Raw genomic sequence first — 141,824 nt, forward strand, 5'->3', positions numbered from 1 at the left:
TATTGTATTGTATTCACAGAGATTCTATATATGGATATAGGCCGAAGAGTGCCCATTGAAGCACATGGTGTCCAAATCTTATACAAAATAGGGGTTCTATTAACCAGAGGGATAGAGAATGTCTCTTATGAAAGTAACAAGTATGTCCTCAATGAGCCTCCCCCTGGTGGCTCAGATGGTAAAGAATCTGCCTGCAATGCAGGAGACCTGGGTTCAGTCCCTGGGTCAGGAAGATCCTCTGGAGAAGGGAATGGCTACCCACTCCAGTATTCTTACCTGGAGAGTCCTCATGGAAAGAGGAGCCTGGTGGGCTACAGTCCATGGGGTCACAAAGAGTCAGACATGACTAAGTGATTAAGCAAAGCACAGTCCGTATTCTTGGGCTTCCCCGGTAGCTCAAACAGTAATGAATCTGACTGCATTGTGGGAGATCCAGGTTAAATCCCTAGGTCAGGAAGATCCCCTGGAGAAGGGAATCTATCCACTTCAGTATTCTTATCTGGAGAGTTCCATGGACAGTCCATGGGATCACAGAGTCAGAGAAGATTGAACAGCTAATCCTTTCACTTTCATCCTCTATGACTTATAACCTATGCATGTCTAATACCAAATAATTAAAAGTTAGAGCCTCATAACGTGAAAGACATTTAATAAGTACTTTGAAACAAAAAATATAGTCTGTTTTCAAGTAATTGGCAGTCTGACTGCTGAAGCAAAATAACAGATCTTTTGACAAACAGTAACCAGAAGAGAATGTAAGAAAATCTCTGTTTGTCTGCCATCTGAACTTTTATTGCTTCCTGTTAAGGCGCATTTATATGATCTATAACAGCATAGAACAGCTTAAAGGATAGTTTATTGTATTTATTTGCCTACCAACATAGATTTCTAGATCAAAAAAGTCAGCCATTCTTTCCTCAGAAATCAGCTCTAGAGAAACTACGAACAGTGGCAGAAGGCGATTGCAGCCCCATAATAACTTCAATCTGAAAATATTCAGGCTGTCAATATCTAAAGTCTACCTTTTTCTATCAGTTAGGTTAGTGATGTAAATGAGGTAAGCTTGGCATGACTCACTCTTAGTGAATCTCTGCTGCCAGCTTTTTATCATAAGTGCTCACAAAACACCTATTTAATGGACCTTTCTGAAATTGGGCTCACAATCAATATGAAGTTCACTGATGGGGCATTTTTGGAATTCACCACTTGCTTCTTCATTAAACCTGGGATACTTACATATCTTCGGGGTTCTAATAGCCTAAACCCTCTCCTTGAGTCTCTCAAAATCGCCAACACTTTTTCCAGTATGATTCTTAGAAGACTTCTTGATAGTGTATTTATCTTCCATTTGAATTCTTTTATGGTAAGGAAGATAGAACACTATCTTTCCCCAACCTAAACACACAATTACACAGTTTGTATCATCACTGAGGACCTTATCCTTAATACCAGAGATCTTGTCTTAGCTCAGCCGGTAAACAATCTGCTTGCAATGCCTGAAATCCCCGTTCAATCACCTGGAGGAGGGATAGGCTAACCTCTCCTATTCACTCCAGTATTCATGGGCTTCCCTTGTGGCTCAGATTGTAAAGAATCTGCCTGCAGTACGGCAGACCTGGATTTGATCCCTGGGTTGGGAAGATCCCCTGGAAGCGGGCATCGCAACCCACTCCAGTATCCTTGCCTGGAGAATCCCCATGGATGGAGAAGCCAGGTGGGCTACAGTCCATGGGGTCGAAAAGAGTCAGACACAACTGAACGACTAGGTACAGCACTTCTTTTATAAATTTTAGTCTTGAAAATAATTTCTGGCTTCTCTATGAATTTAATCAAAATCCTTTACTTGTATTCTGCTATTATGAGAATTATATAATGTGTTAAAGACTAAAACCTGCCAAATCTTTTAATTAGATTAATTTGAGAATAGGATTTTTTTTTCTTTTCTCATAACTAGGCGAAGATCTTGATTTTTCATGCAAAAATCCAGACATACTCAATCATTCAAGAGCCTAAGAAACTTGCTGCAACAATTTGGCTTTGAGTAATTCTAGTTTCTAAACTATGTGGTTGTGGTTTAGTTGCTAAGTCATGTCCGGCTCTTGTGACCCCATGGACTGCTAGCCCACCAGGCTCCTCTGTTGCATGAAATTTCCCGGGCAAGAATACTGGAACGGGTTGTCATTTCTTTCTCCAGGGGATAGTCCTGAACCAGGAATAGCATTAGGTCTCCTGCATTGTAGGAAGATTCTTTACCAACTGAGCTATGAGGGAAGCTCATTTCTAAATTATAACATGGGTATATAAACATAAAGAGGAAAATCAACTGATTATTTTGTAAACTTCATGATATCCAAGGGAAACTATGTATCCATGTGCTTGGGCTCACAAAGCAAGAGATTTCTTTAGCTAGGATGTCACTAGTGAAGTTTTTTTGTAACTATTCATAGAATTCAAATACATTTAAGCTATCTTGGGCTTCATAGGTGGCTCAAACCTTAAAGAATTTACCTACAATGTGGGAGACCTGGATTCAGTCCTTAGGTTGGGAAGATCCCCTAGAGAAGGGAATGGCTACTCACTCCAGTATCCTTGCCTGGAGATTTCCATGGACAGAGGCTGCAGTTCATGGGGTTGCAAAGAGTTAGATATGACTGAGTAAGAAACACAAGGCATCTTGAAAGTAGGACCCCTGGGGAAAAGAACATATGGAAAGTTAATTGTTCTTTGATTTGGCATTCCTCTGGATTAAATTTAGCACTTTCTTCTAAACTCTCTTCCTTTGCAGGTGATCTGTAATAAATTTTCTACCTGTACAAGCAGAGCTACTTCCATAGGAAGGAATGGAAAGCCCAGCATCCAACAGGGATACTTTGCTTGATACAGCCAAGCTAGAGCAAGCTCTAAAGAAGTGTCCAAACAATGTTCTTTCAGATTCATTTATTCATCCAAGCATACCCTGAAAATCCTGTTTATAAAGCTAAACTAAGAGGTTACAAGTGCAACGTTCACAGACTTCAGAATCTAACAAAAAATAATTCTACGCAGTTCACAGATTTTTTTTCTTGTCTGTTTTATGCTTCGGCACACAGTCCTAATGCTGTTTTGCTAACTGCCCTCTGGGAACAAATTCATGCCAGCCACAAATATAGACCCTAAAAGAGAGATGTTTATTACTCTGCTATGAATTCTATCTCCTATTATGCTTTAAGAATGCTACAAATTGAGCCATTACTATGTAGATGACATTTCTAGCAAGTCCTCAAATAATGTTTTATGAGATTTCAAATGCCATGATTATGAGACATACGTAATACCAGCCATACACAACAGTAATATACTACTGAGAAAACAAAAGATTACCATCTTCCAGTTCCTTCTAAAACCTGTACATGTTATTTCAAGCAATAATTACAATAAAACTATGAGGTATACACTGACTTTATATAGAATACATTGTAATGACATCCAGATAATCAGTGGCATAGTTGAGGCCTGAAGTCATCAACTATTAGAGATTAATTTAGGAGACAAATGCAAATTATGGATAAAAATGTGGGTTCTGGATTCAAATTCTAGACCATCTCCCTTAGTATCTGTGTGATTTGAGGGAAAGTTCCCTTACCTCTCTATGCCTTAGCTTTACATACACATCAGTTTGTGCCTCTCCTGCGAGCTGGTGGGTATTATACTAGCTGATGCTTACGGGACACTCAGAACCATGCCTGGCTCTTGATAAAGATTAGCCATCTTGTACCATTTTCTTTACCTTGAATAGTTTATGGCCTGATAGAAATCAATGTCAATGTGGATAAATGCTTATAAAGGCAACAGGGGGAAATATAAAACCATATAAACAACTACATTTTACTGGAAAGGCTATTGAAAGCTTGTTAAATTGAGAAGGGGAAGGGAAAGCCTCTCAGGATGAGATCACAGTTGGGAATCAGTGACTGGAAACTGACAAGGCTTGTCTGGAATAATCTCTTAGAGACCCTGAGACTTAAAAGTTTTGACAGAGGAAAAAAGATGATTGAAGAGTGTTGGGAAAGGACATTTCTGAAGTCAGCAGATATGACAGTTCAATAACAAGCAAGACAAATGCAGTAAAGGGAAACAAGTAATAACATACTTGAAGTGCTTTCTAAAGGGTAACGTGTGTAAAACCTGTGACATGTAAGTTATTATGATTATAGGATCATTTCCTGGCTGATATGCTATAGCGATGTCACCTAGCCATGTGAGATCAACTGTCTATGCCTCAGAATACCAATAACATCTAAGCAGAGGTATCAGTAATATCTTGTAGGGTTGAGGAGACCCTTACAGCTAAGGTGAAATCGTCTTTAAATGACACTTTTAAGATTTAAAAACCTATTGTCAGTGAGTAAAGTGGGGATTACCACCAACACCTTTACCTTTAGTGGGTTCTCAAGTCACGCGCATGCTAAGTTGCTCCAGTCGTGTCCAACTCTTTGAGACCCTATGAACTGTAGCCTGCCAGGCTTCTTTGCCCATGGAATTCTCCAGGCAAGCATACTAGAGAGGGTTGCCATGCCCTCCTCCAGGGGATCTTTCTGACCCCGGGATGGAACCCACATCTCTTAAGTCTCCTGCATTGGCAGTGGGGTTCTTTACCACTAGCACCACCTGGAAAGACCTCAGATCATATTACAGTGCTTAACAATGTAACTATTTATCTTCTGTCACATTCCAGACATTCTTCCTTCCCGTGCAAAACAGTTTCTGTGAAGATCATGGCATCTCTGCACCTTTTAGGTCTGTCATCCACAGACCATCAGCCTCTTGCTTAGTCTTCTGTTTAATCCTGAATTCTGTTTGTCCTGTATCAGTCCTCTCCGCCAATGCATGTTCTTGACTGTATTTTTAGTGGTGACTGCGGTTACTTGGGTCTGTTTCCCACTCCATTTCCTGAATATGTCTTTAAGTATTTCTCTCTGAACTTTACCTCTAAGCTCCTAGAATTAATTTCTTGCTTTCTGACTATACTTTCTTTCCCAGTGTTCCGCATATCACCTATTACCTCTTCTACTCCTGCTTTTACAAATGAGAAATTTATTGACCCTCTAACTTATCACATTTTTTTATTTGCTCCAAGCCATGTGTCCCTACAATGTGTATATTTCCTCAGGAATTATGGCCCCACAATGTATTTATGACAGTAGACCCTATATTAGGCATTATAAAGTAAGAATAAATCCTAGCCTCTGCCTATAAGCAACTAGTTTCCAGTCTAAAATACTGACAAGAAATGAAAATGTAAAATGGTAAGTCTCCAGAAGCTGATGAGCATGTACGCAATTGAGACTATTAAGGAAAAATTCTCAAAAGTGATGATAATGTGCTGTGACCAGAAGAACAATAAACACAGAAGTAATTGGAAACAGAGGATTATATGGACAGGGGTGTAGGGAAATGATATCCATATAGGCCAAAGGATCTTGGAGATGAGACAGGTGTGAGAGCATATGGGAAAGTTCATTAGCATGATATGGCTGGAGAAAAGTTTGTGTAAGGAAAACCATGAGAGGAGGATATACAGATAATTAAATTTTATGACAACAGTGTTTATATAAAACGCCAAGCTATTTGGACTTCTTTATGGCTGTAAGAAGACCTAGAAGAACTTGATATACAAGAAAGCCAAGCTTAGACGTGTATCTTAGAGCAGTCCCACAGCAGTTTGGAAGATGCTGAGGAAGGAGGAAAATCTTCCAATGATGTGAGAGTCTAAAATCAGGTACCATCAGTGGAGATGGAAGGAAAGGGTCATAGAAGCCAAAGAGTTGAAAGAGATGGGCTGTGGAGGGCAAGTGTGTGTAGAAGTAGAGGAAAAAGTGCTGAGATTGACCCATGACTAGAGGTAGATAACCGAGTGTCTAGTGATAACTTTCACAAAAGATAGAGAGGTAACAGCCAGAGAAGTAAGAAGAAAAGTACTGGAGTGTTATATTGCCTTTTTAGTGGAAACCTAAGTAAAACTTTTTAAGTTTTAAAAAGGTCAAATACTTGATCTTTTAACTGATCTTTGCTTATATACCTCCTGAATTAACATATATTTCAGTCTGAAAAACTTCTCAACACTTTGGCTAGCAAGTTTGCTATTATATCCACATATTTCTGCTAATACCAGCAGATGGATAGGTTTGCCAAGGATGCCTAACTTGTTCTCTGATATAGGCAATATTTTCTCTTGTCATTGTATGTAGAGATGTATTTAAATATTATGAACAGCAATAACATGAGTATAAATTTAGTTGTAAATACTGGAAAGCTTAAATTGATACTTTCTCAATGGCTGTCACACCTTAGACACTGAATTTAGAGTATGTGTTTCTAATAAACAGAATGATTACACAAACTATCTGATTTATGACTGACTATAGGGAAGAGACTTAATATTGCCCTGAAACTTAGGAAACAAAGGACCAGCAAATGAGTAAATGGTGATTCAGAGCCTGTACAACTTTAGCATAAAACACAGTTCACCTGAGTCAAACATTATTGCCTTAGGGAATTACACTCTTTAATTAATGCCCAAAATTTACCATTTCAAAAATTGGATATTGGTCTGGGAAAATTACCATTGTATATATGAAAAGGTGTAGAAATCTTCCTGAACATAGAAATTCTAATTATTTCCTTCATCAGTTGTTTCCAAATTCAAGCCCATGGAAAACATGCATAAAGGTTATTTGGAAAAATGTAAAAAGAATGCATATCCCCAGCTCCCCAACCCAGAAATCTAGAAGAAAGGCTAAAACCCTACCCAATCATAGATAGAGATCTCTATGTTATAGTGCTAGTAAAGGCCTCTAACCATGTCTCTTGGTTACACCAAATTTAACAATTAAAATGATTGAAAGACTCTCACAAATGGTACTTCCTATCCACATCATATATCAAAAGAATACTCCTCAAATTAAGCATTGTCTTTCAAGATAAATAGCCACAAAGTCATGACCCAAGCTTAGTCTATAATGACTGCCAAAACAGTCAAGAGAGATCAATGCCTCCTCTTTTTAGAGATTAAAAAGAAAGTGCACACTCTTAAAATGCACAATTTTATCTTATTTGATAACAGATAATCATTAGGCAGCAATAGAGAATTCTAGAATGCGTGAGATTCCAGTTTCTCAGGAAGCTGACCTTTCAAGAGGAAACCATGAGGGAAGGAAGAAAGTTAACTCTCATTTCAGGTGATCAGAACTTAGCAAGCACCCTTCCTTTATTGAATTTGCAATGGGTACTTCAGTGCTATCATTAATTATTTCATTATAAGATAATGCTATGAGAACTTCATGGGAAATGGCCACTAGAGCTCCATCACGAATAGAAACAAGGTCTTGTTTATGATAAGAATCCCCATAAAAGCACAATTGTAGGATCACATCTCCCGGATAATTCACTTATTACCTCTACTGATAATGAATTGTCTGAACAGCTTTCCTGTATGTTCACTTGTTCACATTTGATTCCATCGTTCTGTGAGTTGTTATAGAAGCTTCTTACATTAATGTCCTAATTACTGATTCATATAATGTCACCATGCCATCTTGAGCAACAAAAAATGGGTCTCACTCACTGATATGATGCAGGCGCTGGCCAGTGAAGTCTTGCTTATATACGACACCATATTCTACCAATGCCAAATGCAGCCATATCTACAACCATCTAGAGAACACTGAAATGGGAGAGTCCATAGATAACCACCTTTATGGCAGAAAGTGAAGAAGAACTAAAGAGCCTCTTGATGAAAGTGAAAGAGGAGAGTGAAAAAGTTGGCTTAAAGCTCAACATTCAGAAAACTAAGATCATGGCATCTGGTCCCATCACTTCATGGCAAATAGAAGGGGAAATAGTGGCTGACTTTATTTTTCTGGGCTCCAAAATCACTGTGGATGGTGACTGCCACCATGAAATTAAAAGATGCTTGCTCCTTGGAAGGAAAGTTATGACCAACCTAGACAGCATATTAAAAAGCAGAGACATTACTTTGCCAACAAAGGTCCGTCTAGTCAAGGCTATGGTTTTTCCAGTGGTCATATATGGATATGAGAGTTGGACTATAAAGAAAGCCGAGTGCTGAAGAATTGATGCTTTTGAACTGTGGTGTTGGAGAAGGCTCTTGAGAGTCCCTTGGACCGCAAGGAGATCCAACCAGTCCATCCTAAAGGAGATCAGTCCTGGGTGTTCATTGGAAGGACTGATGCTGAAGCTGAAACCAATACTTTGGCTACCTGATGCAGAGAGCTGACTCATTTGAAAAGACCCTGATGCTGGGAAAGATTGAGGGCAGGAGGAGAAGGGGATGACAGGATGAGATGGTTGGATGGCATCACCGACACAATAGACATGGGTTTGGGTGGACTGCGGGAGTTGGTGATAGACGGGGAGGCCTGGCTTGCTGTGGATCATGGGGTAGCAAAGAGTCAGACATGACTGAGTGACTGAACTTAACTGAACTGAACTGACTGATAGATAAAAATGCAATAATAAAGGGTTAGTGAAGGAGAAATAGGCTACCTGGCCTCCTACTTAATCCAAAGCTAAACAGATTCAAAGTGCTGTTGTTATTTATGCCTCGTCAATAGTTCCAGATATATCTGGACTACACTTTCCACTGCTAAAGTTACTAAATGTAGAGAAAATACTACTGAATATTCATAACCTCATCCTGTACTTTGACTGCCCTTATCTATAGTTGTGTGTTCCAATTATCTAATTTAGGTTTAAACCCTAAACTTTACTTGTCTTGATAAGGAACAGTTGTTAAGATTCTGCTTATTTCTTGATTCTTGTTAGATCAATACTTGATTTACTGAACTCAACAGTGAGAATAATACATTTATTTTGTAACAAATAAATATGTCCTGGAAGCTGGGCACATCTTAACCAGGCATATTCCTTGCTCTTGCTTTGTACAGAAGTGTGTGGAGATAGATAGCCTGCAATTTGTGTTTGTTGCCTATGAGATTGAAATGCTGGCTTATGGAGGTTTGCTTATGCAAGGCACATTTCCCACAAGTAATTTTGAGAAGTTTTACCCACAGTGCATATATCTTTTGATATGTGAGTTACTTCTAAGGAAGAAAAACTCTGAACACAAGCATCAACTTTACATAGAGCTGGACCCATGCCAAAACTTTTGCATAAATTTGCTTATTAAACAACTGTTGTACATTGGCACATTCACACCATCAGACTTCAAAACAAGAGACCAAAATGTATATTTTGTGTTTTATAAAATTTGGTAAAAATATTTTTAAGCTTTGTTGTTGTTGTTCAGTTGCTAAGTTGTGTTCAACTCTTGAGACCCCGTGGGCTGCAGCAGGCCAGGCTTCCCTGTCCACTGTCTCCTGCAGTTTGCTCAAATGCATTCATTTTTAAGTTTATACTCTTACAAATGCTGTTATTAGATTTTTATGGCATATTAGGATATGCCAATTGGGAGATTACTTTCAAGTTAATTTAACCAGTCCCCTGGAGGTGGGCTAGTTAGTATACATCACAGTTATATTGGCGGCCATGGGTCTCACAAAGAGGTCTCATGAGTGTTGCTCCACCTACAAGGCCATGAATGAATAGACTTCGGAAAACTAATAATTACAAAGGAAGAACTTTTGTAACCTAGCTTTTCACTTGTAAGATCCGATTAAATTTGCCACTTAACATTTTATTCTGGTAGGCATTCCTCTTAAAAACCTGTAAGAATAGTAGAACTTGAAACTTGTTTGAAAATCCAACTATAAGTGTGATATACACTTTGATAGAGGTAGCTGTTTTGAGTTGAGCTTTTGCAAATTAGATATGCCTGGGAAATCTGTTGGGGATATTTTCAGGAGGTCAACACACCACCTGTAAATCAAAGTTACTGATTTCAACATAAATATAACTACTTCATTCACTATCAACCACTTTGAAGAGTACAATAAACAGTGCTTATTGCTTGTTGCACTGGCATGATCTACATAGAAAGATGAGCCATCTTCTGCGGTATATTCAGAAAGTCCTACCTGGTAAAGTCAAGTTTTGAAGTTACCTTTCCTCTGATAATTTTTTATAAGAACATATCCACTTGAAGGCCTATTTCTGTTTCTCCACATTTTCACCTCCCCCCCATCTTTTGCCTCCTGCCTTTACCTCATGATCTGTGCTTTATAGCCTTAAATACTCTGGAAACCCTTCAACATAAATGTGTTAGATACAGGGAAAAAAGCACTTCATTAAACTGTTTTATTCATGGATGTCTTGACATGCTCACCTATAAATAACTATTTATAGATCCCATATGCTATTTATATGCATTTGGGAAGAATTTCCTTTAACATCAAAAGTTTTACAAAATTTAAATTGCCTGCTGTTGTTATTATACAGTGCTTCCACTTGTATTTCAAAGTTTAGAAATTGAAGGAATCAATGTCCAGATGCATAGGATTTATAATATAAGCACAAAGGTTGCTACAGAAAGCTGTCTTCCATATACATGTGCCTAATGACTGTTTGTATAATTTTATATATACCAGTAACTCTGGAGGCCTGGGCTAGTCAATAATTATATTAAACAAAAGAAAGAAACATTGCTCAAATTTCAACAACCAGCTGAATGGAAAAGCTTATCCCTTTGAATAAAAATACTAGACAGCCTTTAAAATTAAATATTTTAACTATTTTAAGAAATTATATAACCATCAGAGGATGAGGGGAAAAAATGAAATAATCTACTTTAACTTTTTAAATTTCTTTAACCAGAGAGTGCTTATACCCTAACTTCATTACTGTCCTTTAGAGTTAAAAAGAAAACTTTTTTTTTTTTTAATTCACAGAAATAAATTAATGTTGGCATTCATTTGAGAACTGTTTAACCTCTCAGACAACATTTTGAGAACTCATTAGCCAAATACCACCATAATGCAAGCGAGTAATACATGGAAATAATGATTTCATTGTAAAGTTTAAATCAATGCTAGCATGATCAGGAAATTTCATTAACCTAGAATGCTTAATTAGCTCTAGAGGTGAAGTGAAAGATAAAAATCACTTCACATATTAGTAAAAAAAAAAAATTAGAACATAACTTTATAAACCACTACTGTTCCTTTGCTATTAGGAATCAATGAAATCTATAATTAGGGACCATTATGAAAAGGTTAAAGATGAGAATACATGCAGTCTATCTACAGGAAATCTAAACTATTTAGGTTAATGAAATGTCTGTGAAAGTCATACTAATTAGCAAGTTCATGGGTACCTAACTTTAATTTTACAAATGTCATGATGGGAAGTATTCCGGCTCCATGCACACCTGTGTCCCAACTAGATTACTGCACAGTGCTACCTCTTTTGAATGTCTCTTCATTTCCCCCTCAGTGATCTGGATGCTAATAAGTATGACACATTTCTGAAAACTCTTCATGATTTAATGATATAAATTTTAAGATGATGAGAAACAGAAACTTTCTATTTTTTAGATAAAAGGATCGTTGAATTCTCAATGTTGCACTAACATAATAAGATGCCATATTTCCTTATTTTATCATTTCTAATATCAACCAAAACCATTTTTTTTTTCATTCAAAAGTGAGAAGTTTGCCCATAAATATCTAGTGTAAACTGGGGAAAAAAAGCTAGAATTGAATCATATGTTAGGGATTGATTATATAATAAATAGCAGGAATACAAAGAAAAAACCAGAATGTTACCAAAATCAATCATTACCACAAAAACAATTTCACTTCTGTACCATGAAGGGCTTCCCTGGTGGCTCAGAGGTTAAAGCGTCTGCCTGCAATTTGGGAGACCTGGGTTCGATCCCTGGGTCAGGAAGATCTCCTGGAGAAGTAAATGGCAATCCACTCCAATATTCTTGCCTGAAGAATCCCATGGATGGAGGAGCCTGGTGGGCTATAGCTCACAGGGGTCGCAAAGAGTCGGACAGGACTGAGCGACTTCACTTTCACTTTCACCATGAAGTTAACCTCTTATCCACAGTCACTGAAGACAGAATTCTTTGGTGAAAGTTGATTACTGTTTTCATTCCGGGTATCAAGTAAAATAATATCTATGAACAATATCTTTTATCACTTTTCTTACTTTCAAATGTATGGGCATATCTGATTAGCTGAGCCCAAGTTTCATATGCACATCTGCCTACAAGAGATGTTAATAATTCAAAACTTGATTTTATTTACAGAAGGATTGACAACTTGGAAACTTTTTTAAATTTTAGAAACTTTTTTCAAAATATGATGTTCAAATGTTTAAATTACAATGATGTGGTAGTAGCTCATATCTGACTAACTCAAATGCAGAGAAAAAATGATAAACTCTGATCAAGCCATTTAAAAAACACATTTGATGTAACAGAATGAAAAAGAAAATAGGTAGAGAACCGTTCAGTTAGTTTAGTTCAGTCACTCAGTCATGTCCGACTCTTTGTGATCCCATGGACTACAACACAACAGGTCTCCCTGTTGATCACCAACTCCTGGAGTTTACTCACACTCATGTCCATTGACTCAGTGATGCCATCCAACCATCTCATCCTCTGTCGTCCCCTTCTCCTCTTGCCTTCAATCTTTCCCAGCATTAATCTTTTCAAATAAGTCAGTTCTTCACACCAGGTGGCCAGAGTATTGGAGTTTCAGCTTCAACATCAGTCTTTCCAATGAATATTCAGGACTGATTTCTTTAGGATGGACTGGTTGAATCTCCTTGCAGTCCAAGGGACTCTCAAGAGTCTTCTCCAACACCACAGCTCAAAAGCATCAATTCTTCAGCACTCGACTTTCTTTATAGTCCAATTCTCACTTCCATACATGACCACTGGAAAAACCATAGCCTTGACTAGACGGACCTTTGTTGGCAAAGTAATGTCTCTGCTTTTTAATATGCTGTCTAGGTTGGTCATGGCTTTTCTTCCAAGGAGTAAGTGTCTTTTAATTTCATGGCTGCAATCACCATCTGCAGTGAATTCTGAGCTCAAAAAAATCAAGTCTGCCACTGTTTCCACTGTTTCCCCATCTATTTGCCATGAAGTGATGGGACTGGATGCCATGATCCCTGTTTTCTGAATGTTGAGCTTTAAGTCAACTTTTGCACTCTCCTCTTTCACTTTCATCAAGAGGCTCTTCAGTTCTTCTTCACTTTCTGCCATAAATGTGGTGTCATCTGTATATCTGAGGTTATTGATATTTCTCCCAGCAATCTTGATTCCAGCTTGTGTTTCATCCAGCCCAGCATTTATCATGATGTACTCTGCATATAAGTTAAATAAGCAGGGTGACAATATGCAGCCTTGAAATACTCCTTTTCCTATTTGGAACCAGTCTGTTGTTCCATGTCCAGGTCTAACTGTTGCTTCCTGACCTGCATTCAGATTTCTCAAGAGTCAGGTCAGGTGGTCAGATATTCCCATCTCTTTCATAATTCTCCAGATTTTATTGTGGCCCATGTAGTCACACAGCTTTGGCATAGTCAATAAAGAGAAATAGATGTTTTTCTGGAACTCTCTTGCTTTTTTGATGATCCAGCAGATGTTGGCAATTTGATCTCTGGTTCCTCTGCCTTTTCTAAATTCAACTTGAACATCTGGAAGTTCACAGTTCACGTATTGTTGAAACCTGGCTTGGAAAATTTTGAGCATTAATTTACTAGTGTGTGAGATGAGTGAAATTGTGTGCTAGTTTGAATATTCTTTGGCATTGCCTTTCTTGGGGCTTGAAACAAAAACTGACATTTTCCAGTCCTGTGGCCAATGTGGAGTTTTCCAAATTTGCTGGCATATTGAGAGCAGCACTTTTACAGTATCATCTTTTAGGATTTGAAACACCTTAACTGGAACTCCATCACCTCCACTAACTTTGTTTGTAGTGATGCTTCCTAAGGTCCACTTGACTTCACATTCTAGGATGTCTGGCTCTAGGTGAGTAATCACACCATCATGATTATCTGGGTCATGAAGATCTCTTTTGTATAGTTCTTCTGTGTATTCTTGCCACCTCTTCTGCTTCTGTTAGGTCCCTACCATTTCTGTCCTTTATTGAGCCCATCTTTGCATGAAATATTCTCTAATTTTCTTGAAGAGATCTCTAGTCTTTCCCATTCTTTTTTTTCCCTATATTTCTTTGCATTGATCACTGAGGAAGGCTTTCTTATTTCTCCTTGCTATTCTTTGAAACTCTGCATTCAAATGGGTATATCTTTCTTTTTCTTCTTTGCTTTTCACTTCTCTTCTTTTCACAGCTATTTGTAAGGCCACCTTAGACAGCCATTTTGCTTTTTTGCATTTCTTTTTCTTGAGGGTGGTCTTGATCCCTGTCTCTTATACAGTGTCACAAAACTCAGTCCACAGTTCATCAGGCACTCTGTCTATTAGATCTAGTCCCTTAAATCTATTTCTCACTTCTGCTGTATAATCGTAAGGGTTTCGATTTAGGTCATACCTGAATGGTCTAGTGGTTTCCCCTATTTTCTTCAATTTAAGTCTGAATCTGGCAATAAAGATTTTATGCTCTGAGCCACAGTCAACTCCCGGTCTTGTTTTTGCTGACTGTATAGAACTTCTCAGAGTACAAAGGGAGGTAACACTGTTGGATAAGTTTGCATTAATTCAGTTTTATATCTAACAACGCTCTACATTCTGTGGAGAACTGAATGACTATACAAAGCAGCAAAAATTTTTCCAGTTTGAGGAATAAGTACATAGCTCCAGATTAAAAGAACAGAAGAGCTGGGAAATTGAATGGGGTGGGAGAGGATATCATGCAAATGAAAGTCACAAAGGAGAATGAAGATTTGAACTATGTATCTAAGCAGCATTCAAATTATGAGTAACTTGTAAATTGCACACCCATAGAGGAAATGCCATTAGACCCCAGCAGAAACCAATAGCTCAGGATTTAGAGCAGAGAATTCAATGCTACCCACTACAAAGGAATGAAATTCTGATGTTTGAGTACAGATGGATGGATAATACTAGACAAGGATCACTCTTCAAGGAAAATAACAGAACCCAGAGTCTCTACAATATATGAGCCACAAAATCTAGTATATTATTTAAAATAACCAAATGTAAAAAGAAATTGGAAAATATGATATTTTAGCAAAAGCAGAGAGTAGAAGGAGACATTGCGATGGTGTACATGTTGGAATTTGAACATAAGAACTTTAAATTAACTATTATAAGTATGCTCAAGATTAAAGGAATGTGTTTTCATACATATATGGGGAATTTCAGGCAAGAAATAAAAACTGTGCAGAAATAAGGAAATAGAAATTCTAAAACTGAGGAATACAATATCTGATATGAAAATTTTACTTGATGGGCTTACCAGGAATGTCAGAAGAAAATATCAATAAACTTGAAGACAGGTCAAGAGGAATTTTGCAATATGAAGAATACAGAGGAAAAATTACTGATTAAATTCTACACTTCCTAAATAATGGAATGTTATTTCTTAAATTGACTGGAATGTTCATTGTCATATCATTTGCAACTCTCTTCACTTAAAATCCAGTGCTTTTCAAACCACAGCAGATTTGCTTGAAAATTTAATATATGTGTAACTCAATTAGTTTCTTTGAGGGTAACACCCAGGCTTCTAAATTTTTGTTGTTGTCAGTTCCCTAGTGATTCCACTATGCAGTCTAGCTCTGCCTTATTCAACCACATGCACCTCATTCATTTTTTCCAAATTCAATTTTCTTTTCTATGTGAAAGCCAGTTTAAACCATAAACTTGACCATTTAGTTACTTTGCAACTATAGTACATCCATTTATTCAACCAATATTGACAACTGACTATATTTTCAGTTATATGCTAGATCCAGAAATGTAGTTGAAACTTATCTAAGTTATTTTGTGTTGGTTTAAAGACAAAAAGGGAAGTATACTCAGTTTATTAAAAAGAAATGTAAAGTTCCAAGAATAGAACTACATTATTTCATGAAATTCCCAACTGTTTTTATGATATGGGCTGAAGTTCTGCTAATACACAAGATTATGACTACACCTTGTCACATAGAAATGGTTTAACTTTTAGGTAAATAATCTTCAAGCATTAAAAACTTACTATCAATGCCTTTTAAAGATATTTTATTTATACATGCTTTTTTTGGAGTTTGCTTGTCTAAAAATCCTTCAATCATAAGTTGATAAATGTTTACCTGATTTCAATTTGTGAAATGCTGATTAATGGGGCACAGGCTTGGATTATAAAACAGAGATTTTTAAAAATTAGCCAAGTTCATAACATATGTGATATATACATATTTAAAATGCTTATCGTTAATAATTCTCTTCTGCTTTAGTCTAATTTGTTCTAGTTTGAGACCAAAGTTGACTATAGTGATTAGATTAAATGCTTTACATATTTCACAGATGTACTATCCAAGATCCCTCGTAAATTATATTTTAAACTTTCACTTTTAGTTCTTCCAGAATTTAATGAGTTTTCCCTCCTGATATAAAATAAGTTTAATGAAGCTCAAAATGCATTGAAATATTTATATTTTTGATTGAAAATTGATGAGTTACCATGATTTTTATCATCAGGAGATGAAATGTAGATTTTTAAATCTTACTAGTTTAAATGAGTTCCACTCTATCTCACGTACGGATTAGCTGTGTAGACGGCATCAATCTTTCGGAGTAAAAACCATCCTGTGCTCTATGCTTACATCTGCCTTGACAAGTATGTAAAGTTCCCATCATTTTTAAATTTATAAAGGTGAGGGTCACATTATGCTCAGAAAGTCACTTTCTCCTGGTGGCAAGGCTGAGAATTGCTGTAAATTGCCCCCAAAGGGTGACAATGGCTGATGCATGTATAGTCGTGTACACAGCCACTGGATAGGAAAATCTGTCAATTCATGTTCTCCTTCACCCTCTCCCCAGTATTGAACATAGATTCCAAGGACCATGGAAGGTTTTTTCCTATACTGTTGAGATTTTACAGTGGGTAGGAAGTAGTACAAAATGTTAACCACTGAGATAGACTTATTCTTACCGGGTTTTCAGTCATTAGTCCATGAGGATCACTGCCGGGTCCACTTTGTTCCAAACACAACCATGAGACCTCTTCAGACCTGCCATGTCAGTGGAACACATACTTCTGAGATCAGGTCCACAGGCTCATGATGAAGCCCCCGACTGAACCAAGTGCACTAATTGGACTGAGATGCCTCACTTTTTCTTGAGAGCAGTGTCCAGAATAAGGGCACAGAGTGTCCTCAGGCCAATCTGATTCCACTACATGGGTGATATGTCTCCTGCATGTCTAAAAGCTGGTACAGGGGAACTGCAGGAACTTATTTTTTAACCACTCTTCTTGAATTCTCCAAATCCATTTCCAACAATCACTCCTGAATACCAGTTTCAATCTGAAGTGAAGAGAGGCTCTCACCATCCATTTCTCAGCTATCTTAGAAACCGCTTGCTATGTGGCTTCTCTTCTGTCTTCTCCCTTCCTTACCCACAACCTAACCCAGGGAATCAAGGGGAAGACATCTTTCACACCAAAATATTTGAGTCCTGACCCAGGTTTTAAAACCCAAGAGCCTGACAAAAACTTGACTGTTTTATTTTTCCTTTTTTTTTTACCCTATGCAGTGTCATCCATATTCAAATTAAATAGCATTTGCCTTCACAGTTATGCCATATCACCAAACAATTGGTGTTTGTAGTGTATTTCTGTCTCCTATTTTGGAAAAAGTTCCTGCCTCTTTCTTATGATATATTTTTAAATACATTGAGTTAGTTGCTCAGTCTTATCTGACTCTTTGTGACCCCATGAACTGTAACCTGCTAGGCTCCTCTGTCCATGGCGTTCTCCAGGAAAGAATATTGGAGTGGGTAGCCATTCCCTTCTCCAGGAGATCTTCCCAACCCAGGGGTCAAACCCTGATCTTCTGCATTGCAGGCAGATTCTTTACCATCTGAGTACAAATGGTGATAAAATTTAGTTTCCTCTCAAGGAATGGATATTTTACCTGAAATCCTAGAGTAATATTCAAATTCTTTCAAACTGGCTTAGTTGGTATCATGGTCATCCACAATTTCCACTTGCAATCCAAAAAGGAACATTAAGAGGAAGAATAGTTCTTCACTAATTAAAGGCAAAAAGAAAAAAGCTTTCAAAACTCACAAGCCTGTGAATACAGTTGAACAATTAAAGATCTATCAGGAAAGAAAAAAATAATTCTTTCCCTCCCCTTTACACTACAATTCCATATGTAAGGCAGGCTTATTTCAGTTTGTATTAACCCCAGGAACTGTGCAGACTCATGAGCATTATCTTGGAATTTTGTGGGGCAGATCTAGTTACTGGGAGACAAGCTAGGTAAGTAGTTTCCCAGACATAAAGTCCGCACAAGGAGTAGGTCACACGCTATTAGATAGACACCGCCCCCAAATCCTCCCCGCCTTCAGAGTTGGATTCCTGGGGTGGGGGGCGGGCAGTGGGGGAACACCTTGTTAAAGAGTCTGTTTGCCAATGCAGGAGATACAAGAGACTTGAGTTTGATCCCTGGGTCAGGAAGATCCCCCTGCAGGAGAAAGTGACAACCCACTCCAGTATTCGTGCCTGCAGAATTCCATGAACAGAGGAGCCTGGTGGGCTACAGTCCATGGGGTTGCAAACAGTCAGACACAATTGAGTGACTTAACTTGTACACTTTCAGGGTTTGGGAAAGAAGGTCTTTGCCACTGGAAAATGATACAGATTAATCAGTCATATCTAAGAAAAGTGGATTACAACAGTGTCTCAGATGAAAAAGTCTATCTCCCATAAAAGGACATTTAAAGTAGTCAATACTTGAAATTCAGAAAGTGTTTAGACCTTTAGGTTGAGTGACACATGCAGGAAAAAAGCAGAGATCCAGTTTTAGAATAAAATTAGGCCCTACGAGGATGTATAATCCAAAAATTTAGAAGCAGCCAAGGCAGAAGGCTTTCTGCTGAGCCTCCAGGCAGTGAGAATGACTGGATTACTAAGTCAATTACCAAAACAGGAGTGCAGGAATATAGATTCTTTGGGGACAGAAACTTACTTGCCAAATTATTCGGATGTTATAAGGTACAGAGTGGTAGAGAGGAAGAGCAGAAGACTGGAAATAAATGGGGTAGGCGAAGAACATCATTGGAAAACTCCATAACTGTCAGAGGTGATGCAGAAATAAAATCCCTGGATTGGTCCTAGAGACAGTGAAAGAGAGAGAATCTACCATCAAGTGTATATTAGCAGCAGAGACCAGGCTATGGATCCATTCAGTTTAGGGTCTCAATCGTGTCTGACTCTCTGTGACCCCATGAACTGCAGTATGCCAGGCTTCCCTGTCTATCATCAACTCCTGGAGCTTGCTCAAACTCATGTCCATCAAGTTGGTGATGCCATCCAACCATCTCATTCTCTGTCGTCCCCTTCTCCTCCTGCCTTCAATCTTTCCCAGCATCAGGGTCTTTTCCAATGAGTCTGTTCTTTGCAACGAGTGGCCAAAATGCTGGAACTTCCACTTCAGCATCAGTCCTTCCAAAGAATATTTAGGACTGATCTCCTTTAGGATGGACTGGTTTGATCTCCTTGCAGTCCAAGGAACTCTCAAGAGTCTTCTCCAACACCACAGTTCAAAAGATTCAATCCTTCGGCAAAGAATTCGCCGTAGGATTGAGGCTAAGGATAGGAGAAAGGTATTAAGGTTAAAAACTCATGCAGTCTTCAAACCCCACGGGGCTATTTGGTCTTTGCTGCTGTCTGCCAGCAGCTACCAGTAGCTCTCAATCAGAGTTACCTGGAGGGCTTGTGAAACCACAGTTGACTGGGAGAATTTCCAGTTCTGTAAGAAGCCCGGATTGGATCAAGTCAGGGCAAGATGGACATTTATAGCACTGTGGGCTACACCTGAGAAGAACACTGACTTGGAGAGAAGTAACTGGTCAACTTTGGACAGGGGCAGACAGACAGCCTGGGAGAGACGTGACACTGCTCATCTGAGGGTGCTCTCTCTGTGTCTTACAGACAAGACCAGCCATCCACCAAGAAAACGTACTCCTGATCAATATGTCCAAATAGCACTGCGTCTTTAGGCAGTTTCTAAGTTAAAAATTAGAAACACACATCCACTGACATTCATTTTCCCATGGGTCACATATCAGTCTGGATCTTTCCAGCTTGCCCTTTCTTGATTAGAATCTTGGGTAGCTCAGAGGAGAATTTCACATTTGATCATGTGAGATTTTGGTGCACTCAACCCAGCCACTGACCATCAGTTGATATTTAAAAGATACAACCTATATAAACCCTTCTTTCTACATGAAACAATTCAGTTCTTATTTTCCTTGTGGGTTTTAAACATTTTTATCGGTAGTAATACAAAAAACATGCACAATGCAAAATATCTGCTTGAATATATTGTTTGTTTTATCATTAGTTAGTTACATGGATTAAAGTAACTGTCTTAAATTGTCAAGCAATGGCTGCAGATTGAGGAACAATCCATGTTAAAAGGCTGCCCTCTTGTGACGATGTGTTGTAGGTTTTATTGATAAAACTTGACCTTATACCCTTTAGAAATCAACTCATAATAGTATTAAAGAGAAATAAAACTTGATTGTATTTTGGGGTATTTTTAAAACATTTGTTTATATGGAAATTTTGGATGATGGATAGTTCCTATTACATAGATGTTCCAGGGAACTAAAGGTTTAAACTTCTCTCATTATTTAACTTACCTAATGGATATATTTCTAACATTGGTACACCACTTTTCTGTTTAAAAATAAATAAATAAATTTCACTCTAGATCGTGTATCAGTGGCACACATCATATAACTTAATAACTTATCATCTATTTTACTGTAACTGTAAATGTCACCTCCAGATTAAAGAATCAGTTAAAATCTGTAAACCTCACTAATGGAATGGTGAATGGTACCTATCTCCTGGCTTAGATCTTCTTCCCCAGTTCTAGGAGCAAAACTATTTTGGGCTCACTGATTTAGACAAATAGCAAAGAAGGAAGAATTTCGTGGAAAGAAATAAAAGCCTGCAACTCTTTCTGTCTTGTGACATCTTGAAGCCTAAGCCTTAGGGAGAATTTAGAAGCATCAGGAAACTGGTGGAGATAAGTATTTTGCTGAGTGAGAAAGACTTTGTATAAATGTGGAAGGAGAAAGATTGTCCCCAGATTGGGGAAAAAAAATTCAGTTTCCACGTCTCTACATTCTCTCCCCGTAGTTCAGATGAGCGAAAACAGAGGGGCCTCTTGATGGCCCATAGAGATCTAAGAATAGCTCTCTAGAAACATCCTAGGATATGTAAAGGTCCCAGAAAAAGAAAAAAAAAAATGACAGCAACAAGGTAGAAGGGGTAGGTAGAAGGGGCCATGTGGTGACTGATGGAGGATTTTTGCCCTCCAAGTATGATAAATTGAGCTGGTTGTCCTAAATGTCTTATGCAGGAATGGACGAAAAAGGGCCGGCAGACTGTGTGGACAGATGGCCAAGCTCTAAATGCCTACCCACCACCCCTCCCCCATGCTCTGTTCCCCAAGGCTATGCTCTGCCACCTCATGCCATCTTCAGGACTAGGCCACCATTCTTCTGGCTCCTGGGAGTGTTGACAGCTGACTCCTTGCAATAATGCCCCCAGATAAATAAAATGATCTCATCTAAGATCACAGCCCCTTCCCATGGACAGCCCATAGCCAAGGACTGGTCATGTGGGCCTAAAAGATATGACTTCTTTACTCTGATTTGGAAGAAATTTTTGGCCCCCTCAGAGTCAAAAGAGGAGTAAATTAATTTCACCAAACACTTGATAATTAATCCTAATAGTGTAAATCAAAATTGCAGTTTAACATGGCACTTCATGATTATTGAAATGATTAGTTTTAACTCCAGATACAAGATAGCTGGATATATAAGAAACTGGTAATTGTTTCATCTCTGGAGCAAGGAATTCTAAATATATGCCCTTCTGGTGCACTTTTATTCTTCATCATATTGAGAGAGAAACACTTAAATGAGCAATGGGAAATTCCCTATAACATTACATAAAGGTTCCAAAAGTTCTGCAGCTCAGACAACTTAGATAAGACAGAAAAATGATGGCCTAGAAAACCCTGTTAGGTAACTTTAAAGAGGAACTAATTGATTTAAAAGATATGTTTATATAAAAATGCATGCGAAGAGCTTGGGTAAATTGTTCATAAAATGTAAGAATTTCTAAATCAGCATGTCATCCTACATAATATATATAATTCATAAATCTTAGATATTTAACTTTTCTGTACAGTGTAACTTCTATATTCAATTTACATATTCAATATTGTTCACATGAAAAACAAGATCTTCTCAGTGGGAAACTTTGGGAGATCTCTAATGCCTCTAATACCCTCCCTTTCCCCACACAGGGACATCAGTGTGTGTGTGTGTGTGTGTGTGTGTGTGTGTGTGTGTGATTTTTTTAATAGGAAGAAAGAGAAAAAAAAAATAACACTTAAAACTCTTATCAGGATTTCTTTAAAAAACTGAGCAAAGGAAAGTTACCCTGTTCTGGAGAAGGAATTGCAGAGATATGATGCAATTTTGACCTAGAGAGTACAGATCTAACTCCTTTGGGATCTCTACGTTGGGCAGGCATGGCTTTTCAAACCACCACTATTAGTAGCTCTTCAAATAGCAGATCCCTTCCAGACTTTATTATGTAAGTCAACTCAATCTGCCACGTTCCTCAAGTCCCTGCTATTGTTAGGAAAAAAAAAAAAAAGGCTATGTGCTCTTTCAGATTAAAACCCATACAATTTTTAAGTGGATGGCATATAGCAATCCTTAATCATTTCTCTTGTTTTCACTCATTACATTTGAGGACATTTAATACAACTCCTACTAGGTTTTCCCTTTGGAGCTCAAAAGGGGGTCTCAACGTGTTTTAGAGAAGGGATGAAGAAAATCATGTCACATGAAAGGGCCACGTCTACACAACATATGAACGTTTCCTTCATTTTTGCCAGACTGTTGTGGCAAAACTCCAGTGCATCTCTCTGCTGAGTCTCTCCATTACATCCCACTTGTTTACCCATGTCTCCTTTTATTATCCTGCCTTGGTCAGAACACCAGCAGAGGGGTTGATAACATCCTCTCCAGTTAGGCATTTGAGAGATATCTCTTTTAAAAACACAAGTATGGTCATGCCCTGTTTTCACTTGGTAATCTTAAATAGCTCCTGACTAGAATAACTCCTTTCCATGACATACACAACTTCATATAATTGGCCTACATGTATCACATCTGTTCTTCCTTCTTCCTCATACTCTATGTCTATAAAAAGCTACATTCTCCTCTCTAGCTCCCTCTTTACATGAGCTAGTCCCTAAACATCCATCCAATATCATCTTTGTCCAGTCCAACCTTCACACACCTCCACTGCAGCTGATATTCAGACTCTGTTCCACACCAGCCCCTGGAATCATCATTATTTCTGCAATAATCAAAGGGTATGACAACATGGGTTCAACCAGGTAGCTTTCCTAATAGAATATAACTTCGTTGAGTCTAAGGATTCAAATTATTCTCTTTTCTATGTTCCAAATACATGTCATACTTGAGCAAGGTTCATTGTCAAATACACATTAATCTCATCCCTCTTGGACAGGTACATGATGAACACATGAGTGTTTACAAATATTTTAAAGCTGAAAAAATAAGTCTTCAGAGGTATACTCTCTCAAACCTGTTTCAAGGAATAGCTAGCACAATACTGAAGGAAATGGACGGAATTGGAGGACTGACTGCTGTCCTGTAAGACTTACTATGAAAGTGTAAAGTGAAAGTGAAAGTCACTTAGTTGTGTCTGACTCTTTGCGGCCCGTGGACTATACAGTCCATGGAGTTCTCCAGGCCAGAATACTGGAGTGGGTAGCCTTTCCCTTCTCCAGGGAATCTTCCGAGGTTGAACCCAGGTCCCCCGCATTGCAGGCAGATTCTTTACCAGCTGAGCCACAAGGGGAGCAAAGACTTACTATAAATCTACAGTAATCAAGATGGTGCAGTGAAAGGATGGACAACTAGATTGATGGAACAGGACAGGCATCCCAGAAACAGACCCACTTAAATATAGTCTACAGATCTTTGTCAGAGGAGCAAAGGCAATACAATGAGCAAAGGTCAGTTTTTTCAACAACAGTGCTGGGACATTTGGACTTCAACATACAAAAGAATTAATTTAGACAACGACCTTACCCTTCACAAAAATTAACTCAAATGGATCACAGATCTAGATGTAAAATACAAAGCTATTAAACTCCTCCAAGATACAAAGAAGAAAACCTAGATGACCTTTTTCATGTTCATTACTCCAAAGGTATGATCCATGAAAGAAGTCATTGATAAGCTGAACTTCATTAAAATTAAAAACTCTGCTCTTCAAAAGACAATGCCAAGAGAATGAGAAAATAAACCACAGACTGGGAGAAAATATTTACAAAAAACACATCTGATAAAAGACTTCTCTAAAATATACAGAGAACTCTTAAAACTCAACAATAACAAAACATGGGAAAAAGACTTTGACACCTCATCATAAAAGATACAAGGGTGACAAATGAGGGTACTGAAAATGCTCAACATCATACGTCATCAGAAAAATTTAAGTTGAAGCATTGAGATTTTACTACACATCTATAAGAATGGCCCAAGTCCAGAACACTGACAACGCCAAATGCTGGTAAGATGTGTAGCAACAGGAAGTCTCATTCATTACCGGTAGCAATGCAAATTGGTACAGCCACTTCAGAAGGCAGTTTTATGGTTTTCTTACAAAACTAAACACACTCTTACCATATGATCCGGCAATCGTGCTCCTTGGTATTTACTCAAAAGAACAGAAAACTTATGTCTACACAAAAACCTACACGTGGATGTTTATAACAGTTTTATTCATAGTTGCCAAAACTTGGAAGCAACCAAGATGTCCCTCAGTAGGTGAATGGATAAATAAACTGTGATATATTCAGACAATGGAATAATTTTGGGGGACTAAAAGGAAATGAGTTACCAAGCTATGAAAACACATAGAGGAAACATAAATGCATATAACTGAGGGAAAAAGCCAATCCAAAAAGGCTACATACTGTATGATTCCAACTATATAGCATTCTGGAAAAAGTACAGCTATGGAATTTTCCCAAACATAGAATGTACAATGCTAAGATTGAACCACGATGTAAGCTACAGGCTTTTGATGTCTATGAGGTGTCAATGTGGATTCATCAACTGTAGCAAATGTTCCACTCTGGTGGGGCATGTTGATAATGCCATTGGCTCTGTAAGTACATGAGCAGGGAGCATGTGGAAAATCTCTGTACCTTCCTCTCAATTTTACTGTGAAGCTTGAACTGCTTTTAAAATGTTGAGTCTTAATAAAATTTTCAGGCAATATTCAAATTGAGACCACCTCGCTTATGATGAGGCCAAAGGACCAGCTTTTAGTGATGTCTGAACAGAATCTTACCCTGACATATATTGACCGCTACTCCATAGCTCCTGCAGTAGCTGACACCAATGACCACGGTCCTGCTTCTGATCTCCACTGTGCATACAGGCTATAGTTGTAATAATTACAATATCTCTGTGAATTCTGTCATTGTGTTCTAGACATTTTGCTTATTTAATTCTCACACCAACCCTGTGAAGAAAGTATAATTAATACCACCACTTCTCATTTAAGGAAACTGGGACACAGGGCACTTAAGTATTCAGTTGAAAAGCACCCAGATGGCAAATGGTAGGTCCAAGAATTGGACTCAGGAAGACAGTTGCCCAGGCTTGTATTTGAAACCACTCTTGAGCACCACATCCCTGTGGCAGGAGCCATCTTCCAACAAAGTCAGAACCCCAGATACTCTGGTTCTTCGAAATGCATTCAGAATTGCTCAAGACATGAAGGCCCTGAAGGATGACCAATGTCGTTCTGTAGTTTATTTTGTAAAATGAGATTTCAGGGGAAAAAACGGTGACAGCGAGAGAAGCACTGTATTGTTTTCTCCCATACATTTGTTCATCACAAGGAGAGAAAACACATATTTGCATGTTCATTCCATAGACATTTTCCTAATTAAACATCTCTCCTACCCAGTGTTAAAGAGAAACATAACATTAAATATTAAAGAGTAAAAAAATGCTCTGGAAACTGATGACAAGTTCCACTGACAAAGCTTCAATGATTTCAGAATCTATGCCTGCAATAGACTTCATTGTTTTAAATCTTCAAATTGTTTTATTTTCCCAGAGAACAATTAAGGAAAAACCTGAAATTTATAATTCATCTGTGTTTAGAATGTTAACATTTTAACACTTTAACAATATATGTAAAAGAAGTTTCAAATTTAATTATAAATGCAAATTATTCTTCAGTACTATATCTGTCTTGACTAAAATTATCTTATCTTAAAATCATATCTGGTTTTACTACATTCTTAAAAATAATGTAAGACAAAGAAAATCTTAAATCTGCTGTACTGTGAGAGCTCTCTGATCTCAAACCAGAACCACTTGAAACATTCTGTTCTTCTAAATAGCCAGCAGACACTGGTATCTGCCCACTCTTCCCCAGCTAAGCCAAAAAAGAGGCTCTTAATTTTTAAAATTTTGCATTTATCATTCAACAAATGTTTTTGGAGCCCCTGGAATAGTCCAGGCATTTATCTGGACCCTGAAAATACAAAAATATGTATGTAACACAGAATTTCTTACTCTCAAGGAGATTATGTTTTAGTGGTGGACACAAACAAGTAAGCAAAGCCTTAATAGAGACATGAAATATCACCTTTAAGAAGCAGAGGAGGAAGAAAAGCAAAGTGAGGAATGAGTTTGGGAGAGATCAGTTAACAACGGAGAAGGACAAGAAAGGGCCAAAGTGGAAGGAAGTTGTGAGGGTAAACCTGAGTTAAGAACTGCAAGGTGCTGACAGGGATCAATAGGAAATCTGGAAGAATATTCAGTAGGGTCCTGGTGAATCTGGGTGAGTGATCTATTGCTTTAAATCTTCAAACACTTCCTATAATGTTATGTTCCACTGAAAGCACTTTAATCACGACTGCTAGTCTACATACAAACACATTCTTCCATGTCCCTGTGAGATATATAATCCTACCCCTAGCCAAGAGACCCACATTCCAGAAACTTAAGTCATGGTACAGAGATCCAAATTCAACTCATCAACACCATCTGCATAACCAGCTGTTCACCTCCCGAATTTCCTTCTTTTTACATGTAACGCATGCTCATAGGGAAAAAAGAAATCATGAATGAAAATGTTATCTGTGCTTCGAAGTCCTACATTGCATAATGCCAACGTCATCCCCAAATGTTCTCTGACAATGTTGCTTATGCCACTTACGTGGGTCTGTTTCTGAGATGCCTGTCCTGTTCCATCAATCTAGTTGTCCATCCTTTCACTGCACCATCTTGATTACTGTAGATTTATAGTAAGTCTTTGCTCCCCTTGTGGCTCAGCTGGTAAAGAATCTGCCTGAAGAGGCAGGTTATATTATCTTGGGGAAGAATTCAGGTATTTGATAACTGTTCGCAGTGTCTTCATCCTAAGATCTTGACAGCACAGAATGGAAAACCAGCACATGTGTCTGAGGACTTGCCAGGATGTTTCCAGGCTACTGCTCCATGGCTGTTGGCAGGTACTCACTAACCACATTACAGTTTCTCAGGGCCAGAGGCTGCCTTTTGTCCTGTGTTTTTATCCAGAGGAATTGACTTTCTGTTCACCCATCCATCCCTTGATTCATTCACAAGCATTTACAGAATGCCTAATATACACCCAATAGATAACTATCGAAACACAACAAACATACCTTTCAGGTATTGAAAGAAACAGTCTAATAGATTTTCTTCTCCACTTCTCCCCTCTGTCACAGAAGGTGAAAAAGCTACATACCTGATGAGGCATTTGTAAGGACTAAATGAAATATTGAAAATCAAAGATTTAAAACACAGATTGGCACATCGTAATTACTCGTTATGTATTTGTTGTTACTGTTATCATTACTATGTGAAAAAGCAGGATTGATGCATAGATGTTATGACCCACAGCAACACTTACATGATTATAGCTGATTATAAGCATTACTACATAATTGTGCTTCTCTGCAGTTTTCTGTATCTGACCCAGACAGAGTTCCTTCAAAGTAGCCTGGTGTAACCCATTTTGTGCAGAATGGCTATCTGTTCCTTCTGTTGTCGTACATGATTGCTATAAAATATCTGTGCTTCATCAGTCCTCCAAAAAGTGCACTTTTCCATCTCACTACTATTTTTGATCTATGACTTCTACAAATTTGGAAAAATGTGATTAAAAATATTGTTTGAAGAATATAAACTTGTGGGTCAGAGGAGGTTACTTCCTCTCATCCTCAAGACAAGTTACAAAGTTTTCCTTTCATTGTTCATCACGAAAAAAAAAGCAAAAAAAAAAAAAAAAAAAACAAAGTAGAGGGAATTAGGACACTGGAGAAGATATTGCAGCATTGTTGTTGTTGTTCAGTTGCTAAGCCGTGTCTGACTCTTTCCGACTCCATAACTGCAGCACGCCAGGCTTCTCTATCCTTCACTATCTCCTGTTTGCTCAAACTTATATTCATTGAGTCAATGATGCCATCCAACCATCTCATCCTCTGCTGTCTCACTCTCCTTTTGCCGTCAGTTTTACCAATGAGTCAGCTCTTCCCATCAGGTGGCCAAAGTATTGGAGCCTCAGCTTCAGCATCAGTCCTCCTAATGAATATTCAGGACTGACTTCCTTTAGGATTGACTGATTTGATCCTTGCAGTCCAAGGGACTCTTAAGAGTCTTCTCCAGCATCACAGTTCAAAAGCATCAGTTCTTCAGTGCTCAGCCTTCTTTGTGGCCCAACCCTCACATCCGTAATGACTGTGGGAAAACCACAGCTTTAACTATATGGACCTTTGTTGGCAAAATGATATCTTTGCTTTTTAAAAACACTGTCCTAGGTTTGACATAGCTTTTCTTCCAAGCAGTGTATTTTAATTTCATGACTGCAGTCACCATCCACATTGATTTTGGAGCTAAAGAAAATGAAATCTGACACTGTTCCCACATTTCCCCCCTCTGTTTGCCTTGAAGTGATAGGACCGGTTGCTGTGATCTTAGTTTTTTGAATGTTGAGTTTTAAGCCAGCTTTTTCACTCCCCTCTTTCATCTTCATCAAGAGGCTCATTAATTCCTCTTAACTTTCTGCCATTAAAGTGGTATCATCTGTATATCTGAGGCTGTTAATATTTTTCCCAGATGTCACAGTATGGAAACCTATAAACATTTCATAAGTTTATATCCTCAAGTTATCCTTGAAGGATTCCATCACCTATGACAAGGAAATTTTGTTATGAGAGTTACAGGGTCCTTTAAAAAGCTAGGTACTGTTATCCAAAGTTCCTAAGCAGTCTCAAATACTGGAATAGGAATTCTCCCCCTAGGAAGATATCTCTAATGCAGTTTATTTAATTTTAAATATCATTAATATCACAAACTAAGATTCAGAATTTCCAGGGATATCTGGAAAACTAATTGAGGGGTGTTGGAAAAGTGAAATTACAAAAGGGTTTCTGGTTTTGCTTTAGAATATGAGAAGTTCGTGATGAAATGGCTAAATGACAGACAGGAGATAGGATGTGTTTCTATCAATTGGAGTCAGAGGCCCATGGACCGAACGGCTGAGGCAGACACTGAGGAAGGAATATCTGAAAGTAGAGATGCAGGGAGCACTGCTAAAATCCCTAAGCAAAATGTGGAAACCCTTCTACAAGTTTCTGCCTGGAACACATATCTAATACATCGAGTCTTCACATATCAGTGTTTTCCAGGTAGGCATCAATAATGGTCCTGATTCACCTTCAAATACCACATGAGGCAAAGATTATCATTCTGGTCTTCATACAGTTCATGAGGTTCTCATGACAAGTACACTGGGGTGGTTTGCCATTTCCTCCTCCAGTGTATCGTATTTTGTCAGAACTCTCCGTTATGACCTGTCCATCTTGGGTGGCCCTGCATGGCATGGCTCTTAGTTTCATTGAGTTATGCAAGCCCCTTCGCCATGGACAAGGCAGTGATCCATGAAGAGGATAAATGCTGAAGAGATCAAGAAGAGATAGAAAGAATACATGGAAGGTGAAGGTGAAGTCACTCGGTCATGTCCAACTCTTTGCGACCCCATGGACTGTAGCCCACCAGGCTCCTCCATCCATGGAATTTTCCAGGCAAGAGTACTGGAGTTGCTTGCCATTTCCTTCTCCAAGAATACATGAAATAACTGTATAAAAAAGATCTTAATGAGCCAGACTACTACGATGGTGTGGTTAGTCACCCAGAGCCAGACATTCTGGAGTATGAAGTCAAGTGGGCCTTAAGAAGCACAGCAGTTAATAAAGCTAATGGATGTGAAGAAATTCCAGCAGAACTATTCAAATCCCTAAAGGAGGATGCCATCAAGGTTTTGCATTCATTATGTCAACAAATCTGGAAGACCCAGCAGTGGCCACAGGACTGGAAAAGGCCAATTCTAATCCCAATTCCCAAAAAGGACAGTACTAAAGAATGTGCTACATCAGACAATTGCATTCATCTCCCATGCTAGTAAGGTTATGCTTAAAATAATGCAAGCTAGGCTTCAGCATTTTGCAAAACAGGAACTTCCATTATGTCCAAGCTGGGTTTAGAAAAGGAAGAAGAACTAGCGATGAAATTTTCAACGTTCACTGGATTATAGAGAAAGCAAGGAAATGTCAGAAAAACATCTATCTCAGTTTCATCGACTAGGCTAACACTTTTGTGGATCATGAAAAACTGTGGAAAACTCAGAGAGATGGGAATGCCAGACCATCTTACCTGTCTCCTGAGAAACCTGTATGCAGGTCAAGAAGCAACAGTTAGAACCCTGTATGGAACAACTGATTGGTTCAAAATCGAGAAAAAAGTACAACAAAGCTGTCTGCTGTCACCCTGTTTGTTTAACCTATACCCTGAACACATCATGAGGAATGCCAGGCTGGATAAGTTACAAGCCAGAATCAAGATAGGTGGGAGAAACATCAACAACCTCAGATATGCAGATGGTACTACTGTAATAGCAGAAAGTGAAGAGGAACTCAACATCCTCTTGATTATGGTGAAGGAGAGTGAGAGAGCCAGTTTAAGACTAAATATTAAAAAACTAAGATCACGGCATTCGGCCCCATTACTTCATGGGAAATAGAAGGGGAAAAGGTGGAAGTAGTGACATATTTCTTTCTCTTGCACTCCAAAATCACTGCATATGTGACTGCAGCCATGAAATCAGAAGATGATTGCTTCTTGGCAGGAAAGCAATGACAAACCTAGACAGCATGTTGAAAAGCAAAGACATTACTCAGCCAACAAAGGTCCATATAATCAAGGCTATGGTCTTCCCAGTGGTGATGTACGGTTGTGAGAGCTGGACCGTAAAGAGGGCAGAATGCCAAAAAATTGATGCCTTTGAACTGTGGTGCTGGAAAAGACTCCTGAAACTCCCTTGGACAGCAAGGAGATCAAACCAGTCAATCTTAAGGGAGATCAATCTGACTATTCACCGGAAGGACTGATGCTGAAGCCGAAGCTCCAGTATTTTGGTCATCTGATGCTCACAGATGATTCATTGGAAAAGTGCCTGAAGCTGGGAAAGAGCAAGGACAGAAGGAGAAGAGGGCATCAGATGATGAGATGGCTGGACGGCATCACCGATGCAATGAACATGAACTAGGGCAAACTCCTCCAGGAGATGGTGAGGGACAGGGAGGGCCGGCCATGCTGCAGTCTGTGGGGTCACAAACAGTTGGACACAGCTGGGCAACTGAACAACAGCAACAATCGCTGTGGTGCTAATGAGTGATGGATGGTGTTATGAGATGAATTCCCAGTACCTCAGAATGTGGCTTTATCTAGAGACAGGGTCTTTAAAGAGGTGATTAGATTAAAACAAGCCCATTCCATATGCTGTAATCTCTGAAGTCGCTCAGTCGTGTCTGGCTCTTTGCGACCCCATAAACTGTAGCATATCAGGCTCCTCCATCCACGGGGTTTTCCAGGCAAGGGTACTGGAGGGGGTTGCCATTGCCTTCTGCACATAAGGACACCAGCCAATTCTAATTTTGTATGAAATCCTGGGTAAGTTAAGTCAACATTTCTATGGCCTCCATTTCTGTACCAGTGGAGATTGAAAAGGCCAGTCTCATAGGATTTTGGTAGGGGGTTAAAATAATTGATATATGATAATTGATATATACATATATATATACACATCTATATATTTATATGTATATATACATATAAAGTATTAAACTGTAGCAAGAATACAGTGTTATATGTAAGTGATATTATTAGTCCTTATAAGAAGAGGAAATCAAGACAGAGAAAAGTGACACCCAGCACAGAGGAAAGACATGTGAGGGCACAGCCAGGAAGTGGCCATCTGCAACTAGAGAGACGGGTCTCAAGGAAACCAGACCTGCCAACACCTTGACCTTGGACTTCTAGCCTCCAGAACTGTAAGAAAATAAATTATGTTGTTTAAGCCATCCGATCAGTGATTTTTTTTAATGAAAGTTCCAGCAAACTAATATAGCAGGAAAGCAAAAGCATAGAGACTCTGACTGTAGTTGACAGATGAGTTTAGAAACACACATTAAACAAATCTTGGGAGCTTCCAGACACAAGTGAGGGGGAGCTGAGGAATAGGAATTCCTGGACTGAATGGGTAAATGGGGGAATGCCAAGGACATTTAGATTATTCCCAGTGACTCTTGAGCAACATAGGTTTGAACTGCATGGGTTCCACTTACAGAGGGTTTTTTTTCCCCAAAAATATACTATAGCACTATGTAATCTGTGCCTGGTTAAACCCATGCAGGTGGAACCACAGATAATGACAACCAACTATGGGATGTGAGCATCAGTGGATTTTGGTATTTGTGGTGGGTCCTGGAAGCAATCCCCCAAGGATAACTAGGGATGATTGTATTTCAAAAGTGATCATTTATAAATATCACAATTATCATGTATTGAACTTTGGAGAAACATGTGAAGTGAAAGTTACTCAGTCATGTCTGACTCTTCGTGACCCAATGGACTATAGCCCACCAGGCTCTGTCCTTGGGGATTCTCTAGGCAATAATACTGGAGTAGGTTGCCATGCCCTCCTCCAGGGGATCTTCCCAACCCAGGGATAGAATCCAGGTCTCCCGCATTGCAGGCAGATTCTTTACCAACTGATCCACCAGGGAAGCCTGGAGAAACAGGAATAGGGGTTAAAAACCACAGACTCAAGAGACTTAGGTTTCAATTTTGATTTTGTACACAATCCTGGGTAAGTTAGTTAACATTTCTATGTCTCAGTTTATTCATCAGTGAAGATAACAAGGCCAATCTCAGAAGGTTTCTGTAGGGATTAAATTTATGTGTGTATATATATATATATATATATATATATATAGTATTAAACTGGACCAAGAATACAGTGATGCATGTGTTAGCTGTTATTTTTTATTATCATTATAGGCAGACACTAGTCAAAGTGTTGAATCAATATTCACAGAAATTTTTAGGTGCCTGAAATATGGTAAGGTAAATTTTGTTACTCATGATCACACCATTAGTAAGCGAATAAGTGGTAGACCCCGGATCTGACATTAACGATTATGGGCCTATAAATTATTGTGCTCCATGAAACAAAGCCTTTATTTACAATGCATTATAAAATGCCAAATGGATCACTAAATAGGGATATTTCTGTTTACAGGATTTACATGAATCCAAGGAACTTCTGAAAATTTACACATTTTTTAAAAGTTCATTTATTTCATTACTGCATTCTGAGTGGAGAATGATACTGTTTAGACGGTGTGTTGAAGCAATAAACTTCTTTTTTTTCTAAAGACATTTTATCTGTTAATAATAAGTAAAAAAGGGAAACATTCAAAGAGAAACATTTGATTAAGGTAAACAGAAATAAACAGCTTTAAAATATATTCAGAATGCTTTACTATATGCATCTTAAAGTATTCTATATTTTTGATTCTTAAAAACTTGTACATGAAAAAGAAATATACAAATTTCAGATTGAACAATGCAGTCTAAAAGAAATACTAATTGCACTGTTTCCATTTACAAGTTTTTCAATTCACAAACAAGCTGTTACATTTGATGGATGAAGGCATTTTATATTTCATGTGGTTTGCATGTGCTTGGAGTGAGAAATAGTTCCTTGCTTTCTTTAAGTACAAAATTATAGATGCACAGTGGTGGTCTGTGAAAGAGAAAAAAAGAGAGAAAAAATAACTGTTAGTAATAACAGCAAAGGTTACTTTCTTCTCATAAATATAAAAATATCCTATGCCTATAACTGGCTCAGACAGTAAAGAATCTGCCTGCAATGCGTGATGGATCCCTGGGTTCGATCCCTGGGTTGGGAAGATCCCCTGGAGGAGGGCAGGGCAACCCACTCCAGTATTCTTGCCTAGAGAATCCCCATGGACAGAGGAGCCTGGCAGGCTACAGTCCATGGGGTCACAAAGAGTAGGAGATGGACTAAGCATAACACATGCCTATAACTAACAAGTTCTCTAAAAGCAGGGAGTGGAAAAATACCTACAGGATCCTTTCTGCTCCATCTCATTTGTCTATGTAGAGATGAATAGACATAATATTTGTGAGAAAGAAAAAATTCTCTGTAGTCCAACACCCTCTCTCCTTGTTGCTTCACTGGAATACTTACACTGAATAGGAAATATTTTGGGATACTGAAACAGCTGAAAACTGAACTCAACTCTTAGTGGCTAGGCCAGTTCTTCTATCATGATAGCCACCACGGAAGAGTTGGACTGAATTCACAGACAATTTTGCCAAAATATTTAATCAATCCTCTGCCACCTGCTAAAGTGGAAATAATAACATTTAAATCATTCTCTATCTTGGAGAAATTGTGTATTCAGTATTTCAAGATTTCTGAGAATTCAAATCACTGTGGTGAATTATGTCCAGTAATTTATCTTCTTGTTAATATCTTGAAACCCTCAAAAAAGTAATCAACTGAAATAAACATAGATTGGTCAAAGTTGAGGAAAGGAGCTAAAGAAAAAAAGTGGTAGAAATAAATGGAAATTTCTAGTACCAGCCATACTAATTTAATCAAGGAAAGGGGGACAATTCAACTGCACAGGCGCTGGTAGCTCACACTTATTTGACACATGCACTGCTCTAGATCAAGAGATACATTTCTCCCCATCATCTTCTAACTTGGGACATGACTAAACACATTTTAAAATATTCAACAATAGTGTTAGGTTAAATTCTTCCATTTTACATCAACTTCCTATATCTGATAATATTTGAAAATTAATAAAATATGGACACATTTATCTTTAATTATAAAAGCTGATATAGGATATTACAGTATTTTTCCACTTAAAGTAATAAATACATTTGAAAATTTAATAGTATAGAAGTGTGAAATATCAGTACTTCAATCTTAAAAGATTCTTAGATGTTAGCAAAAGTAGCTTTGTGGTAAATTGTCAGAGACCAGAATGTAATTGAAAAATCAGACATAATCCTTTCTCCATTATTAAGGGGAAGAATGACTTTAACACTTCCCCTAACAAATGCATATATTCTTATGTCAATTTTTAATTTAGCCTGCTAAATTAAAGACTTTCTTCACTGAGTGAGCCTTCAATGGTCTGGATGTCCCTGATTCACTTCAGTTTTAAGTTGTCATAGTCAGACAAGGGTGTCAGATTTATTATCAGGTTGGTGAAAATGTAACTGCAGATTCAGACTGTGAATTTTAAATCACTGTAACTAGGCTCAAACACATCTTTATTAAACAAAATAGGAGCCATTAAAATCAACACGCTTTTGCCAATGAGAAATAAGTTTGTTTATTCCTGTAGCATAAAAACCCATGCTTCAGTATTTGATGAACTCTTGGAAAGCATTTTCTGCCTCCTGCTGGTTGTGGAAGTGTCTTCCCTGCAAAAAGTTGTTGAGACACTTGAAGAAGTGGCAGTCGGTTGGCGAGAGGTCAGGTGCATATAATGGGTGAGGCGAAACTTCTGTAACCCAATTCCTTCAGCTTTTGAAGCATTTGTTTTGTGATGTGGGGTCAGGCGTTGTCACGGAGAAGAACCGGGCCCTTTCAGTTGACCAACGCTGGCTGCAGCCATTGCAGTTGTCAGTACATCTCATCCATTTGCTGAGCATACTTCTCACATGTGATGGTTTCGCTGGGATTCAGAAATCTTTAGTGGATCAGACGGGCAGCAGACCACCAAACAGACCATTTTTTGGTGATAATTTGGCTTTGGGAAGTGCTTTGGAGCTTCTTCTTAGTCTAAACACTGAGCTGATAGTCACTGGTTGTTATATAAAATCCACTTTTCATTGCACATCAAAATCTGACTGAGAAATGGTTCATTATTGCATAGAGTAAAAGAAGACAACACTTCAAAGGATGATTTTTTTGATCTTCAGTCAGCTCAAGAGGTACCCACTTATTGAGCTTTTTCACCATTCTAATTTGCTTCAAAAGCCAAACGACCATAGAATGGTCAACGTTGAGTTCTTCAGCAACTTCTTGTGAGTTGTAAGTGGATCAGCTTTGATGATGGCTCTCAATTTGCTGTTGCCAACTTCCTATGGCCGGCCACCACGCTCCTCACGTTAAGGCTCTCATCTCCTTCGCAGAGCTCCATGAACCATCACTGCCCTGAATGCTCCTTAGCAGTTCATGGGCCAAACGTGTTGTTGATGGTGCTGCTTTCTGACCCATTTTGAACTCAAATCTCTCGAATTGCTTTCTGTCTAACATAATTTCCCTAGTCTAAAATAAATATAAAATAAACAAGAAGTGTTAAGTCATTAGCAAAAATATAAATAAATACAGTGAGAAATGTGCATTAAAATGATGACTAACATGATTACATTTATTTAAGAATGTATTCCAATATCAAATGGCAAAGTTCAACAACGCAAAACTGCAATTACTTTTGCACCAACCTAATAATAAATTGTATCTGTCATCAAGTAATTGTCCTACTAACATAGTTTAATACAATCTTAAAGCAAGTGTGTTTCCGTTTATTTTCTACAATAAAATGAAAGCTCACTATCCTATTACGATTGACATATGTTCAATATAGTAAATGCATATATTTTATTAAATATTCCACATTTTACAAAGCTCTCACAAGCATTATAAAACAATTTGGTCAGGTTCATTACAGCTTCCAGAGTTAAATTTTACCAAAATATATGAGGAAAATTAATTTTCCTGTTTTTACATTGTGAAAGCCTATATAGTTCTATTGCCAGGAGACTCTAATATTGAGATCATTTATTCTGTTATTATTAGTTCCTTATCCCCAGGATAAAAAAAAAATTTAAACTGTATAATTAGAAAAAAAAAATGTGATATATGTTGAAATATTATAGGAATAAGAATATTTAGTTTTTTTTTAAACAAAAAAAGCATTGGATGTTACACTTCTAAAGCTTTGTTTACCTCAAATTAGCAGAAATGAGCACAGTACATTGATAAAGCATAAACTTCAGTGAAAATACAGAAGAAATCCAAGAATTAAAAAAATCTCTAAAATTCAAATATAATTAGTTTTTCATTTTTAATCCATATATATTTTACAAAATACAATAAGTATACATGCTTCTTTATTTCTAAAATATCTCCCCTAAGGCTTTTGTACAACATATCACATTTATGCATCTAGTGTTCTTTTAAAAAGCTACTTAGGATAAGGTTCCTAGCACTAACAAAGGTATCTGTTCCTACCTGCAGGTAACTGAGTAAAGAGAATAGAATGATCTTGCTTTAGTAGTGGGGATTATTACCCATAAAGTTAGCATGGTTCTGGTCCTACCTAAAAAACTTTGAAAGCAGAACCTGAAAGAACCAATCTTCCTAAAAGTAACTAAATAGTATCTTGAGAATAAAAGAAGAATTATAAGAATACAAAAATATGGAGCACCTAACATGATAAAATACACAGTGTCTGGCATCTAATCAAGAAACACCAAGCATGCAAAAAAGCAGGAAAACTGACCCATATGAAGGCAACCAATTGAAATCAACCAAGAATTAGCACAGATGTGAGAAGCAGCAAAGACATTGTTGGTGGTGGTGGTGGATTTCAGTTGCTAAATTGTGTCCAACTCTTTGCGACCCCATGGATTGCAGCACACCAGGCTTCCCTGTCTTGCATTATCTCCTGGAGCTTGCTTAAACTTATGTCCACTGAAAAAGTGATGCCATCCAACCATCTCGTCCTCTGTTATCCCTTTCTCCTCCTGCCTTCAGTCTTTCCCAGCATCAGGCTCTTTTCCAGTGAGTCAGCTCTTCCCTTCAGGTGGCCAAAGTACTAGAGCTTCAGCTTCAGCATCAGTCCTTCCAATGAATATTCAGAGTTGATTTCCATTAGGGTTGACTGGTTGGATCTCCTTGCAGTCCAAGGGACTCTCAAAGGTCTTCTCCAACACCACAGTTCAAAAGCATTAATTCTTCATTGCTCAGCTTTCTTTATGGTCCAACTCTCACATCCATACATGACTACTGCAAAAACCATAGTTTTGATTATATGAACCTTGGTCGATGAAGTAATGTCTCTGTTTTTTAACATGCTGTCTAGGTTTGTCATAGTTTTTCTTTCAAGATGCAAGTGTCTTTTGATTTCATGGCTGCAGTCACCATCTGCAGTGATTTTGGAGCCCAAGAAAATAAAGTCTGTCACTGTTTCTTTTGTTTCCCCATCTATTTGCCATGAAGTGATAGGACCTGAAGTCATGATCTTAAATTTTGGATGCTGAATTTTAAGCCAACTTTTTCAGTCTCTTTTTTCACTTTCATCAAGAGGCTCCTTAGTTCCTCTTTGCTTTCTGCCATAAGGGTGGCATCATCTGCATACCTAAGGTTATCGATATTTCCCCCAGCAATCTTAATTCCAGGTGGTACTACATCCAGCCTGGCATTTTGCATGATCTATTCTGCATATAAGTTAAACAAGCAGAGTGACAATATACAGCCTTGATATCAGTTCAGTACAGTTCAGTTCAGTCACTCAGTTGTGTCCAACTCTTTGCAACCCAAAGGACTGCAGCACGACAGACTTCCCTGTCCATCACCAACTCCCAGAGTTTACTCAAACTCATGTTCATTGAGTCGGTGATGCCATCCAACCATCTAATCCTCTGTCATCCCCTTCTCTTCCTGCCTTAAGTGATTACCAGCATCAGGGTCTTTCCAGTGATTCAGTTCTTCGCAGCAGGTGGCCAAAGTACTGAAGTTTCAGCTTCAACATCAGTCCTTCTGATGAACATTCAGGACTGATTTCCTTTAGGATGGACTGGTTGTATCTCCTTGCAGTCCAAGGGACTCTCAAAAGTCTTCTCCAACACCACAGTTCAAAAGGATCACTTCTTCAATGCTCAGCTTTCTTTATAGTCCAACTCTCACATCCATACATGACTACTGGAAAAACCATAGCCTTGATTAGACCTTTGTTGGCAAAGTAATGTCTCTGCTTTTTAATACGCTGTCTAGTTTGGTCATAACTTTTCTTCCAAGGAGTAAGCGTTTTCTTTATTTCATGGCTGCAGTCACCATCTGAAGTGATTTTGGAGTCCAAGAAAATAAAGTCTGCCACTACGTCCACTGTTTCCCCATCTATTTGCCCTGAAGTGATGGGACTGGATGCTATGATCTTAGTTTTCTGAATGCTGAGCTTTAAGTCAACTTTTTCACTCTCCTCTTTCACTTTCATCAAGAGGCTCTTCAGTTCTTCTTCACTTTCTGCCATAAGGGTGATGTCATCTGCATACCTGAAGTTACTGATATTTCTCCCAGCAATCTTGATTCCAGCTGGTGCTTCATCCAGCCCAGCGTTTCTCATGATGTACTTTGCATAGAAGTTAAATAAGCAGGGTGACCATATACAGCCTTAATGTATTCTTTTCCCTATTTGGAACTAGTCTGTTGTTCCATGTCCAGTTCTAACCCCATTGCTTCCTGACCTGCATACAGATTTCTCAAGAGGCAGATCAGTTGGTCTGGTATTCCCATCTCTTTCAGAATTTTCCACAGTTTATTGTGATCCACACAAAGGCTTTGGCATAGTCAATAAAGCAGGAATAGATGTTTTTCTGAAACTCTCTTGCTTTTTTGATGATCCAGCAGATATTGGCAATTTGATCTCTCGTTCTTCTGCCTTTTCTAAAACCAGCTTGAACATCTGGAAGTTCTCGGTTCATGTATTATTGAAGCCTGTCTTGGAGAATTTTGAGCATTACTTTACTAGCATGTGAGATACGTTTAATTGTGTGGTAGTTTGAGCATTCTTTGGCATTGCCTTTCTTAGGGCTTGGAAAGAAAACTGACCTTTTCCAATCTTGTGGCCTCTGCTGAGTTTTCCAAATTTGCTGACATATTGAGTGCAACACTTTCACAGCATCATCTTTTAAGATTTGAAATAGCTCGACTGGAGTTCTATAACCTCCACTAGCTTTGTTTGTAGTGATGCTTCCTAAGGCTCTCTTGACTTCACATTCCAGGATGACTGGCTCTAAGTGAATGATCACACCATTGTGATTATCTGGGTCATGAAGATATTTTTTGTAGAGCTCTTCTGTGTATTCTTGCCACCTCTTCTTAATATCCTCTGCTTCTGTTAGATCCATAACATGTCTGTCCTTATAGAGCCCATCTTTGCATGAAATGTTCCCTTGGTATCTCTAATTTTCTTGAAGAGATCTCTAGTCTTTCCCATTCTATTGGTTTCCTCTATTTCTTCGCACTGATCACTGAGGAACTTTCTTATCTCTCTTTGTTATTCTTTGGAACTCTGCATTCAAATGGGTATATCTTTCCTTTTCTCCTTTGCTTTTCATGTCTCTTCTTTTCACAGCTATTTGTAAGGCCTCCCAGACAGCCATTTTGCTTTTTTGCACTTCTTTTTCTTGGGTCAGATCTGATCACATGGACCACAGCTTTGTCTAACTCAATGAAACTATGAGCCACGCCATGTGGGGCCACCCAAGATGGATGGGTCATGGTAGGGAGTTCTGACAGAATGTGGTCCACTGGAGAAGGGAATGGCAAACGACTTCAGTATTCCTGCCTTGAGAGCCCCATGAAGAGTATGGAAAAGCAAGAAGATAGGACACTGAAAGACGAACTCTCTAGGTCAGTATGTGCCCAATATGCTACTGGAGATCAGAGGAGAAATCACTCCAGAAAGAATGAAGGGATGGAGCCAAAGCAAAAACAACACGCAATTGTGGATGTGACTGGTGATGGAAGCAAGGTCCAATGCTGTAAAGAGCAATATTGCATAGGAACCTGGAATGTTAGTTCCATGAATCAATGCAAATTGGAAGTGATCAAACAGGAGATGGCAAGAGTGAACGTTGACATATTAGGAATCAACAAACTAAAATGGACTGGAATGGGTAAATTTAATTCAGATGACCATTATATCTACTATTGTGGGCAAGAATCCCTTAGAAGAAATGGAGTAGCCATCATAGTCAACAGAAATGCAGTACTTGGATGCAGTCTCAAAAATGAAAGAATGATCTCTGTTCGTTTCCACGGCAAACCATTCAATATCACGGTAATCCAAGTCTATGCCCCAACCAGTAATGCTGAAGGAGCTGAAGTTGAACGGTTCTGTGAAGACCTACAAGATCTTCTAGAACTAATACCCAAAAAAGATGTCCTTTTCATTATAGGGGACTGGAATGCAAAAGTAGGAAGTCAAGAAACACCTGGAGTAACAGGCAAATTTGGCTTTGGAGTACAGAATGAAGCAGGGCAAAGGTTAATGGAGTTATTCCAAGAGAATGCACTGGTCATAGCAAACACCCTCTTCCAACAACACAAAAGAAGACTCTACACATGGACATCACCTTATGGTCAACAGCAAAATCTGATTATATTCTTTGCAGCCTTGACATACTCCTTTACCAGTTTGGAAGCTGTCTGTTGTTCCAAAGCCAGTTCAAACTCTTGCTTCTTGATTTGCATACAGGTTTCACAGGAGGGTAATGTGGCCTGGTATTCCCATCTCTTTAAGAATTTTCCACAGTTTGTTGTGATCCACACAGTCAAAGGCTTTAGCATAGTCAATGAAACAGAAGTACACATTTTTCTAGAATTCTCTTGCTTTTTCTATGATCCAACAGATGGCAATTCCCTGGTGGCTCTGATGGTAAAGGTATTGAAAGAGTTACTATAATTGTATTTCATGTGTTCAAATAAGTAAGTAGAGACATGAAACATATTCAAAGATTAAATGAAATATCCATAGATAAGAAGTACAATATCTGAGATGAAAAATGCCCTATAATAGTTAAATAGCAGCTTAGACGTTGCAGAAGAAAAGAATAATGAACTTGAAGACACAGCAAGAGAAACATTCAAAATGAAATGCAGGGAGAAAATTAAATTTAAAATTCAGAGCATCAGTGAACAGTGGGACACCTTCAAATAACCTAATAAATTTGAAATTAGAGTCCCCAAAGAGATACTAGAGAATAGGGACACAGCAAGAGATATTTCAAAATAAGTGAAAAGTTTAGATAAAATCTGATGAAATCTATAAACCCGTGGATCCAATAAAGGTCAACAAACACTAATCACAAGAGGTATGGAAAAAATTTTTAAAAGTCACATTGAATTAAACTGCTTAAAATCTGTGATAAGGAGAAACTCTTAAAACCAGCCACAGAAGAGTTTTATTTTGTTCATAGCAACAAAGGAAGGATAGTAATAATAAATTTCTCGTTAAACTCAGTGCATGGTTTAAGACAGCACAGTAACATCCCTAAAGTACTGAAAGTAAAAGTACAACTGTCAAACTAGAATTCCACACCCAGAGAAATCATCTTTAAAAATAAAGACATCATAAAAACACACAAAAGTTGAAAACATTCCCAACTATCAGATCTCACAAAAAAATCTTAAAGGAGCCCCTTTTGTCATAAGGTAAATTCCAGCAGATGAAAATATACATCTAATACAGGTTAGAAGTACACCAGAAGTGGTAAATGTATGGAAAAAATACGTAAGACTTTCTAATTATTCATGTATTTTAATAGAATGTCTCTTTAAAGGAAAGTGATACACTTTATAGAGATTTTAGCATATGTATAATTAAAATATATGCCAAGAACAGCACAAGAGAGAAATGGAAGTATTCTACTGAAAGGTCCTCATGTTACATGTGAAGTGGTAAAATTCACTTGGTAGACTGTGATAAAATGAAGATTATAATATAACTCCATGGGAACCACTAACTAATCAACTTCTTCCATTGACAAAGAAGATTAAATGGAATCATAAGCATGCATGTTAAGTTGCTTCTGTCATGTCCAACTCTGAGTAACCCTGTGGACTAGAGCCTGCCAGGCTCCTCTGTCCTTTGGATTTTCCAGGCAAGAATACTGCAGTGGGTTACCATGTCCTCCTCTAGATGGAATCATAGACTCCTCAGTTTATCCAAAAGGCAGAAAATGAGAAAATGGGAACAAAGAAAAGATGGGACAAACAGAAAACAAAACAGCAAGATGGCAGATTTAAACCCAACTGTACCTGCAATTACATTAAAGATGCAGATACCCTCAATTAAATGGCAGAGGTCATCAACATCATTTGTCATTAGAGAAATACAAGTTAAAAACATAGTGAACAGAAGTGTTTTTGTTTTCTACACACGTGTTAGAAAACCAAAGACAACAAAAAACTGGCGAAGGTGCAGTTTGGGTATAAGACAGCAATGGAACTCTGGGAAGTGCCAGTGGGGATGCAAAATGTACGTCATTTTGGAAACCAGTCTGGCAGTTGCTTACAAGGTTAAACATACACTCACAATGAAAGTGAAAAGTGAGCATGTTAGTCGCTCCGTCATGTCTGACTCTTTGCTACCCCTTGGACTGTAGCCCACCTCTGTCCCTGGAATTCTGCAGGCAAGAATACGGGAGTGGGTAGCCATTCCCTTCTCCAGTGGATCTTCCCAACCCAGGGATCAAACCTGGGTCTCCTGCATTGCTGGCAGATTCTTACGATCTGAGCCACCAGGGAAGCCCCGTCACTCACAATATGACCTTACAATCTCTAGGTATTTAAGATAAATGAAAACTTAGGTTCACATAAAAAGCTGCAGGTAAATATTTATTTTGGCTTTATTCTGGACAGATAGAAAAAATTATGAACAAATTATATTTTTCCTCTAACTAAGATAAAGGAACTGTGGTATATACATACAATGAAATACTATGTATCAATAACATTCCATTGGTATAAGCAACAACATGAGTGAGTTTTAAATGTCTAAAGCTAAATGAAAGAAGCAATATTTAAAAAGGCAACATATCATATGACTCCATTTATATAAAGTTCTGGAAAAGGCCAACAATCTAGGTGCATAGGTTGCCAGAGAGGTCCCCAGGTGTGGGGAGTTGGCAATAAAGGGACAGCATAAGCAGTTTTTGTGATTGATGAAAATGTTCTGTATGTTAATTGTGGTGGTGGATACATGACTCTGTGCTTACTAAAACTCATAGAACTATATGCCAAAAAGAGTACAATTTACTTATTAAGCAAAAAATTTTAAAGTTGATTTAATTCAACTTTTCTCAGGTGCCTACACTACAAACATTTCCTCTCAATCCCTAAGTCTGGAAGGCCAGTCTACTGGAAATGCTCAGAAGAACTGTATTGTTTGTGTCGTCTCCATCACTGTCTGTTACAGACAGCTAATTATTGACTGAGTTAGACACACAGTTTATTCTGGACCATAAGGCATCACATTTTTATCACTCACACTCCCAATAGTTTGGCAGTGCTAATTCTCATTAATTTCACATTATCTGTATGGACAGATCTAAACCGGAAAAGCAACTAAATGGTTACTGCAATTATCTAGGTAATTAAACTTAAAGCACGCATTTCATTCAAGCATCTGTTAGCATCCACAGCCAACAGGGAATGTTAAGAGTTCTGTTAACCACCCACATAATGTATTTTAGTTTTTTCCCTGAGTACAAGTAACTGCATCTAAATTTTATAAATTTAGCAAATTTTAATCGTCTATCTATTTAGATAGATTTTACATAAAAAATTCTGCTTAGATTTTACCTAAAAATTAAAATGACACACATGCTTATTTTTTCCTCTGTGGCATATCCTAATGACTTTCTGTTTAGAATTTACATAAAACTTAAAATGACACTATTTAGACTGTAGATTTTAGATTATACATAAAAATTAAATTTTTATGTAAAAAAATAGATTAGACTTTTACATAAAAATTAAAATGACACACATGCTTATTTTTTCCTCTGTGGCATATCCTAATGACTTTACCCTGTTTCTACTTAACGAGTGATGGAGTTGTATGTAACACTTGTCTATGTAAAACACGATTAAGAAGACAGTGAATCAAATAATTAAATTCATGATTCAACTGTAGCATGTGTGATTATAAGTAAACATGACAAAATATTAACGGTGTTATCTCTTAGTTATAGGACTACATGTGAATTAAATTTTCCAAATGTCCCACAATTGGAATAACTGACTATATTAATTAGTGAAAAACTTAATTCCTATAAAAATAGCAGCAGCTAAAAATGAAGGAAACAACAAATGAAAAAAAAAAGTTTGGCTTCCTGTCACGACAAAGGCAATTCTCAGCTAAGAGACCTTAGACATGTTATTTTAAACCTCTAAGATTCTGTTCCTTTACTAACAAAACAAAGAAAATACTTAACTCATAGAGTTGTTGCAAAGATTGTAAAAAATAGCATTTGAGATGTAGTAGATGCTAAATAAATTTAAAGAAGACTTAACGCTGAAGAATAAATGGTTTTGAACTGTGGTGTTGGAGAAGACTCTTGAGAGTCCCGTGGATTGCAAGGAGATCCAACCAATCTATCCTAAAGGAAATCAACTGAATATTAATTAGGAGGACTAATGCTGAAGCTGAAGCTCCAATTCTTTGGCCACCTGAAGGGAAGAGCTAACTCACTGGAAAAGAGCCTGATGCTGGGAAAGACTGAAGGCAGGAGGAGAAGGGGACAACAGAGGCAAGATGGTTGGATGGCATCACTGACTCAATGGACATGAGTTTAAGCAAGCACTGGGAGATGATGAAAGACAGGGAAATCTGGCATTCTGCAGTCCATGGGGTCACAAGGACTGAGTGACTGAACAATAACCAAAAATAAATTTAACTACTATTATTCATCTTATAAGAAGCTCACTAATAGTAAAACAAACCAAACATCTCTGGGATTCCCTTTAATGCCTAAATCTTCAATTAAGTCATTAATCCTTTACATATAATAATTTTTCCTTAAATCATGTACATCATCCAAAAAATACACCTTGGGAAAAAAATTAAAAATCTTTCTTATATCAGTTCAGTTCAGTTGCTCAGTCATGTCCGACTCTTTGCGACCCCATGGACTGCAGCATGCCAGGCATCCCTGTCCATCACCAACTCCCGGAGCTTGCTCAAAGTCATGTCCATCAAGTTGGTGATGCCATACAACCATCTCATCCTCTCTTGTGTCCTTCTGCCCTGCCTTCAGTATTTCCCAGCATCAGGGTCTTTTCCAAGAAGTCAGGTTTTCATATCAGGTGGCCAAAGTATTGGAGTTTCAGCTTCAGCATCAGTACTTCCAATGAATATTCAGGACTAATTTCCTTTAGGATTGACTGATTTGATCTCCTTGAAGTCCAAGGGACTCTCAAGTGTCTTCTCCAACACTTTTTAAAATATTTGTTCCCTAAAGGAGAAGTTTTAATTGAATTTAGGGTAAATAACTCACAAGATAAATTCCATTTTATCAGATAAATTTGCAATCAATGCAGATTTCTTTTTCTGAAGTTTTTAACTCTGCTTAAAGTCTTCCTATATCCCCAACAACTCTGATGGATGAGGATTATTCTGATCACTAAATTATAAGAGTGAGAAGTGTGGTAGAAGTGAATATAGTGTTTGGATAAGAAGTTTACAAATTAGCAATGAATGAACTTTTACAAAAAGGTAGAGGTGTTTATGAGGTTGCAGAATGAGACATAGCTTCATAGAATTTTGGGGAACAAAGCATTTTATTGATGAATTATTTCAGCAAAACAGACCAATATCTTTCATATAGTTATTGACTTGTCCAGTCTGTTGCTTGAAAAATATGTGTATAGACAAAATGAGTATAAGAAAAGTTAAATTGGGGACCAACAAGAGAAGGGAATGAAAATGAAAAGAAAGGACTGCTATAAATTGAGCATCTGTGCATGAGTGATAAGTCACTTCAGTCGTGTCCAACTCTCTGTGACCCTATGGATGTAGCCCATCAAGCTCCTCTGTCCACGGGATTCTCCAGGCAAGAATACTGGAGTGGACTGCCATGCCTTCCTACAGGGGTTCTTCCCAACCCAGGGACTGAACCTGCATCTCTCCTGCATTGCCAGCTGGGTTCTTTACCACTAGCACCACCTGGGAAGCCCCTAGTTGAGCATCTGCTAGGAGACAAATATATATTTTACAAATGACACTGAAAACCTATGGAACATATTACAAGGCAAAAACATAAAGAACAGCAACTATTTTACGAATGAGGATTGACTGTAAAATACATTTATATTTAGTTACTACTTTATTTATATATTTATTTATATAATGTATTTTTAATCAAATTGTGTTAAGATGTGTATTGATTACTTGGTATTTACATAAGTATAATTACATCTTACAGCATTGCAAGCTTATTTGCTCAGTTGTGTCTGACTCCTTGCTACATTTTAGATTATAGCCCACTAGGCTCCTCTGTCCATGGGATTTTTCAGGCAAGAATACTGCAGTGGGTTGCCATTTCCTCCTCCAGGGGATCTTCCTGACCCAGGGACTGAACCTGTGTCACCCAGGTTTCCTATATTGCAAGTGGATTCTTTACCTACTGAGCCACTGGGTAAGCATAGTTATTGAAAATACATGTGCTGCAGTTTTTAGGATTTTAACCTGAAACTTCCTGCTTACACTGTCCAATTATACAATTATCAGGTAAAATTACGTCATAATTTTAGACAACTTAAAAAGATAATCACTTATCCTAATTATTAAACATTTTAAAAAATCATATACAACTTCAACAAAACTTTAAAAACAATTTTAGAAGTAGAAAATAATATCTTGTCCCTTAATATGGCAATTAAAATACTGGATTTCTAAAAACATTTAGGTATAATAACCTTCATGTTCAATACTCTAATGGTATGTAAAAAAGCTCATATCCAGTCATCCTAAAACCACATAATTCTTCATATATGAGGCATAGCTTACATTGCATACATCAAAAGAAACACACAGTGGCTGTTCACACTGTTGACACTGTTTAGAGTCCTTAATCTGTATCACCTCTCAACATTACACTGACCTAGAACATCATTTGAGGATCCAGAAGAAAATGGAGTGTGGATAGTGAAGATGGTGGACAAGTCTCAGAATGAATGAACAAACTTTGTCAAAAATGTAAAATAGTTTTGTCAAAATTGCTTCCTTTAAACACCCTTCAGAATTCTAGAGTTTCAATTCCCACATTCTCCCAAGGTACCTTGGACTTTTAATTGGGAAGTTTAAAAGACAAAATGACGTGTGAATGACTTCAGCATAAATAGCATAACTGAACTGGTTTTCTGAGGTTACTCTCTAAAGATAGTTTTTGGCTCTTCTTAGCCAAATACTTAACCTCATTAAATCTAAGCTTCATTTATAATGTTTTCAATATAAAATTCAATATTTTTATATTTTTCAAAAGAACCTTGAAAATATTTAATGAAGCCAATACTGAATTAACAAGAGAAGTTATCCTAAAGTAAGTAAAACATAGAGGCCAAAGCTACAAAATTAGAGATTTAAATGTTTAATTAATTTGAAAAAAGAAAAATGTCTAAATTTGTACATAAACCCTCTATGACACTGAATTAAATTATTTGAGGAGTTACTTCAATGCTTATTCTCACCTGTCTTATCAAGTCAAAATATTAAATTATAGCCTTGCATAAACATAAACATATCTATTTAAGAAACCTAACCCCCAACTGCTTGAAGTACCCAGATCTTAAATGATCTTAATTTGCATTCTCTAGCATAACTATTCATTTATTGCTTTCATTCACAAGTTAACTGTGCCAGCCAGTCAAAATTACGGTTTTTAGTAAAATCAATATTTAACTTTAGTAGGATATATTGGGCTTCCCTGGTGGCTCAGATGATAAAGAACCTGCCTGCAATACAGGAGACCTTAGTTTGATCCCTGGGTTGGGAAGATCCTCTGGAGAAGGGAATGGCAACCCACTACAGTATTCTTGCCTGGAAAATCCCATGGACAGAGGAGTCCGGTGGGCTGTAGTCCATGAGATTGCAAAGAGTCAGACACGGCTAAGTGACTAACACACACACAGGTTATACTCCAAGGAGGACAATCTATGTTTAATTAATGTTTTGCCTGATATCAAAATATTTTCAGTCTCTCTGTAGTGGCCTGTAATTTTTGTCACCAACCATCTATCCCGTTCATGTAATAATACCCTCATCTTCCTTTACTCTATCCTCAGTCTATAAACTTTGGATAAATTTGATCCCATCTTGTCTCAAAGTTAAGCATAAACCAATGAAGGAACTTATTTCCCTGGACAATCAGAAGAATCTAATTCCCTGAACACATTGTGAGGTTCAGAGATATCACTTTGCCTAACGCAAATCAGTGAGATGCAGTGGGATCTTAAAACTTTATTTCTTTTCCTGTGGTATTTGAACTTGGAATCAAGTAGGTATGGGCAGCTGACTTGATACCATGAAGACTGAGAATGAAGCAATGTTAATGCCTGAGCCAAGAGATGCCAAGCAAACAATTCTTCATCCTTGGAATGTGAAGCCAGAAGCCAATCTTCTATGGGGTTTTCAATTACAACTGGCTACATAGCCCCTTGGGCTTCCCACGTGGCCCTAGTGATAAAGAACTCACCTGCCAATGCAGCAGACAAAAGAGATGCAGGCTTCATCCGTGGGTCAGGAAGATCCCCTGGAGAAGAAAACGGCAACCCACTCCAGTGTTCTTGCCTAGAGAATCCCATGAACAGAGGAGCCTGGCAGGCTACAGTCCATTGGGTCACAGAGTCAGACATGACTGAAGCAACTTAGCATGCACATTATCCCCTTTACCTTTAGGAATTTGTGGTTGGATTTTCCGTCTTTAGTAAGTTTTTTTTTTTTTTTTGAACCTTCACCCCCTTCAGTGGAAGTGCAGAGTTTTTTAAAAAAATCGTATTTACTAATGCCTGTGCTGCGTCTTTGTTGCTGCACACGCTTTTCTCTAGTTGCGGCGAACGAGAGCTACTCTCTAGCTGCCCTGTGCAGGCTTTTCATTGCAGTGGCTTCTCTTGCTGCAGAGCATGGATTCTAGGGCTTCGGGCTTCAGTAGTTGCATGGGCTCAGTAGCTGTGGCTCCTAGGCTCTAGGGCACAGGCTTAGTACAGACTTAGTTGCTCCGGGCAGTGGAATCCCATGGGATCAGGGATTGAACCCGCGCCTCCTGCATTGGTAAGCAAATTCTTTACTACTGAGCTACCAGGAAAGCCCTGTAAGAGGTTCCTGTTTGCTTGTTTTTGCCTGCTGTAAACCTCGTGCCTATTACAAATACTGTATTATGCATTAAAACTTTGCCAAGAAAGTAGATCTCACTTTAAGTTTTCTTACCACGATGACAATGAATAAGTTAGTGAGACAAAGTGGGCAGAAGGAGGGAGCTGGCCTCTTGCTTTACCTTTGAAGAGTGGGAGGAGATTTTTAAAGAGCAAGTCATCTGGTGAATTCTGTACAGTGGGGGTGTATTGATACCATTTAAGTGCCAGAAACAGAGGATGTAAAACTACAACAACTACACTTCTTTATATTTACCATCCTGAGGCTCAGAGAGGTATTAATGGAGGAGACCAGGGGAATATGATGGTACAGTAAACTTGACCTCTCTAAAATCTATTTTTTGAGCACTACAAATATAGTTTCTACTCTTTATTTAGTATAGACTTTACAAAGTTAAAATAATAGATATAAAGATCAGTTGAAGATTAAAAATCTTGCAGCTCTAGTCCTTTATATATGACTGCCTTCCCCACCACCAAAGTTTCTATCTGTCTCTGATATACTTGTCAGGGAACGGTGTTGCTAATATTCCTAACTGAAGATGCCCACATACTTGATATTTTTGTAAGTATTTCAGTCAATGGCAAAAGTAAAATTACTCTTTGATTTTTTTCCATTACAATACACTCATTAACTTTTGAATGACTAAATATTCTCATGCCAAAAGCTTACAAAATAATTTATAAATTATTTCAAAGAATTTTCCAGCCCTCCCCTCTGTGAATTTAGACCTCATCTAAATGAATATTCTTACCACGTACCACTTTAATCATTTTTATTCTCCAAAAATTCTTATTTACTATGTCAACATTCACAAAAAGGTAATTGGGAAATCAAGTATATAAATATAGAAACATAAAGAGAAAGTGTTGCAGTCAACAAAGGCAGAGACATTTTTTAGCAATCCAGAACCCTAATGAAATAACTGTTAAAATTCGAAGGCAGACTTTTGTCTAACTTTTTTTCATGTTTACTGTATCTCGTGAAGTAATTATATATCTTTTTTCTCTGCTTGGGTAATGTGATTCCAAAATAAATCTCATTTAAGCCAAACAATTTTATATACCTTTTAGATTGTCTACTGTTTTTATAAATATAATCTAAAATATACAATAAACATTCGAGCACATGAATTTTTAAAGCACTCCTTAGCCAAGGAATATTTTCACGTTTAAAGGATAACACTGGAATCAGATTTTAGTTTTCTTACCTTTCTGGGTATGTAAGTGATTTTAGCTTGAGAAGCCGAATAGTGTACTTGCACGTGGAACATTGCTGATTTGAGCTTTGAAAATATGCCAAACCAATGCTTGAAATATTTGCAACATCATTTAAAAATTGACCAAGAACCTTGAATTCTTGAAGTTTGTAAAATATTTTGTGCCTCCTAAACATAAAATTTGATATCTCACCATATTAGTAATTTGAAATGTAAGACAACTTTAAAATCAATATAACCTTATCAATGTTAGTTAGAAATACAAATCTTACAGGGAAAAGGCCAAACAATAAAATATGTGACATTTATTAAAATACTCTAAACTAATTAAAAGCAAGATAAAGTAAAAAGATACATAACTCCCACATGCAAGTATTTTGGGAAAATATTTTGGAGGAAAATTGGGACAACATGTCTTTCCACCTCGGTATCTAGATTCTACACTTGTCTAAGATTAGAGAATCCATATTTTGCTACTTTTTATAAGCCCCTGAACAGTTATCACCATTCTTTGAATAGACTGGACCTACAAATAATAATCCTTTCCTGTTCTGTGCCACTTTATCATATCATGGGTCTGCCAGCCTCTAAAGGAAAGAACAAAGGAGAAGGAGGAAAAATAAGAAAGAAGAGGAGGAGGAAAGAAAGAGAAGGAGGATGGGTGGGAGACACGAAGGAAAGAAGGAAGGAGAGAAGAGAGGGAAAAGGTGGGGGAGGGAAGGGATAGGAAAAGTAGAGGACAGGAAATTTTTTAAAAATCTGTTAAATAATTTCTTTGAGGCAACTGTCACACACAGAATGGCTGAAAAGCAACCGGTGGCACACCCAGCACTTATGCCATCTTATATTTGGCCTATTTAAGCATCTAGACCCCAAAAAGGTTGTTATCACTCCCCTCAAAACCCATCCCTGTCAGAGTGACTACCTCCTCTTTCACAGAACATAATGTCATTGGTCACATCTCTAACTTCTGTCCAAGAGCTTATCTAGATTTCTCAGAGATACTTCAAAGTCAGTGTATCCAAATGGAAACGTGTTGTCTTCCCCACAAAACTCATATCTATCCCATTCATTCCAAATACCAACTGTCTGCTCCTGATCACCATGTCTCTGCCTCCAATTGAGCCCTGTCTAATGAGACCCAGACAACTGTTATTCATCATGTCTACTTGGATATCTCAAGAATGCCTAAAGCTCAGTAAGTTCAAATTTAATGACATCTTCCCCAACACTCACCTCTCACCAAAAACCCTAAAACTTAGAAATTTCCTTATAATTTTACATGGCACCACAATGCACTGTCCATACCAGACAACTAGAGTTCAGGCTTCAGATCATCCTCTCTTTCAACTCCTACATCTAATCTATCCTATGTGCCTACACTCTATGGAATATCTTGAATCTTCTTTGCATCCATCCTCATCCTCATTTTTCCATTTCCACTGAGAACACTTTATCTCAGGGCACCATTGTTCTGTGCCTTTATTCTTGTAACAGCATCCTGTCTTTTCACTCTCCAATCCACTCTGGTCAAACTGTTTTTCCAAAACAAAACCCCAGTCCTGGCTCTATCCAGACTGCCCCAAAGCAAATACTTTATTGGTTTTCACTTACTCAGTGACTAAAATAAAAACCCTTGAACACGCCCTACAAATTCTAATTCCTACAAAATCTAGGTGCTTTCTACCTGTCTCATCATCCTCTTCCTTCCCCTGTCTCTGTCCTCAGACATATTAAAGTTCCTTCAGCTCCTGAAATGGACTACACTTCCTCCTGCCTCAGGAGTTTTGCCTTTGTTGGCACCTCTGCCTGGAATCAGCAGAGCAGATTAACTTCTGCTCCTCAGTTTTGTCTCAACAAATATAAAAAGTCCTTAGAAAAAGCTTTAGTGACTCCACTATTTTATGTTCCCATACGTTCTATGGTTTGCCTTTAGACATTTTTCACAGACAGATCTTATTTACATAACTTCATCACTACTTGTTTATTTTATATCCTTTATTAGACTATAAATTTAATGAGGGTAGTATCATGTTTTTCTCATCCTAGTATATTCAGCTGGAGAAGGCAATGGCACCCCACTCCAGTACTCTTGCCTGGAAAATCCCATGGACGGAGGAGCCTGGTAGGCTGCAGTCCATGGGATTGCGAAGAGTCGGACACGACTGAGCAACTTCACTTTCACTTTTACTTTCATGCATTGGAGAAGGAAACGGCAACCCACTCCAGTGTTCTTGCCTGGAGAATTCCAGGGCCAGCAGAGCCTGGTCTATGGGGTCGCACAGAGTCAGACACCACTGACGCGACTTAGCAGCCACAGCAGCAGCAGTATATTCAGCTCCTAGTACAGTGTCTAGCTCAATATGGTGATGGTGGTTTAGCTGCTAGTTCAGTTCAGTTCAGTCACTCAGTCGTGTCCGACTCTTGGCGACCCCATGAACCGCAGCACGCCAGGCCTCCCTGTCCATTACCAGCTCCCGGAGTTTAATCAAACTCATGTTCATCAAGTCAGTGATGCCATCCAGCCATCTCATCCTCTGTCGTCCCCTTCTCCTCCTGCCCCCAATCCCTCCCAGCATCAGGGTCTTTTCCAATGAGTCAACTCTTCGCATGAGCTGGCCAAAGTATTGGAGTTTCAGCTTCAGCATCAGTCCTTCCAATGAACACAAGTCATGTCTAATTATTGTGACCCCATGGATTGTAGCCACCAGGCTCCTCCATCCATGGGATTCTCCAGGGAAGAATACTGGTGTGGGTTGCCATTTCCTTCTTCAGAGCTCAATATAGATATTAAAAGTTGTTTGGAAATGGAAATGGTGAATATCATTATTTTATTTGCATTATGTACAGCAAGTTCCCCACATACGAATCTTCAAGTTGTCAAGTTTCAAAGATGTGGACATGTGTTCTCACGTCCAATCACAAGTTAGTTCATGTGTCTGGTGCACACTGTCACATGCATTAATCTGCTACAAGTAGCTGTGCACAATTAGGTACACAAATGCACTTTATGGAGTCCAGTCGTCCAGCATCGCTATTTCAAGCAGGAAGCCCGAGAGCAAGTGTAAAAGCAGCAGTGATGTAGCTGGTACTACTGTACTTTTCAAAGTACTGTACTGTAAGATTAAAAACGTCTTCTTTATTTTTGTGTCTGTGTTTCATGTATTATTTGTTTGAAAACTATTATAAACCTTACGGCACAGTACTAGGTAGCCGATGGTGTTAGTTGGGTACCTAGGCTAACTTTGTTGAACTTCTGAACAAATAGGCTTCATGAACACACTCTTGGAATGGAACTCATCCATACGTAGGGAACTTACTGTGTTTATAAACTCTATCTTCTCACTAGTCTGAAAGTATGATGGAACAGAAATCTAATTTTCCCTAAATTTGTCCTTAATTTCTAGTACACTTCAAGAAATGTTATTGAATGGTTAAATTGGTTCCTCTCCTTGTATCTCCTAGCTCAATGAATGACACCATAATTCAAATAGGCACCAAATTTAAACCTCAAAGTGACTCCTAATCACTTTTCCCTTCACTTTCACGTTTAATTAAACACAAAAACAAATCTATTCTAAATCTTAAAATCCTACTTCCACTGACTTGATCCAAGCCTCCATTATCCTTCATATAAATTATTATGATAGCCACCACTCTGCGCCTGTTTCACACTAATCTCCCCATTACTCATCATGTGAGGAGTCATTCTAACCTGAATACACAATATTGACAGTTGGTTTAAAATCCTATATTGGCATATCAATATATTTGCCATCATATTACAATGTGTAAGTGATTTTTAGTGACATAGTAAAAAAAAAAAAAAAAACGCTATAGCATCCAGCGTAAAAATCAGAAAGCAGAACACATTTGCAAAAATATCCTAATTTTGCTAAGTGAAAAATAATGTATGCATGCACAGGGGCATATATAAGAGGAAGAAAGAGGAGGAAAAGGAAGACGTGGGGGTGGAAGGGAAGGAGAAGTAGGAGGAGGAGAAAAAGGAATGGTTATAAACTAACTGGTAAATGGGAATATCCCTGCATGATGTAATTATAGATTATTCTCACTTTCTACTGTATAGCACGTTTTCTCCAGCAAGAAAATACTCCTATTTTAATTTTGAAAAGGGAAATAAAAGATCATTTAAAAGTATCTCACTTTAATGGCATCTAAAACAGTTAATATCCCAAAGCATGACTAACTTCATTAGCAAACAATTATTGATAGAAAAACATGAAGGCCATTGGCCAGGCTTAGATGGACAGATTTACCTTGTGTATGGTTTTCATACTTTTACATGAAAAATGTACTCATCAGGTATTTGAATAAAATGCATCATATTTAAAACAGTGTTCTGCATAGAACATGATTCTTTGAAATCAAGAATCATAATTTGTTTGCCTTCTGAACAAGTTTGAAACAATTGCTCTAGGACTGCAGTCTGTGCTATTACTGAACTCAGCTACTGTCTATCTCCATGCCTTTGAAAGCACTCTCATCCATTCCCTGACGGTAATACCATCCTTTTGAACATTTCCTTGCTTCTCTCTCTGGACTCCCATAGCTCATGAATGTTCTGTTACTCCAAGACTTATTACTCAAAGCTGTAACTATGCATTAGTTTCCTCCAGTATTCTGTGACCTCCTCGAGAATGGTAACATTGCTATTTCAGTTTGGATCCCCATTATTTAGGGAAGCACCTGAATACATTTGGTTGGTGCTAAATAACACTTGTTGAATAAGTAAATTTAAAAGTTAACAAAGCATGTGTCTGATAAGAATAAGTAATGAATCACATATATGTGTGCATGGGTATATATGTTTATACACAATTTAAAGCAATTTAAAGTAATAAACTATTGGGTTGGTCAAAAAAATTCATTTGGGTTTTTCCACAAGATGTTACAGAAAAATGTGGAAGAACTTTTTGGCCAACCCAATATTATGGAATAATATCAATAGTTATTATAACACATCCTGGCAGTGCTCAAAATTAGGTGGAAAGTTTTTTTCTTTTAACTCTTGCAGTAGCTAGATGTGTAACATGAACAAATTATTTAGTTTCTTCCATATTTTGCATCTCCATTCATAGAATGAGTGAATTAGAATATGACAACCAGAGATCCATTTAATAGTTAACAATTTAAGACTCACTGCATAGAAAACTTATACTGTTTGGACTATCTTGCACAGTGGATGCTTGAGAAAATATATTTTATAAAAGAAAGAGACACTAAATTATACTTACTCATAAAGCCTTGGCTCTTCAACAATTCCAAGTTGGTTTAATAATTTAAATGTAACATAGCCATCCTTCATATTTTCATCCAGAACAATTATACTGAGAACAAAATAATAGGCTACAAAACAAAAATGTGGAATGCAATTCATGTTATTTTTAAACTTTATTTTGGTTCAGATATGCATGTAAATATATATTTATGTAATCTTGACACATATTATATCTGCAAATAATATTGAGAGGCATTCATTTGGTACACAGGTAATATATTTTCCCTCTTGTTAAATTTTAACTAGTCTTGAAAAAATGAGGAATGAAAGCTTACCAGTCAGTCATAAGTATGGTGAAAAGTTGGTCAAATAATTAGTAAATACTAACTGGTCTCAAAACCAAAAAATATCAGAATTTAAGTCAATGAATCTTTCTTTATCAGTCCATCTAAGGTAAACATTATAAGCTTCCTTAATTATATGATTAATAGTCCTACCTAAATTTGCCTGACAAATATAATTCCCAATTTCACTGGCTGTTTAGGAATGACATTAAAATTGTTATTTAGTCACTAAGTCATGTCCAATTCTTTTGGACTCCATGGACCATGGCCTGCCAGACTCCTCTGTCCATGGGATTTTCCAAGCAAGAAGACTGGGGTGGGTTGCCATTTCATTCTCCAGGGGACCTTCCCAAGCCAGGGATGGAACCCTCATCTCCTGCACTGGCAGGTGGGTTCTTTACCACTGAGCCACCAGGGAAGCCAGACAGTAGAGTCAGACAATCCTATACAGAGTGAGATCATAGTATCTCTTCCTCAAAATGTCATTACAAAAGCTGATATATCTTTCAGAGGAAAAGAAGCTGAACTCATCCCCTTACCCATTATTGTCTGGGCTACACAGAAATTTCCTACTCTCTGTGAATGTTCCCAAGTGTTGTGCAAAAGTCTTAGCAGACAATGTATAGAAACAGAATGTGGAATAGATGAACCTTTCTTTTGAGACACACATGTACAAAAATTGTGCATGTTAGCTGTTAAATGTTTCTATTAAACAGCTAAGAGTACTTAGATCCTTAGTACACCTCAAAGTAATTGGCCCTTATCAATTGATAGCACAAAAGAAATAAAGGAACACTTCTTACTTTGTAGTAATTGCCCAGCATTAGATAAAACATCTTGGTCCCCTCACTCAAAAAAGTGGGTGCTCATATTGCTCAGTTAATTCCTGGAAGTATGATATATTGAGATGTTACATAATCACCCTGACTCCTGGTATAATTACATAGAAACTCTGGGTTAAAATTCATAACCTAGGTATATAACCAAGCACAGATGAAGAAAGACAAAATACTAGGAGGCAGCAATGAAGAGAAATTAAAGGCAAGTCTTAAGAATTGAAGCCCTGGGTCTCTAAAGGACTTGAGAACTGGTTGTAGCACAGTGATAGAGACTGAAGTGTCAACCTCCACGCAACACGAAGTGATGGAGCTGAAATGAAAAACCCTGCACAGAGTTGGGGACCTTAACTCTCTGCCTTGTCATTGAAAGAGAAACTTGGAAACTTCTTTTCCTACCGGTTGTGTATTAGTCTTAAGTGGAAAAAAAAAAAAAATTCCCTGAGACTAAAATACACTCCAGGTAACATAGAATTTAAATTTATAAGTCCCTATTGGTTAAGGACCTCCATAAATTTACATGAAAAATCCTCCAGGGTTATGGTACAGAAATTCTGGAAAAAACAAAGTCCACCTTGTTCTGAAGGGAGAATTTCGAAGAGCAGATTGATGAGAGTTTTCTATGATAAAATGTGGCATGAATATTTATTTTGAAATAACACAAACATTTTTCATTTAATTTTAATAGAGACTTGGATTGACCATTGACTAGAAAATAACAAGAAATCATGACTAAATTATTAGATGAATAAATATATATATACATACATAAGTTTAACCAGAAGAAAACAATAGATTATTTAAATTTATGGACTAATAAATAAATGCATATATACATATATAAGTTTAACAAGAAGAAAACTATAGATTACCTGCATTACATAAATTTATATTAAAACAAGAGAATTAATATCTTTAAAGTACTCAACGAAAATAATTCTCAATGTAGAATTCTATTCTAGATTAAAATTACACTCCAGAGTAAGAAAACGATAAGAACATTTTCAGGAAAACAAACTGAGAGACATTACTCAGTGAAAAATTATTAAGGATCTATTTTAGCAAGATAAAGATTAAGTCCAAAAGGAAGAAGATGAGAAGCGAACAAAGGACAAGTTAAAATGTAGAAAATAAAGTGGTAAATATAAGTGAGCATTTGATTAATGATAATATTCATAATAATTATTCATTGTTAAATAAGCAAAATAAAATACTACAGAATATAATATTGAAGATAGAAAAAAAGGCACAAGATTTAAAGGCTCTATGAAACAAATTGTTGTTATATCAGAATCCGATAAACGTCTGTGAGGCAAAAAATAATGTATTCCTAATTATGAAGCAAAAAAAAGCAAGTCAGCGGGAAAATATGAAAATCCTGAAACTATACAGCTAAAACTCACAGCTTCAGAATACATAAAGCTAAAACCTAAACAATGTAACTCCTGCTAAAATAAAAGATTTAAACAGCATTTGAATTGTCACATAGAGAAAATGTCTAAGATGTGACTGAAAATTATCTGTTATACCAAGAACAAAGAAAATCACAACTCTGGTAAGAAAAGACAATCAACTAATGCCAGCATTGAGATGAATTAGATGCTGCGAAAATCTGACAAGGATTTTAAAGGAACCATCATAAAAATGCTTCAGAGTCAGAGGCTGTTGAAAGAAAAATGAAGGAATAGAAAAATCTCAACCAAGAAATAAACACTATAAAAGAAAATAAAGTAGACATTACATAAATGACAACTACCATAATGGACACAGAACTTATGGGAGAGTCTCAATAGTAGAGTGCAAATAATAGAGGACAGAAGTCAGTGAACTGGATGACAGATCAATCTGCCATTCAATCTGAAAACAGAGAGAAAAACATACTGAGAAAAAAAAGGACAGAGCCCCAGGGACCTGTCAGACTATAGCAAAAAAAATTATAATCAAGCTTCAGAACGCTAAAAGAAAAAAGAAAAATATCCTGAAAGCAGCCAAAGAGAAATGATGTGTTATCTACAGGAGAACAACCAATTGAGTTACAATGAATCTGAAACCACAGAGGCCAAAAGGAAGTGATAACAACACTTATCAAGTGCTAAAAGAAGGAACTCAACTCTAATACTTATACACAGAAAAACTATACTTTGAGAGGACGAATAGAGACATTTTCAAAGAAAACAAACAATTTCTCTTTAGCAGACCCATTCTTATATATTGTAAGAAGGAACACAGAGGAATTGATGAAGTAAATAATTCTGGAGTATCAGAAACAAAAAGGGGAAAATGAGAAAAGAAAAAATATGGGTACACACAATAAAGTGGACTTCTCTGGTGGCTCAGACAGTAAAGAATGTGCGTGCAACGAGGGAGGCCTGGGTTCGATCCCTGGATTGGGAAGATCCCCTGGAGAAGGGAATGGCAGCCCACTTCACCATTCTTGCCTGGAGAATTCCATGGACAGAGGTACCTGGCGGGCTATAGACCATGGGATCGCAGAGGACTGAGTGACTAACACTTTCACAATAGATTACCCTTACCCTTGTGAATTTATAAATCATATTTATCAATTATCAATTTATAATTTGAACAGTTTATAATTGATAATTGATAATAAATTTATCAATTATCAATTTATAAAAATTATCACATGATCTGATACTCGAGACAATAATATTAAAAAGTGGAGAACGTAAAAAAACCTAAATGGAAGTGAAGTTCTCACATTTCACTTGAAGTGGTAAATATTGATACCAGTAGACTGTGAAAACTCACATATGAATATTTAACTGCAGTAGGCCTCCCCAAATATGTCCATGTCCTAATCTCTGGAACCTGTGAATATGTTACCTGAAATGGCCAAGAATAATTAAGAATTCAAATGGAATTAAGGTTGCTAATAAGCTGCCCTTAGAAGACAGAGGTTATCTTGAATTACCCAAGTGGGAGCCATACAGATTGTAATCACAAAGCCTTTAAAGGTGGAAGCGGAGGACAAAAGAAGAGAATCAGAAAAAGAGCTGCAATGCAGAAGGAAGGTCAAAGTGATTGTTTCTTCTTTATTCTTCTTTGTAATAATTATTCTAGATATCTAAGATATGTGCTTTTCAATATAAATTTAAAACAAGACTGTCTATGTTTACAGGAACATATATAATTATAAAACTGTTGGAAAAAAATTTGAGTGAAAATCTTCAGGACGGAGGGCTCATCAAAGAGTTCTTAAATATCAAAAGAATGTTCCTTGAAAAGAAAAAGTGATAAATTAGACTTCATCAAAAGTAAACCCTTGTGCCCTTGTGAAAGCCCTTGTAAGGAAGAAGAAAAGCCACTCAAGTTTCAACTAGGAAAAAATATTTGCAGACCAAATCCTCAACAAGGAAAGAAGGACTACCAAAAAAATATATGAAGAACCCTCAAAAGTCAATAGTTTAAAAAACCCAATTGGAAAATGAGCAAAAGACACAAACACACATTTCACCATACAGAGAAGATATGCAAACTCATAAGCCATTAGGATGACAAAAATTAAAACCTTAACAAGATATCACTATATACTATCAGGAAGGATAATTTTTTTAAAAAAATAATGAAAACACCAAATGCTAGTAAGAAATCATTCATTGGATCACTCATTCTTTGCTGCGGGAAATATAAGATGGTCAGCCACACTAAAAAATTCTCAGTTTCTTATAAGGCTAAATGTGCAATTAACATCTGATGCTGTATTTCTATTCCTGAGACTTTATACCAGAGAAATGATAAATTCACATGAAAACTTATATACAAATATCCAAAGCAGCTTTAATCATAATAGCCCAGTCTAAACACATCCCTCATGTTCTACAACATATGAACCATTAAGCAAAGTTTAGTGCATACATACCATAGAATACCATTCAGCAATAAAAAGGAATGAATTATTGATACACGGCACAACACAAATGAACCTCCAGAAATGATGCTGAGTTTAAAAAGTCCAGTTAAAAGGTAACATAGTGAATAATTCCCTTTATAAAATATTTTTCAAAATGACAAATTTTTAGGAATATATTAATGGATGTCAAGGATTAGAAACAGCAGGATATGAAAGTGGTATTAATATATATGGCTATAAAAGTGCCACCCAAGAGGTCTGATAGTGATGGAACAGCTAAATATCTTCACTGGGGTGATAAGACACAGAGCTCTATATATGATGATTAAGTTATAGAGAACTAGACACACACACACACCCGGTGAGGAAATGTAAATAAGATGGATGAATTGTAGCAATATCATGTCATAGTGATATTATATTTATTCTATAGTGTTACAAAATTTTACCACTGAATAAAGTGCACACTGGATCCCTCTGCATTGGTTCTTACATCTGCATATGAATCTAAATTTAATTCAATAAAAATCTTAATGAAAAAAAATGGATGAGCCCAATTCTGAATTCTGAAAGAGCCTCTTAATGAGGGCAGAAAAGGAAAGTGAAAAAGCTGACTTAAATTTCAACATTCAAAAAAACTAAGATCATGGCATTTGGTCCCATCACTTTATGGCATATAAATGGGGGAAAGGTGGAAATACTGGCAGATTTTATATTCTTGGGCTCCAAAATCACTGTTGACAGTGACTGCAGCTACAAAATTAAAGGACCCTTGCTCTTTGAAAGAAAAGCTATGACAAACCTGGACAATGTTATCAAAAAGCAAAGACCACTTTGATGACAAAGTGCCATAGAGTCAACGCTATGGTTTTTCCAGTAGTCATGTCTGGACGAGAGATCTGCACCATAAAGAAGGCTGATCGCTGATGAACTGACACTTTTCAACTCTAGTGTTGGAGGAGACTCTTGAGAGGCCCTTGGACAGTAAGGATATCAAACCAGTCAATCCTAACGAAGAGCAACCCTGAATATTCATAGAAGGACTGATGATGAAGATGAAGCTTCTGTACTTTGGCCACCTGATGGGAAGAGCCAACTCATCGGAAAAGATCCTGATGCTGGGAAAGATCGAGGGTAGGAGGAGAAGGGTGCAACAAAGGCTGAGATGGTTGGAAGGCATCACTGACTCAATGGCCATGAGTTTCAGCAAACTCCAGGATATAGTGAAAGACAGGGAAGCCTGGCATGCTGCAGCCCATGGGTTGCAGAGTCGGACACGACTTAGCAACTGAACAATTCTGAATGACGGGACACATCACAAACGTTTAAAGAATATCTTAAAAATTGATAAAAACTTTGACTGCAAAATATCTACAATAACTGACCAAAAATATCTTATTGGGTCTATTTCAAATATTCATTCCTCAGGAACCAGAATCAGTGGCAAATTTATGGAAACGTATTTCATAATATTTTCATATAATAGGATGTGCTTTATTTAAACCACTTTAAGCTCCCGATTGCTAAACAGAATAATTTTACTTTTTTAATATTTCCTCATAAATCTAATTAGTTAACAAGTTTCTGAGATTTTCTCCTGTTCTTCAAATTTTCTCTTCTTATTTAACTCTAAATAAATTGGGAAGATTATTATTTACTTGTGCATTTTGTATTTATATAATTTAGTTTCAGTTTCCAAAGTAGCACTAACAGTGTAGATAGATGTCTTAAACTTTGTGAGTTGTTATATGCTGACATAATACTAAACATGGGAGAATAATCATGGAAATTGAGGGGGAAAACAAAAGACATTAATTGTTTTTTGGAAGAATACTACTCAAAGCATATGCTCATTTTATTTAAAAATTAAGTTTTATTTGAATTTGTACAACTGACCCTCTAGCAAATTTTAAAGTTCCTTGAAAGCACATTATGAAATTTGAATTTTAGATAAAAATTGAAATTAGTACATAAAACTAATAATTAGTTCATTTGTTAAAAAATATTAACTTACTACAGAATGGATTTGTTCCAACAGTATCCAAAAATACAGTTGTCCTGAGAGTTGTGTTTTCTATCCTTTCTTTTAAAATATCTTTCCATAGCTCAGTTTGATAACCTGAGATTTGAGAAATAGAATATTAGTCATTGAACTTTCATCAAATAGCATACAAAAATATCAAATTACTGAAAAGAACTAAAGGATCAATGTATTATAATAAAAATTACAATTTATGGATTTTTATAACTTAAAAATCACTTTTCAAATAATTTCACATCCTATTTATTTCAACTATAACAACTTTTACATTGAAGATTCACAAATAAATCTATTCCCTGGAAATCATATCAGATCTTTGCATACTCCATATGCTTAAAGTCCATTTGTCAAAGTTTTTGTTTATAAATTGGTAATTTTACTTGAAACTCCTTTTAGTGAATTCAGCAGAATAAACTGATTAGATAAAACTTGAACATAAAATTTAACTCCATGAGCACAGCCTCCAATTCTCTTATATACATATTCATGCTGATACAGCATGTATATATACACATTATACATACAAGGTATATAGTATAGATATCATCTCTATTATATATAAAATATATATATCATCTCTGCTATATATATATATATATATATATACACACAATACTATTATTGTATGTATAATATATATTTCAGATATAAACCTTATTTGTACATATAGAATATGTAATATATACACACATATCTAAGATGCTTTCTACTTCATGTATGTGTCTATTTCTACATTGCTACCTCCAAATTTGAAATCTGAATGCAGTAGACTGAATATTGAATTGAAAATTCAGAGATTTAACTCTAGTTTTCACTTGTGCCCTTAAGCAATCCACATGTTCAGACTGGGTCACAATTTACTTTAGAAACGCAATAGAACCAGGAAAGCAATCCCCAACATGAGGCCTGAAGAAAACCAATCCCACTAAGATATATTATATAAACTAAAATATATTCTAGACAGAGGGATCTATGAGGAAATAAGTCTAGGAAAGCCTGCAGATTGCTTGCCTCTTCTAGTGATTCTCTATGTATATTAGTATAAACCTCCTATGATAGAAGATCACAGCAGGCTGTTTAATTCAGACTTGGTCACTGCTACCCATTTAATTGAAGCTACTTGGCTTTGGAAACATTCCTGGTAGACCTGTTGTGATACGATTAGATGTCTACATGCTCATGACATACTTAGGGTCTGTTATTATCTTTGGCAAACACTGAACAAACAGCCTCTGAGATTCATTTCCAGCTTTAAAATTCTGGTTTTATGTGGATTCTTTTTTCTCTTTAATTTCCCACCATCAGAGTTCAGTTAATCAAAAGTTGCCACACTTAACTGTTCTTACCAAGTTTATTGATTTAGAAAGTATAAACCATGTGTAATTCATGTCTACTTACTAATAACAAATGCAAAGCTAACCATGGCTCGTATCTCTTAACTTCTTAAGACTTCCCTTAAAAATACAAACTAACAGCAAACAAAACCCTCAGTATCACTAAAAATGAGTAAGTTTCTCTCTTTAGTGGAAATATAGATGGATGATAGATCCTTCTGTGTATTAAGAACAAGGATCATCAAGAGGCCACCACATGCATACACTACATGCAGCACAGAAAAGAGGCTGACCAATTTCCTCTCACTAAGAATCTTAAAACCATTTATTAGGAAATGAATTATTTTCTCTGTCCCACAGAAGACTTTTCCAAAAAATGTTAGTATGCTAACAAGTAAACATGAAAGCCGCCAGCAGAAAATAATAACACAATTATGTTGCTCACTTTCCACAAAGGATTAGAGTAATTATAACAGTCTCTCTTACCTAGTTTAGGACATGATTTTTCCTTAAAGTCAGCACAATCCGCACATAAACCAGTCTTATAATCTTTGTATGAACGACAAGAAAATGAAATAAAATTGCAGCTCGTTTCCAAAGCTGCCATGAATAAGTAAACTGCTCTCTGGTGGTCGCATTTAATAAATTCAAGTCCTTAAATGTTAAAAATCAAGCAGTTAAAATGTATTAAGCCAAGTTCAAGTAAATTAGAAAAAAAATTTAAAGATTAAATTCTAGCTAATGCTCTGTACTTTATGAATATCACAGTGCTGACTACAATGCAGTTTTATCTCAGGCAACTTAATAAACGGTACCACTGAAAGCTTAAATATAGTATGCCTTTTACATGAGATGTATAAGAATTTTTTCTAAAGTAATAATTAAAATATCAAAAATGTTTAATTTCAGTACTTTAACAAATTACACACACAGTGCTACCATATTTAATGATTAGTGTACACATAACTCCCTTCTAAACTCTCATCCCTAACATTCCTACTCAATGTCAAAGATACCTGTGAAAACAGGTGACATTAAAGATTGATCATGTCCCTTTCTTTCCTAACTTCTCACATTCCTGTCCCTTTGATTAAACTACTCTAGTTTTTGTGGCCTTTAAAGATGTGGTTCTTGACAGTTCCCACTGTAGATCTCAGGACATTTCTCACCGTGGCTCTAAAGTTAGCCAAACTCCACACAGAGAGCAGTTGTTCAGCTCTTTATGTACAGAATGACGAAGTGCAAGAGTTGATCATCTGTGAGTAACACACAATAATATGGTAATGGTTGGAGAAGAAAATGGCAACCCACTCCAGTATTCTTGCCTGGGAAACGCCATGGACAGAGGAGCCTGGTGGGCTATAGTCTATGGGGTCACAAAACAGTCACAACTTAGCAACTGAACAACAACAATGGTAAAAATTAAATCCTGAAACCATTGTGTTATATAATACTTTGGCTACACATGCTTCTTCACTGACATAACTTCTAATAAAAGTTAATCAGATAGTTTAAACTGATAAACTAACTTAGTTTAAACTGATAAACTAAAAATGTTGAGACTATAAGATAATAGGTTTCCTCCATAATCAAATGAGATGTCTACTGGTAACATTTATGAACTCAGAAAGATCAAATTACACCATTGCAACCAATAACTCCTGAATGATGAGCAGTGGTGAAAAAACTGTTGCCCACAGATTAAGAAGGAAAAAAAAAAACTGTTTTTCTTTCATTCTTTTGAAGCATGCACAATTTATTCTAAAATATTTTTTGTGTACCTGAAAAGATTGATTTAGGACAGCCAGGTTGCTTTTTCCCTCCATTTGGATAAAAATCTATATGTCCCAAGGGTTGTTTAATGCCTAAACCTGAGAAGAAAAGACCCAAGAATCACAAAGTATATATAATCAGTTCAGCAACACACATAAAACAAAGTTTCCTATAAAATTCATTGACAGTAACTCAAAATGTGAATTGAAAATAAAATTCTCTTTTTCAAAAGATGACTTTTTTTGGTATTATTTCCTCAATTTAACTTCTCATGAAAATTGCATTTCATTAATTTAATACATTTACATGTGATCCGTGTATTATGGGCCCATAACAGTTCTTTGTGCTATGAATATATCAGTACAATTGAAAAAGGAAAATAGAGCAAAAAATTCTCATTGTAGTGGCAATTACATCCTAGCGGAAGAGAGACATCATAAACAAGTAAAAATGCAGTATGTCAGATAATAATAAGTGCTGCAGAGAAAAATTAAGCAGAATAAGGGACAGTGAATGAGGTAGCTTGGACTTTTAAATAGTTTGGGAAATTTCTTACTGAAGAGATGAGAAGTGAACAAAGATGTGAAGTGTGAAGGATATGAGTGAGGCTATCCGTGTGCATACGGGCTATTTAAAGAATCCAGTTTAGCAGGTATAACATGTGAGAAAAAACACTGGAGGAAATGAAGCTAAGTCATTTAGGACTTTTTAGGTGTGATCATTCACTCTCATTCTGGATAATAATGCATAGCATTTGATGCTAGACACACTAACTGGAAAAATCAAAAGATGCTACTTCAACTGGAACAAGTTGGGCCAGAGTGACATGAAACATGTAGCTATGATTTAAGAACTTCTGTATACACTCATCCATTGGCATCCATGGGGTATTGGTTCCAGGAACTCCCCTCCATCTCCCACTCTCCCACAGAGACACGAAAATTTGAGGATGCTCAAGTCTGTTACATAAAATGGTACAGCACAGTCATCCCCCCTTGCCCACAAGTTCCACATTCACGGATATGGACAGCCAACTGTATCTGTAGAGCCTTGGGACATTAGAGGAGGTGCAATTTCTAGGTACATTAACCAATATGGGGTCTGTAAGCTAGGGGAGCCATAGGAATTTTTTAAAAAAGTAGCAAGTTCAGAATATTTGGGACTGTGATCTCTCTACCAAGTAAGATAACAATGCTTTGGCTTGAGTTTCAAGAAATTTCCTACAACATAATGAATTCTTGAGCAAGATCAGCAAATAGATTGAGCACAGCAAAGATAAATACTTGGGTCTGACAGTAAGGATCAAGATGCAGCTACTTGATTTAGCTCTAGTTTGTATCGGAACAAGATAACCGCAGGAGAGGCATTACCAGGGCCTGAGGACGCTGGGCAGGAGCATTATAGGGAAGGGGATACAGGGTATAAGGAGAGATAAAAGGCAACTTGGGTGACTTCCTCAGAATCCCCTGGAATCCAGGGAAGCGCATGCAGGATCTGATTGTGACAGTGGTGAGGATAAACTAACCAACTCCTCCTTCCATTCCGTCACCCACTTAGCTTGTGGAATTTTAGCAAGGAAGAACAGTCTTCGAAATATAAGCCCCATGAAGTCTAACAATTTTAGAGATCTTTAAAAACTCCTCATATTTGAACTCATCGTAAGAGTTCTAAAACGAGGGGGGTTTCAGGTTTAGAGCCATCATTTTCTCCAATTTGCATCTGAAGTAGAGTCAAAACTAAGAAGACTGCTCAGGAATCAGGAAGAAGCAAAAAATATTTATTATTAACTTACAAGTAGCCCTTGATTCAGGCATGTCATTTCCCTTTTATCAGACAGAAGGGGCAGGGCAGTTGAGTCTGCTTGGGTCATTCATTCTCTTGGTTTCAAGAAGTGTGGGAAGAGCAGGTATGTTTTTTTAATTTTCTTTTTATTGTAAAATATAACATATACATGCAGAAAAGAACATAAGACATAAAACTAAAGATTAATTAATGAATATAAAGCAAACAGCCACTTAGCTACCAAACCAATGTCAGGAAATAACCCAATAGCCAGCACCTTACTTTTCTATAAAAATAAAAAGCAAGTTTTCTTTTCATACTTTTTCCTACTTCTATTCTTTACCTTATAAGGATGCTTCCAAAACAATATATCTTATATTAGCTCATTCTGGAAATATATATAAATTGACTCATATTTCCAGCATCTTTTTGTGTCTGGCTTCTTTCAGTTATCAGTATATTTGTGATATTAGACTACATTGTCAGGTATAAACATAGTAACTCATATGTGTTAATACTATGAGCATCCTTGAACACACACATTAATGCATATTTGAAAGCATATGTGTTGGTCACATACCCAGGAATAGAATTGCTGTGTTATAAAACATAAGTATATTCAATTTTAATAAATGATCCTAAATACATTGCCAAAGAGGTTGTACCAATTTATACCACTACCAACAACATAAAAGTATCTCTGCTCTTTTACATACCCTCCAATAGACGGTCTTGTCAGGCTTTTTAATTTTAGTCATTCTGGTAGGCATGTGGTATTACATGAGGTTTTAATTTACATGTTTCTGCTTACTGAAGATTTTAAGAACTTTCCATTGCCTAGTTGGAATTTCCCTTTTGTAAAACGTCTGATCAAGTCTTGATTTAATTAAGTTGCATTTTTCTTTATTACTGATGCATAGGGCTTACTTATGTTTTCCTGTTTTGGCTTGCTGTTAGCTTTCATGAAGCGTTCTTTAATGAGTTTTTAATTTTAATACAATCAAACATCTTAATGTTTCAATTTAGGTTATGAATTTTCATGCACACTTTAGAAAAATGTTATATTATGAATATTTTTTAAATAACAGTTCATAATATGTTTATTGCTTTTCCTTTCACCATAGGAAAAGAATTTTCCTATATATTTCCTATATTTCCCTATTTTGTGTTTTACAGGCATTAGAGACATTTTAGTTCATTTTGAGTTTTCAATTGATTGACACAGAACCACTTACCAAAAAGTCTATAAATAACAAATGTTGGAGATAATGTCAAGAAAAGGGAACCCTCATACACTATTGATGGGCATGTAAATTGGTGCAGCCACTATGGAAAACAGTATGGAAGTCCTTTAAAAAACTAAAAACAGAACTGCCATTGATCCAGCAGTTCCACTCCTGGGTATATATCTGGAGTAAATGAAAACACTAATTTAAAAACATACATGCTCCCCAGTGTTCACAGTAGTAGTAGGTACAAGAGCCATGACAGGAAGCAACCCAAATGCCCATCAACAGATTACTGGATTAAGAAGTAAATGGAATATTATACAGCCATAAGGTGAAACACTGCCATTTGCAGCAACATGGATAGACCTAGAGAATACGCAGAGTGAAATAAGTCAAAGAAAAACAAATACTATAAGATATCACTTATATGTGCAATCTAAAATATAATACAAATAAAAGTATATTAAAAAAACAGAAACAGAGTCATAAACATAGAAAACAAAACTACCAAAGGGGCTACCAAAGGGGAGAAAATAGGGGGAGGGACAAACTAGGAGCATGGGATTAATACATTAAACAGATAAGCAACAAGGCTTTACTGCATAGCATGGGGAATGACACCCAATATCTTGTAAGAGCCTATAGTGGAATATAATCTGTAAAACAAACAAACAAACAGAAACACTATGGTGTATATCTGAAATTTACACAATATTGTAAATCAACTATTCTTCAATTTAAAAAATGAAACCCAGAAAAAATGAGGATCATTTTCACACTGTCCAGCAGTATCAAAATTATAATAAATCTAATAAGTTCCTTAACTCTGTATTTTGTTTTACTGACTTTTTTGTCTACCCTTACACTAATATGACACTGTCTTCAATACTACTGTAAGATTTGATAACTGGAAGAACATGTCTTTGTGCTTTTTTCTTCTGCAAGAAGTACTTCAACGGTACTTGACCCTTTGCATTCCACATTAATCCTATAATTAGCTTGTGAGGTTACTTTTTTTAATGATTGACCTTTAATAAAGATTGCACTAGGGCTGCAAGTTAGCTTGCAAAAAACTGACATGTATATAATATTCACGTTTGTATATGTGGTTTACTTTCTTTTGATCAGTACTTTGGTCTGCAATGTTTAGTGGTTTTCCGCATAATGTGCTTGTGCAATTTTATTGAGTTATTACCAGGTATGCTGTATCTTATTACAATGGCATAATTCTAGAATTTTATTTGCTAAGTCCTATTGCTGGTTTCTAGAAAGAATTGAATTTTGTATATATAACTTATATTCAACAACCTTGCTAATTTTTCCTGTGAATTCTAATTAATTATCTGGAGATTCTTTGGGGTTATCTATTTATGCAAGCATATCATCTGAAAATGATTTTATACTTAAATTTTTAATACATTTCTCCCCTTACTGCACTGAAGACATACAGTTAAATATTGCTGCAGAATGACAATGATAGGTATACTTGTCCAGTTCCCAGTCTCAAAAAGAAAGTCTTCCGTATTCCATCGGCAGTGTGACACTTTCTATTGATTTTTGGACAGATATGTTTTACCAGATTAGGGACTTTTACTTTTGTTTCCAATTTGCCAGTTTTTGCCATACATAAATGCTCCCTAGAGCTTTTTCTGCATTTACATGAGATCACTAAATGAATTTTCTCTCGTTTTGATGAGATGAATTAAGAAGTTGATTTTTGAAAGGTAAACTAAATTTGCTTGTTAATAATAAATCCAAATTGGATGTGATTCAATACCAACTTTATATGTTGCTGGTTTACTAGTGTGATTCTTGATACAGAATTTTTGCATCTTTGTTTTTAACAGAGAATGTCCAGCAAACTATCTTTTCTGCAATGTCTTTCTTTTGACATTAAGCTTGTGATGGCCTTCTCAAACGTTTACAAACCATTTCCTATTTACTTTTTATTACCTGAAAGTGTGTGTAAAAGTGGTCTTATTTATCACTTAATTGTTTAGTAGAGAACAAAAATTTGCCTGAGTATTTAGTTGGAAGGCTTTAAATTGCAGTGTCTATTTCGTCAATAATTATAAAACCTTTCAAATTTTCCCTTTTCATTTGTCAGAAAATGTTTTTGCTTTTTCATAAGAATTTTTCTACTTTACATATCATAGCAGATGGTCATATATTTTCATATTTATCTGTAAATGTTGCTCATTATATTGTATTGCGATGATTTTAATACCTATGGCATCTGTAACACTATTTCCTTTACTAGTATTGATACTGTGTTTTCTCTCCTTGTCCTTTCTATTTTTTCTCTACAAAGACTACTTAATCTGGAAGTAAAGTGCAAATTTTTGGCTTTTTAAATCACTTCTAACTGACTTTTTATTCCATTTTTATGTTTTTATTAGTTTCTTTCTCCATATGTATAGGTGTGCTTTTTGATTAATTCTTAATTTATGAAGATAGATGCTTTTTGTTGTTCAGTCTTTAAGTCATGACCAAGTCTGCAAGCCCATGGACTGCAGCATGCCAGGCTTCCCTGTCCTTCACTCTCTCCCAGAGTTGTTCAGATTCATGTCCACTGAGTCAGTGATGCTATCTAAACATCTTCTGTTGTCCCCTTCTCCTTTTGCCTTTAACCTTTCTCAGCATCAGGGTCTTTTTCAGTGAGTCAGCTCTTCCCATCAGGTGGCCAAAGTATTGACACTCCAGCTTCAGGATCAGTCCTTCCAGTTAATATTAAGGATTGATTTCGTTTAGGATCCATTAGTCTGATCTCCTTGCTGTTCAAAGGACTCTTAAGAGTCTTCTCCAGCACCACTGTTGGAAAGCATCAATTCTTGGGCACTCAGCCTTCTTTATGGTCCAACTCTCACATCCATATACAACTACTAGACAAACCATAGCTTTGGCCTTTGTCACCAAAGTGATGTCTCTGCTTTTTAACACACGGTCTAGGTTTGATAGAAGCTTAGATTATTGATTTTTTAGTCTTTTAAAATATCTGTATTAAAAGCTGGACATTTACTTCTAGTCAAGATTCCAAAAAATTTTAATATGTAGTAACTTTAATACTATTGAATTAAAATATTTTATATTTCCATTATTATTTATTCTTCCCTCATTAGTTACCTAAAACTATGTTTGTTCTATGAATATATGGATTTTCAAGTTATATTTTTCTTATCTATTTATAGTTTAATTTCTTTGATTACAGAGAAGAACTTTGATCAAAATTTCTTTGATTATAGAGAACATTACTCTTTATGCTTCCACCTCTATGAAATATTTACATTTAATGGTGTAGCTCGGTTTAATTTTCTGATTATTTACTTCTATTTACTTGCCTGTGCTATGTGATTCTTTCTCTCCTTGCCTTCTTTTAAACTTAAACACAACTATTCCATCTTTGTCCTCCATTAGCATGGAAGTCAGGTATTCTTATAGACTATTTTATCTTTTTAAATACCTAAAGATTTAACAGAAAGCCTTGATTTATGAACACCAAATGTTGACAACTACTTTTAAACTTTCTTACATATAATTATGGAACAAAGAATGCTTTAACTTCATTTAACAGCCCTAACAATATACTATTTTTGTAACATATTTTAATTCTCCATATATTCCAAATTCTATAAAACAATGACAATGTTCTTTGCCATCAATATACATTTAAACTGAAGTATGTTTTACCATTTTCAGTGCTCTTCCTTTGTGAATAGCCATAAAAGGATAATTTTCCTTCTTTTGATGGTAATTTATCTCAGTGTATACTTGTCTGAAACTGCATAGTTTCATTTTCTTCCTGAAACACACTGCAATACTAGGAAGCTATTTTCTTTCAACATATTGAAAATATAACTCTATTCTTCCTTAACTTCCATTGTTTCTCTTGAGGAATTAGTTGTAATTTAGATCATTTTTATCATTTAATTTTATGTTATATGCTTTGATGCGGTCTTTTCTGTAAATTTATCATCATACATCTCAATGAGTTTGTCTATTTATTCACATTGGAATTAACTGGGCATTTCAATTTTTTGACTGATTATAACTCCTGAGTTTTTAGAAATTCTGAGACATTATCCTTAAATATCACTTCTGTTCTCTTTTTCTCTCTTTTTATTTGGAATCTGAATGAAATATGACTGACCTTCTTGCTATTTATCCTATGAACCTCTTACCTCTCTGTATTATCTATTTTATTTGCTTTTTGCTCTGTATTGGATCTTTTTCCTTCATTTTAGAAATAGACTTATCACCATTTTCCAAATCACATGCTTTCTCTTTGTACCTGATTCAAATTTTTTGTTAAACCCACTCAGTAACTGTCAATTAACTTACTTCTTAGGTTAACAACTATTACTATTTTTATCAAATAGAATTTATACTTAAATATCATTCTCTGCTGATATTTCCAATCTTACTTATCTCTTTGAAAATAATAAGCACATTTTAGCCGATGTACAATAATTCCAATAGTCAGAGACCTATGGGGCTCTTTCTATTGACTATTGTTTCTTGGTTCTCATATGTGTTTCTAGCTTCAAGTGTACCTGACTATCTCCAATGGATGCTGGACATTTTAAAATATATTTATAAAAATAATTTGAGACCACAGATGACATGACCCTTGTACATAAAGGACTATCATTTGCTTCTATCAGATACCTAGAAGGTCTGATAATGTAGGAACTCCTTAAACAAAACTTAATATGTGAGATTTTCTGGACAACATCGAATTACTAAAAGCTTGCTAAAGACTACAAAAAGTCTGGTTTCTTTCAAGCTTACTGTACTTCTATAGTGCTACCCTTTGGGGTCTAAAAAAATAGATGTTTTCTTATGAGGGTTTCAAAAACACTTTTCATATTCTCTGCATCAGAAAATCATCCCTGAGACAAGTGACTCCAAATTACCAGTTCACCTCCTTGGAGCTTTTTGTGCTTTTTTTTTTAATGTTCTGGATATTGAACTGATACTTTTTTCCTGATATCCCAGAAAGAATATTTATTCAGATTATCCAATAAACAATGATGAAAGGCAACAAAGCTTCTTTAACATAAACAACTGAAAAAGGACAAGAATTACTGGCAAGTAGAAAATGCACTCATGGGTTAGTATTTCAGGAAAGAGGAATCTGTCAGGTTATGTGCTGATATCAAGTGTCTTATTCAGGGATTCCTTGAAACCAATGAATATGCAGTATCAAAAATCTGTGTTCCTCACTGGTGATAGTCATAAAAAGGTCAATTAAAGGTGCCAATTTATGGCACCTAGTGGCAAGTCTTATTAGATAAACTGAGTCATCAAAAGATATTAAGAATATAAGACAATCCAAAAATTTTATTAAGAAAACTAAAAGCAATAAAATGTATGAAACATTAATTCAAAAGGCCGTAAGCAGAACTGAAGCTGGAATTTCAAAAGAACTGCAGAGTACCTGAGTACTAGGTGTGCTGTCGTGTGTGATAATAAAGGGCTCGCGATTAGGAAGACATAAAAGGTTGGGGGTATCATATTAGAGTTATGAAACTTTAGTCAATGACTGTGTATGATGTAGGTGAAGTTACATTCCAAATAAATAGCATAATTGTTCTGATTACAGGCTTAGCACACTGGCATGTAGACATAGAAGTTGAAAACTTGTCACCTATTGCATTAACGGCATTTCTATCTCACAAATTCATTGATATCGATTCTCACAGAGTAAACTCAGGATAATATAGGAGCAAATTAATTACCTGGGTCAAAGAGAAAATAGACCTGAAGAAACAGGGAATTGGGAACCATCTTTGGGTCACTTTCTCCTGTCTGTATCATGGCACTGTATCTTTCCCATGCCACCAACCATAACACATGGAAATTACCAGTTAATCTGAGCAACATACTGGTGAAGTGAAGACATCAGAATCAAAAGATACTATTTTAAATTGTGACACTGCCTCTTACTGACCTTGTCACTTTGACCCGAGCCTCTCCGTCAGCAAAAAGGGGATGAAAATGTTTACTTATTTCACGGGGACTTAGGAGCATTCCAAAATTAATCCACATAAATAATTTAAAGTGATTATTGTATAGGAAGTACTCAGTATCAGTTTCAATACAGGAAGGAGATCAGGGCCATCTAAAATATTTCTGGAAAGTGTTTGTCCAAGGTACTCTGGCCAAAACTATCAGTAGCCAGTTAGGAAAATAATTTAAAATCTTTAGGGAAAAGTATTCTTTCTCTGTGCTTCAATATATATGCTTAGTTTGAGTTGATATACAACAAAGTAATAAAATGAGAAGAGAGAAGAGTAACCTAAATATATCAGGAATATTGAGCATGGGGGAAATTGTGATCAAATCAATAAAATTGTTAATAGAATGAAAGGATGAAGTATAATTTTTATCAAATTTCAGTTTTTTAGGATGACCTAACAGTTTCTGAAAACTAAGGGCAGAGTGTCATTTTACACCACAGAATAAACTAACTCCAAGAAAATGTTGCTTGTGGGAAATATAATAATCATATAATTTCAGACTTAACACTTCATCCACTACTGTTTCCTTTTTCCTCTTCCCCAGTGTCCACATCACTTTCTGCATTTTCAAATAAGTAAGAAATAAATCCTGCATTGTTACCATTGGTATCAGTATGGATGACATCCACAAAATTTGCATCAGTGTAATCTAATCTGCCATTTGCTGGTTTTCCAGAGAATTGTGGCCCAGCAGGATCAAGACCTGAAATTCAGGAAGGAAATTATTAATACATCAATCAAGTTATATTACAGAGTTCATATCACATGGTTGCATTATTATTAATTATAAACATAACAAGTTTAAATCTGTCCAAAAACAAATCTAAAGATAAGTGAAATTAGATGAGTAGCAAGTATCTGTTTTATTTGAATAACATTATTCCCAATCTTGAGTTTATCAAGATTTATGTGTATGTGTCAAGCCACACTACACATACCTTGACAAAACATTGTGGCATTCTTTAGGACTTTATTTAACAAGCAATTAAGAATATGCTGGTAGTAAAATTCTATCTAATAGAAAGTAACCACTACTCCTCCTGAGGGAGGAAAAATAACAAATATTACCCTGGTCCTATCTTAAACCTCATTCCATACCAGCTCATCCTGGGTCTATTGAAAGGACTAAAATGATTTTAAGTGCAATTTGAGCTGTGGGATAAAACATATTTATTATTAGCTTATCATTCACTTCTCACAAAAGTTTACCGCACACAAAAAAGAAAAAATATATTAAAAGTGTTATAAAAGATAGTAATAGTTCTAGTGTATTCAGAATTCTACAAAATTCTAAGCTCATGATCTACTGCAGAGTATCAAAAAATGCTGAGGAAGAGATGAAATGAAATGCCTTGAGAATATCCATTCAATAGGGCAATAATTATCTTAAAAGATATTTAAAAAATAAAATATAATGTTGCTTATCTCAATCTTCTATTAACCTTAGTTTATTTGGCTCACATGATTGAGTAGTGGTTGTTGCTCAGTCACTCAGTCATGTCCAATTCTGTGACAAAATGGATTGCAGAACAGTAGGCATCCCTGTCCTTCACCATCTCTGGGAGTTTGCTCAAACTCATGTTCATCAAGTAGGTGCTGCAATCCAACTGTATGGTCCTCTGTCATCCCCCTTCTCCTCCTGCCTTCAATCCTTCCCAGCATCAGGGTCTTTTCTAATGAGTCAGCTCTTCACATCATGTGGCCAAAGTATTGGAGCTTCAGCTTCAGCATCAGTCCTTCCAATGAATATTGAGGGTTGATTTCCTTTAGGATTGACTGGTTGGATCTCCTTGCAGTCCAAGGGATTCTCAAGAATCTTCTCCAACACCACAGTTCAAAAGCATCAATTCTTCAGCATTCATGTGAGAGTTGGACTATAAAGAAAGCTGAGTGTCGAAGAATTGATGCTTTTGAAATGTAATGTTGGAGAAGACTCTTGAGAGCCCCTTGGACTGCAAGGAGAGTCAACCAGTCAATCCTAAAGGAAATCAACCCTCAATATTCATTGGAAGGACTGATGCTGAAGCTGAAACTCCAGTACTTTGGCCACCTGATGTGAAGAACTGACTCACTGGAAAAAAACCTGATGCTGGGAAAGATTGAAGGCAGGAGGAGAAGGGGATGACAGAGGATGAGATGGTTGGATGGCATCACCGACTTGATGGGCATGAGTTTGAGCAAACTCCAGAAGTTGGTGATGAACATGGAGGCCTGGCGTGTTGCAGTCCATGGGGTCGCAAAGAGTCAGACACAACTGAGCGACTGAACTGAACTGAACTGATGGGACCGATGCCATAATCTTAGTTTTTTGAATGTTGAGTTTTAAGCCAACTTTTTCACTCTCCTCTTTCACCTTTATCAAGTAGCTCTTTAGTTCCTCTTTGCTTTCTGTCATAAGGGTGGTGTCATCTGCATATCTGAGGTTGTTGATATTTCTCATGGAAATCTTGATTCCAGATTGTGATTCATCCAGCCTGGCATTTCACATGATATACTCTACATATAAATTAAATAAGCAGGGTAACCATATACAGCCTTGACGTACTCATTTCCCAATTTTGAACCAGTCTGTTGTTCCATGTCTGGTTCTAACTGCTGCTTCTTGACTTGCATACAGGTTTCACAAGAGGCAGGTAAGGTGGTCTAGTATTCCCATCTCTTTAAGTATTTTCCAGTTTGTTGTGATTCACCCATACAAAGGCTTTTGCATATTCAGGGAAGCAGAAGTAGATGTTTTTCTGGAATTCTCTTGCTTTTTCTATGATCCAATGGTTGTTAGATCCAACATGACTGAATGAAGCAGAAATTTCTCTCTTCCTGTAAATTGCCCTGATGTAGATCCAACACATTTGCTGGCTTTTAAACCCTGAGGATTGCTTGGCATGTGGAGTCATTCTAACTAGTCTAATATGTGAATAAACACATCTTAAAATAAAGTATGTTGAGCAACAGTTCAAACTGAGCTAGTATGGTGGTTGAAAGAGAATAGGTTTTGGATGCCAGAGATCTTTGTATAAATCCTGGCTTAGATGTTAAATTCTTGACCCTCCTGAATTTATTCAGTCAACATCAATTTTCACATCCTTTATAAGGAAGATAAAATTAAGACTAATAAAAGCAAGTAAGGTATACTTAAAGTCTTCAAAGACTCTAAATATCTATAAATAATGTATTCACTTCTCCCTTCCCCCTTTGCTTAAGACTCTAGTATTAATATTTGAAATTATTATAATTCTATGGAATAGATCTCAATAATTCTAGAAAGCTAAATTAACTGGGGAAGGATACGATCCTTCTAGTTTTAAAATCACTGCCATTCCTAAAGGGAGGCCTGAAAATCCATGTCAGTATTATTTGGTCACTAAGCTTTGTGAATGCAGTAACTTTGTTAAGGAAATACAATGAGAACTGGGGTCCAGAATCTCCCAGGTATAAATACCAACTCATGATTCTCTCTTCAGGTGTTCAATTAAAAATTTCAAAAGAATTAAATTATGTCAAAGTTTCTAAAAATTAAATACATGATAACAGGTTATATTATTGGTTATTATATGAAAAAAGTTTTGCATGTGTAGAAGTTTTAATGGGTAAAACTTTCCTCAGGATTGTTACAATAAGGTCACCTTAAAATTCACATGCACAATTAATTCACATGCAAAAATAAATCATTTTCCTTCCATTTCTATATGGGTAACTTAAGTTTGGTTAAGAAATAAGTAAGACTTAAGAGTCTAACTAAAACAAAGACCAGTTTTTGAATGTAATATAGAAAAATGATGAACATTTGTGCATCATTTCCATTGCTTAAATATTGCCCTGTTAAATAAAGTAACAATTTCTGAAACTTAAAAGTATAATAAAACATTAATTTTATCAGAAATATTTAAAATAAATAAATATAATTTTAAAAATATTTTACCTGTTATTCTTCCAACTCGACCGTGAAATATCTTTCCAACAAATCCACTAATATGAGCCCCTAGGCTCACACCTATGAAATGAAAATTATCAAGAGATGCTCCATGCTTCTGCAATTCAAAATGCAATGTTACAGTTTTCATTTCAGAAATCACAAATTATGCCTCATTGCATCAGTGTTCTAAAAATCATTATTTTTTCTGATTTAGTCCACTTTTGGGAGACAGAGAATGCAATTTTATCATTTCAAACAACTATATCTTTGTTCAACTTTTTTCATAAAATATCTGATTTTTATTTACATATTAATACCATTAAATTTTTATCTAGAAAAGCATATGTAAAATAATATATTTAATTAAGTATTTTGTAGTAATAAAAATAAAACATATTTGGATACTTTGTGCTAGTGACCTTGATAAGTGCTTTATAAATCTCATATTTAATATTCACAAAGTCCTATGAGCTATTTATTTTTATCCATTGCCTACAACTTTCCCTGGTACATGGTTTTATAGTGAGTTGCCCAAAGTCATATATACTTATTACTATAAGGGAAAAAGATAGACTTCAAGTCCAGGTCTGCTTAACTTCAAAATATAAACTAACCTGCCTCCTTGTTTTATCAGTAAATTGTATCAAAAACTTGAGGAAGACTGAACAATGTGAATATCCACCCTTACTTTAGAGATGATAAAATGAGACGCAGGGATTTTAAGTGACTTTCCCTGATTACAAGCTGGAGAGAAATGGAGTCTGATTTTTCAAGCCCAAGTTTTGATCGCCTCCTAGACTCTCAGCCCAGGAGAAGGGTATGGAGACATTGGGAGCTTAAACAAGGGAGAATTTCTCTTGTTACATTCTCTTACACTCTCAGGAAGCAGGTCATGGTCCAGTCTACACAGTCACACATCTGATGGCTAATAGAAAGATGTGGAACATTTATTCTAATGAGAAACTAGATTCTGGTTTCCCAGGCACAGGGTGATAATTTTCTTCAAAATTTCTCAGACTAGTACCTGCAACCTCCAGGGAGTATCCCTCTCAACTTTAGTGCTACTGAATTTTCCATCCTTCCTTATTAACATGGAGCCATTGCAAGCAAAAGCACTGTTAGAAATTTATCTAACATTAGACTTTTCCTAAACTTCTGTATTTAATATTCACAAGTTCCACACTTTGACGTACATATGTAATAAGTATAGAAAAGACCACTGCAAAAAAGAAAAATTAATTATGGAATTTTTAGGCTACCAGTAAGAACAAGTGAATCAATAGCCTTCTGTGTCTCCAGAGGGATGGTTTAGTTTTGTCCAAATTTGTGGATGTAAAAATAATAATGATAGCTAATTTCATTCAATAGTTATTACATAACAAGCACTGGTTAAGAATTAATTTCCCATAACACTCAAATAAAATATTGTTATAAAGTTTTGTTATCCCCAATGAATAGACAAGGAAATGAGGCAGAATGGTTGAGCTATTCCTCAGACTCACACTGATGGTGTGAATTTGGTAATCTTTGAATCCCTCTAATCTGACTTCTAACAACTGCGTACAACTGCTTCTTGGATCTATGATGCTTGCTGAATTTCAGGAGAGGCTTGGAAGTTCAGCATAACACAACTCGAAGGTGGATTTCAAGCTCAAGAATGACCCCAAGTCATATAACACCTTTCTTTCTCTCGAGCAGTATTAATACAGCCTCTCTCCGGAACAGACATAGATCTCTAGATTTCCATGTGCATTGACTTAAAGATCATTTGAAACACAGATGAACCTAGAACTGGCCTGAATTTATTTAAATGAACTTCATTTAAACTGGATAAGCCTAAAAGGAACTGAGACCTGCCTCCAAAGTATGCTACTTTTCAAGTTGTTTTTCACTTTGACCAATGTACACTTTATCATTTTAGACATATCTTAGAAAATATATCTAAAAAGCCTAATGATCAAATAGTTTATTTCCTCTGTCCACATAAAATCACTAACTAATCCTGAAGTCAGCATAGGCAGAGTTAAAAAATAAAAATCTTAAAATATTTTAAGATAAAATACAATAATTGAGTCTTTAAGAGAACTTTAGGAAACAAGATAGGTCATGTCTAGGTATAGAATTATCCATTAACACAAAAGAAAAGTGACTGCATATGTGAAACACATCAACACAGTAATTCTTCACACTTGTGCAGTAATTCTTGATTAACAAATTATTAATAAATAGTATTTATCATCATTTTGTAGTATTATAAAGCCACCACTTATTGTATAACAGATATAACCCATAAAATTCCAGACTTACCAAAAGATTCTGAATGTACCTACTCAAACTCACAGCAACTTTCCTGGTATTTTTAACTGCCCTAATGTAAAGAAAAGTTGTAGCTCCTCGGTTCCAGTCTACTACAATTATATTCATATCATCTTGGTTCAACAAAATCCTCACAAAGTTCTGAAGCCACGAAGGAGTGGAGCCCAGTGGTCGGTATCCATGAATCAGCCAGACTGCTTTCTTGCTTGTGTTGAAATTAACATTAAGCGAGTCATTCTTCTCAAACAGTGATTCCGCACAAGTCGGGTTGTTCCTTGTATACAACATCAAAGATATCTCCATTTTGGGATTAAACAGATCTCTGAAGGAATCCTTTAAACTTAGCTGAGAAAATTCAAGGCATGGTCCCTTATTCTCTGAAATAAAAAAAAAAAGTCAGTTAAGCTGAGTATTGGGATAGTATTTATTTGATTCTATTCTTGTCACTACTGCAAAGAAAATAATTGAACTTGGAGAGTGTGGAGGATTTCATTTTATTAGCAGTTTAACATAATATACTGAGCAACTGCAATGTTGAAAGTAATTCATTGATTACTTAAGTAGAATTTTGAACTAGATATATTCAAAATTTACAATGAAATATAGAAATGAATGTGGCTGGCTAAAAATGTGGCTAAGAATTAGTTTTATCAGTACAAAATAGCAATGATGTGATTGAAATAATTAATATTGTTAATAAGGACAGTGTTATACAAAGTCTACAAGTTGATTATGAATTTTAAGAGTTTTGCAGAAGAATATCAAGATATAGATAATAAGCATTAGGAAAAAAGTATTTTACCTGACTAGTGATCAAATAAAAACAAAAATATATCAATTTCTTCCTATCAAATTAAATACAATGAAAAAAATCCTTTCAATATGTAATACTTATAAGGGCAAATGTAACAAAGATTCATATATATGGATGCTGAGAGCAAAAGTTGATACATCATTTTGAAATTGTATATGTGTGTATGTGTATACCACACATACAAAATATTAAAATATTTACTCTTCCTGATTTTCTTTCTAGAGTCACACTAATGAAATGAGCACTGTGTTAAATATAAAGATATTAATTATAGGGTTATGCATAATCACACAAAAATTTAAAACACCTTAGTTATCATCATATGTAATTTCATCAATGTGTGCATCCTATCTATGTATCATCTATATACCTACATATCTATCTATGCAGCCATCCATCCTAGATGGAAGCAGAGCAGAAAATGAAATATCTAAGCCAAACCAAAGCAATCATTATTACTAGGCAGTGAAACATGTCTGTTTTGTCTTTTCATAATTTTTAAGAATTGTAATTTTTTAAAAATGAGGATACAATCTCAAAATATTTTTTAACGAGAGCATATGCTTGTACTACTTCTGGAAATTTAACTTGGTAAGAAGAGTTGGGAAAAAATTTGTCAATACATAGAAAAAATTCACAAAAGTGTTGGTAAACTTTCTGCCAGTAATTACACTTCTAAGAATTTATACCAAGAAAATAGTCTGAAAACACATTAAAAAATGAATATACATTATTTGAATATTGGAGAAATAGAGGTGATTTAAATGCACAGAAATAAATGTGGTCAAGTCACTACATATATTTATATGTATTTGATAAATTTAAGTATCTATTTTAACATATAAAAATACACATTTAAAACTATACATCTATTTATACACAAATATATTTGGAAAATACATAATAATATGCACTAGTTGCAATCATTCTAGTTGGGAAATTATATATGTGATATTATCATAATTATTCAGAAGAAGACAAAGAAGGAAGGAAGTGAAATTGAATTCCCAGATTAACAGCTGAGAGACACTAAGACAAGTGAAAAACTTTGAAACTTCATTTGTTCTAATACAAAGAATGAGGAAGTGGAGAGGAGGAATAAATTAAACCTCAAGGCAATATCAATGCTTAACAGAGTACAAATAGGGTAGAAAATTGTGCTTATCCACCTTCCCACCAGCTGGAACTCTGAGAAGTCCAAATGCAACTGATACATCCAAACTGCTGGTCCACTAAAAGCCAAGCTAGATTTTACCTGGCCCTGGAATGAGTAATGAATAAACAAAATCCCCGTGATGAACTAAGGGAAAGAAATCACCTAAAACAAGCAACAGAAAAGTCCACTGTCTATTACCAGATGCAGAAGTAATTGCAGGAAACTCTTTAAAACTCTCATTAGAATGCAAGGAAAAAACACATCTCAAAAACAGGAGGGTATTAAGAGAAAATGAACTGAGGCAAAAACAATAGGTTAAGTTTAAAATGGAATAAAAATATATTCCAATTCACAAAAAGGAAAAGTGCAATTGCAGAATAAAAATTCATTTCACAGATGCTAAAACATGAAAATCTCACCTTATATATAGTAAGAAATGAAGGAGAAAAGATATTTAAATTATGAAGGTAAATATAGACATGGGATAGAAAATAAAGATCAAATTAAAATCATCATTCCCTTGGCAGGTAGAGAGGAAATGGGGAGAGAGAGGGTAGCAGTTAAAACAATTAAGGAAATAACTGCATACCAGGGTATGCAAACTGAAAAAGGTTCACCAGTATCTGGAGAAATTCAGTTCATCAGACTTACTAAGAGACCTCCTAGAACAGTTTTGGTTTCAATGAAAAAGAAAAATATCCTAAACATATTAAAGCAGAAAATCCAGGTTGCAGATAGAAGAATGAATTTATGATGACTTCAGATTTGTCTTCCAAAATAATACATCAGACATATAAAAGTGTAATAAATGAAGACTGTAAGTGCAAAAGTTTGTGGCCCAATAATTTTCTATTCTTCCTAAAGTACACCACCCAAAGTTGAGTAAGTAAAGTTCCTGACATCATCACCATTAAATACATGAGAGATTTATTGAAGACAAAATCCATAGAAACTCACAGTAAAAAAGAAAGTGAGCATAAAAACAAGTTAGATACCAATGTTTAAGTGTAAACAGGATAAAACTGAGTAAAACATAAATGCAATATCAGAAATTATTCTTATTCAAATGTTTAATAAGAATGCTTAGTATAAGTCAATATATACTAATAAGATGGTTCCTCTCTCAATGGAATTCTGTATGGCAAGAAAACTGGAGTAGGAAGCTTTCTCTTCAGGGGATCTTCTTGACCCAGGGATTGAATGTGGGTCTCCTGCAATGCAGGAAAATTCTTTACTGTGTGAGCCCCAGGGAAGCCTCAACATATACTAATATAAGATGGGAATTTAGGTTAAAAGGGGTATAGATAAAGTGGTATGAAAATTCCTTAACTAGGGGATTCAGAATATTTCAGTTTAAAAAATGTTAATAAATAGATACGTATGGGTTTTAAAAAATATCAATAACCTTAACAATTAACCATTATACTATGTAAAACAATAGACATGACTTTCTATACACTAAAATATATGAAAGCATAGCAAACGTGTATATATACAAAAGATACAAAGAAAATGAAAAATATAGAAAGTAGAAAGCACAAAACAAAATGATAAACTTACACAAAAGATAAAGTTGCGTAACTGTAATAAAGTCTTCCTATTAAAAAAAAATCAGCTTCATAAAAAGGAAATTTAGCTGTAAAATAAAGAAGTGCACAGGAAATTTTAAATAAATGGATAGGTAGGTATATTCTACACAAATAAAATAAAGACAAACTAGGTTGATATACTAGATGCAATCATGGCTCCAACACATCACTGTTTCCTGAATCTATGTCATTTGGCTTGTAACTCTGAGGTATTCTCCCATCATAAGCGGGATGACTTGCCCCAGTTTTTGACATGGGTACAAGTATTACACCTTGTAATATTGGAAAATAGGACCTTGGTGATGTAATGCAAACAGATGCTGAACTGGGCTTGCGCGTTAGAGCTGGGCATCCCACACGTCTGCCATCACAGTGAGAATACACCAGGTCTGGCCTGCTAGAAAAGCAGAGACAGGTGTAACAGAGCTAAGTTGTGTTAGTCTCCCTAGTTGACTGACACCCAATTAAAAGTCAAACATGCCAGCAAACCCAACAAAGAAGAGCAGGGCCTAGACAATTCCCACCTGAATCCATAAATGTAGCAGCTACGTCACATTAAACATCCCGGAGTGTCTGTGTTTTTCGTTTTGTTTTGTTTAGTTTTTCTTTGTGACATTGTATAGTCGATTTTGGACTTCCCAGGTGGCGCTAGTGGTAAAGAACCTCCTTGCCAATGCAGGAGACATAAGACAGGCTGGTTCGATCCCTGGGTTGGTAAGATCCCCTGGAGGAGGGCATGGCAACCCACTCCAGTATTCTTGCCTGGAGAATCCCAGGGACAGAGGAGCCTGGCGGGCTACTGTCCATAAGGTTGTAAAGAGCCAAACACAACTGAAGTAACTCAGCATGTACGCACACATAGTCAATTTCATTAATAATATTAATATCAGGTAAAGAAAAACAAAATTTTCAAATGATACAGAAAAAGTCAAACTAGTGTACTGTAAAGCTCTTAAAGAATATCAAACTGACTCAACTCTGGTAGATTATAGGAAAAGAAAAAAAAAATAAAGTTCTAGAAGTCAAATACTTAACAGTTCAGTTCAGTTGCTCAGTCGTATCCGATTCTTTATGGTCCAACTCTCACACCCATACACGACTACTGGAAAAACCACAGCTTTGACTAGACAGACCTTTGTAGGTAAAGTAATACTTATAGGGATTCTCAATAAAATTATCAATGGATTTCTCAGCAGAAACTTTGTAAACCAGAAGGCAGTAAGATAATATATGTAGAGTGGTTAAAGAGGAAAACTTTCAACCTAGAATTCTATATCAGGCAAAACTGTTCTTCAAAAATGAGAGAGAAATTAAGACATCCCCAGACTTGCGTCCCTGGTGGCTCAGACGTTAAAGTATCTGCCAGCAATGCAGAAGACCTGGGGGTTTGACCCCTGGATTGGGAAGATCCCCTGGAGAAGGCAATGGCTACCACTTCAATATTTTTGCCTGCAGAATTCCATGGACAGAGGAGCCTGGTGGGGTTGCAAAGAGTCAGACACGACTGAGCTACTAACACATTTTTTGTGTGAATGAGACAAACAAGAGCTGAGGGAATTCATTGACACTATAACTGCTCTATATGAAGTACAAATGGGAGCCCTTCAAGTTGAAATGAAAGAGTGTTATACAATAACTTGAAATCATATAAAATGTAAAATTTTCTGGTAAAGGCAAATTATGAACAAATATAAAAAATACTATTGAAATTTTGAGTTGTAACTCCACTTTTTATTTTCCATAGGATTTAAAAGACAAATGTATAGAAATAATTACAAATCTACATCAATGGATATGCAATATATAAAGATATAACTGTGTCATCAATAACATAAAGTGAGTGAAGCAGAGCTTAAAGGAGTATTTTAAGTGAAAGTTTTTACTGAAGTCTTTATTGCCATTATTGGAGCTAAAGTAGTATCAGTTTAAGATAGATTGTCATAACTTCAGATGGTATACATAATCCCTGTGATTATTTATCACAGAATATACAGCAAAAAAGATAAAGAGATCAAAATGTGTCAGCACAAAACAATCAATTTAAAAAAAGGAAGAAATGACATTTCAAAGCCATCTGGATGGCTACTATTGGGGAAAAAAAAAAGAAAAACAGGAAATAATTGTTGACAAGAATGTAGAGAAATTGGAACTTGCATGCACTGCTGAAAGGTACAGCTGCTGTGTTCATTGCAGCATTATTCACAATAGCCAAAAGATGTAAGCAACCCGAGTATCCAGTAAAGGTGAATGCAAAAACAAAAGCTGGTGTATATATCCAGTGGAATATTATGCAGCCTTTAAAAGGAAGGAAAATCTTACACATGAAACAACATGGAAGAACTTTAAATATGTTATATTACATGAAATAAGACAGTCACAAAATATTAATATAAATGCTATATGATTCATTAAAATGAGGTACCTAAGGAGTCAAATTTATCAGGGCATAAAGTATAACAATGGTTGCCAAGGGCTGGGAAAAAAGTGGTAAATGTGGAGTTCATGGGGTGCAGATTTTCAGTTTTGGAGGATGAAAATGTTCTAGAGATGGGTGATGGCACAACAGTGTGAATGCACTTAATAACACTGAACTATACACTTAAAATGGTAACTTTTAATATATGTCTTACCAAAATAAAAAAGGCTTCCCTGTTATCTCAGATAGTAAAGAATCTGTCTCCAATGCAGGAGACCTGGGTTTGATTCCTAGCTTGGGAAGATTCCCTGGAGAAGGAAATGGCAACCCATTCCAGTATTCTTGCCTGGACAGAAGAGCCTGGAGGGCTACATTGGGGTCAACGAAGCCCAACAGGGTCACAATGAGTGACCTACCATGGGGTCACAATGAGTCGGACATGTCTATGTGACCACACACACACACACAACAATAAAACAAAAACAAAAATCTTATGGAATCCAATTCCCACCCTTATATTATGGATACCTGATTCCACACTTACTTTACCTCTGTAAACAACTAGAACACTTGACAAAATATATGAAAAAAAAGTTTACACACTGGACAACAAAAAGCACACAGCTATGGTATCTTTAAAAAGGTAAACAAATTATTTGAACCCTATATCTAATACCTTTCTACCTGGAGGCAGTTTCCAGACTTCAGGGCAGGAGGGTTGAACCCAACAAAACACGGCGGTTTTGCCAAGCTGGGGACAAAGACTGGAGTTTGAAGAAGTTGAATCTACCAGAATTTGTATTACAATGTACCACAAAGGAGGGGGCTATGCAGAGGCAGAGCTCCAAACTCTGAGAGGAGTCCCTTCAAATCCATTGCTGAAGATAAACTTATGCCTGCATAGGGGGAAACTCCACAAAGAGCTGTGAGCTCAACAACTTCAAAGGCCACAGCCTGCTAGGAGGCACTGCAGTTCTGACCAGCCAGAGTGGAGAAAACTTAATGAGCATCACAGACATTCAGTGGAGACTCTAGAAGGGTCAGACTTTACTGTAATGAAGCTAAACTAGCTCTAGAGCAAAAAAGAACCAAGGCCCATCCTTTCTCCTCCTTCTCTCAGCTCTGCTTGCTTTGATTTGGCTTCATTCTCTGGCAGACAACATGCTACGTGTGTGAAATATTGAGAGACCATATTAACAATCTTGAGGTAAGCAAAGACTTTTCAGATATGATACAGTAAGCATGAAACATAAAGATAATAAATTGAAACTGTCATAGTGAAGAATATCTGCTCCTAAAAAGAACTGATAAGAATGTGAATGTTCAGGTTTGCAAAATGTACCTATGAAAAAGTACCTATATCCCAAATATATATATGTGTGTGTGTATATATATATAATATATATATTATGTGTGTATGTTTTATGTGTGTGTATATACACATGTGCTGTGTTATGCTCACTCAGTCATATTGGACTTTGTGCAACCCCATGATCTGTAGCTTGCCAGGCTCCTCTGTCCATGGAATTTTCCAGGCAGGAAACCTGAAGTGGGTTGCCATTTTCTGTTCCAGGGGATCTTCCTACCGAAGGATCGAAACTGCATCTCTTGTGTCTCCTGCACCGGCAGGCAGATTCTTTACCACTGCACCGCCTAGGAAGCCCTGTATACACGTATACAGTCATGTCCGACTCTTTGCGACCCCATGGACTGTAGCCCACCAGGCCCCTCCATCCATGGGATTTTCCAGGCAAGAATACTGGAGTGGGTGGCCATTTCCTTCTCCAGTACACATATACATATATGTAAAATTAAAAAGTTACTTTTGAAAAAATGACAAAAGGAATTGAAGGCACTTCACAAGAGAGTGGTCTAATGGCCACGAGGCTCAAAACTGATGTTCAACATCATTTGCAGTCAAAGGGAATGGATTTTTAAATATAATAACTACTACGATAATTATTTGATTTGAGTTATATAAAAACATAAAATTATGTGAACTAGAAGAAGAATACAATTTACATATATATATATAATCTCAGATTGAGGAAAGACATTTTAGCATTAAAAGAAGGAAGAAACCATAAAGTATCAGACCAACAGATTTCACAGCAGGTGAATTTAAAACTTCTGCACATAAACACTATGGGTTTACCTGGTGGTTCAGGGGTAAAGAATCCACCTGCCAATGTAGGAGATGCAGGCTTGATCCCTGGGTCAGGAAGATCCCCTGGAGAAGAAAATGGCAAGCCACTGCAGTACTCTTGCCTGGAAAACCCCATGGAGAGAGAAGCCTCGCAGGCTATAGTTTGTGGGGTCACAAAAGAGCTGGACATGACTTAGCAACTAAACAACAACAACAACAACATAAAAATGATAAGCTAGCCAAATGACAAAAAAAAATTAGGACAATATTTTCAATGCAAAGTAGAAGAGGAATTAATATACATAAAGAACTATTAATGAAGAAAAAGAATGCCCCAAGTGAACACCAAGTGAAGAATATAAATGCATTTTACAAAATTGAACATTCAAACATAAATGTATCAAAATATGCTCAATCTTCTTAAAGATTAGCAAAGATTAATTAAAATAACATCACTGTATCATTTTTACCATTATACCATGACCATTAACACCGATATATATCACATCATTTTTAAAGTGGTTATTTAGGAATCAACTAAATACATGGCAGAGTCTGTAAATTATGATGTATCCATAGTAATGTAGCAAGTAAGAAATCTATATAGTCTATAAATATACACATATAGTCCGAATTTTATCTATAATACATAGTATACGTGCAGTAAACTCCAACTCGCATTTGTGCACATACACACATATTTATTGTGTTAGAACTGGTAGGAAATAAACCACTATGATAATTGTAGTTTGTGGTGATGATAATATTAGATTTTTTGTCTATCTTTTTGTATTTTCTCTGTTTCTCCCTCCTGAATTTTAATATTTCTCAATGTTCTAAATCTAACTAACATACTAATTTGTGAGTGTTATAAAGAGAAGAAATGGTTTAAATAGACTTGAGTTGATAAAAAAAATGATAACAAATAATGTTATTGACTGAAAGATAAAGATATTTAGAACAGAAAAATAAGTATTGATGTTGTTTGAAAATTTAACAAATTGAGGTTCTGGGGACTAGTCTAAATTACTCTGATTAGAAATTCAATAGCAAGGGCACAATACTGGGTTTCATTATCAAATATGCAGAAAGATAATGACTCTAGCAATAATCTCAACAGAGCAGTGCATGAGAAAGAATTCTGAAAATCTTCCTAGGTTTCAAATTATAGAAGCAGTACATTTTTTAAAAATATCAAAGACATATGACATAGGAATAATGATTCTAGGCTGTTTAGCTCTAACTCTGAAGTATATTTCCATTATAGTTGCAATGGTTGTGAAGAAGAGAACAAGGAGATCCAAACCGACAGAGTTCAGAGGTGTGAACAGCACCCTGGACATGGACCACTGAGACCCAAATGCCTCCAGTTTCTTTCAGACTTCTCTTGTGAATTTGAGCAAATGCTTTTCTGCTCTCATTTCTAAGCCTTGGTTTCTTTAAATGGAAGAAGTTGAAATAAATGGTCCCCTGTGACTTCTATTATTCTAATGTTCTTTGATTTCAAACCCACTTGCACACAAATTAGTCTGTCTTGCTACTTTAAGCACTGACGAAATGAATAACAGAGAGTCCTCAAAACCCAGTCATAAAAAATTACCAATCCTAACACACTCTGTACAGGTTTACTTTCTTCCTCTGATAATTCTCTGAAACCCACAATCATCCCCAAAAGCCTGCATGAAAACCTCCTTCCTTCCCTTTCTTCATTTCAAAAAGCAAAATATACTTCCTCCTCTTTCTTCATTTCTAAAAGCAAAAATGTACTTGTTAACAGCAATAACATCAATGATATTAATGATGATTTATGGTTATATTAAGCAATCACTCCATATCAGGCACTGTACTGTTTTATATTTGCTATCTTTTTCCTCAAGAAAGTGAAATTTTAAAAGATTAAATAACTTGTGGAAGGTTATATACAAATATAAATTTGTATATATATATACAAATATACAGAAGCAACACAACATTTGTGGGACAGATCTGAAAAGCGTGAGCTTATTTATTGTGTAAGTTATTATGTAAACTGTTGAGCAACATAAATAAAACTCTACCAGGAGTCCACTAGCTTGATTATTTATTCATGTGTGATAAAAATGAAGACTTTCAGGGGCCAGAAGAATTCCAGGTACAAATGACTGACCACTAACTTGATACTATGAGCCAATTGACCAAACTGAAGACAGAGGTTTGCATGGCTGTAGAGCCAGTTGAGGCACAAAACTTTAAGCAGAACTTTAAAATCCCTGAAGGCTTCAAGGAGAGAGTGACATAGTATGCTTAATTTCATGATTCTGGAGCAAACAAAGCACATATAGAAGATACATTTATTTAACATGTAATAAGAAATCAAGATATTCAATCAGTAACTTTTCAACTATGCAAATATTTGAAAAACTGTTGAAAATACACTAACAGTTGCCCAAACAAGCAAAATACAGTAGGTGACTGATAAATATTTTGATCAGGAATTCTTAAGCATGAGTTTAAAAATGGGTATAAAAAATGACAAGAAGAGTTTATTCAAACGTGGTTTCTTGGGCCATGCCCAGAGATTCTAATTTGGAAGGTACATCTACATTTTTAAAGGCACAACTCAGGGAATTCTGATATACATAGTACATACAAGTCTACCATAACTGTACATGGGTAGATACTGCATGAAGCCCTACAGCTAGAAATCAATCTTAGAGAATTAAAGAGAAAATGCATCTGGAAGAAAACAGTGGATTATTCTAACCTAATTTATATTGCTTTATAATTGACCAAATCACTCATTTATGTTATCTACTTTGAGCCTGAAAATGCACTGAATGGTATTATAAATTTTACTTCCACTTAAAAATGAAGAAACTGATGCTCAGGGAGGTTAAATGATTTGGCCTGGGAGAACAGCCACCAGACTTGAATCTGAGTCTTTTAACTGTAAATCCCAGCTTGTTTCATAACACTCTTATTTTAAAGAAACTTTGGTACAATAAATTACAAAGTTGTTTGTGGACATTTGATGTTAGTAAATCAATAGAAATAAATTACTAATCACATCAGAAAGATTTTTATAAAGTTTAGAGAAAAATAATGATGACTTTGTTGAGTCAGTGGGCTCAGAATTCCATGGCTTTTAGAATGACTATAGCCCTACAGACAGTTCACTTAGTAAGGTTCTACAAATATACTCTTACTACTAAAGGTGTGGTCTGCATACACATGGGCATCAACTGGGAGTGAATTAAAATTGCAGAATCTTGGGCTTCACCCTCCATCCTGTGAAGAAGAATCTGCATTTTAAACACAATGCCCATCGTAACAAAATGACTCCATCTTTCTGAATCTCATTTTCCTCACCTGTGAAATGAGAAAGATGAACTAGTCTAGCTTTAACATCTCTTCTATTAGTTACTTACTGGAGCATAGGAGTTGACAAACTATGGCCTGTGGGCTAAATCTGACCAGCAAGCTAAGAATGATTTTACAATTAAAAAAAAAAATTAAAAAAGAATATTTTGTGACATGTGAAATTTTGGTAATTCAACTTTTAGTGTCCATTGTGCATACGTGCTGAGTCACTTCAGTCGTGTCCAACTCTTTGTGACCCTAAGGATTGTAGCCCGCCAGACTCCTCTGTCCATGGGATTCTCCAGGCAAGAATACGGGAGTGTGTTGCCAAGCCCTCCTCCAGGGTATCTTCCCAACCCAGGGATCAAAACTCTGTCTTCTGCATCTGCTGCATTGCAGGAAAATTCTTTACCCACTGAGCCACCTGGGAAGCCCTTAGTGTCCATTAATAAATTTTAATTAGAACACAGCCAGACTCATTGGCTTACAAACTGTCTATGGCTAGTATCACGCCATGATAGCAGAGTTGAAAGGATGTAATCAAGACAGTAGGGCCCTCAAAGCCTAAAGCATTCACTATCCGGCCCTTTACAGAAATATTTGCTGACACTTGCTATAGTAATAATGGTAACAGCCACAACCACCATTTCAGCAGCTATTAGGACTCAAAAGTGTACTAAGAACACATGTGCATATAATTTAAATATATATGCATATACATATATTTGTATATACAGTAGTTTGTTCAGCTACTTCTCTACTTCTATTTGATTTTATTTAAGTTTTGAAATGATCTGACTAATTCCAGTTTTCCAGGATGTTTTTCCATTTCTGAAGGCAGATGTAATTGTAATGACTCTCACGTTGAGTGTAAGAAATGCTCTCTGAAAAATATATTTCAGAACCTCTAGTGAAGAAGGGAAAAGCATGTATAATTTGAATAAAAACACATTTATCTGAAATAAATTACTGAAATTTCAACAAAATATCCTATGTAGGTAGGAATTTATGTAAAATGAGAGAACACTTGCATGGGTTAAGGATGATTCTAAGACTCAGCAAATCTTTTAATTTTTCTTACTTTTTAATTTATTGTTATTAATATCTAAAAGGTCTGATATTTTATTTCTGTCAACGGAGCCAGAAACACACTTTATAATCATATCTGTAACAATTTACTATCTACTAATCAAAGCAACAATTTGAGAAAGTCTACCATGATATTGATGTAGAATGATGTCAACTATGATATGACACAAAGGAGAGGGGTCTTTACTTTAGAATTCTATCAAATTAAGATACCACTACTGCACACTGTGGCTCAGCTGGCTCTCCTGTAATTCAGCAGACCAGGGTTCGACCCTGGGTAGGGAAGATCCCCTGAAGAAGGGAAAGATTACCCACTCCAGTATTCTAACCTAGAGAATTCCATGGACTATATATATAGCCCATGGGGTCACAAAGACTTGGACATGAGTGACTTTCACATTTACTGTACATTACAAAAACATAAAATACCTATCAAAAGAATTCCAAGTAAGTAAAATATAAATAATGAACTGTATATTATTACCATTCAAAGTCTGTATTTGAATATAAAACAAACATTTCCAGAATTTATTTTTAAGCTCATATATACAAATGAAAAGAAACAAGAAATAATTTGAATTTTTAGTTGATATTTTAAGGTTATTCAAGTATGCATTCAAAATTTTTTTTTAAAGAATTTTAAAACAAAGGAAATGGCCTTCTTTTGCAAAATCTCTACAGAAAACCATTGTGGTTGTAAAACTGCTAATTATCATAAAGGAGAACAAGTAGTTCTACTGAACTATTTATTATCATAAAGTAGTAAATGATATTACTAAAATTAGTAAATTTTATTACCGTAAGCCAGTAAACCAGGACAATCAAGTTCTACATTATTATCATAAACTTGTTCTGGTTTTTGTTTTGCTGTAACGTGATAGGACAAAACAAAACATTGTAGAATATGCTTCTATTGTTTCTTTTGCAACTGACAATTTACCTATGAAAAAATTGTCCTCAAAATTAGGGTTATTTAAATAAATGAAAAAAAACAAGATGTTTATTAAGCCATGATTTCCAATACTGAAGAAAATTCTCCAGTACTAAATTATTCTAAATTTCTCTTGAATATTTGTATTTGTTCTATTTATATCTCCTTGAAAAAGCTTCCTAGTAAGTAAAATAAAATACAGAGCACACAATGTACCAAACACACACAAACATTCTTCATAATAATCTGTTTGTATATGAATACCCATAATTACAGTATATTTTTACACCATAATGTCATATCATTCTTTGTCCAAGAATTCAAACCATACTGAATATTTAATAGATATTTTAATATAAATCATAGTGTCTGTTCTTACCAGATCTTGCCCAGCACATCAAACAGAGAAAAATGTATACTCTCATTTGGAATCTGATAAAAGTAAAAGCAGCACTCAGATTCACCAAAAAAGAAATTCTAAAATTCATTAAGGTTTCTCTTTGGTAGGACTGTCACAGTCTGATAGGTTTTAATGTAAAATATCCTTGGCTTTTGCTCCTCCCTGTTTGTTGAAAAGGTGAGGCAGTTCATTTTCTCCCATTTAGCTTGTACTTGTGAGAAGGTTTTATAAGTTAAACACTGTAATAAGTCACAAACATTCAACTACAGGAGGTGAATTTAAGGGAAAGAAAAAGATAATTATATCTTTCTTTATTCCTCTTAACCTCAGGATTTCAGAAGTGGTTGTGAAGAAGATATTTGTTGAAATCTTAAAGCAAATGTGATGTTAGGAAATGCTAGAAATAAAAAGAGTCAGAAAAAGTTGTGGTTTATGTTCATTCTGATTACAAACTAAGTTGTCTTTATAACCATAAAATCAATAATAAAATCCATCTCCACCAAGCATCCAAGTATAAAATATGGTCTTTTTATATATATATCATTTTGCAACCCAAACTCAGTGGCTATTTTAAAATTGAAAATGCTAGCCTGTCTCTTGAGATCTACTATTTGAAGATTTTAAAAATATTTTTGTTTTTAACATAGGAAACATTTAAAAATTATTACAAGATTTCTTTTCAACTATTTACTTCATTTTTCCCTTAGTTTCCTTCTAACCATAGATGTTGGTAGGCAAGGAAAAGAGAGAATCACTATTCTCTATGTACGTGCATTGTAAGTTCAAAAATTAAATGTTTGGAAATTCAAGTCTCTGTAAATTTCAAAAGATACTTTAAGAACAGGCCTGTTTAATTCACATCAATCAGTATAAACTATGCTGAGGTCTGGGGAGATGTTTCAGAGGAGCCACAAACAAAAAGAGGTATTCATTTAAAAATCATGAAAAATGTAACTGCTGCTGAGATGTCGTCATTATTTTGACCTATTCAGTCTGGGAATTTTATGTGAGACTTCAGTTTTAAAAGGGTGCCAACATGATAATTTGACTGGTGACCAACAAATAATCATTTAGCTGTAACAAGTGTACTTTTCTAACAAAGATATAAGTAAACTACATATTTTCAGAATGTGGGAAGAAAGATAAATGTCACACATTTTAAGAGAAACTCTAAACAAGTTTATAGTCAAATTAACAGATAAGTCTTTCTTCACATATCGTTTTCTTTTTGCTCTGTGCTTTTGATGTCACACTTTAATATGAATCCTGCACATTATTTTCATCTTAACCATCCTAAAGAGCTCATATTGAAAATATCAAGTTGGCATTTAGGACAAAACAATTCATGGCCAAATTTCAAAACATAAAATTATGCTTTACTTCATACATTTCACTTACTCTAAATTGTGAGAAAGTTGAGGCCATTAATGTACACTGCATTAAATAGCAAAACTAGAGGGAAGACGAAATATTATATAAAAGGAGTATAGTTCACTAAGACTGTATATATGTACTAATTGGTCTCCTTGTATTTTAAAAGAATGATTTTAAGACCTTCCAGACATGTATACAGTATAAATCATACTATAAGAGTGAAAATGAGGAAGATGATAATGAAGATATAAAATTGATGAAGCCCTTTATACCAAGTAACTTTCTAGGTATGTTATAGTTAGTTATAGTAGGTAGTTGAGTAGACTTATTGAGATGAAGGAGTCATTTCTTGTCAGAATATAGTTTGGGACAAAAAGTTGCATAATTTAGCAATATGTGTCAAAATGCTTAATGTTCTCACCCTTTGGTTCTATAATTAAATATCCTAGATACTTTGCCAAAGAAGTACAATCACACCCATGCACAAAGATATATGCGCCAGGAAGTTCATCTCAGCACATTTATAATAGCCAAAAAAAGTGAAAACAACATAAATGCTGAACAGTGGGGGATTCATGTAATTATATACATTGTTTTGCTGTTTAATTGCTAAATTGTGTTAACTCATAAACTGTAACCCACAAGGATCTTCTGCCCATGGGATTTCCCAGGCAAGAATACTGAAGTGAGTTGTCATTTCCTTCCCCAGAGTATTTTCCCAACCCAGGGAGAGAACCTACGTCTCCTGCATTGGTAGGTAGGTTATCACTGAGCCACTAGCGAATTATATGTTAATACACACTGTGAATTAAAATTAGTGATGCAGAGAAATCAATATTTATTGGTGGAGAAAGCCTTCATTACATGGTTTTGGGGTGATAAGTTCAGTTCAGTCGCTCAGTCATGTCCAACTCTTTGCAACCCCATAGAATGCAGCACACCAGGCCTCCCTGTCCATCCCCAACACTTGGAGCTTGCTCAAACTCATGTCCGTTGAGTCAGTGATGCCATCCAACCATCTCATCCTCTGTCATCCCTTTCACCTCCTGCCTTCAATCTTTCCTAGCATCAAGGTCTTTTCCAGAGAGTCAGTTCTTCACATCAGAGGGTCAAAGTATGGAGCTTCAGCTTCAGCATCAGTCCTTCCAATGAATATTAAGGAGTGATTTTCTTTAGAATTGACTGGTTTGATCTCCTTGCAGTCCAAGGGACTCTCAAGAGTCTTCTTCAACACCACAGTTCAAAAGCATCAGTTCTTCAGTGCTCAGCTTTCTTTATGGCTAAACACTTCCCTCAGATCAGCTGGTAAACAATCTGCCTGCAATGCAGGAGATCCCGATTCAATTCCTGGGTTGGGAAGATCTGCTGGAGAAGTGATAGGCTACCCACTCCAGTACTTTTGGGCTTCCCTTGTAGCTCAGCTGGTAAAGAATCCACCTGCAATGTGGAAGACCTGGGTTCGATCCCTGGGTTGGGAAGATCCCCTAGAGAAGGGAAAGGCTACCCACTCCAGTATTCTGGCCTGGAGAATTCCATGGACTATAGTCCATGGGGTCACAAAGAGTTGGATACAACTGAGTGACTTTCACTTTCACTCACATCTATACATGACTATTGCAAAAACCATAGCCTTGACTATATGGACCTCTGTCGGCAAAGTAATGTCTTTGCTTTTAAACATGCTGTCTAGGCTTGTCATAGCTTTTCTTCCAAGGAGCAACTGTCTTTTAATTTCATGGCTGCAGTCACCATCTGCAGTGATTTTGGAGCCCAAGAAAATAGTCTGCCACTGTTTCCATTGTTTCCCCGTCTATTTGCCATGAAGTGATAGGATTGCATGCCATGATCTTAGTTTCTTGAATGCTGAGTTTAAAGTCAGTTTTTTCCCTCTCCTCTTTTACTTTCATCAAGAGGCTCTTTAGTTCCTCTTTACTTTCTGCCTTAAGGGTAGTGTCATCTGCATATATGAGGTCATTGATATTTCTCCCGCCAATCTTGATTACAGCTTTTGCTTCAACAAGCATGGCAATTCACATGATGTACTCTGCATATAAGTTAAATAAGCATGGTGACAATATAGACTTGACATACTCCTTTCCCAATTTGGAACCAATCCACTGTTCCATGTCTGGTTCTAACTGTTGCTTCTTGACCTGCATACAGATTTCTGTAAGGAAGCAGGTAAGGTAGTCTCGTACTCCCATGTCTTTAAGAATTTTCCACAGTTTGTTGTGATCCATACAGTCAAAGGCTTTAGCATAGTCAATGAAGCAGAAATAGACGTTTTTCTGGAATTCTCTTGCTTTTTCTATGATCCAACAGATGTTGGCATTTTGATAAAAGGCAAGCTAAAGATAAAATGGATAGTAACGTACATAGTAAGATACACATGTATTTTCCTAAAATATGTTTTATGTTATGTATATGCTAAGTCACTTCAGTAGTGTCCAACTCTTTTTGACCCTATGGACTATAACTTACCAAGGTCCTCTGTCCACGGGATTCTCCAGGCAAAAATACTGGAGTGGGTTGCCATTTCCTCCTCCAGGGGATCTTCCCAACCCAAGGATCAAACATGCGTCTCTTATATCTCCTGCATTGGCAGATGGGCTCTTTACCACTAGCGTCCTGGGAAACTCTCTGAAATCACAGAGCTATCTACAAAAGCAGGCTCCTTCTCAGGACACTCTAGGCTGCAGAAGCAGACACACACCCAGGCATGACAGCTCTGCACACTGCTCCAACACCACACATGTGTGGGTGCTCAACCCCTGCTCCAAGGGGGACCAGCCTGACCAGCTCTCATGGGCAGACCTGGTGAACATTGCAGGAGTTGGGTCTCCTGGGGAAAGGACATGCATCCTGACTTGTATATATGTATGTTAGGAAGGTTTTCCTCCAGAATATTTATATCTGCATGGTAGACTCCTTGATGAATTCACTGTCTTAGTTATCTCTTTAATACTACAAACATTTCTTTATAATAAACATCTAATGCAAGTAAAACAACAAGTTATATTTACTTGAGACAAATATGATTAAGGAAATCAAAACAAAGACAAAATGAGAGTAAGAAAAATAAAGAAGACAGGAGAGGTTAATTTTTCAAAAATATCCACTGCACACCCTTAACATTAATTTCCCAAGTTTCTCCATTCATTTATTCATGTGTTCATTCATTTATGCAACTTTTATTAAGCATCTACTGACTCCCAGGTTTAACTTGGTTGCTGAACATAAAAAGTAGAGACACTCATTTAGTCAAACTGTATTATTTCAACAACTATTTATGATATATCTACAGAGGTATCAGGGATTGTTCTAGATACTGAAACATATTACCTTATAGTATTTCACAGAGAGGAGGGATTGGAAAAGGTACATCAAGAAAACTATGGAACCAGACAGGTGGAGCAATCAGTGCTGAATCTACAGTGCTGAATGGCAAGCCTTGCAAGAAATGCTATTTGGGCTGAACTACAAAAGAGAATAACTCATCTGGACAAAGAAGGGGAGAAAGGAGCTCTGGAGCTCTAGATATATATACATAAACATACATATATGGGCTTCCCTGGTGGCTCAGCAGGAAGGAATCTGCCTGTCAATGAGGAGACATGGGTTTGAGCCTTAGGTTAGTAAGATCTCCTGGGAAAGGAAATGACAACCCACTCCAGTATTCTTGCCTGGGAAATCCCACGGACAGAGGAGCCTGTCGGGCTACAGTCCATAGGGTCTCAAGAGTTGGACACAACTTAGCCGCTAAACCACCATCACCATATACATGTGAGCATGTGTGCATGCTTAGTCGCTTCATCATGTCAGACTCTGTGTGACCCTATGGACTGTAGCCCATCAGGCTCCTCAGTCCATGGGCTTCTCCAGGCAAGAATACTGGGGTGGGTCACCCATACCCTCCTCCAGGTGATCTTCCCGACCCAGGGGTCAAACCCGCATCTCCTTCATTGCAGGCAGATTCTTTACTGCTGGGCCATTAGGGAAGTGTGTGCATGCACGCGTGCACACACACACAATTTTTGATGTCTTCATGCAGTTAGGGGTATAAGGCATCCTGATATGAGTGAAAAAAGACTATTTATCTATGCATCTAACCCATTAGACCTTCTATGTGATTATATGTGACTGATGGTACAAGAAATGCTGAGAATAAAGTGGATTCTTTTTAAGCTACCACTAGGTTTATCACCATTCATTTACTCAGTATCAATTAGGAAATACAAAGAGAGGCCAAATTCTGAGCAAACAGCTAACTGCACTGAGTTGACTTTCAGACCTTAAAACATTAAATAATTACTCTCAAGGTACACATGCCATAAACATGTACTTCCAAAATAAAAGATGTGATAAGAACACCAAAATTATACATGATGACTTATATGCCCTGCATATTTTACAGTCAAACCTGAAATTACAGCTTCCAGATAAGCAACGTCTGAGGGGGAGTTAAAGAGAAAATATCTTGGTTTGGATACAAATTTGGAGGTAAATGAATTTAAAAATCAATAGATCTACTCATAATAGAGACCTGCAAGTATACACTTATTTGATCAACATATATTTGCTATCTGCTTGCAATGTCCAGGATTTCCATCATGACTCAGACAGTAAAAAATTTGCCTGCAATGTGAGAGACCTGGGTTCAATCCCTGGGTTGGAAAGATCCCCTGGAGGAGAGAATGGCAACCCACTTCGGTATTCTTGTTGAGAGAATTCCCAGGGACAGAGGAGCCTTGTGGGCTACAGTTCATGGGGTCACAGGGTCGGACATGACTGAGCAACTGAACACACACACACACACACATACAATGTGCATGTTTTCACAACCCCCTCCTACTATACTACAATACTGATGAAAGAAGAAAGAAAGAAGTGGAGACAGGACTTAAAGACTTATGATATATCAACTGAAGGTAACTACTGAAGTCATTGACACATAATTTTCTATTTATATGGTCAAGAAATCTGCTTGTCCCATTATGCTCTAAGGTGATAGAAGGGCATATCTTTATAGGCACCTTTGTTTTCCAAGCATTAAAAATAGTGCCTGGCACATAGTGAGCACTCAGAAAATAGCTATTAAATGAGGTAATTTTATTAGTCCAACCAAATCCTTAAGAAATAGATCGTGAATTCTACAAAGTGAAATGACTTGAAGTTATAAAATTAAGTAATGTCAGAATTCAGTTAGAAATCTGGATTCCAAAGATGTGTCCCTTTCCATCAAAACAGATGATTTCTTTGGTCCAGTAACCATGTAAAAGAATACTTTTCTTTGGTCCATGTAAAAGAATACTTTTTCAATTCAAAATGAACTATCACCATATTTCTTTGTAGAGATACGGTATCAGAAATGAAGCCAAATTAACAGTTGACAATATTTTGATTAATTTATCAAAACATTGAGATTCTGAGTAAGTTTTCTTCCTCCTTTCAACTATCTTTATTGTTTTCAGGAATTTTTTTTCCCAACCCTCAAGTAAGAATTAATTCTTCCCCTCGGTCCACAGTTTACAAAGTACAGCCCTGATATAAAATGCAAACATTAGATCCTACTAGTCACCCAGCATGCGTGCATGCACGGTCATTTCAGTCCTATCTGAGTCTCTGCGACACTATGGACTGTAGCCCACCAGTCTCCTCTATTCATGGGATTCTCCAAGCAAGAAGACTCCAGTGGATTGCCACGCCCTCCTCCAAGGGATCTTCCCAAACCAGGGACCCAACTCCTGTCTCCTGTGTCTCCTGCACTGCAGGCAGATACTTTACCCACTGAGCCGGGTGGGAAGCCCACAGTCATTCAACAGCCATCCTCAAAAATTCTGGCTTCAGTAACAAAACTTGCTATAATCTTTCCAGTATTCCTTGGTTTAGTCTATTTTCTCAAGTTCAAATGCCTTCTACAGTCCACCTAAATCCTGTGTCCATTTTCAAAGACTTCCCTAGGGAACACTTCCTGGCTAAATTAATTCTAGTACTCTATCCACATCCACGCACATATGCGCTCATTCTTTCAAAACGAGTTTTATGAAAAACACCAATTTTAAACCCCAATGACTTACTCGTTTACTCTTTGGAAACAAAGAAATTAGTCTTCCCCCATTAGCCTGTGAGCTTCGGTAATGAAGTTAGTATGTCTTAAATCATCTCTAAAGTCATTTTATTTAAAATGTTTGTTGAACAAACCCCAAATCAATTAATAATGTCGTGCCCTGAAGAAACGAACGGATCTCCACAAGCAAAATGTCAAGGCCCCTTGCAGACTAATCCTAGTCTCACTCACTCTCCCATGGTCCTGGTCGGATACGGGACTCCGCGAAGGTGCGGTGGGCGGTTACCACGGGGTGCTGGGGGCGTGGCCCCGCAGCCTCGCCCCGCCCCTGGCGCTCTTACTCTCCTCGTCGGCTCCGCCAGCAAAGAGAGAGGGCGTGGCCTCGGAGCCTCCTCCATCCTGGGGTCGAGCCGGAGGGATGTTGCCTACTCAGGAGGAAGCCGACAGGACGGTGTTTGTGGGAAATTTAGAGGCTCGAGTGCGGGAAGAGATTCTTTACGAGCTGTTCCTTCAGGTACAGTCGGCAGGGATAGGGGTATTGGAGGGGCGGAGCGCGTCGAGCCGGAAGCGCAGCAGGAGGGGCGGGGCGCACCTGAACCACCCGGAGTCCGGCTCCCTTTCCCTCCGCATCCCTTGCTCTGCTTTTAATTTAGTTCCGCTTTGGCTCAGCTGTCTCCAGGTTAGCAAGTGGGTAGTGAAGTGACAAAAAGTGCGCCTCATTCCCAACCCTTCCCCTCCCCATCCCCATTGCAGAGGCTTGGGGTGTGCAGTGACTGGGATACCCCCAACCCCCAGCCCTGAGTCAGGGCTTTGCAGAGGCTGCTGGCCTTGGTATGCTCAGACACAACAGAAAACAGCTCTGTCACTGTCTTCCTTCAGTTAATCAGCTGACGCCTTACATCCCGCGAAATGAGAGGAAGATATTTTAAGATGCTTTCATTTACGTTACTTACTCTCCCAAGCCCTTCTATACAGGAGATGATTTTACTCCAGAATGATAAATGAGATTTCTGCATAATTTGGGCAGCCAAATGATGACTGAGACCGATTGATACCAGAATGATAAATGAGATTTCTGCATAATTTGGGCAGCCAAATCATGACTGAGACCGATAGATATCGTGACTACTTCCCTTTATTTCATACCAAGAGGATCTTACGAAAACTTTTTCAGACCTGATAACTTATGTCTCCTGTATACACCTACTGTATACACATACATCTTACTTGTTAAAGAGATATCCTCATTCGGCCGTTCATTTAACCGTTCAGTGATCTATAATTACAATGACAGTAAGTAAGGTGCTAGACATACACATTTGAGACAGTCCTTGGTCTTTCTAAAAGGAGAAATTTTAAATTAATCATGATGTTTTAAAATAATGTGCAAAAAGAGGGACATTTAGTACGGCAAAGTTATTTCAAGTGTGAATTCTGATATCTGCAATGTAATTTTGGCCAAGTACACAAATAGCTCAGCACCACAGTTTCCTCAAATGCCAATGGGAGTCATCGTATCTACAGTGTGATGTGGTGTGAAGAGTGAATAAACGCATCCAGATCAGACAGAACTGAACCTGGTACTTCCTAAGTGCTTGCTGCTGCTGCTACTGCTAAATAGTACTACTATTACTATTCATAATAGTACTACTATTACTATTCATAATAGTACTGATGCTTATCTCAAGAGAAATCAGAAGTGACTTTCCTCTATCAGAATAAGAGCAAGTTCCAAGGGAGACAATAGCAAAACTAAATACGCAAGGCTAAGCATGAGTACCAGAGGTGAAAGGGGTTCTTTATGTAGTTTCTGAAAGGCTCTACATTTGTGTCTGAACTAAAGTGCCCCTCTGTTAATTATGAAGTGAAAGTGGAAGTGTTAGTCGCTCAGTCCTGTCTGACTCTTTGCAACCCCATAGATGGTAGCCTGCCAGGCTCCTCTGTCCATAGGATTCTCCAGGCAAGAAAACTGGAGTGGGTTGACATTTCCTTCTCCAGGGGATCATGCCAACCCAGGGATCAAACCTGGGTCTCCTGCATTGCAGGCAGACTCTTTACCATCTGAGCCACCAACAGATGCACACAATTTGATAGAATTTTCTCCAGGAACACAGTTTCCTTTCCTGGACATAAAACATTACTTGAAAAATGTTGCTGATTTTTAAGGCTTTAATGCTTATTTTTCTAACTTGACATCCTTTTAAGCCTGCCGTTTTTAATCTACTCTAATACTTATCTTTTCCTGCAGTTATTTTTCATCCTACTATTATTTGGAATTTATCATTCTAACTTTAAAAAAAAATGAAGGAAAGAAGAAGAGGAGGGATAGAGGGAGGTAGAAAGAAAATTTATATTTCATTTTCTCCAGAAAGCTTCTCTCATGTTGAGCCAACAAAAAGAGGGGTTTGGGAATGATGAGGTCAGTGGGATAGATAGACCTGAATGCCCCCATGTGCATATATTATTTCTAGTCAATAGGAACTGGATCTGTATCAGTTGTATGTGAAACTACAAGATACATTAGATAGATTGATAATCTCATTTTTTTATAATTTCTATCTAAATGTTCATCTCTCTTAATAGATCAGGCAGCAAAACATTTGTTTTTATTTTTGCCTATGCTCTTCTGTATTCTGGGAGGATTTACTAAAGTGAAGTGTCTTTTAGAAAGGCTTCAACCCAGCAAAACTTCACAAACCTTGACAACTGGCAGCACGATTGATGTGTTTGACTCTGGTTTAAAAATACTAAAAAACTTATGATGTGATTTTTACTACCATCAAGTCTTCTTGTTGAATTTCATCTTTTAAAAATGCATGGGTATATTTTTGAATTTGTAAAGTTCAAAGCATGTAAGCATATTCTGTCCATTTGTAATTTCATATATTTAACACCACTTGTGGAAAAACACTGATTAAAATTGATTTGTTTTATTACTATATGGCTCTCCTTTTTACTAGTTTCTTTCAAATTTCTGGTTATCCTTGGAAGAGTGAAAATCGGGTTTAATATCTTTGTACTTTTAACCAAGAAGTCTGGGCCAGGCAGATCCCCTGGAGAAGGAAATAGCAACCCACTCCAGTATTCTTGCCTGGAAAATCCCATGGACAGAGGAGCCTGGCGGGCTACAGTCCAAAGGATCACAACTGAGAGACTGCACACAGCACAGTGCAGAGATTTCAAGGGAAAGATAATGAATTTAGTTTCAAATGTGTTGTTTGAAGTATAATCACATGGAGCTCTCTAGGAGACTGTCTCCATGAATGAGACATGAGTGGGAAAAACATAGGTTCGTTGATAAGGTGGTTCTTGAAACCAGAAGGGAGGATGAGCCTTTCCCTGGGAAAGTAGAGAATAAAGAAAGAAAGATTGAATCTTAAAATACAGTATCATTTTAAAGATGATAATTAACATTTTTCATTAGATTAAAAATAATTCCTTAATATACATAACCAATTCAACAGAGAAAAGCAATCAATCATTAAAGTGCAATGAAAAAGTAGGAACCATCTACCTTTAAATCTATGTGAGGCTTGGTAAGTACTTCATCTAATCATTGTCATGATGGGAATGTGACATTTGAGGATGTAATTAGCACTCGTCTACAATATTTGACTCTGCTTTTGTACTCTGTATTGCTAATTATAGGTTTTAATCACAATAAGATCTGAATATTTTCAATTTTATTTTATCCTATTTTAATAATATACCATGGAATAATATTCCCCAGTTGTTAGACTTAGACCCTTACTAATTTTTCATTCTTACAAATAGTGCACCTACTTAAAAGTTTTAAACATATTAAAGCACTTTTCCCTTTGAGAATATTTACCAAAGGAGCTTACCATATTAAAATACAACTTCTATATAGATCAGAAATTTAATTTCTCTTGTGAAAATGTTTGAATCTTGTCAGAAAACAAAGTAGGTTTTGATGTGATGTTACCAGTTTCTTTATGGGAACATAAACCCAACATCTCAAGGAATGCTGGGTTTACCTTTTCAATTATTTTTGAGTTAAACATGGTTTATATGTGTGGAGGCAAAGTCGTATTTTAATCTTAGATCTAAATGCACTCTAAATTGTTTTGTTAGGCCTGTCTTTCCTTTTAAGATTTGGAACTATTACCTAAAATTTCCTGACCTTAACAACAGAAGTGTTTTTTGATGAGCCAGAAAATACCAAGAAAGTGTGATGAAGTATGATATTTATTGTTAGGAAAATACATGATCAAAAGAACTATATAAAAAGCTGTTATTGCTAACAGATTTGGAATTTTAGCCTAAATTGAATTTAGTTGATTTTCTGAGTGTAAAAAAAAAATCTTTAGATTTATGACAAAATAATTTTTAAGTTTTTTGCAGGCTGGGCCATTAACCAAAGTGACTATATGCAAAGACAGAGAAGGAAAGCCGAAGTCTTTTGGATTTGTCTGCTTTAAACACCCAGAATCAGTGTCTTATGCCATAGCTCTGCTGAATGGAATTCGTTTATATGGAAGGCCAATTAATGTGCAGTATCGATTTGGTAGGTTCTCTCACTGATGAAATCTTCCAAGTGTGTTTTGTTGGTGGTGTTGTACCCAAAGGTGTAAACTCCCCCCCGCCATGTTTTTTATGTTATAGCCTAGGACCACAAAAGTGCTCCTGTAGCCTCTTAAAATTTCTCAGAACACTTTCATAATATTATGTGATTAGTTAATACTACCAATGACATTGCCAAATCCATAGTATCTTTTCTATATTAAAATTTAAAGTGGTCTCTTTTAATGTCAGTCAGCAAATAGCCATGATGGTTGTTATTGGCTGTTAAAAATTAAATCTAAGTGAACTGGGGATACGCAACTCTAGCTTTTATGCAGCAAGGCTATTTGCTGATCTTCTTGTCAATGGTATCAAATATCTACCATTTGGAAGATAGGGTGGGTGCCTTAGTTTTTGTCCTGGGTTTACCATGTTATACATATAACCCTGGATCTGAGCCCTGTAAAAGCAGCTGGCCAAAGTCTGACCCATCATAGCCACAGAGAAAAGCTTCCTGACATGAATGGCCTCAAACACCTTCTCCTGCCACACATCAACACTGTTCATCATTGATTAGATGCCCAGAGGACACGGCACTATTACTCTAGCCCTTTCATAGTTTGAGGGACTCAGAGAGGCAGTGCTTATACTTATGTTGCAGTGCTTATGGTACTTATGTTCCTTCCTTCCTCAATGATTCAGGTTTACGGATGTACCCCTTGTTTGGTTTTTATTCTTCTTGCTGTACTAAAAAAACCATAAGAACAAGAAAACAATGCTGTCTTGTTGCAAAGGAAAAGGGCCACTTCACATTTCATTTTGTCTTAACAAAGATAATTAATTGGCTGCATCATGCTCTCAAGTACCACCAATCAACTCATACCGACAGTAAAACAGGTCGGGCCGTATCCTGTTCTGACACATCCCCAGCCAGCTGCGCAGCAGCCTCTTCAGGTTACATTCACATTAGTCAGTGCAGTTTAGAGAACTCATGCCTTCTACACAGAAGGCAAATAACACTGATTACTTGCCATCTTTAGTTTACAGGTATGTATCAGCAAGCAGCATTATATACTTTGTATGGCCCCATGTCAGCCTAATTCTTTTCTACAGTCATTGCTTTGGACAAAGCTTGGTATAATTCAGGCTCTTATAGTGATATAAGCAACCTTGTAAATAGTACTTGGGAGGTCAGAGTTATCTTGTGTATTTTATATGGAGTTTTTGAAAATGGCTTAATGTGAGAACTCCAAAAAGATGTACCACGAAGTAATCTGTTATTCTTTTTCTTTTGAAGGGAGCTCTCGCTCTTATGAACCTGCTAACCAAAGTTTTGAAAGCTGTGTTAAGATAAATTCACACAGCTACAGGTAATTAAAAATATTTTTTTCATAAAGGTAAGGCAAATAAATATGGTCCTAATACCAGGAAGTGTTTTCATATATTCTATAAAACCTTTCTATTTAGACATAGGTTAATATTAAAGAATTCATGCTTCCTGAAGCCATGAAAAGTGACAGAAAGTATTTTCATTTAAAATTCGGTCAATATTTTCTGTAGTAGGTGGGAGAGATTTATATTTGTAGCATTGTTTATAGATTACCATGTACTTTTCATTACTGTGAAATCACTGAAGTGTGCAAAGCCTCACTGCGATGGATCATAGAAATACTATTATCCATATTTTATACTTGAATATAGAGATGCAAAAGTCAACTAACTGCCAAGGGCGCAAAGATGAAAAGGTGATAGTTTCTAGACTTGAAATTAAGCCTTTGAACATTAAGTCACTCTGCTATTTATTTTACTACTTTTTAGAATGTCTCTATGGTAATTTTCAAAATATCCTCATTTGATGTAGACTTATTTCTTGATGCAACCATAGCCTGCAGGGACACTCTCAGTTTAGCTATACCAAAGGTCATGGAACAGAAAGTCTCCCAAACCAGATTAAGATGCTCAAATCACAGCATTTATTAAATCAGTTTAAAAGATACAGTGAAAAGCAAAAGAAAAGCTTTGGGTATTGGATAATTTAACATTTGGAGGATAGGATACAAGTAGGCAGAGGACCCTACTAGCCGAGTTCTGGTTACACTGATATTCATACAACCTGTTTCTCTCCATTGCATCAGCCTTCCCCACTGATTGTGTGATTATTAGCCCTAGAGTGGGCTTCCCAGGTGGCTCTAGGGGTAAAGAACCATCTCCCAGTGCAGGAGACTTAAGAGATGCAAGTTCCATCCCTAGGTCAGGAAGATCCCCTGGAGAAGGCATGGCAACCTTCACTCCAGTGTTCTTGCCTGGAGAATCTCTGGACAGGCTACAAGCCCGGCAGGTTGCAGTCCATAGGGTCACACAGAATCAGACACACCTGAAACAACTTAGCAAGCACGCACTCTTGAACCCTAGAGTTGAGGTTAGAGTAAGAGATTCCGTTCAGATAGAAAGTTCCTAGAGCTAATCTCGCTTGCTTGCTTTCTCAAAGAGACAGAGGGGCAAATATACCTGGCCACAGAAGGAGCTACATACCCACAAGGTCTGCCTGAGTTTCTTAGGCAGAGCAGACACAAGAACAGCAAAACTTAGCCCAGAGGCGCCATGATGATGACTTGGTCTTTCCTTCCCTTTCCACCTGTGACTAACAGTCTTATATGTTCCATCGTATTTTCCACTGAATCTATCCGTGGCATCTCTTAATACATACTAAATTATTTTGAATATTTAATGTATGTTATGAATTCTGCCTGTCTTCCAAGTCACTTGCTTGTTCTAATTACACTATCATCATTATCTCATAAATCTGTATTAGCTGAGTTCTAGCTACACTAATGTTCATAGCCCCTGTTTCTCTCTGCTGCTGCATCAGATCCATCAGTGTATCTTTCGTAAAGGCTTCCATATGCGTTTCTTCTGAGTTTTATCCACCCTGGTGGTTTTCTTGTTTTCTGTAGCAGAACTGAATGTTCTCAAGTAAACTAACAACATTTGAACCTCCCATGCCTGCTAATTATATCTACCCTCCTAATCATAAAAGAGTGACCTCTTAGGACTGGCAGTTACCCAGACTCATCTTTTGCAGAAGTACTGCACCCCACGCATAACACAGTGCGCTCCATGTCCCCATTGTCCCCCACATTTCTAAATCCATGAAATCGGGACAAAGTAGGTGCTGAATTCAGACTATCTGAATTTGAATCCTGCCTCTGTCAACTTTATTAACAGTATAACCCTGGACAAATGATCACACTGTACCTCATATCTACAGTGAGGATAATTATTGTCAGAATCAAAATTCATAGTTTCAAGGTATTTAAAATAGTGGGCATATAGCAAGTATCCAGTGAGTACTTTCAGCAAATGTTGGCGGGAGGCGGTGGTGATTCACTCGTTTGGCATGAAAGGAACTGTGGACTCCTGAACTGAGCCATTTAGGTTACATAAAAACGTCCCTTCTTCTTCTAGGGGCACAAGATACCTCTTTTTCCTTATGAGTTTGGAAAAAAACAAGGTATTGCTAGGTGTGGGTCAGAAGAAGAAAGACTAGATAAAAAACTTAGAAGACAGCAGTAACTCTTACATGTTCTACTTCCGTTTGATATACTTTTAATTATCACAAATTCTAGGGTAAAAGATCAGAGATAGGTATATATTCCATAATACTCCCCTTCGCTGGTAATACCTTATTCTTCTAGTATGTGCTGCATTATAAAGGAAGAATGAGAAAAGGCCAGAGTGTCCTAGAAGTGTTGTGCAGAGAATGCTGCTCTTGTCATACCCTGGTCTTTCACTCGTCTTGCTTGGAAATGTGTTTCTGTGCTTGTTCCTACCTCTTATACCTTCTGCTTTTAGTAAATAGTTACTGCATTAGTGTGCCTGTGTTAGTCACCCAGTCGTGTTGGACTCTTTGACCTCATGGGCTATAGCCTGCCAGGCTTCTCTGTCCATGGGATTCTTCAGGAGAAAATACTGGAATGTGTTGCTATTCCCTTCTCCAGGGGATCTTTCCAACCCAAGGATCAAAACCCGGTCTCAGGCATGGCAAGCAGATTTTTTACCGTCACAGCCACCAGTGCTAGTTCAGTTCAATACAGTTCAGTCACTCAGTCATGTCTGACCCTTTGCGACCCCATGGACTGCAGCATACCAGGCTTCCCTGTCTATCATCAACTCCAGGAGCTTGCTCAAACTCAAGTCCATCGAGTCAGTAGTGCCTTCCAACCATCTCATCCTCTGTCATCCCCTTCTCCTGCCTTCAATCTTTCCCAGCATCAGGGTCTTTTCCAATGAGTCACTTCTTCACATCAGGTGGCCAAAGTTTCAACTTCAGCATCAGTACTTCCAATCCATATTCAGGACTGATTTCCTTTAGGATGGACTAGTTTGATCTCCTTGCAGTCCAAGGGACTCTCAAGAGTCTTCTCCAACACCACAGTTCAAAAACATCAGTTCTTTGGCGCTCAGGTTTCTTTATAGTCCAACTCTCACATCCATACTTGACTACTGGAAAAACCATAGCTTTGACTATATGGACCTTTGTTGGCAAAGTAATGTCTCTGCTTTTTAGTATGCTTTCTAGATTGGTCATAGCTTTTCTTCCAAGGAGCAAGCGTCTTATAATTTCATGGCTGCAGTCACCATCTGCAGTGATTTTGGAGCCCCAGAAAATAAAGTCAGTCACTGTTTCCATTGTTTCCCCATCTATTTGCCATGAAGTGATGGGACCAGAAGCCATGATCTTAGATTTCTGAATGTTGAGTTTTAAACCAACTTTCTCTCTCTCCTCTTTCACTTTCATCCAGAGGCTCTTTAGTTCTTCTTCACTTTCTGCCATAAGAGTGGTGTCATCTGCATATCTGAAGTTATTGATATTTCTCCTGGCAATTTGATTACAGCTTGTGCTTCATCCAGCACAGTGTTTCTCATGATGTACTCTGCATATAAGTTAAATAAGCAGAGTGACAATATACAGCCTTGACATATACCTTTCCTGATTAGGAGCCAGCCTGTTGTTCCATGTACAGTTCTACTGTTGCTTCCTGACCTATATACAGATTTCTCAAGAGGCAAGTCATCAGGTGGTCTGGTATTCCCATCTCTTTCAGAATTTTCCACAGTTTGTTGTGATCCACACAGTCGAAGGCTTTGGCATAGTCGATAAAGCAGAAGTAGATGTTTTTCTAGAACTCTGTTGCTTTTTTGATGATCCAACAGATGTTGGCAGTTTGATCTCTGGTTTCTCTGCCTCTTCTAAAACCAGCTTGAACATCTGGAAGTTCACGATTCTTATACTGTTGAATCCTGGCTTGGAGAATTCTGAGCATTATTTTGCTAGCATGTGAGATGAGTGCAATTGTTTTGTAGTTTGAGCATTCTTTGTCATTGCCTTGCTTTGGGATTGGAATAAAAACTGACCTTTTCCAGTCCTGTGGCCACTGCTGAGTTTTCCAAATTTGCTGGCATATTGAGTGCAGCACTTTCACAGCATCATCTTTTAGGATTTGAAATATCTCAACTGGAATTCCATCACCTCCACTAGTTTTTTCCATAGTGATGCTTCCTAAGGCCCACTTGACTTCACATTCCAGGATGTCTAGCTGTAGGTGAGTGATCACACCATCATAGTTATCTGGGTCATGCCGATCTTTTTTGTATGGTTCTTCTATGTATTCTTGCCACCTCTTAATATCTTCTGCTTCTGCTAGGTCCATACAACTTCTGCCCTTTATTGTGCCCATCTTTGCATGAAATGTTCCCTTGGTATCTCTAATTTCCTTGAAGAGATCTCTAGTCTTTCTCATTCAATATTCTCCTCTATTTCTTTGCACTGATCAATGAGGAAGGCTTTCTCATCTCCCCTTGCTATTCTTTGGAACTCTGCATTCAAATGGGAATATCTTTCCTTTTCTCCTTTGTGTTTAGCTTCTCAGTGCCAAGGCCACCATAAAAAGAATCAGAAATGAAGTTAAACACAGATATGTGTTGTCTCACAGCTCAAAGTCCAAAATACGGTGTCTGCTAGAGCCCCTTCTGAGGGCGATGAGAAAGAATCTGTCCTGTGCCTCTGTTATGTATGCCGTTCTGTGCTTAGTCGCCTGGTCATGTTCGACTCTGCAACCCCAGAGAGTAGCCCGCCAGGCTCCTCTGTCCATGGGATTCTCCAGGCAAGGATACTAGAGTGGGCTGCCATGTCCTCCTCCAGGGGATCTTCCCGACCCAGGGACTGAACCCAGGTCTCCCCATTGCAGGTGGATTCCTTACCATTTGAACCACCAGGGAAGCCAGTGCCTCTCTCATAGCTTCCCTTGATTTTTGACAATCATTGATATTCCTTGACATGTACAAGCATCACCCAGCTCTCTGCCTTCATCTCCATATGATGTTCTCCCTGTGTGCATCTGTCTCTACAAGTTTCCCCTTTTGACTATAATAAGGAAGGATACCTGTTTAGCACACCCTACTCCAGTATGACCTCCTCTTAGCTAATTACATCTGCAGCAACCCTATCTCCAAATAAGGTCACAGTTCAGCTCAATCGTGTCCAACTCTTTGTGACCCCATGGACTGCAGCACGCCAAGCTTCCCTGTCCATCACCAGCTCCCAGAGTTTGCTCAAACTCATGTCCATTGAATCAATGATGCCATCCAACCATCTCATCATCTGTCGTCCTCTTCTCCTCCTGCCTTCTGTCTTTCCCAGCATCAGGGTTTTTCTGATGAGTCACTTCTTCACATCAGGTGGCCAAAGTATTGGAGTTTCAGCTTCAACATCAATCCTTCCAATGTATATTCAGGACCGATTTCCATTAGGATGGACTGGTTGAATCTCCTTGCAGTCCACAGGACTCTTAAGAGTCCTCTCCAACACCGCAGTTTAAAAGCATCAATTCTTTGGTGCTCAGCTTTCTTTATAGTTTAACTCTCACATAAAAGGTCACATTCTGAACTATTTGGGGTTAGGACTACAACATATAAATTTTGAGTTGACACAGTTCAACATGTGACTTCCCAATTTACCTGTGACTCCTCTATGGAGAAACATATGCATGCCCTAAGATTCCCATGGGAAAGATTGTGGTTTTAAAAATTTTGCATCTATTTTCATAATGGTGCTAATCTCACCACCTCTGCTACTGGGTCACATCTTCCCCAGTCTATAACCTCATTGTTCTTTTTATCTTGTTTATTTACCATCACTCACTGCAAACACATGTTCATGTCTCCTTGAACTTTGTCTCCAAATCAGTCTGTTATCTTTTCCCCTTCTTCTCACTGAAAAATTATCCTTCACATCTTTACTTCCTATTCACTTCTTAACCCCACTGTTATTTGGAAGCTATTCTTTTAACAGTTTGTTGTCAGGAATCTTCTGATCAGTGATAGAGTAGCTCTGATGCTTATCCAGTTTACTCTAAAAACCAACACTGTCTAAGTATTTCCTCACTGAAACCCACTTTTCCACTGGCTTCTGTGATCCTGCTCTCACCATGAACCAGTGCCTGTCAGTCTGACAGCTTCTTCTTGTTCTCCCGCCATTGTCTTTGCCTCCATCTGCCTGTTTTAATTCACCCTTCCCACAGTAAACTTCCTGTCCTAAGATTAGCAGTATTAGCATTAAAATTATGGCATACTGTGGAGCAAGTAGAATGAAGACTAGCTATAACGAGGACTAGCTGAGAATCCAGCCAGTACATGTAACATTGGAATTTATTAGAGATCTCCATAGATGCAAACATTACATATATAAATGAAGTTTTTGGACACTTCTGATGTTAATCAGGGATTGGGCATGTGTGCAAAATCACTTCAGTCGTGTCTGTCTCTTTGCACCCCTATGAACTGTAACCCTCCAGGCTCCTCTGTCCATGGACTTCTCCAGGCAAGAATACTGAAGTGGGTTGCCATACCCTCCTCCAGGAGATCTTCCCAACCCAGGAATGGAACCCGAGTCTCTCACATCTTCTGCATTGGCAGGCGGGTTCTTTACCACTATCACTGTGTGGGAGAAATCAGCAAATATGTGTTCATGCTAATATCAGCAGCCCGTTTAACAAAGAGCATAATTTTTTTAGTTAAACAGTGGTAGTACCTTCAAAAATAAATTGAAAAAATTCCTCTTTTTTTTAACCTTTTTTTATTTGTAGAAGATTGAGTGTATGCTTGGTAATTATTATTGACTTACTTTGCTTTCTTCATATCTGAGTGTTCTATGCCTTTATACAACTATAACATGGTTTAACATTTTCCTATCAGAAAGCCAAATATGACTCTAAATATTGAGATTTCAGTATGTAATAATTAATAAGACTTGAGTTACTGCTATGTCACTACATTATCAGTGTAATAATTGATTGTATGTTTAAAGTTAATTTATCTTAATTGAGGTTTTAGAGAAGCTCTTTAATTATGAAGCTGTCTCTCTCTTTTTTTTTTTTTTTTTAAGACTAGAGTACCTAGGAATAGGAACCCAGTCCATAGGAATTTTAACTTCATATTACTTCTTCTTTTACCTCCCTAAAGAAATGAAGAAGCCATGGGCAGATCTCCCTTTTCCATGCAGTTCTCTCCAATTAATAATGCAACTTTATCTCAAGAATATTTTCTCTTTCAGAAGATGGTAAGTTTGATATGCCTTTGGTTGAAAATGTAACTTGATAATACAAACTACAAAGGATATGAAAGCTGCTTGGAACTTAAGCTCAACTCAGCCTAGAGTGAAGGCAGAAGATGCCTTGAGCACTGTGCCCCGGGGACGATCTGCTGTTTTATCTGAAATCGATCCTCTGAAATCCCACACATGTTATCTCCACAAAAAGCCAGTGTATCATTGAAAAATGACAGATGCAAGTGATAATGCACTGTGGTAAAGTAAAATTTGAATCACTTAAATGACTATATTTTTAAAATTTAAAAGGTATGTTTCTAGAATTGAATACTATTTAATGAAGCATTTTGATAGAATGTAGTCATCAATCACAATATACTGCTTTTGTACATATATTTTTATTTTAACTAAAGGCAAAGTTTCTCAATTGGTAGATTAAACTACCTTATTTCCAAAGACTCTCAAAAATGTGGTTCTGGCCTAGAAATCACAGTGGTGAACTATATTGTTAAAAGGAAACTAAGAAATATTTTCTTCTAACTTCTCATTTTAGACATAATAAAATTGAGGTTCAGAGATTAATCAGCAAGCCCAAGATTATATAACTTGTTAATGACAGCTGTGGGACAGGTATTCTGTCCCACAGAATACACTGGTATTCTGATTCACACGTGATTTCTTGCAAACATCTAACATACATATGAGCTTCAGATTTTTCAATTAGCCATTTTCACTTTGTAAACATAATGAAAGTTGATAATATCATTTTTGGAAAATATTTTTCTTGGTTATACAGTCTGTGCTTAATTGGGTCTGACTCGTTTATGACCCTATGGACTGTAGCCCACCAGGCTTCTCTGTCTGTGGGATTTCCCAGGTAAGAATACTGGAGTAGGTAGCTATTTCCTTCTCCAGGGCATCTTCCCAACCCAGGGATCAAATACAAGTCTCCTGCATTACAGGCAGAATCTTTACCCACTGAGCCGTCAGGAAAGCCCTTTTCTTGTTTATGGTGAGATGTTAATAAACAGCCAATTCTCATCTAAAACCATCAATATCTTCTTTGTGGCATTATTTTTATCTTTGATGAGATGAGAAATACATTCATACACATATGCACACAAGAGCACTTGTTTTCCCTATTAATCTTTTTTAATGGAAGTAAATAACTTTATGATCACATTGTCCACAGTCTATTTATACTTTCATTTAAAAATATTAGTAAGAACTAATGTTGCCCCATTCAGTATTACTGGTTACTAATTTTACTTTTTATTTTTAATTGGAGGAAAATTGCTTAGCAGTGTCGTGTTGGTTTCTGCTGTACACCATGAATCAGCCCTAAGTATGCATATATGCCCCCCTCTTGAGCGTCCCTCCTTCCCGCTAAACCCAAGCTCCCTAGGTCATCGCAGAGCACTGAGGTGAGCTCAGCTCCCTGTGTTTTATAGCGGCTCCCCTCTAGCTGTCTGTTTTACCCATGGTGATGTATTTTTTTCAGTGCTACTCTCTCAATTTGCCCCACCCTCTCCTTCCTCTGCCTTGTCCACAAGTCTGCTCTCTGCGCCTGTGTCTCTATTCCTGCACTGCAAATAGGTCCTTAATCCACTTTGAATAGCTGGAAAATTGAGTTAATCTATCCTAAGAATTGACTGCTGTGCTGTATAATATGGTGACTATCAGCCCTCCATAAGGAGTGATTTTTTTTCATTTTACTTAATTTTTTTTCCACTCCAAAAATTTTTATTTTTATTTTTTCATTTATTTTTATTAGTTGGAGGCTAATTACTATATAGAACAGACTTTTGGACTCTATGGGAGAAGGCGAGGGTGGGATGATCTGAGAGAACAGCATTGAAACATATATATTATCAAGTGTGAAACAGATCACCATTCCAGGTTGGATGTATGAGACCAGTCCTCAGGGCTGGTACATTTTACTCAATTTTAATTAAAACTTAAGTTTAGAAAGAGAATCTTGATGCAGTTATTGCAAAACTTTGAAGTTTGTTTGAAAAAAACTTGGGTATGTATATCTACTATTTCAACTAAATTTTTATATAATCTAAATTCTGATTATTTTCAATGAAAATTTAGTATCCAAATTGAATATGCTTTTGAATATAAGTATAAGTACATAAATATATAGGGTTTCTCTGGTAGCTCCGTTGGAGAAGGAAATGGCAACCCACTCCAGTATTCTTGCCTGGAAAACCCCATGGGTGGAGGAGCCTAGTAGGCTACAGTCCATGGGGCCGCAAAGAATCGGACACAACTGAGCGACATCACTTTCTTTCTTTCTTTCCCTGGTAGCTCAGTCAGTAAAGAATCTACCTGTTGTGCAGGAGACCCGGGTTCAACCCCTGGGTCGGGAAGATCCCCTGGAAAAGGAAATGGCAGCCCACTCCAGTATTCTTGCCTGGGGAATCCTATGGACAGAGGAGCCTGGTGGGCTACCGTCCATGGGGTCACAAGAGTCGGACACAACTTAGCTCCTAAACCACATCCATAAGTATAAAAGGCACACCAGATTTTAAAGACTTAGTATAAAAAAGTAAAATATCTCATGAATAATTTTTATACTGGTTACATGTTGAAATGACAATATTTTGGACATCTGGGGATAAATAAAATATATCAGGGCTTCCCAAGTGACTCAGTGATAAATAATCCACCTGCCAGTGCAGGAGACACAGATGTGGGTTCAATCCCTGGGTCAGAAAGATCCCTTGGAGTAGGAAGTGGCAGCTCACTCCAGTATTCCTGCCTTGGAAGTTCCATGGACAGAGAAGCCTGGCGGACTATAGTCCATGGGATGGCAAAGAATCAGAACTGAGCAAACGAGCACACACACAAGATACATTATTTAAATTGCACCCGTTTCATTGTTATTTTCATCCTGTGACTATTAGAAGATTTAAAACTACCTATGTGGCTTGCATTGCATTTCTGTAGGACCGCACGAATCTGTACTGGAGTACCCCATACACCAGCTGGAATCTCTGTTAATCGCTTAAGGAAACTCCCGCAGCCCTGTGCTTGCTATACTGACACGTGGTTCGGTTTGCTCGTAGCTGTTTGTATCATAAGTGTATACTCTAACTTTTTCTTTCTTTTCCTTCGTGGGCCTGTTCCGGTAGGTGAGTATGTGCGGGTCTTTCCCACAGCAGTGGCCTGCATATAGCCCGGCGCTGCAGCCTCCTTACTATGAGATGACAGCTCCACTCGCTAGTAGCACCTCCGCGTCTCCCTCGCTGACTCATGTTTCGGATCTGGAGGCTGGACCCAGCTCTTACGAATGGACTCACCAGCAACCGAGTGACTCAGACCTCTATCAGACAAATAAACGGAAGAGGCAGAGACAAAGCAGCGATAGCGATAGCAGCCCAGAAAACAGTAGAGGAAATGAGTATAGCCCAAAGTTCCAAAAGTGTAAGAAAAAGAGATACTAGTATTTACATTCAAATGAAATGTACCTCTGCTAGTCTTCATTCTCTTAAAAAAGAAATCTGTATTCTACGAAAGGACCAATTCCATGGCTTTCTTGTCTTCTTTGAAATATATAACAATATGATATCTGATTTGCTATTTAATTTTTGTCTTGAATGACAAAAATCTTAAAAACAATATAATGTGCTTTTTGTATTTGTAATGGTGTTGTTAACAAGAAATACACTCTTGAGTTGTTATGTTTTAGTATCAGTGATGAACTTACACTAAACCATTAATCAAAAGTCACTTACTGAGCACTTATGGAGAAGACACCATGATCTTCTACATCGTTGCCTGTAACACTCAGCTGAAATTAGGAGTGGAATGGTCAGTTTTCTGAATGAAACTAATACAAATCTTTGAGTTGTATGTTTTTCCTAAGAAGAGAGAATAAGCAGAGTTTAGTTTCCTTTATTACTAGTACTTTATTTTAGTCTAAATATCTTGTCTCAGCCTTATTCTCATACATATTTACCTTCATAAAATAAGGATATACAACAGTGATACCAAAGGAAAGACGATTATCATGTGGCTAGCTTTTGGTTCCTTCCCTTCATATGATTATATATAAATAGGAATACCTGCCTCTTTACTTCCTACTTATTAATGGTATTTTATGAAAAGTAGTTGGCTATGTCAGTATTTATTGTCCACCTCTTTTTCCATCCGGGTTGGAGAGCATATATTGGACACATTTAGATCTTGATAATGAACAATAATTTCAATAGAAAATGTCACTATTGTATGATATTTAATGTTTATCATAAAATTAGCTTTCCTATTTCTGGACCATTTGTTTGCAGGGATTAACAGACTACATGTAAAATTAATGATTTATTTGGACAATCTTGTTAACTTTGTAGCTCATCATAAACTAGAATGCTGAAAATATTTATTTATTGAATCCAATTGAAAGGATCACACAGCTTCATTAGGAGCTAACCACCCAATTTTAACCATTCTTTGATATTTCTTTTGTGTATTGCATTGCACCTTATAGATATTTATTATTATTTAAAATAATAAAATATTTTTAGCAAAAATAGTAGCTGAATTTAACTTCTGGGTATGATTATACAATGCAGTCATGTTTTAAATGTAAATATTAGTCTGATTTGATCTGGCAAATGTGAAAATCTAGATTCTGCTTAATGTAGCTTGATCTATATAACTTCATATTGTTGAATATTCAAACTAAAATTGCTGACGTTTTTTTAAATTAAACTTTTGCAATTTAGAATCATACCAAAGGGAAAATATCTTTCTATGTAAATAGGAAGTGCTATATCTAAAACACATTAACTTCACCTCTGCATTTTCTTCAATTACACCTTGCAAATTTCCTAAACCCCAGATTATTTCATTGTAATTGGCATTATAGGAAATATATACACATAAGAAATATCTTAACAAGTACCAGGTTAAGAAAATTATCTTGAAATATTGTTACATGAGTTAAAATCTTCGAACTGCAAGGAATTCTTGCAATGTCTTTCATCACAGGCTGGAATTATCTGGATATCAACTTTACCAAGTCTACCAACCAAAAGGCAAATTCACCTGTTTACTTTGGTATCTTCCCTGATAGCTCAGTTGGTAAAGAATCTGCCTGCAATGAAGGAGACCCCTATTTTTTGGTTGACAACAGTCATAATGAATGATGAGTGACTTATGTTTTAAAGTCATTTTTTTTAAAAGCCTCTTGTAATTATTGTAAAGAAAGGGAAGTTAAAGCAGGTAGTTAAGTAGTCAAGAGATTTTTCCGGGGAAGCCATAGAAGTTTGGGATATTAAAAGAATTAGTTGAAGAAATGGAGTTGGATTTGGAGAAGGTGGATCTAAAAGATCTGGGGAGTCAGGAATAAGGAGCTAGAGGTAAAGGTGAGTATAAGAAGGAGGCAGAGGAGAATTTACAGTAAAACAAATTTCTGTTCTAAGTCTGACTTCTGCTCTTGAATTTTGTTAAGGAGATATTTTCTTGTTGTTTAGTCACTCAGTCGCTCAGTTGTGTCTGACTCTTTTGTGACCCCATGAGCTGTACCCCACCAGGCTCCTCTGTCCATGAGATTTCCCTGGGCAAGAATGCTGGAGTGGGTTGCCATTTCTTTATCCAGAGGATCTTGCCAACCCAGGGATCAAAGTGTCCCCTGCAGGCAGATTCTTTGCCAGCTGGGAAACCCAAGGGAACATTTTAGGCCAGTTTCACCATGTTTAATATGTTTTGTGCCCTTCTTGCTATTTGATCCTCCCAGAGTACCAAGAGGGTATTTGTGTAAGATGAGAGCATTCTATAAGCCCCTTAAATATAAAAGCTTTTTTAAATTATATGATCCATTGTCTCGTCTTTCACAATTAAGATCTGCATGAGTATATCTATTCAAATGTAACACAAACTATTGTTTCTTTGGGGGAAGATCTGGAGGTAAACTTCCAAGCTTAGAATATAATTTAACTATGTGCATCAGAGGTGTGCAGAGGTGCAGAAGAGGACACAGAAAATGTGGCCTCCATAATCCAAAGGAACAAAATCAAGATGGTTGCCTTTTCACCATGTTTATAGTTTATTTTGCTGTGCAAAAGCTTTAAGTTGAATTAGGTCCCATTTGCTTATTTTTGTTTTTATTTCTTTTCTCTAGGAGGTGGGTCATAGAGGATCTTGCTGTGATTTATGCCATAGAGTGTTCTGCCTAAATTTGGAGAGTTTTATAGTTTCTGGCCTTACTTTTAGGTCTTTAACCCATTTTGAGTTTATCTTTGTGTATGATGTTAGGAGGAGTTCAATAGCATTCTCAGAAAGAAAAGTAGAAATCACATATTAATGCATATATACGGAAGCTAGAAAGATGGTACTGATGAACCTATTTGCAGGACAGCAATGGAGACACCAACATAGATAGTTCAGTTCAGTTCAGTCACTCAGTCGTGTCCGACTCTTTGCGACCCCATGGACTGCAGCACACCAGGCCTTCCTATGCATCACCAACTCCCTGAGCTTGCTCAAACTCATGTCCATTGAGTCAGTGGTGCCATCCAACCATCTCATCCTCTGTCGTCCCCTTCTCCTCCTGCCTTCTATCTTTCCCAGCATCAGGGTCTTTTCCAATGAGTCAGTTCTTCACATCAGGTGGCCAAAGTATTGGAGTTTCAACTTCAGCATCAGTCCTTCCAATGAATATTCAGGACTGATTTAGGATGGACTGGTTTGATCTCCTTGCAGTCCAAGGGACTCTCAAGAGTCTTCTCCAACACCACAGTTCAAAAGCACCAATTCTTCAGCGTTCAGCTTTCTGTATAGTCCAACTCTCACATCCATACACGACCTCTGGAAAAAACCATAGCTTTGACTTAGACGGACCTTTGTTGGCAAAGTAATGTCTCTGCTTTTAAATATGCTATCTAGGTTGGTTATGACTTTTCATCCAAGGAGCAAGCGTCTTTTAATTTCATGGCTGCAGTCACCATCTGCAGTGATTTTGGAGCCCCCCAAAATAAAATCTCTCACTGTTTCCATTGTTTCCCTCATCTATTTGCCATGAAGTGATGAGTCTGGACAGACATAGAGAACAGACTTATAGTCAGTGGAGAAAGGAGAGGGTGGGATGAATGGAGACAGTAGCATGGAAACATAAACATTAGTATATGTAAAATAGTGGGAATTTGCTCTGTGACACAGGAGCTGAAACAGGTGTTCTGTAACAACCTAGAGGGGTGGGATAGGGTGGGGTGTGGGAGAAGTTCAAGAGGGAGGGGATATATGTATACTTACAGCTGACTCATGTTGATATATAACAGAAACCAATGCAATATTGTAAAGCAATTATCAATTAAAATTAAAAATACAAAAAAAAGCTCAAAATACAATTAATTTTTTTTTTAATTTTAAAAAATCAAGATGAATGAAGCACCTCATTCAGTTTTAGAGGAGACTCACAACAAAGTTTGTTCAAGTGAACATCCGTCCAGTGAGAATCTCAAATTCGCTGCTCTCTGAGGCCAGTTCAAACAACAGCTATATAGAACCTATGCCTGTATATTTTGTCTACCCTATGATTTTCATTCTTATGTAAAACACTTATAGACAGCACAATACAAAACAATAACACAAAAGAGAACAAATGGACACAATGACTATCTCTGGAAAAGCGAAGGTGTTAGGTACACAGTCGTGTTTAAATCTTTGTCCCCCAGGCTCCTTTTCCTGATGGATTTTCCAGGCAAGAATACTGGAGTGGGTCACCATTCCCTTCTCCAGAGAATCTTCCTGAGCAAGGGGTCAAACCTAGGTCTCCTACATTGCAGGCAGATTCTTTACCATCTGAGTCACCAGGAAAATCTGTTATCTCTGGGAAGGACTAATTTAAACCAAGAATCACAATACCTAGAGAACTAGTTCTAGCCCCAAATTTTTCTTGTATATCTAAACTATGAGTATCTCCATTTTTAAAAAGGGAAAGTTCTTATCACCCTCATTTAATTGAACATGTGGCAGAGACCCAAGAGTCAGACTGATAAGAAAGTTGAATTTCTCTGGCATCGTTGCAGATTTCAAAATCACTCCACCCTCCAGAGTGAGTGGGGAGTCCTGAATACCCCATCCTCATTATAAAAACTCTTGGGAGGAAAACTTTTCCTCAATCAACTTGTGTCCAAGTGGCTGGGGACCTGTGAACTAATTAACAACATACAGATCAACAAGATGTATTAGAGTTCTCTGGAGAAGCAGAACCAATAGGATTGGTTGACCAATTAATAGATTGTCAGAAATTTTCTCACATGATATGGAGGCTGACAAGATCTGCAAGCTGGAGACCCAGGGCATCCAGCAATGTAGTTGCAGTCCAACTCTGAATGCCTGAGAATCAGGAGAGTCAGGTGTATGTTTTCAGTCTGAAGGACATTCAAAACCCAGTGTCCCAACTTGAAATCAACCAAGCAGGGACAGTTCCCGCTTCTCCAGGGAGAAGTCAACCTTCTGTTCCACCCAGGACTGTGATCCTCAGATTGGATGAGGATAACCGACATTATGGAAAGCAGTCTGCTTTACTGAGGAGTCATCAATTTAAATATCAGACTAATCCAGAAACACCAAGAAGAATGTTTGACAAAATGTCTGGGCCCTCTGCAGTCCAGTCGAGTTGACACATAAAATTAACCATCACATAGAAGAACAATCCACTTGCATATGAGAAGGAAGGGCTCTGCAAACTGCCAAAGACCATGGTTTCAAGACCTGCTTAACAAAAGGAGGTGCAGTTGGAACTTCAGTGGGAAAGTATAGAAGGTTCTCTCAGGTTTGTTTACACAATTGTCCATCCAGGTGCTAGGGATGATTCTCTTCTGGGGTGGTTGCTGGTTGTTCAGTCACTAATTGTGTCTGAGTCTTTGCAACCCCATGAACTGCAGCATGCCAGGTTTCCCTGTCCTTCACCATCTGGAATTTGTTCAAACTCATGTCCTTTGAATCAGTGATGCTAACCAACCATCTCATCCTCCATCACCTTTTCTCCCACCCTCAGTCTTTCCCAGCATCAAGGTCTTTTCCAATGGGACAGAAAGCTCCCCTAAAGGAGAGTTTAAGGCAGCTGAACTCTCACATCCCAGGACTAAGAATCAGTCTTCCTGAACAGGAAACTCCCTCCAAGGGGTTATTACAGCTCTTAAATCAGTAAAGGAAGTTTAAGTAAGGTTTCTTTCCAAGGCTGCTGTTCATTCAGATGTTTTTAAAGTAATCCTTATATCATTCTGGTGGGTGATTGGTCCCTTTAATAGAAAATTCACTTGTCTGTTTATATTCAGGTAAGGAACCTGATGCTAAAATTTAAAGAAAAAAAAAAAGTCTTTCTTAAATGGTAAAATTCAGTAACACTTCAATTCTGTTTATTATGAGCTAAGGTATATTGAGTTCAACTAACATATGCTTCTCTATGAGTGGCCAGGCATTTTTTTTAATTGAGTGTCTCTGCAACACTTGGTCATTTTTCGTTAATCAGAGATTCTTAAGTGAGTGATTATATTGCTTTAAAATTCACATAAAATTGCCTAAACTTAAAACAGCATCCCTCAGTAATAGCAAAGCTCAGACCCCAAAGCCAGATTTTGGATGGCAGATCAGATCAGCCATCAACCCAACTTGCCCTAACTCAGAATACGAGCACAAAAATAGAATCTGATTAAAATAGACTTCATACTCAGAAAATAAGAAGATAAGAAACTCCAAATGTCAGCCTGTGGGTTGTATGTGAAAATCGGAGAGAGGCAGTTACAAGTCATTATTTGGATGAAAATCTCAGGTCTATCTTTATCGCAAATTGGTACCACCCCCACATTCTGCCCACAGATTATCCAGCCGCCCACGAGGCAGCTTCTTTCCTCCCTGTCCCCCATTAAAGAAGGACTGAGATAATCATTCTGACCCACTGTACCCCAGAAGTAGTTGGGAACTTTATGAAAGAATTGTGCAGTTTACCATAATGTACTTTTCTGAAGAACACTGGAGATGAGTTCACTGAACTGCTTCAAATAATTAAATCTTCAGGCAATAGCAGAAGAAAATATTAATCAGATGTCCTTTGTTTACTGCAGACGATGTTCTTACTTGATTTGGGGAGTAGGAATGAATAAATGGGTGGACAAATTGGTGAAGAAATTAGGGACTGAAGCTTTAAGAGGCTGAAAACCCAAATATTACTTATTCAGGCAGCTGCCTGCCACAAATTTGTCATGAGAAACACACCCTATAAATGAGGAAGGTGAAGTTTAATTGCCCAAAACTAAATATATTTCAGCAGAGAAAACCTAGGTTAAAAGTGTCATGAGACCTGTTCCAGTGCTCTAAATACACTACCACACTGTTGGTACTTAAGATTTGCTTGCAGGATCTGTAACAACTGGATGGTGCTTTTAAATGGAAATTTATTAACAGCTATCATAATAATTTCACTTCCCTAGTGTCTAAGCTGGTAAGGATCCGCCTGCAATGCAGGAGACCTCGGTTATATCCCTGGCTGGAGAAGGGAATGGCTACCCATTCCAGTATTCTGACGTGGATAACCCCATATACCATGGGGTCACAAAGGGTCAGACACGACTGAGAGCCTTTCACTCACTCAGGGTTGATTTCATCGTCACTTGTGCTAGACATCAACCTGCACCTTATGGTCAGTATGGCTAAAAATGAGGTTCTGGGTAAAGACTGTGCCTAAACTTAGTACAAATCTCAAATTTATTAAGGTTACTTTGGGTAAATTCAGTTCAGTTCAGTTTAGTCACTCAGTCATGTCCAACTCCTTGCAACTCCAGGGACTGCAGCACACCAGGTGTCCCTGTCCATCACCAACTCCTGGAGTTTACTAAAACCCATATCCATTGAGTCACTGATGCCATCCAACCATCTCATCCTCTGTCGTCCCCTTCTCCTCCCGCCTTCAATCTTTCCTAGCATCACAATCTTTTCAAATGAGTCACTCCTTCACATCAAGTGGCCAAAGTATTGGAGTTTCAACTTCAGCGTCATTTCTTCCATTGAATATTCAGGACTGGTTTTCTTTAGGATGGTCTGGTTTGATCTCCTTACAGTTCAAGGGACTCTCAAGAGTCTTCTTCAACACCACAGTTCAAAAGCATCAATTCTTTGGTGTTCAGCTTTCCTATAGTCCAACTCTCACATTTGTACATGACTACTGGAAAACCATAGCCTTGACTAGACAGACCTTTGTGGGCAAAGTAATGTCTCTATGTCTCTGATTTTTAATATGCTGTCTAGGATGTTCCTAACTTTTCTTCCAAGGAGTAAGTGTCTTTTAATTTCCTAGCTGCAGTCACTGTAAGGTATAGTTTGGGTGAGGCAGAAAAGGACAGATGACCTCAACAGAAGAAGGTTACCTTTATTCAGGCGAGGAGGGGCGACAGTCGGCCTAACGACCAGGCTGAGCGCCGAGAGGGATCAGGGAGGCTTCATGTTTATAGGGAGGTTTGTGGAAGCGATAAGGCAAATGTTAATCAGGCGGGATATTTTGAGTATTCTTTTGTTGAGATGACATTTATAGTTGGGCAGGGGGTGATAAGTCTTCTGGGCAGATGTAAGGGGTGGAAGGTTTCTGGACAGGGGTTGATAAGTCCCAGATAGATGCAACTGGCCTGGAGCATCAGGGTGGAACTAAAGTTCTGTTTTGTTTTCCAAAGTTAGATGATTCAGCAAGGGGCCTTTGAGACTGTTGTTTTCTTCTCTAGGCCCAAAAAGACTCCTTCAGTCTCCATCTGCAGTGATTTTGGAGCCCCCAAAAATGAAGTTTCTCACTGTTTCCATTGTTTCCTCATTTATTTGCCATGAAGTGATGGGACCAAATGCCATGATCTTAGATTTCTGAATGTTGAGTTTTAAACCAACTTTCTCTTCTCTTCCACTTTCATCCAGAGGCTGTTTAGTTCTTCTTGGCTTTCTGCCATAAAAGTGGTGTCATCTGCATATCTGAGGTTATTGATATATCTCCCAGAAATCTTGATTCAAGCTTGTGTTTCATCCAGCCCAGTGTTTCTCATGCTGTACTCTGCAAAAAATGTTAAATAAGCAGGGTGACAGTATACAGCCTTGACGTACTGCTTTCCCTATTTGCAACCAGTCTGTTGTTCCATGTCCAGTTCTAACTGTTGCTTCCTGACCTGCATACAGATTTCTCAAGAGGCAGGTCAGATGGTCTGGTATTCCCATCTCTTGAAGAATTTTCCACAATTTGTTGTGATCAACACAGTCAAAGGTTTTGGCATATTCAATAAAGCAGAAGTAGATGTTTTTCTGGAACTCTCTTGCCTTTTCAATGATCCAGCGGATGTTGGCAATTTGATCTCTGGTTCCTCTGCCTTTTCTAAAACCAGCTTGAACATCTGGAAGTTCACAGTTCCCCTAATTTTGAAGCCTGACTTGGAGAATTTTGAACATTACTTTATGAGCATGTTAGATTAGTGCCACTGTGTGGTAGTTTGGACATTCTTTGGCATTGCTTTTCTTTGGGATTGGAATGAATACTGACCTTTCCCAGTCCTGTGACCACTGCTGAGTTTTCCAAATTTGCTGGCATATTGAGTGCAACATTTTCAAAGTATCATCTTTTAGGATTTGAAATAGCTCAACGGGAATTCCATCACCTCCACTAACTTTGTTCATAGTGATGCTTCCTAAGGCCCACTTGACTTCACATTCCAGGATATCTGGCTCTAGGTGAGTGCTCACACCATCATAATTATCCGGGTCATGAAGATCTTTTTTGAATAGTTCTTCTTGTGTATTCTTGACACCTCTTCTTAATATCTTCTGCTTCTGTTAGTTCCATACCATTTCTATCCTTTATTGAGCCCATCTTTGCATGAAATGTTCGCTTGGTATCTCTAATTTTCTTGAAGAGATCTCTAGTCTTTCCCATTCTATTGTTTTCCTCTATTTCTGTGCATTGATCACTGAGGAAGGCTTTCTTATCTCTCCTTGCTATTCTTTGGAACTCTGCATTCAGATGGGTATATCTTTCCTTTTCTCCTTTGCTTTTTCTTTCTTCTTTTCACAGCTATTTGTAAGGACTCCTCAGTCAACCATTTTGCCTTTTTGCATTTCTTTCTCTTAGGGATGGTCTTGATCTCTGTCTCCTGTACAATGTCATGAACCTCTGTCCATAGTTTTTCAGGCACTCTGTCTATCAGATCTAATCCTTTGAGTCCATTTCTCACTTCCACTGTATAATCGTAAGGGTTTTGATTTAGATCATACCTGAATGGTCTAGTGGTTTTCCCCTACTTTCTTCAATTTAAGTCTGAATTTGGCAATAAGGAGTTCATGATCTGACCACAGTCAGCTCCCAGTTTTCTTTTTGCTGACTGTATAGAGCTTCCCCATCTTTGGCTGCAAAGAATATAATCAATCTGATTTCAATGTTGGTCATCTGGTGATGTCCATGTGTAGAGTTTTCTCTTTTGTTCTTGGAAGAGGGTGTTTGCTATGACTAGTGCATTTGCTTGGCAAAACTCTATTAGCCTTTGTCCTGCTTCATTCTGCACTCCAAGGCCAAATTTGCCTATTACTCCAGGTGTTTCTTGACTTCCTACGTTTGCATTCCAGTTCCCTATAATGAAAAGGACATCTTTTTGATTGTTAGTTCTAGAAGGTCTTGTAGGTCTTCATAGAACCTTTCAACTTCAGCTTCTTCAGCATTACTGGTCAGGGCATAGACTTGAATTACCATGATACTGAACAGTTTGCCCTGGACATGAACAGAAACCATTTTGTTGTTTTTTAAGGTTGCATCCAAGTACTGCATTTTGGACTCTTCTGTTGACTATGATGGCTACTCCATTTCTTCTAAGGGATTCTTGCCCACAGTAGTAGATATAATGGTCATCTGAGTTAAATTCACCATTCCAGTTGATTTTAGTTGGCTGATTCCTAAAATGTTGATGTTCATTCTTGCCATCCCCTGTTGGACCACTTCCAATTTGCCTTGATTCATGGACCTAACATTTCAGGTTCCTATGCAGTATTGCTCTTTACAGCATCGGACCTTGCTTCCATCACCAGTCACATCCACAACTGGGCATTGTTTTTGCTTTGGCTCTGTCTCATCATTCTTTCTGGAGTTATTTCTCCACTGATCTCCAGTAGCATATTGGGCCCCTAGACAGCATCTTTCAGTGCCCTATATTTTTGCCTTTTCATGCTTTCATGGGTTTCTCAAGGCCAGAATACTTGTTTGCCTTTCTCTTCTCCAGTGGACCACGTTTTGTCAGAACTCTCCACCATGACCTGCCCATTTTGGGTGGCCCTACACAGCATGGCTCATAGTTTCATTAAGTTAGACAAGGCTGTGATCCATGTGATCAGATAGGCACGACCCCATCTTGTCCTAATTACTTCCCAAATGTCCCACATCCTAATACCATGACACTGGGAAAAGGGCTTCAACAATGAACTCTAAGGGAACACAAGCCTTCTTCCATAGCAATAGAAGATAGCTAGATAGCTCCTTTTCCAACAATCTTAGCCTCCTAGATATTTAATTTCTTTTAAGATTGCCAATCATTAATGTAATAAGCCAAGTGTGTGATTTTGTTGTTGTTCTTGTTCAGTCGCCAAGTCATGCCCTACCCTTTGTCACCCCATGGACTGCAGCATGCCAGGGAAAAGAGGGTGAGTGTTTTACTTTAATTATTGATCATTTCCTGATCTATGTAAGTTAAGTTCTTTGTCCATTTTTTGCCTTGGGGGCTCGCAATTTTCTTCATCATTTTTAAGTCCTTATATGAAAGGAATACAAACCACTGCATGCATAGTTGCTACAAATGGACTTTCCTTATTTGTCACGTTTTGCTTGGGGATCTTTAAAATGAAAAACCTGCAATTTGTACTCAAGACTGTCATTTTCTCCTTTCTGGTGCCTTCTTTTGGGTGGCATTCTTCAGAAGGCCTTTTCATCATTAGATTATGTGAATTTTTCCAGCTTTCCCTCTGGCATATTATTTCATATTAAGCATTCAAATATATAATCGATCTAGAACTAATATTATTGCATGGTGTAAGTTAAGGATCTAACCTTATCTATTCTTCAAATGGTTAATTAAAATGATTTCTCTGTTATATAATAAATTCTTACTTGTTTGTGTTTCCATGCTTCTTATTACACTCCACTGAAGTATCTGGCTTTACAAAAAATATGGCATTGTTTTAATATACAACAAAGAATATAAGAATACATGATGCTATTTCTTGCATCTCCATAAAACATTTAAATCAGTGCAATTTTATTTCTGTTAAATGTGTTTTTCTGCTTATTTTATTTTATTGATGTAAATAGTTTAAATGCAAGAACTACTGACCAATAATTAAATAAAGAACCTGGAAAAATAAACACCTTGAAAGGCTAATTTTGCTTAGGATACCTTTTATTTCTTTTCTAATGTGTCAAAATATCTAGAATTTTTGAAGTCCTGGCAATTTATTTCAAAAATATATATGAGAATCCTGCCGTCTTGTGTCAGCGTGATTTACATTTTATCAATCATTCCAGTTTTAAGTAGTCTCTAATCAGTGTGTAAAGGATAAAATAAAATCAATGTTTTTGAACATTTATATGAATGTGTCATTAGAAATAAATAGTAAGGGAACGTGAACACTCTAATATTGCTCTTTTCTTTCTTTTGACTCTTGTCTTATTTGTTCAATTGGTAGCTCTTGTAACATGAAAATTCTTTTCCTTCAAATTATTTTCTAGTTACAAAAATGTGTCGACTCTTTTCCCAGTGATATTTGCACATAACACTTTAAAAGGACTAAACATCCCCTAGTGCCTGAATATATCTATGTTAAATCTATTTTAGTCAAGTGTTCCCTTATGGAGAGACTTTCAGTGATATGGCCCTTTAGCATCCAGAAACCAGGAAGAGTCTAATCTGGAATTCATGTAACCTGACCGCCAGTTTAAGAGCAGGACGCACTAGTGTTATTGGAAATCATCAGGATGGTGGAGCATGCTAGCATTAACTGTCTTAAATGAACATGTGCATAAATGTTATGGAATTCAGAAGTGGAGGAGACACTGACAGAGTTATCTGTTCTTTCTGGGCAGTTAGTTACATGGACACCAGAAACATCAACAGCAGCTTCAGCTGGGAAACCTACAGAGGACGTTTCCTCCAGCTGAAACAAATGTGAAAGCAGGAAGATTTTGTGGGTCTAAGCAAGTCTACAACCGAAAGGGGAAAACAACAGGGCTAAGAATGCCTTCCCACGTGTGGAGCCCACATTACCTGACCAAGCTCCCCTCTGACATGGCAGGGAGAAGTCAGGGAGTGAAAATGAAGAGGATTTTCCAGATTTCAAAGAAAAGCTTCCAACTTGGCGAATATCCACACTTTTCTAAGACATTAACGATGTTTTGAATGCCACTTCAAAAGAAAAAAAAAGTATGTCTTTGCAGGTTTTTCCCAGAAATGTGGCAAATACTTGCATCAAAATAATCCTCCTAGAAGAATGAGTTGAACTTGACAATTTATGTGTCTATACCATGAGCATTGACTGTCTGGTATTAAATGGATAGCACTAGTATTCAGTCAGAGCTGAGACCAGAATATCCTATCCATCATCGCATCCACCCATCACTGTACTCATTTACAACTAAGTCTCTTGCAACAGACTTTGGCAATGCTAATTACTGAGTTCCAGAATCATAGCCCTGATGGCTAGGAATTGGCTTTTTTTCTAAATTTGCTGAAGGTTGGGATATTTATAAGTTTCCTATTAACTCTTGAACTCTTTAAAAGTTGGGGCACCTCAGAGACTTGAGAGAATGGACTCACCTCAAAGGAATTATATCCATCTTCAGTGAATTTGCAGAGTATCAACTTAGCTGAACTGGAACTACATTTCCCAGAATTCTTATCTCTGTAATTTCAGGTCAGAGTAGACATAGTGAAAATCATATTTGGAAGGAAACATGGAAGCAGCAACATCTAGGCTTTACAGGTGCATGAAGAATGTCAGAAGCTGTTGCAGCTCACTGCCACGTGGTTACTGATCTGCAGGCTCCTGTACAGGGCAACGTTCAAGCCCACAGCCCTTCCTTATCCCTGGGATCTCCTTGTTCAGTTTTTCTGAGTCCTGGGGCAGGCATGTGCATAGTTCCGTGTGAAGGTGTCAGCTGCTTCTGCAGTCACCCACATCATCCTCACTGGAGATTCTGAGAAACAGACGTGGGTTCCAGTTTGTCCCTGATCACCCACTTTCACATCCACTTTTCTTCTCTCTGCTTCTGACCCTAATGACCTATAGCAACTTCAGGCTGGCTACCGGATGCAGAGATAACACTCCCAAGGGTTGTATACCAGGTTCCATAATGGTGCAAGGTTTAATCCTTAGAATAAAACCCCATCCCTTATCACTCATAGTACTTCTTCCTGGGTTGCATCCTACAAAATTCAGTGCCTGGAATCAAGGTGCTGTCATAGCAAAAACCTAAATCAGTTGACATTGGTTTGGGTACAGCACAGCAGGAAGAAGATAGAAGGCAGAAGCTGGAAGGGTCTGATTAACTTTGATGAGACCACAGAAGACAGTGAAAATTTGAAAAGCAGTAAGAAAATTGTTATTGGAAAGTTTGGCAACATAGCTCTCAGTCATAATGTAGAAAATAAATAAGGTATTTAATGAACTTGTTGAAGAAATTTATAGACAGAATGTGGAAAACTCCTACAGCCTTCTGCCTATGATTAAGTGCAAAATGCAAAAAAAAAAAAAAAAGAAAAAAAGAAAACCACACAAGGGGAAAAAAAAAGGTGGGAAATGAAAGAGAAACAAAAGAAAGAATTGTACCATTTTCACTTAGCCTTTAAGAATTTAGAGAAAATAACAAAGGATCCAGGGATTGTTGGGCTTGAAAACTGTTTTTCACACCTAATCATTCCCCAAAAACTCTCAAAAAAAGAAATAGCCTTAGCACATATAAAATCCAATGCACCTAAAAGAAACTCACAGTAAAGATTGTAAATGTGTGGCTGCTATATATCCCCTTGTTGAGACCTCAAAAAAGATAAGACCTTGACTCCTAAGGCTCTAAAGGATCTTATAGATGCTTCCCTGCAACATCATTACTCTTAGCCCTAGATAGAAATGGCCTATCTATTTAAAAAAGAAAGAAAGAAAAAGATAAAAGGAAAATTATGAATGGTTTATGCTAACAGAATGGATTTTAAAAGTACAAAATACAAAGGAGTCTTTGGACCCCTCCAACCTAATGTGGGCAGGAAGCAGACTGTTGAGGTTACCTTCTTGCAAAAAAAAAAAAAAAAAAAATCGACCAGTAAATATAGAGAAGGACCTAAAAAGCAGAACCAAGAGCTAGAAGACAATGCCCAGAGTAGAGGGGAATCATTCCAAGTGAATAAAATTACCCCCAACCCCTGACTTCAATGGGCTTCCCCAGTGGCTCAGACGATAAAGAATCTGCTTGCAAAAAAAAAAAAAAAAAAGAATCTGCCTGCAATACAGAAGACCTGGGTTTGATCCCTGGATTGGGAAGATCCCCTGTAGAAGGGAATGGCAACCCACTCCAGTATTCTCGCCTGGAGAATCCCAGAGAATCCCATGGACAGAGAAGCCTGGAGGACTGCAGTCCATGGGCTCATAAAGAGTCAGACATGACTGAGCAACTAACACTTTCACACTTTCAATAAACACTCTGCCTCTAATTTGCTCCTTATTCAAACCAGATTTCCTACCACCTTATTTTGTCTCAGCATTGTGTGGTAGTGGAAAAACTTGTTTTTTTGTTTTGTTTTTTTTTTTTTTAGTTGGAGGCTAATTACTTTACAATATTGTAGTGGTTTTTGCCATACATTGACATGAATCAGCCATGGATTTACATGTGTTCCTCATCCCGGAAGAATCAATATTGTGAAAATGGTTATACTACCCAAAGCAAACTATAGATTCAATGCAATCCCTATCAAGCTACCAATGGTATTTTTCACAGAACTAGAACAAATAATTTCACAATTTGTATGGAAGTACAAAAAACCTCAAATAGCCAAAGAAATCTTGAGAAAGAAGAATGTAACTGGAGGAATCAACCTGCCTGACTTCAGGCTCTACTACAAAGCCACAGTCATCAAGACAGTATGGTACTGGCACAAAGTCAGAAATATAGATCAATTGAAGAGAATAGAAAGCCCAGAGATAAATCCACGAACCTATGGACACCTTATCTTCTACAAAGGAGGCAAGGATATACAATGGAAAAAAGACAACCTCTTTAACAAGTGGTGCTAGGAAAACTGGTCAACCACTTGTAAAAGAATGAAACTAGAACACCTTCTAACACCATACACAAAAATAAACTCAAAATGGATTAAAGATCTAAATGTAAGACCAGAAACTATAAAACTCCTAGAGGAGAACATAAGTAAAACTCTCTCCGACATAAATCACAGCAGGTTCCTCTATGACCCACGTCCCAGAATATTGGAAATAAAAGCCAAAATAAACAAATGGGACCTAATTAAACTTAAAAGCTTTTGCACAACAAAGAAAACTATAAGCAAGGTGAAAAGACAGCCTTCAGAATGGGAGAAAATAATAGCAAATGAAGAATCAGACAAAGGATCAATCTCAAAAATATACAAGCAACTCCTGCAGCTCAATTCCAGAAAAATAAATGACCCAATCAAAAAATGGGTCAAAGAACTAAATAGACATTTCTCCAAAGAAGACATACAGATGGCTAACAAACACATGAAAAGATGCTCAACATCATTCACTATAAGAGAAATGCAAAACTTTTGTCTTTAGTTCATAGCTTATCAGATAGAAATCAAGCCCCCAACGTGAAGGCACCCCATTCTCACCTGGTACCTGGCCTGAGTGTGATGATGTGATGAAAATGCAGGCGTCATGGGAGGGACTGAATGTATCTTCTGTGAAGTCAGAGGACAGGCAAGCTATCACACAGTAAAAATGGCATAAATTCCTTGGCAATCCTGTCAGGGACTTACGGAGTATCCGTGCCCCTCCCACCCCCAACCCTGCTGTTTGAATCTGAGAGGGCCCTTTGACTGCTTTGAAAATATGATGTGACAAAAATGATGAGGTGCCAGATTCTGGGGCCAAGTCTTAAAAGACTAATATTTCCATTTCCTGTATCTTAAATACTCATCTTTGGAGTCTTGAGTCTCTGTGTAAGAAGTTCACCTGGAGGAAACGTGGAGAAGTCCTGAGACTACTTGGAGAGGGAGAACTCGGTTGAACCTAAATTCCCAGCAGTCTCTGCTGAGGCAAATGAATCCCTTCTGGATTTCTCAGTCAGCCCGTCAGCTGAATGTCCCCAAGTGACCCCAGTCAATACCAGCTGAATTTACAGCTGAACCCTGTTTGGATATCTGACCCATAGAATCATAAAATACAACAAAACATTTATTTTCAGCCACTTAATTTGGGGGCAATTTATTACACTACCATGTATAACAGGAAAGACATTTCAGTGTGAGACATCTCATGTACGACTGCTGGGACCCAGAAAAATAAAATTCATATCATTTAAAAATGGAAACAAAGAAGTGCTGCTTTTTCTCTTCTTAGCTGTGAGTTGGCCTCAGGGTGTATTAATTCTCTGTTTCTCATATCATAGGTTATATCAGCACAATCCTTAGTAAAATTTTTGAATGTTGGACTTCAATACCTGGAGACTGTTTGAATCTATTATGCCACTACATATTTCCTCCACAAGCTTTATTAATAAAAATTGCTATGTTTTGACCTCCATCTGCCAGTCCTTTATCTTCACATGTCTTTGGAATTCAGGCAGACATGTGGGGGGATATCTTCTCATTCCTCTCTGAGGAATTTCTGCCAAACCTAACTTTCAGAATTTTAATGCAATCAGATTGGTTTTATTTGCTTTTAAATACCAGTGAGATGAAAAAGAAAGAACTTCATTTTTTGTGATGTTCCATTAACCAATGCAAATAATTTTCCATATGCTCGCTGAACAATTTAAATGCATTTCTGCAAGTCAATCTGCCTTTTAATCTTTTTGCAATATATCTCTTAACTGGAAAGTTTAGGTCTCCTGGAAAGTTTATATCCACTCTCCCTCCTTATGGTTAGAGATGAGTAAAATTATTCAGATTTAATCCTGAGAGTTAATCTATAAAATTTTTTACTGCTCATTTAATTTTAACCATAAAAAATCCCATTTAATCATACAGGATCCATAAACAGATATGTTTAAAACCTGATTTTAAAAAGTCTTGGGAAATAACTTGCGTTAAAACTATCCTAAGAATTTGCATATTCTGCTTATTTTCGGCTTTTAGTTTCCTTTCTGAGCTGGCCAACTGTGTAGCTATCTCTTGGACTTCCTTTGTCACATCTGAACTCCGGCTACCACAAAGCCACATAACCTAGAAAACTTCAAACCCACTTTAACTTCAGGTCAAGTAGATTACAAAAGCACTATTTATCTAACTAAATATCTTTCATTTCTTTACATTTCATTCAAAGAGACAAAATAGTCTCTTCTTATTTTCTTTCCATGATGCTGGGAGGAATTGGGGGCAGGAGGAGAAGGAGACGACAGAGGATGAGATGGCTGGATGGCATCACCGACTCGATGGACATGAGTTTGAGTAAATTCTGGGAGTTGGTGATGGACAGGGAGGCCTGGCGTGCTGCGATACATGGGGTTGCAAAGAGTCAGACACAACTGAGCGACTGAACTGACTGATTTTCTTTCCAAATCCACCGTTTCATCACAGTGATTCTCATGCAGATCCAACCTTGTCATTCTCAGGCTTCCTAACTCTTAAACATCAAAGTGTTAATTTAGCCTTCCTCTGTGATATTTTCTAAAACATTGTAGCTCATCCACTGAGTTGTATCCAACTCTCTGCGACCTCATGGACTGCAGCACACCAGGCTTCCTTGTCCTTTACTACCTCCCGGAGTTTGCTCAGATTCATATCCATTGAGTTGGTGATACCATCCAACCATCTCAACATTAATTGAGAGTGACTATCTCTGCTCAGAAGAGTTATGGTGAATATTGAGAGATGCAAGAGACTTTTATTTTTTTCTTTATGCCTATATTGTTTGAGTTTTAAAGTAAGAACCAACATTTAAGATCAGTTATGATACTGAAATCTTAGTTTTAAAAATAGTAAATAATATTAACTGGTGTTGTTGTTTAGTCACTAAGTCATATCTGACTCTTTGTGTCCCCAAGGACTATAGCCCACTAGGCTCCCTTGTCCATGGGGTTTTTCAAGCAAGAATACTGAAGTGGGTTGCCATTTCTTTCTTCAGAGGATTTTCTTGGACCAGGAATTGAACCCAGGTCTCCTACATTGGCAGGCAAATACTTTCCCACTGAGCCACCAGGGAAGCCCAAATAATATTAACTAGTGATTCACAAAAGAAGAAAAGCAAATTGCCAATGAATACATGAAAAAAAATATTCCAAAGATAAATGTTGAGACTAGTATGAATAATATGTCATATCATCATGAGACTCTCTGGACTGGATGAAGCACAGGCTGGAATCAAGATTGCCAGAAGAAATATCAATAACCTCAGATATGCAGATGACACCACCCTATGGCAGAAAACAAAGAAAAATGAGCCTCTTGTTGAAAGTGAAAGAGGAGAGTGAAAAAGTTGTTTTAAAGCTCAACATTCAGAAAACTAAGATCATGGCATCTGGTTCCATCACTTCATGGCAAATAGATGAGGAAACGTTTAGTGGAAAAAGTGAGACTTTATTTTGGGGGGCTCCAAAATCACTGCAGATGGTGACTGCAGCCATGAAATTAAAAGGCGCTTGCTTCTTGGAAGAAAAGTTATGACCAACTTGGAAGGCATATTAAAAATCAGAGACATTACTAGCCAGAAAAGGTCCATCTGGTCAAAGCTATGGTTTTTCCAGTAGTCATATATGGATATGATAGTGGGACTATAAGAAAAAACTGACCACAGAAGAATTGATGCTTTTGCAGAAGACGCTTGAGAGTCCCGTGGACGTAAGGAGATCCAACAAGTCTATCCTTTAGGCAATTTCAGGCAATCAGTCCTGAATATTCACTGGAAGGACTGATGTTGAAGCTGAAACTCTAATACTTTGGCCACCTGATGTGAAGAGCTGACTCATTTGAGAAGACCCTGATGCTGGGAAAGATTGAAGGCGGGAGGAGAAGGAGACACAGGATGAGATGGTTGGATGGCATCACCGACTCAATGGACATGGGTTTGAGTAAACTCTGGGAGTTGGTGATGGACAGGGATGCCTGGCATGCTGCAGTCCGTGGGGTTGCAAAGAGTTGGACACGACTGAGAAAATGAACTGAATTGAACTGAGCTATGAATATTTTTTTATTCTTTGTAAGCAACTTTGTCATTCTGCCTTGATACTTCTAGGATTTTTCTCTTTACCATTCTGGTTTTTTTTTATTTGAATGCATATTCAAGGTGTTAATTTCTTTTCATTCACAGGATATTTAAAGGTGTGAACTTATTATCATAGACTTTACCTGGAATGCTGTACTCTCCTTCCAGTTTGACTTTTTTCCTTTAAGGAATATATAAAGTCTTTATTTTTCTCACCCATTTTCTTTTTATCATGTCTATTCACCTTCATGCCAACCTTCTGTTTCTTTGTGGTCTTCTGCAATTCGTAATTAATATGGAAACACCTTGTGTCCTAAAGAGAATGAACATACTCATCATTATATTTTTTTAAATAAATTTTGAAGTCTTCTCTTTCCCTGAAATTTCACAGACTTCTTTACTGTTGCCTTATTATGTATTTTAATCTATCATACATTTTAATTTCCCTCTTTAAAAATGTGTGTGTGTCTGTGCTCAGTCTTATCTGACTCTTTGTGACCCCATGGACTGTAGCCTGCCAACTTCCTCTGTCCATGAGATTTCCCAAGTAAGAATACTGGAGTGGGTTGCCATTTCCTACTCCAGGGGATCAAACTCAGGTCTCCCACATTGCAGGCAGATTCTTTACCATTTGAACCACCAGGGAAGCTCATTTCTAAATAAGGAGAACTCTCCCCAGACACAGTGATTACTACAAGGACCAAGGAATAAGTTTGTGTTGATTGTGAGCCAACTTGGTTGCAAGTCCTAATCTTTCATTTTGGGGATTTAATCCAGAACAGTGTTTCAGAAGCATTTGCTGAGTTCATATGCTCTTTCACTACTTAAAAGGTTTTTATCTATGTGGGTCCTATACGAATGAGATGAGCCCTTTCTATATTCACCACCTGGGTTCTTAATGTTTGGAACCAATGATGTACGTGGATTTGTAGAACGCTGTCTGTGTACCATTACTGGAGGTCTTCCTGACCCCATCTTTCTTTCTAATGATTTATTTGTGCATATTACATCTTCCTTAAGGTAGTAAGCTGCCGCCACCTGTCTCAATTATATGTGGGCCCTGCTGCCATCCCACTAGTATTACAAAAGTGTTGGCTTCTAATTAGATGTAGAAAATTTGAGTCGGGTTGTAAATGTTGACATCACAAAGTAGCATCTAAGAAGTAAAAGCATGGTTGTCAATTTTTTCTATTTGATAAAACTGTTCAAGTTCTGAAACTGGAAGAAAATA

The 141,824-nt window shown here is 37.1% G+C and overlaps 2 protein-coding genes across 5 annotated transcripts; one reads left to right on the forward strand and one right to left on the reverse strand.

Annotated features, from left to right (window-relative positions):
- Positions 1 to 34,215: 34,215 nt before the first annotated feature.
- LIPI (lipase I) lies at positions 34,216 to 104,413 on the reverse strand. 3 transcript variants are annotated; one of them, XM_065913646.1, is made up of 10 exons: positions 104,299 to 104,413; positions 82,738 to 83,123; positions 80,437 to 80,545; positions 77,119 to 77,220; positions 67,495 to 67,584; positions 66,200 to 66,367; positions 64,353 to 64,457; positions 57,304 to 57,415; positions 52,040 to 52,216; positions 34,216 to 34,364 (listed from the first exon to the last, which is right to left on the reverse strand). In XM_065913646.1, the coding sequence occupies exons 2-10, from the start codon at positions 83,047 to 83,049 to the stop codon at positions 34,277 to 34,279; spliced, it is 1,263 nt and encodes a 420-aa protein (XP_065769718.1). In that variant the 5' UTR covers positions 83,050 to 83,123; positions 104,299 to 104,413; the 3' UTR covers positions 34,216 to 34,276. The 3 variants fall into 3 exon arrangements, with proteins under 3 accessions (XP_065769718.1, XP_065769720.1, XP_065769719.1); XM_065913648.1 differs by lacking the exon at positions 104,299 to 104,413 and having other exon boundaries at positions 66,200 to 66,262; positions 82,738 to 83,049; XM_065913647.1 differs by lacking the exons at positions 67,495 to 67,584; positions 104,299 to 104,413 and having other exon boundaries at positions 82,738 to 83,049.
- Positions 104,384 to 121,630, forward strand: RBM11 (RNA binding motif protein 11). 2 transcript variants are annotated; one of them, XM_065913649.1, is made up of 5 exons: positions 104,384 to 104,581; positions 108,433 to 108,595; positions 109,889 to 109,961; positions 117,112 to 117,208; positions 120,337 to 121,630. In XM_065913649.1, exons 1-5 carry the CDS (start codon positions 104,486 to 104,488, stop codon positions 120,646 to 120,648), a joined length of 741 nt encoding a protein of 246 aa, XP_065769721.1. In that variant the 5' UTR covers positions 104,384 to 104,485; the 3' UTR covers positions 120,649 to 121,630. The 2 variants fall into 2 exon arrangements, with proteins under 2 accessions (XP_065769721.1, XP_065769722.1); XM_065913650.1 differs by having other exon boundaries at positions 120,364 to 121,630.
- Positions 121,631 to 141,824: the final 20,194 nt, after the last annotated feature.

Source organism: Muntiacus reevesi, chromosome 21 (assembly GCF_963930625.1).
Source record: "Muntiacus reevesi chromosome 21, mMunRee1.1, whole genome shotgun sequence".
Classification (NCBI taxonomy): domain Eukaryota; kingdom Metazoa; phylum Chordata; class Mammalia; order Artiodactyla; family Cervidae; genus Muntiacus; species Muntiacus reevesi.

What these genes read in the sequence shown, in the direction of transcription:
- RBM11 (XM_065913649.1), top strand. Translation starts at nt 104,486, where the DNA reads ATGTTGCCTACTCAGGAGGAAGCCGACAGGACGGTGTTTGTGGGAAAT. An exon ending in TTTACGAGCTGTTCCTTCAG is followed by an intron (nt 104,582 to 108,432) that starts GTACAGTCGGCA and finishes AGTTTTTTGCAG; the next exon opens with GCTGGGCCATTAACCAAAGT. An exon ending in TAATGTGCAGTATCGATTTG is followed by an intron (nt 108,596 to 109,888) that starts GTAGGTTCTCTC and finishes TTTCTTTTGAAG; the next exon opens with GGAGCTCTCGCTCTTATGAA.
- LIPI (XM_065913646.1), bottom strand. Translation starts at nt 83,049, where the DNA reads ATGGAGATATCTTTGATGTTGTATACAAGGAACAACCCGACTTGTGCG. An exon ending in TGGAACAAATCCATTCTGTA is followed by an intron (nt 57,416 to 64,352) that starts GTAAGTTAATAT and finishes TTTGTTTTGTAG; the next exon opens with CCTATTATTTTGTTCTCAGT. An exon ending in TCACTTACATACCCAGAAAG is followed by an intron (nt 34,365 to 52,039) that starts GTAAGAAAACTA and finishes TCTCTTTCACAG; the next exon opens with ACCACCACTGTGCATCTATA.